The sequence below is a fragment of the Argiope bruennichi genome, chromosome 7 (genome assembly GCF_947563725.1).
Source record: "Argiope bruennichi chromosome 7, qqArgBrue1.1, whole genome shotgun sequence".
NCBI classification, from domain to species: Eukaryota; Metazoa; Arthropoda; class Arachnida; order Araneae; family Araneidae; genus Argiope; species Argiope bruennichi.
This window is the reverse complement of record NC_079157.1, coordinates 69,507,404-69,622,198: the sequence shown is the minus strand read 5'-3', so window position 1 is coordinate 69,622,198 and position 114,795 is coordinate 69,507,404. Positions and strand designations below refer to the sequence as shown.

The following is a 114,795-nucleotide window of genomic DNA, read 5'->3' as shown; positions in this document are numbered from 1 at the left end:
TTTAAATAAATGCTTCATGTTGTTTAAATATTTATCTTTCTTTATTTTAGGCATTAAGAATTAATTAATTGAATTATTTTTGCTACGTTATTTATTTATAAATTGATTTATATGCAAATCAAAATATTTGTATTGCATATATTATAAGTTCTTTATTTTAATTAATTTTGGTAGTTATCTAATTTCAGATTATTGCTTATTTTCATGAGAAAAAATAAAATTTATCCTGGAATTAAGAGATTGCTTGGTTTCTTTGGTCATTTTAAAGTAAAATATTCATCAGTTTGAAATTATATATAATACTCTACAATTATAAATATTGATATACTTCAGTTTTTTGCACTATTTGAAGTATTTAACTTATATCCTATTTTATAAGAATTTTCATCATTAAAAAATAAAAGTTGCTTCTTATTACACCAAATTTAAAATTCATTCTTTTTAAAGTAAAAATAAAATATCAACTATGCCCAAAATTTCAACTATGAACTAAATGAAGCCAATGAATAAAAAAAATACTAGTGTATCTATTTATGACGTACTCTACTTTCTAGAGAACTCTATAGAATGTTAACAGAATAAGTAAACAAGACAATATGATAATACATTAGTTTTCAATTGAAATTTTTAAAATTTAAATGTTTAAATTATTTTTGAATTTGCTAAATCTGAACTGAATTATATGTTATCAAAGTATCATAGTAAAATCTTTTATGAAATGGAAAATTTTAACAATTTAAGGTAATAAATTGTTTTAAATTTAAGTTTTTGAGGAATTGGTTGAAAGTCAATTTTATCAGTTCCTCTTCTTATTGTTGCTTACTAGAAATTGCTTTTATATATAATGTAGGTGCATTGCCATGTTTCTTCATAGGAATTTCTTTCACGAACACCATATTTAAATCTTTATTATGATTCACAATTTATCCTTTGTTTGAAGCATTGTATAAAACTATGTTTACTGATCAAGGGATCAGATGAGTTTAAAAAGAAGTTTTTAAATTATCTATTCTTTTATACATTTAAATCGAGGCAACGAATTTGTAAGCAGCCAAATGACAGTGAAAAAATACAAGATGTCCATAAAAGAACTCGGGAGTTTTGATGCAATTTTTTTTAAAAATTCATTCATAAAATTAGGTTATTGTTATATATTTGTACTTAAAAGTTAATTTATCAAAACTTTTTCTATTTAGCAGTTTTCAGCATGTATCCTGTTTGTGGCATGCCGAGCATCTAAATAATATTCAGCCTCTTCCCATGTCCTGGCCAATATGTCTAGAGTGATGCTTGTCACACAAGTGATTATCCTTTGCCTGAGATGGTTTTATATCCTTGATTTTCTCAGCATAAATAACATTCTTGATATATCCAAAGAAGAAAAGGTCTATTAGAGTCTGATCCTATTTCTTCTGGAGGCCAAGAAGAAATAGGGGGCCTATTTCTTCTCGGAGGCCAAGAAATAGGCCCCTACTCTTCCAATTCACTTGTTGCCGAATCGAGTATGCAAACTAATTTGAGGTGGTTCTCCATCTTGCTTTAAGTAGACAGAGTTCTTCGCCTCAATATCAACTAACTGAGGGAAAACATACTCCTCTAATATTTCGCAATCGATATCATCATATATGGAATTTTTTGCAAAAATGAAGGGACCTTTAACTTGGTTATGCATAAAGCCGCACAAAACCAATTTCGATTATGTTCCACGAACTCATGAGGCAGCTGCGAATTCCAAATTCTACAATTGTGTCGGTTCACAATACCGCTTGCATAAAAGGTGGCCTCATCAGTAGAAATACATTTTTAAAAAATCGTTATTAGTACATATCTATTAAGTCTAGCTTAGTAAACTCGAGTCTCTTGTTTTTGTTTTTTAGTTTGATTTCGTGTACAATTAGGCGGAGTCGCTTTTTAACCACTTTATGAACAGTTGATTTGGGTATGCCCATATGAAGACTGCGTCGTCTCAACGATTTTTTCAGACTTCGTTGACACGAAGTACAGATTCTATTGACATTCTTTTCAGACACTCTTAGCTTACCAGATGACTTTTGTTTTAATATACTTCCTGTTTCTTTAAACACGTAGCCATTGACATTCGTCAATGGCAAAGCCATTCGGGTTTGTCCGTAGTCGCATTACCAATATACTCGCGCGGCGAAAGTTTTGCTGTAGTGGTAGCAGATCCAATCTCGATAAGCCAGAACACACTGAGCCTTTTGTTGTGGCGCGGCCATCACACTGCAGCAGTGTGAAATGAGCATCTGCTACTTACTTCAAGGTCAATGACGCACGACGCTATCTAGTGTTGAAAAAACAAACCGAAACTGATGTGAATAAAATTTGATGAACCACTGATTTCTTCAAAATTAACTGATCTGACTAAATTGATACAGTTAATTCGATATGAAATTTTAAAACCGCGGATTTCTTTTATGGATAGCCTGTACTTCAACACAAGAACCTGTCATCACAGATGCTATATGGAATGATTAAACTCTTGAAAATTTAATAGTATTTAGCATTATTTTTACTTGAAATTTTGCCATCTAAATTTTTTTTCTGCATTCAATAAATTAATGAATAAAAATATTTTAACCATATTTTCCGTTAAGAATATAAATATGTAAGAATTCTGAACGAATATTAAACTTTTGAGTAAGAACAATGTTGAAAACATAAGAATTTTGGAAGAACATTAAAGTCATTGATAGAAATGATTTTTAAAATTACATATAATTTTCTCTTTTGCTTTACAGTTCGAATATCTATATTAACCCAAAAAGTATTGAAACATGAAAATAGTGAAATTTAAGGAAAGCAAGTGATAGTTTCTTTTCAAATTTAAGTAAATATGTAACAGATTTAAATTTGTTATTGAGAATACTATGTGCATAAAGAAAAAGGCCAAATTTTGCATTGTTTCAAATTTAAAATTAGATTACATTGATAAAAGGCTAGAAACAACTGGGTGTATCATTTTTTTTACGAATTTTAAGGGAGCTGACAGAAAATAAAAGCATTGTAAAATGAACAGAAACAATATAAGGCTTAAAATAATTTGAATTATATATCTATCAAAATTTGAAATTTAAAAATATTTTGCTGTAGAAGCTGTTAAGAATAAATTACATTCAGTTGAATATTTTACCAACCATTAATCCCTTCGAACCAGTTTTAAATTAAAAACCTTATGTTAGTGTAGTAAATTTGCGTTTCTTTTCTTTTTCTAAACAAAGTTGAGTAATTGTGGTTTTCAAAATTGGATTTCAATTTATTGTCCTGTTTACACTTTCCAAGTTTCCAAAAAAAAAAAAAAAAAAAGGTTGAAAAAATTAAATTATGCTGTTTGTTTAGTCTGTAGACACGATTAACTCAAGGTGCAACAAGCTGAACGAATGAAAATTGGTCAGTATTCATAGACTAGTTTTATTTGAAAAAATAAGAACCAACCATTAAGTAGGTCCCCTCCCTTTATAGAATTCCGAGTTAAATAAATTAAGCTGGGTATTAAGTTAATGTTCAATTTTATACTAATATAAACATAGAAAAATAGCAGAAATAACCGAATATTTGTTACCAACATTGAAACAGTTATTTAAAATGTTTTTTTGATGCAAGTTTTGTTCGAAAAAAACTTTCATCGCATATCTTAAATTAATTTCACTACAGTTGTAGTATAATTAAAAAAAAAATATTAACATTCCAATTGTTTGGAAAAAAGAACAAGGAAACAAATCTTGAATATAAAAATCATTAATTTTAGTAAATATGTAAGTAGAAGATCGTTTCCTTTTAGAGATTTTTCTAAACTGGTTTGTTTCAATTTTTTCACGAACAACATTTCCCTACTCATATTATTTTGTAAACAGTGAAAAGTTTCTGATTTGCCGATTAAGTGCATTAGCTTTATATTCACTTTCAACAATTTCCTTTTGTAGGAGAAATTTCCGGAAAGAGATCAGGAAATCAGATTCTAACTTCACGCCTTTGAATGCTGTTTCTTTTGCCATCTATTTCCACAAAAATAGGCGATATTTTAAATGGTCTGGGTTTCTAAAATTCGTAATTTTATTAATAATATTTAAGTGGATTCTGCCAATCTGCTATATGTGGCCATAGACTACATGTTATGAAACACAATATTTTTCATTTAAATTTCCAACTTCAATATTTTTATTACTGCTGAATTCTCTTTCAACAGATGAATATTCACGAGAAAGAAGAATAAAAAATAATTTTCGAAACTCTCCACAGTTTTTTTTTTTTTTTTTTTGTTAATATATGGTCTTCAAATAACGGATAAAAAGGGCAAATACCGTGAGAATAGCGTCTTTTTAGCTTTTCTGATGAAAGTACAATATAGAACATGTTTCTTTTTTCCACTTGTTCACTGCCAAAACAATTTTTTACCGATGCAAAATTTATTGGAACTTCATTAAGTATTCCAACTGGTTTTTTTTTTTTTTTTTTTAAATAAGTTACTGACAGTCACACTTGGAAATCATAATGTCGTATTTCTTTTGTGAAAGGTAAAGCTTGCAATGATTTATTTCTTCTTATACTTGCATTCTCTTATCAGTTGTGCACCATTAGAAAAATTACACTCGCGTCAGCAATTTATTGAAAAAGTAATTTCAACTGAGAAATTTTCTTTCAAAACTTAAAAAAAAATGAGGTACAATCGTAGTTTTTCTAATTTATGAATATCTAGTGCATAAAAAGCCAAAAATAGATCATCACGCTGATATTTGGGAAAAAAAATGACAATACACTCTGCAACACATATGAAACCAACTAAAAATTCTCATTTCATTGCATGATTCCTAAGATAAGTATTATCACCTCTCCCACCGGTATAAAAAGTAGGAACCTTGAACAAGGTTTTGAAGGCCAAGAGTACACAGATTTTTATTTTCAGAGTCCTTATATAGTTAAAAAAAAACTGCGAGTATTTTCGGAATTTTTTGGTCTGCCATTTGCGTTTAAAATATGTAACAGACCTACAATTTTAAGGACAAGATTATTAATCAAATTTCATTTATCTAAGTTGCGTTTTTCTGCTATAGTATTTACGTGCATGATAGATGGTGAATTCTTTGACGGATTTGGTTCAATATTGTCATATGTCTGTATACTTTAGATGCCAAAACTATGTGCCAAATTTTCTTGATGTAGCGTTGTGCCTTTTGAAGTTATTCTGTTCATTTTTACTCGGATAAACAGAAAAGATAGGGGGGGGGGAGAAACTTCATAGAAATGGATTTGTTCAAAATTTGATAGAAATTTGCTCTTAAGAAATTCTAACTCAAAACTTTTTGTGTTATCTTTTTCACAAGCAATCAAAATGTTTGGACAAAATCTCGGGTTGCATTTTTTTTTTTTTTTTTTTTTTTTTTTTTTTGAAGGGGAGGGCGATTGCATTTTTTTCTTTTTGAATACTTTGTATACGAAAGAGTAAAAAAGGAATTTTATTGGTCTTAATTTATTTTTGGTATCTTTTGAAAAGAGTAATAAATTGGAACATTATAAATATTTTTTTCTTCACTTTCATTTTTGGAGGCCTTCAATCATTCGATGGAAGATTCGATAAAGCAATAAGAATTTACCTTTCGTTACAACAAAATATTTGAAAAAAATTATTCCAATATTTTTTTGAAAAAAAAGTAATTGCAATGGTATGGTTTGCGAGTTTAAGGATGTGACTACCTTAGAAATGATTTTTTTCAAAAACGTTCGAAAATAATTTTTGAATATTTGCATAAAAATGATAGAAAAAACATAAATAAAACCAAAATATACCAGTTAAGAGGAAAATATTTTTTAAAAATTGGTAAAAGTGCGCTTATTTGGTTAAAAAGAGATACAAATCCAAAATCTTCCAATTTAAAAGTTTATCAAATGATTTGTTTAAAATTTTGCATATAGCTTAATAAATATATTATTGTAGCAGTTGTAGTATTGTAGCATTACTCTTATCTTCTCTTTTAGATACTAGATGGCGATGCCTGATTAGGCCATCCCATAGGGCATTGCGATTGTAATTAGAATGAGATGTGACGCTGAACTGTGAAGCCGCGCGCGTGAATGTCTTGTCTTTGTGTTTGTTTAGTGTGTGAATGTGATTATTAAAAGAAATGTTCCAAAAAACATTCGCCCTGTTGCTTCCTGCATGGATCATAATTATCTACATTCCACCACATTGGCGCCCAACGAATGTCACAACAAAAGAATTTGTGAGGAAACGAAAGTGACGTCGTCCCGACCATCACAAGAAAAGTTTCCCGCCACCACATTTGCGCCCAACGTAAAAGAATTTCTGATGAAATGAAAATGAAGTCGTCCCGACGATCAGATGAAAATTTTCCCGCCACCACATTGGCGCCCAACGGAAAAGAATTTGTGAGGAAACGAAAGTGACGTCGTCCCGACCATCACAAGAAAAGTTTCCCGCCACCACATTATCTATTTCTTGAATTAAAGAATAAATTGTATTTCTATCCATTCTTTAAATTTTGGAGTCCGACTGATAAATAACACGATATTTTCCATTTTTTCACATTGTGAAGCTACTAAAACAACTATAAAATATTTTTAAATCAATAGATTATTTATTCTCTGGTTCAGGAACTGCAGAACATATTGAGAAATTATTATACCAATTTATGCATGAAGTGTAACAAACAAGCATGCAGACCAAAATATGCATTAAATTTTAATTTAATAGGTGTTTCGTAAGAAAATTCTATCAAAGATTAAAATTTCCAAAATAGCATCTAAAGAGGCAAAAGAGCGCTAAAATGTATGTAAATGCTATTATAAAAATCAGTGCAGCTTCTCAAAAGATAGACTTAAAATCAAAATTCTGATGTTTATATAAAGAAACCTATTCAAACATTAAGAATATTAAATTTTTAAAAAATTCATGATGTCGCATAAAATTGACTTTTTAACGTAGTCATCTCCCTTAAATTATAGCAATGCTTATTGGTTTTTATTTAAGTCATTTTCTTAATTTATGTCATGAAAGACACGGATAAGAACAAGAGCAAATATTTATAATATAAACTAACTTAAATGAAAGAAATGTTTAAAAAGATTTATTGATACTTTCTTATTAACTTGATGACAGTTGTTGTCAAGCAGAAATGTTCTTGAAATTGTCTTTTTTTTTTATTGCAAAATTTCAAACACGTGCTACAGATGCATTATTTCAAAGTTGGCACAAAACTTTCACGTTTTGAGGAGTGAATTTTTTTAATGCTATTATATTAATAAAAAAATGAGGAATATATACCAAAATTAAAGAATTTTAATAAATATATGAATTTATTTATGTTGATTTGAAATTGATAAATATTTTACAAATGATTACAAAGTATGTCAAGAATTAAAATTCTAAAGTGACTGAAGTTAGATGTTATTTGAGCGTTAATACCTTAGCAATTCTACTCTAAATCAATGTCATCAATCAATTCAAGAAAAATGTACCATGGGTATCTTAATAGATGGCGGAGATGAGGCTGAGAAGCAAAGCAATTGTATTAATGAATTTCACTAGTGGCAAGTTAACTGAGAATTTATTATGGTGGTTCCAGCGGGACCATTTGGTGGTTTGGACGTAGGGGTTGGCATGTTTCCAATTATTGTGAGTATATTGTGTTTTTTCTTTAACAGTAGCAGTTTTGTTAGATTCGAGTTAGTAGAAAAATTTTCTGGAAAGGTCTCTGATGAAATTATCTATGTTTACAACGTTTAGATCGTTACAGAATATAAGCATTTCTGACATACCAAAGAGTTTTCGTCATTACTCTTAGTATTTTGTTCTGTATGGTTTGTATTTTCTTTCTGTTTGTTTTGGCAACAAATTTCTAAATTTGAGAACATATTGTAGGAATGGGTAAAGGACCTGTTTAAAGAGTAGCATTTTGTTATTCAAAGAAAGTAGAGATCTTCTACCTATTAAAGGAAAATCATTAAATTAACTTTTGCTCAAAATTTGTCCGTTGCACTTAATATTTTTGAGAGATAATTCTAAAGTCTTTAAAGATAACTTTGTAGAGTAGACATGCATAGGGATTGTGCTGTATATTAATCACCTGAGTTATTTTATTATTTACTAGCCGCCTTTGGCGACCAGCCGGTTCACCAGTATTACCGCTCGCTACAATTTTCAATTAAATATTTTAAGTAACTTGTCTCTTAATAGCTTCTCAAACAAAACATTTTTAATCTTCAAATTTTGATAGTCATACCAAACTTATACTGTTGTTTAGATCGTTTCGTTCAATTTACTATATATATTTTGCTACTTTGTTGTCATTTTCGGTAAAACTTCAACTTTAATTTAAAGTGGAAATGCTGAAATTGAAACTAATATAAAGATATTTTTTAATGAATCCAAGCGTTTTATTTATTATTAAATATGAGTACTGCAAACAGAATCGTTCGGTATTTAAGTCTTATGTGAACTACAAAATATTTTTCATAATTTGTGTAATATCTCAAAGAATAATCCAACAAAAATTTCTCAGATTCAGCATAAAATTCAGTTTTTAGTTTTGCTTTCAAAAGGATTGAAATGAAATCAATAATAATATTTTGTTCCGGCATATAAACATATTTGAAAAATTATGAAGTCTAAATTTTATGCAGTAAGGTATCATATTCTGAGAAATATTCTGGACACACCAAATTTTAAATAAATGAATGAATGTTTCTATTTTCCCCCGATTTATGAAGTTTTGAATGTTAAAAATTTAGAAAAGCTCAACATTTTCATAATCTTAGGCCAATTAATCTTGAGAAACCTGCGCGCTGATTGGCGTATTTTCTTTAAAACGATCGATAGAAAATCTAAAATTATCCTTTTTTTTTTTTTTTTTTTTTTTTTTTTGAATAGTGATATTCAAATTTTTATAAATCAGTCAGTTTAAGTAATTGATTTAGTTGATTGGAAATTAATTCTTTATTTAAAATATTAGTGTTTCAAGAACATTTTGTTAAACGTGATTTCCACAGCAGAAGCTTTATGTAAAATCAAAAATTCGTTATATATTAGAGTATTTATTGGATCAAGTTACATAAAATATAATCATTTTCCATTTAGACCATTTTAGAAGATCTGTGTCTATTACTAAAGGTTTACAAATTAGATGTGTGGCCCTGATTTGAATGGATATCCTGTTCATATTAAACAAAACGTGTCTTAAAATAAAACTGATTTATTGGATTAATAATATAGATAGTGTAAAAGATCATAAAATAATTTTTCTTGAATTTATTTGTTAGAAAAAAATAATTTTGTTTGTTTGAATGAGGGGGATTTAGGGATTATTAGCTACAAAGGCTGTCATCCCAGAAAAAAAATAATATTTCATATTTGCTTCATTTCCTACAGACACGTGACGAAAATCATATTTTTGCAGATTTCATTTCCAAAAAGATTTAATTTATTTTTAAATGGAGCTTTAATCAATGTGATGGCAACACTTTGAAAAAAGCTAATTTTTCCCCATGAATGCGAAACGTGCTCGTGCAGCTTAAATTTTATTTTTTATTTTGTACGAAAAAAATTGTTGAAAAATATAGTTAAAATATTTATTTAAAAATTCATTAAAAATAGAAATTTAATTTTAAGATTAAAACATTGGTATCATTTAAAAGATAAATTTGTGATCTTTAACTTGATGTAAAAATCTTTTTTGTGCGGTAATATTTTCGAAAGTTATAGCAGAAACAAGCTAAAATTTCGCTTATTTTTTAAATAAATAGAATTTTAATTAAAAATTCGAAAAAATAACCCCGAGGTGCACATTCCCGGCCTCCAAGGTATACACGTGCCAAATTTCGTAGCTCTTGGTCGACTGGTCTGGCCTGTAGAGCGCCAACACACACACACACATTGAGCTTTATTATAAGTATAATATAGATGTATCAAAGATCTCAAATACAGCAGAAAACGATTTTACAAAAGAAGCTTTTTTTTCCTTCAATTATATTTCATTTTGAATTGACTTTTATATCCTTTAAATTTTAGATTTTCATGCAGAGTAAGATGAAGTTGATATGATATATTTAAAATTGATTTTGATTAACGATTCCCTCACAAGAATTCTATAGAAAAAATTCACTAAAAAAATACCTTTCTTTTGTTTAACTTTGAAAGGATTGGCATACTGATTTCTTGTATATAGTGATTTGCCACTCCTATCATAATTTGCCTAGGTTTCAGTTTGATTTTTTTATCAGAATCAGAGCCGGCCTTCTCTTTAAAGGGGCCTAGGTGCAATAAGTCGTTTGGGGCCTTAATTTTTGGCAAAGAAAAAAAAATCTGACAATATATTATTAATGCATATTTATTTAATGCGTGCTTTTTTGCTAATACATCAATTTTTTCTGAAAAATTACAATTTTTGGGAATTTCTTTTTCGATGCTTAATACACCAAGTGCATTTAAGCGTTCTGAACACCTGCTGAACCGAAAATAAATTCTTTTTTAATTATAATTTGCCTAAAGAGCGCTCAGCACTTGCTGTAGTAACTGGCAACGTAAAGAAAAGTTTTAACGCGGTTAATACATTTAGAAATAACTCATTATAATTATTATTTAGTATGCATTGCAATATGTCTTATGCGTTATTTACATCTCTTTCATTCAAAATCAAATCCCGTAACAAACATATTTCTTGGATTAGGTTTTCATCTACATCTGTTTATAAAACTTTACAAAGTTTTTGGAACATATCTCTAATTTATATTTTTCTAAAGTTGTTATATCAGTGTTTTGAAATCAGAAATAATATTTAGTATACTTTTAAATCTATCTTCTATTTGTATAATAACAGTATCAATTACAGTGTTAAAAAAATAACATCTAAATTCCTCTACCAGTTTTTTTTATATATATATATATAACTTCGGAACATAATTTTTTTCTTTTTCGAATTCGTTTTTCAGGACAATGTTCAAACTATGCACTAGCACTTTTGCTTCATCAAAAAATGTGTTAAAGTTTGTTCTTAAATTTTGGATTTCAATTTTAATTTTATTGACTAAATTGAAAGCCGAGTCAAGAACAATTATTTCTGCTTGAAATAGTTTATTGATAGTGTTAATTTTGGAAAATATTGTAAACAATACAATTAAACATAAAATAAATCAGATTGTGCATGGCTGCTTTTATATCATGTTTTATTTTGTTAAGGACTCCATTTCCTAATGCAGAGATAATTTGTTCTTTTGAACTATGTGCTAAATGATGCACAATTCTATTTTTAGAATTTATTATTTTGTTTTTATGATCCGTTAGCACAGTCCTATTTATTTAATAATTTCGATCAAAAATTTAAAAAAAATAAAAATTCCATTGTTAGGCTATTCTTTTATTTCGCGATTTCCTCGAAGATAAATTATTAAGATTAAATAAATAAAACCATTTAACTTGATTTGTTATACCAATAGTTGAACGTAAATTTAGTCATTTTAGTAATTCTTCCCAAGCAATAAACGAATTAAAATGACAACTAGAACACTCATGATCTTGGATTACAGTGGACAGCTTTCTCCAGTTATTATAGCACCTATAAATCAAGTAGTTTGGTCATCTCTTCTTTTGGAAAACAGTATACAACAAAAACAAAACGCAGAGGCTTGCGTTTTTGAATAAATTAACCATCTGCGAAGTTGAGTTTCACCATTTGGCATTTCTTTAAAGTAGTACGTAGTGGAAAATGATCTATTCTCAGCAATTTTAGCAAAAATTCCCTTGTGTTGAGCAGGTCTGCTTTAACACAAAACATTCTAAATTTATCAGTTATAATACTTGGCCATAAACCAGGATCATTTATATTCTCTTGATCGTATTTAATTTTGCCATTTCCGTTATTATTTTCTAATTCGGTCATATTTATATTAACACATGGTTCTTCAACAAATTTCACCGTTTCAACATTTTGATTGCAAGACTGTGTAGTTGGAGTAGAAATTTCTTCTCCAGTTGAAGTTTGAATTATAATTTCTGAAGTTGAAGATATTTCTTTTCCAGAATTACTTCGAAGCCAAGAAAAGTAATCTACTTGTAACTTCTTGTAAAGTTTAGCTTTTATTTTTCTTTTCTGATAATTTTCTTTTTTGACACCCAGATCGATATTTCATTGGCATGGACATGGTTATATCTAACAGTATCAGGCAGTTTTTAGAATGAATTATCAAATTAATATATGCTATACTATACGCTATTACCTAGTAAGTGAGATAAGTGACTGTATATTCACTTACCTTATATTAATAATATTTGCACAGCTGCACTAGACAATAATTTATACTGTAAACTTCGTTTATTTCCAAGTCCGCCAATTGCTCCATTTAAACTTCTTCCTTAACCCTTTAAAGGGCAATTTTTTTCTAGTCATATTATGTTAAAATATTTTTAGGCTTGAAATTAGAATAAGAAAAGGGATTCATTTAGCTTATTAGATAAATTTAATTTGATTAATTAATAATTAAGTAGCAAGTCAAGACACATCATTTTGTGTAAGATAAAGAACTGAAGTATCTTAGTTTCTATTTTACTAAAAAAAATTGTCAGAACTTATGCCAACCTACATAATTTCATACAAAGATTGATAAATTTGGTGGGAAGCATACTTTCCACGGCCCAAGAAAGCGTTAATTCTTCTTATTCCTGTCGTGTGCGGTGAAGAAGTAATGCAGTGCGCATTGCTAGGAGTTGATCGTTTAATTTACCTTCGTTTTACTTTTTGCTTGAGCAACTTAATATAAACAAACGTAATAGTTGCACGCATAAAAAATATTACATTACATGCAGAAAAAAGTATATAACTGATGATGTACAAGTCTATTTGAACCCAGCCTCAGCTTCTGGCCGCCGCTAGCGCCCAGGAATCGGGCCGCTCTGTCTTAACATGTCTGAAGGGTATTTCTTTATTCTTAAATCAACTCCCCCCCCCTTTTATAGGGGGGATGATTTAAGACCCCCCCCCCTATAAACCATGAAGTTGCGATCATTGCGCAATAACGGCGTCAGTCGAAGCTCAGCCAGCCACGTGGAAACAAACTTATATACTTTCAGTACGTGTAAACGCTATTATTGTTCAGAACACTATATTAATTCTTAATCACGATTGGGCCCCCCTCAATCGCGGGGCCCGGGTGCATAACAACCGCCGCCCCCTCCCAGATGACCGGCCCTGATCAGAATCATTCAAGAAATTGCAAAGAAATAAAAAAGAAGAGGTTGCAAAATTCTTAAATGCATTCTTATTAGTTTATTATTATTTTTTCTTGTGGTATTGATTTCTTTGCTGAAAAATATGAGCAAGATTAAAAGATTTTCTGCAAAATTCCGCATAGCACTTCAATGTAAATATTGATAACAGTATTCAAAATGTGAAGAATTCAGTTTCAGTAATAAAGTTTCTTTTAAAATTATTAATTATATTTAAATTTTGAATTTATTAATATTATTTCTTTGTGGTGTATTGAAAAAAAAATCGATACACGCTTCATAAAATGATAGAATTGTACAAACATTTTAAAACTAAATTTAATTTGCCGAGATGTTCCTTGATTGATGCATTTGATGTAAGCAATAACAAAAGATTCTTACAAAAGTATCATTAGTATCTAATGAAACAACAGAATCTTAGAACTAAAATTTTATTCAGCAGTCACCCTTGAACATTTCGGAAGCCCTTTTTTTTTTTTTTTTCCTCAAATTAATAGTTTCCTTTGGCGATTGGCTCGTTCGCTAGAGTTAATATTATTTAAATTTAATTTTAGTTAGATTGATTGAAATAATATCAGAGATTCCATGAAATTTTCAGATATTAAAGATAATTATTCAGATTTTATTTTAATTGTCTTACATGTAATCTGTTTATTGCGAACACCGATCTTTCTCATGAAGACCAGTCCCATGATATCAGAATGCTATTAAAAACATAAATATTCATCTACATTTTAAATTATGCCTTAATATAACTGTACTTTTTTATTCATCTTGTAAGCTACACATGTATTAAACGGAATCCTTCTTTAGCTTTCAACAATGGAAGAAAATAACGCCATCAAATAATTGATGAAACAATAGAAACGATTTATGTTTCATTCATAGCTATGGAAGTATTGTTGTGAAATATACTCAAAATGTGTTTGAAAGTTAATTCAATTTAGATCAAAGAATTTTGCAGACACTAAATTGGCATTAATAAAATGACAATTGTTTTGGACTTTAAAACATTGCCAAAAATCGTTTTCGTTGAGTTTATTTATGGGAAATTATCGCGAAAACATATAAAAATCGGGAATTTTGCAGACCCAATATCAAAGTCTTATATTTTCATAACAAACGAGCGCTTTCAATAAGCTCAAATAAATTATGCAGGTCTGATCAAATGTCCACAAGATATTATCTGATATTTGGAGGATGTGTTTTTTCTTTGGTTGATCTGAAATGATCAAATTTTGTAAATTCTCGAAAATAGAGATAATCAGTTCTTCTATCCATTTTTCAAAATACGATTTCAATTCAAAAACAAAGTCCTTTCCTGTGATTTCTGCACATTTTGGGTTGAGAAAAGATTTATCAAAACCTGTCGGCAGTGAGTCTATATCGCTTCAAAAGCATATGTTTTACTTTCGCGTATTCTTTAGAATCCCTTTCGTTTTCTCAAGCAACTGATTGGTTTGTATCAGGTGGTAACGAGCCAATCAAGTATGGTATCCAATTAATTTCAGATATGTTTGTAAACTTTAACTGACACTCGAGCACTCTCAGATAGTCCTATCTCATTTACTTTCGGATTAAATTTTGGAAGGACGTGACTCAATTCAAATTTCAACTGCTCTACTTTAAAAAAAAGAAAAATTACAGCCAGTCACCTCATTACCACAGAACTAAGCCATATAAACAGGGATTATTGTGAGACTGATCTACTTCTTGAGTAACAGATTCCTTCTGCATATTCTTGTTAATTTCGAGTTGAAGTTTCAATTCATTACCACAGAACTAAGCCATATAAACAGGGATTATTGTGAAACTGATCTACTGCTTGAGTAACAGATTCGTTTTCTGCATATTCTTGTTAATTTTGAGTTGAAGTTTCAATTCATTACCATATAATTAAGCCATATATTGTGAGGCTGATTTACTTCTTGAGTAACAGATTCCTTCTGCATATTCTTGTTCAATTCGAGTTGAAGTTTCAATTCATTACCATATAATTAAGCCATATATTGTGAGGCTGATTTACTTCTTGAGTAACAGATTCCTTCTGCATATTCTTGTTCAATTCGAGTTGAAGTTTCAATTTTTACTTCCTCGAATACGAATTATAAAGAAAGTATTGTAATCGTTAAAAAACTCGAACTCAATATTTGGCGAATCTCCACATTTTAGATCTCCAGAGTTCGAAAAACACATTCGTGGAAAATGTCTGTATGGCTGGGATAAAGATAACTCAAAAACGCTTTGAGCTAGAGACGGATAAAATTTTATGAATTGTCTTTACACCAAATTTGTATATTTCTATCTAATTTTGAACAAAATACGTTCAGAAGAAGTTAGTCTGTCCAGCTATTTGAAAATAAATTAACACGATATCTACAAAATAATGACAGCAAGATGGATAAAATTTCTATACCAAAAATTAACATCTATAGTGTAGACACTTTTCAAATTTTGAGCCAAATACAAAAAAGGATTGACCATTTCTCAGTCGGTTTTTTTCAGAAACATGTAAACGCCAGAATTCAAAAACACAATGACTTAAAGCTATGAAATTTCGTATGTGATTTTGTGACTACAAATGTAGTTCTATGTCAAAATTCGGTTTCAATTGGTTGGAGAAAACACAAATTCGATTTTCATATGCGATTAATCCCGAAAAACTTCGCCAGGGATCTCACGGTAAGTTCAGTAAAAATGTAAATTCATGCCAAAGATTAATATTTCGTAACTTTTATACGCCAGTGTAATGCAAAGCGTTTTTGGGGATAATACATTTATTAAAGAGTATATGAAAAAGTTTTGAAGACTGTTCCCGATAATTCTAATATACGTTCATTGCCTAAGCTACTTCTTCTGCCCTGTTATCAGCTCGATAATTCTTTCGTCGATAATATTATCCAACCTATTCTTTATAAATTCTTCATCATAGGTAATCGAACTCATTATCAGATTTCGCAGTTATACAACTTTTACGTTATCAGTAACTTGCAGCCGAAGTTCTAATGCTAGTATTTTAGGGTCCTCTTTGCGGCCACTGCCTAAATATACCATCTCGAAATAAGCTTAGATAGGCGTAGTTTTTTTTCTTTGAAATTAGTTCACAAAGTCTCTAATCTTACCACCGGAAACTTATATGAATTGGGGAAAGGATGAAAAATATGAGAATTCACTATTTTTAAAAAGTTTGAATGTAAATTACTCTTATTAAAATATTTAAAAAAAACCAATAAAAAAATATTTTTTCAATATATTTTCAAAACAGCATGCAAAATATTAACATCCTGTGGTAGAGTAGATTGTATAAAATGTTGTTCAATAAGAGATATTTATACATTTTCTTTAAAGAAATCAATAATAATTCTAACGCTAATTATTCTAAAATTTAATATAATATGGCAAATGTATCAAAATAAAAAGAAATTTCAACTTTAAGACAGCTTTCTTCATATGAAAATCTTTAACAGTGAGGATTTTTATTGAATTTCACTAACGATTGAATATATTTTCAAGATTCTGCATACACATTCTCAATATTCGTGAAAAACTTTTTAATCATATATTAATTTCAAATATTTATTTCAAAATAAAAATTTCTTTTTTTTTATTTAGCATATTTACCTTTCCCTCTTAAAATGAATATGAAAACAGATTACTGAGAAATTAAATCAAAATAAGAATTAATATAACGAATAAAAAGATTGCAAAACACTGCTAATTTCTATACATTATTCGTTTTGATAAAATAAACATTTTTTCACACAAGGATGAATCATGCAAAATAAAACTACACAAACGAATCATTTAATAAAACAAGATAAAAACTCTTGATCCTTTTTTTGAAGGACGCTTTTATTTTGAAACAATTTTTATTGACTGAGTAAAAAACTATAAACAACCACTTTTTTTTCAATTTTTAATTATACAATTAAACAACTATTTTTGCTTTTTTTAAAACCATATAATTCTTTTCATAACCTTTTTTAATACCATATAATTTTCATAACTAAAATATCACAAGTTGTCATGATTTTATTTATAAATGTATGCTACTTTTGATTTCTAAACTATCAGCATACAATCTTACTTAAGTATCATTTTCATTAATACTTTCAATATTTTTTTGAACATTCATAATTAATGAAACTTTATACATAGATAAATTTCTTCCTAGTTTCAGCAGAATTGCTTTACGAAAAATCATTGAAAATCCTTCAGAAGGGCATTTTGAAATTTTAACATATCGCCAAGGTGACGATTTTCTTCCACCAACGCAGGAAAAGCTGGAAGAAAAAAATGAGCTGGGGTTTCGACAAGAAGCACGAATTTTTATTTTTGAACAATTACAATTTTTTGAAGCCACACGTTAGGCTGCCACTTTCTTTTGTGTAGTGACGTGTAATCGGCCAGCTGAAAATTCAAAAAAGTGACACAATCCAAATAGAAAAGAAGCTAGATAGACTTACAAATGAATTTAATTACACACAAACACTACCTAAAATAAATATGATGCAACCAAGTTGAATTAAAAATAAAAGATGAAGAATACAGACGACCAACGGAAGTGGTTTCCACAAAACTTTCTAACATATTCTCTAATAAATTAGTCCTGCCAGAGAACGTCTTACATGTCACTACCGTGCAATACTTACATAATAGTTTCTTGGCCTAAATTTAGTATTTTTACTGAATCTATCGTGTCATCCTTGGCAAGTTATTTAGCGATTAATCAATAGCATGCGTTAATAGTGCCTGAAAATAGAAATTGTGTTTTAGACAGTTTTTTCTCAATTGATTGAAATAAAAATTTGACACAAAACTGCACTTGTAGTTACAAAATTCCTTACCTAATTTGATATATTTAAGTCCATGCGTTTTTGAACTATAGCGTTAACATGTTTCTGAAAGTACAGATTGACTGACAGTTAACCCTTTGTTGATTTGTCTCAAATTTTGACAGGAATCTATACTACAGATGTTAAATCTGTTTAACAACTGAACCTTAACTATGGAGTTCTCTTCTGTTTGAAGTTGTGTTAATTTATATTCGAACAGGCAGGCAGACGGACTTCCTCTGAGAAGATTTCACTGAAAAGGTGATAAAAATTTCAAAAGTTGGTGTAAAGACCGTATTTCAAATTTCAACCGTCTAGCTCATATCGTTTTTAAGTTGTCTTTGTCACAGACAGACGGGCATTATCCAAAAATGTGCTCTTCGAACTCAGGTAGGTTTAATACGTGAAGATTCATCAAAATCTCTAATTCGAATTTTTTGACGATTAGTATACTTTATCTATACAACGTATACGAGAAAATAAAAATTAAATTTAGCTAAGGAAAGGTGGAAACGTCATGCACTCACACGGCATGGAAAAGCAAACTAAAAATTGAGTTGTGCCCAGCATTTCCTGCCAGGACGGTGCTGCAGAAACCGGAGGCAACTTACCAGCATTCCGTTACAATGTTTTTCTTCTGTTAAAGAGTTTGACCTAAAAAAGTAATTTGATTATCATTATATAAAATGTTCTTTATTATAATAAAATGTAGACCATTTTCGTCAATTTCTTTCTTTTTTCATTTTTCTTTCATCTAAACTAAAATATTAAATTATTTTGAAACATTTGCTATTTTATCTATAATCTTAAAATTGTCTTTCCACTTCGTACAAAAATAATCTTCACTGGAGATTATGCTTTAAGTGGAATAAGTATTCTCTTTATAATTAGATTAATTATGTATAATAATTGTAATTTAATTTTGAATAATGCGGAGTTCTCTAAAATTTAATTAATCTTAGTAATTTTAGAGAGCAATTCTGCTTAACACATTTTTAACAGTTGAATGTAATGGCCAAAATTATAAATATTGCCATTCCTAATAAATCTTATATTGTCTGTTTGTTTTCATTTTATTGCTTGTATTGGATCTTATTTCAACTTCAAATATGAAAATCTAATTTTGAATTAAATGGAATTATGTAGTGTTTTTTTTTTTTTTTTTTTTTTTAAGAATTTTTAAGTTTGATATTTGTCACTTTGATGTAGGGATCATTTGATCAATTTCAGTCTACTTCATCTGCACATATTCTGATCAATTCCCATCATCTATATATAAATAGCCTCATGAAACTTTCTGCCTTGTGTTGTGCGAAAATAAACTGTTTCTAACCAAAGTAGAAGTCCAAACTGGCGTCTGTGATAGGACATTGTACTCTGCATTACGCAGCAAAATTAGAGATTCAATTCCATAATGGAAGACCTATTTACTCCGCCTTTTTACTATATCGGCAAATACATTCGATGAAATTCATCGTAAGATCGATATTCAAAAGGACATTCACATTCAGTTTAGCAAAGTTATCGAGAAAGTGGGACGTTTATTTATAGATGATGAAGAAATTAAAGAGTTGATTAATTTTACTGATGAAGAATATGATTGATGGAATATTACAGATATAGGTTTACAGAAATGTGAGTAATATATGAAAAGCATTATAAGCGAACAGGTTATAAGTAACTCTATGATTTCGAGTAAACTTTCACCTAGGAATTTGAAATTACTAAAATTACGTTTAAAAGAGTATGATCTCATATCCAGATCATGGGTCGCTTTTGGGGAACAGTTTCGTTTTATTAATGAAGATTAAAGCATAAGGAATTCACATAAGGAAAACGACAAGTTTCAATATTTGTTTTCTTCACTAAGCCAAAAACGAAAGTTATCCATTATCCAAAAACAATTATTCGAAAGTTATAAGCCATTTGAAGTCCCGATTTGGTAGAAAAGATTTACTGATAGAAGTTTATATGCAGGATGTTTTAGCATTAGCAAATAGCAAATCAAATATCAAGTTAACTGTATTAATATCTAAGATTAACTTGGTTCGTATTTACAAACTTTAGAAACATTACGTTTGACAACGTCCAATTTTGCAATGATGTAGAATCATATCTTTCATCAGAAATTCTGAATGGTATAGATATATACTCAAAAGAAAAGTCAAACAATAAGAACTTGTTCTCACAAAGGAGTCTTATGTCTTTCTTAGGTTATGAAGTAGAAAACGAAAAAACATCGTGCTTTAGTAGAAATTTCGTTTGGAAGAGGGATGAAATGAAAGGATTCTCATAAATCAGTCCAGGGAGATGAATCTACATTCTTTACACTAATTTCAAATACTACTACAGGAAAAATTTGTTGTGTTTTCCAAGTCAGGACTGTCAGAAAATATCGACTATGAACTATGAGAACAGAAAATCACTAGTTATGCGTAAGAGATGGTGCCTATTTTAGTTCTAGCCTGGTCATATGATCAAAAAGTGCCACAGAAGTGCAAAATGTTTTGATTTATAAATGCAAATATTATACGTTGCTTTGTCCAGATTTACAAAGGTAATAATTTTTCATCAAAGAACAAACACCAGATCATCATAGTCATAAACATTCAGTCTTTTCTTTATTCTTTAAGGTTAAAGAAAAACAAAGTTAGTTTCTGCAATTTTCGAATATAATATTCAACCAAGAGATCATCTTTGCTGAAACGGGATTTCAATTGCTTTGCAATAGTTTCCGTAGGATGGAAAAAACTTACGACCTATTGATGGACTCTGGAACTCGGAATAGTTCCTTGCACCAAATATTGGAATTTGTCGACTTCATCAATGTCAGGGTCATCATCAATTCTTACGAACTATCCCCAAAATGGTAGGGAGTCCTTCATGTATCGCCAATTTATTTCAGCTCAAAATGCGGTAACCTGAATTTTCTTTTGGGGGTAAAATGCACCAAATTAGTATACTCATTTTTATTAATAGTATTCTTATATTTTGCTTTAAAAATCAGAATCAGTTGATTGAATTTTCAGCTATATTTATCAGTTTCAGCACGTAGAAAGATCCATTATTACTGTGTGTCAGCCACGAGAACTCTTCCAGACAACTGTCTGTGCTTACGGCGTTAGTTAAAGAAACTGGTTATTATAGAAAGAGTTCATTTCGCATAAGTAGAAATTTTTTCAAGTTTCTGCCATTGACACGTTTAAGTTTAAATTGGCAACATCTGATATCATTACATTTAATTTTTGAAAACAAATTCAAAAAATAATTTACTACGCTGAAAATCATTTCAGTACTCGGACTGTTGAAAATAGCCGATATTCCTTTTATATGTATACAAAGAACAATGCAAATCAAATAGAAAAAAAATAAGTTTTTTTTTGTATGTCTAATGATTGCACAAGAAAAAAAATACAATTAATAAATCTAAAGTAGAATCATGCATGAAAAAAAAATTAATCGTCTCGATTTCATTTGTTTTTAATTTATGTAAGAGATTAATATCAAACTCTCCGGAGCAAACACGAGGTAATCTGTCTAATTTAACATAAAAACAATAGTATTTCATAATTTTTATATGTGGTTGTTTATATTATATATATATAAAACGCTTACGTGGACGCAAAATCAGACCGAATTTGTTAATTGCCGTTTGGCAACACTTGGCACCGCCAAATGAGTAAGGTTTTAGTTTTCCCCCTCCCTGCGCTAACGAGGTTAGGCTTAACATTTTCGACGGATTATTTCAAGCGATTCTTTTTATTACCTGTTCTGTTTATTCTGTTTTAAACGATTCTGTTTTTAGTAGATCGCGAGCGAGCGAAGCGAGCTTGGATCGCGAAGCGATTCGAGGGGAACTGCATCAGCAGTTACTGGGGGTTGGTTAGCAGGGGCGGAGCTCCCTATTCTAATATAAAGTAAAATGACCAATGTTAAACATGCTTAAATCGTAACTTCCGTTCCTTCCAGTGTCAAAATTTCATTCTTAATATTCCTAATTGTAAATTCCGACACTCCAGTCACTTGAGAAGCTCTTTTGATATCTTGTGAAAGAAGAATTTTCAAATATTTTGCTAACTTTTTCGGAGCAAAATTTTGCAACTTTATGCCAATTTTACCAATGCTTTATGCCAATGTGATTTTAAAGTATATTGTTTCTTAAGTTTAAGAGGCATTTTAAAGGATGTCAAAATTTAAGAGACAAAAAAAAATTATTAAATAATGAAATGCAGTTAGTATTAACCAAAGAAAAGGTTAATAAAATATCAAAGAAGTAAGCTAAGTGAATATAAAGACACTTGGAACTGCAGCTAATGTGAGAAAATAAATGAGCAACAGGATTTTTTTTTATCGTTTCAAATTGACGGCAAGGAAAAAAAATAACTCTTAAGGCCTTATCACACGGGAAAATACCGTCTACACTTTCGTGGACAATTTTCCGTTTTTACCCGCAGGCAACTGGTCAAGCAAGTTTTCCGTCATCGTGAGCTTTTTTCAACCAGCTTGAAAATGTAGACAATAGCGTAGCGATGACGAATATTTTCAGAGCGGTTATTACGTAACCAATATCAAAAAGTCACAAATACAAGTGATCAATACTTTTCAAAAAGGGGTGTGATTCAAATCCTTGATACGATCTTACTGATGATATTTCGAATACAGGTTTTGGATCACGATAGAAAGTAACAATCGATACGATATCACTGAAATTTGCCGGAGCGGTGACTTTACTGGAAAGTAAGAATCGATACGATCTGTCCAATGGAAGCTCTCAAAAGAAATCTGTGATTGGATTGAAAAGTGAACGGACCGGTTATTGGAATTATCGTATCGTATCATTGAATTGCATATCACTGAAATTTATCGGAGGGGTGATTTCACCGGAAAGTGCGAAGTCACCGCTCCACTTTACGGGAGTGACCGATATTCGTATTTGATGATGCGCTATTTCATACAGATCATTTTTAATTGCTCGTGACATGATTGACTTTGATTACATGTACTCTGTTTACTGCTGGCGCCATCTATTGGTAGAATATAGGACTAAAGTAAACATTTTAAAGAAATGACATATATTTTTAACTCATCTTTTCCAGAAAATGGTTCACTCTAATAAATAAATTAAATAAATAGTTTTGAGAAAAAAAAAATTAAGAAGTAAGCTGAAACAGATAAATTAATTCAATCACACGTTAATTAAATTAGTAAATTAAGTATTAATTACAATTACTAAATTTTATATTTAATATTAAGTAATAATTTTTAATTAATAATATGATTGAAATAACAGATATTTGGAACGCACATTTAAAAATAACAATAGCAATATTATTTGTTATTCAAAAAATCGTGGATTATGCATCTCTACGATAGCGACGGAAAGATTGTTTGCAAACGAAATTCAACCAATCATGCATGGCTTTGATACTGACATAGTTGCCAAGAATGGCGCGATTGTCGCCAATATGAAACTAATTTGTAAACACATTTCCAAAATGTTCTATGGTCGTGTGATAAAAAAATGGGTTTTGATCGACTTTATTCATCAAAAGCCGGCTATTTGGAATCCACTGAATATTCATTATTAAAGACAAATGTTACACGAAGAAATTCGTACAATAATTATCAGAAGACGAAGAGATATTGACACTTTAGATAGTCATTAAAACCAAGAAATTTTTTTTCAGAATTAAAAAAAAATTATTAATGTTTATGTGAACTGTATTTGATCAGATTAAATCTTTAATTTTTTTTAAAATAATGGTACAATTTTTGAATTTCTAAAATATGTAATTAACATCTTCCATAGAGTTGAAAAATTATTTAATTCTTTGCTGTTGGGAAAGTTAATAAGGACCAATTCATTTTCTTACCGCTAAAATATTGTTCAGCACATTATATAGTACATTTAAGGGAACTGCAGAAATATGAATGATTCTGTTATTGTTTAATGCTTTAATTAATAAATAATAGTGAAGTTTTTATTTTTACTCACTACATCCAACTCACAAAATCACTTTTTTAGCATATTTCTGTGTTCAATTTGATTTTCACAATTTAATCTATGAAATACCAATGCAGATACATTATGCAATTATTAGATTTTTTTTAACGTAAACCTGTCATTATTACTGAAAATTTAACAAAATTGATGGAAAAGCAATATATCCCAGGATATAATGTATGGAATGTATGAACAGGAATCCCACTAACGAAATGTGTAAACTACAGATATTCACCAAACAGAAAAAGCGAATAAAGAGCGATAAATTAGCCATAAAGTACACCGGTGTTTTAGGTTTACCATGCAGCAAATCCAAACGTGACATCACTACACACATTTTTCCGTGCGCGTTTGTCCACGAAAGTGTAGACGGTATTTGGCCGTGTGATAAGGCCTTTAGACTTCCGTTCGATACCTCCATTTCGAAATGGTTCTTCCCTACAGAAACCCGTTTCTATAACGCCTGCCGTAAACATAGACATTTGTCTAGAAGTATTCTCGTGGTGGACACACAGTACTCCTGTATAGACCACAGAGTCGAAACTATACGGTTATGCGTAATTTACTTATTTTCCGAAATCAGAGATTATCTCACATTTCTTTATGCATACATGTACAAAGGTTTTAGCTTGATTGAAACATTTTTCAACTTATTTGGGGCACATTTATGTCATTACGATTTCTATTTTATAAATGCTTCGACATTCTAAAGAGGGCGCATATTTGGTTACTTTCTGAAGATGGCCCTGACTTGCATATAATTAAAAATTGTAAATAAGTTTTCGCTTTTTTTTAAAACCTGTACAGGAATTTTATGATATCCTGTGTCTTCAGTATTATCCTGTTTAAAAATATCAATGCCTATTTAAAATATTTTTCAATCACTAGATTTAAAGACTCCCTCTAAGTGCTAAATTTGTGATTTTTTTCTGCAGCTTTATAGGATTTTGTAAAATGAAAACCTTTTTTTACCATATAACTACTTTAATTATTTGGTAATATATATCTTTAATAACATAAAGGTGGGTTCATATGCGGCCAACTATTGCGCGCAATAGAAGGTCACGCCTACTTCAGGAAAATCACGTGATCACAATGGGACAATGGCAAATGGTTCTCCTGTCGGGACAACTATCACGACCCCCGTTAGAGAAGGCCGGAAAACCTACGTCACAGAAAGTAATGACGTAGCTCCGAGAGGTTACACGAGTGGGTGCGAATTGGGGGACCGAGGGAGGAATTTCACCCTCTTCAAGTTTACTGATAAGAAACGAACTCTTTTCCACCCACGACATGTTTTAGCCAGTGGCCCTCCTGTGTTTGAGTAGACAGGAAGCGCCATTTCTTACTTGCAAAAAAAATCATTTGGATTACTAAAAATAAGGAATAGAAATGCCTTTGATCTGTTGTGTTCCAAACTGTAATGGGAATTACAGGAATGGCCCAAGAGTAAGTGTTTTTGCCTTTCCTAAAAATGAAGAGCTTAAAAAGAAGTGGTTAAGTGCCATACATCGTGAAGGATTTTATCCGACGCAGCATAGTAGGGTAAGCTTATTTAATTATTTTAAACTAATGCTTAACGTTTCTAAATGAAAAATCATTTATTCTCACATTAGAAATTTAACAGTAATACAGCTCAGTAATATCTATTATTCGTGCTTTTAAGCAAGTGCATTATGAAAAGAATTATTTTATAAAATGCTGTAATACAGGTAATAATGTCTGTAATTATTGTCAATAATAATTATAATATTTGCCGTAATTATGTTTACACGTTTTATTTACTATTATATCTATAATTACGTTTATATAGTTAAATTTTATTATATAACATAACGATAAAAGCATGAGAGTAAACAATAATAATTATATATTGTTTTATGTTGTATATTTCTTACTGTATTTAAATTAAACATTAAAGGAAGTCAATAGTTACGAATAATTTCCTTTACTGTAGGTCTGTGAATTACATTTAAAAAAAAATGATATTGAAAGAGAAACGAGTCTATTTGATTCGAAGTCAGGAAAATTATTAAGTGCCCCTCTTAAATATCCGAGACTAGTGATTGGAGCAATTCCATCTCAGATGCCAAATTGTGCCGCTTGCATGTCATCTTCAACATTTCATAGGGAAAATTATATTTACATTCTTTGTTTACTATTATATCTATAATTACGTTTATATAGTTAAATTTTATTATATAACATAACGATAAAAGCATGAGAGTAAACAATAATAATTATATATTGTTTTATATTGTATATTTCTTACTGTATTTAAATTAAACATTAAAGGAAGTCAATATTTACGAAAAATTTCCTTTACTGTAGGTCTGTGAATTACATTTTAAAAAAAATGATATTGAAAGAGAAACGAGTCTATTCGATTCGAAGTCAGGAAAATTATTAAGTGCCCCTCTTAAATATCCGAGACTAGTGATTGGAGCAATTCCATCTCAGATGCCAAATTGTGCCGCTTACATGTCATCTTCAACATTTCATAGGGAAAATCCAGAAATAAAAAAGATGAAATTGGAACAACAATATGTAGAGAAAGCTCTCCAGGAAAGCATAATAGAAAAAAAGAAATACGATGAGACAAGAGAATTTAAAAATTTGGAAGAACTAAAACAGCGCATTTCTTTAGTAAATTTGAAAAATTTCTGGAATGTCATTCATAAAGAAAACAAAATTTTATTCGTGAATATTGAAGTAAGTTCTGGTCCTGAAATTGCCTTGTCTGTTGTAATAAATGATGTATTAGAGGTGTCAGCTTTTGTTGGAAAAACAAGCTTGTCAAATATTCCAAACATTTGTTCTTTACCTATAAAAATCAATAATATCAACACTTTAAATGAAATATTAGAGCATCTGCCAGAAATGAAGAGAAATAAATCATTGCTGAATTCTGATATTGTTTCCCAGATTCATAGTTTCATGGATAATTTAAATATAACCCAAGAAAATTTAACCAATGTTGTAGCATTTATTAAAGAGCAATCTGCCTTGATTATTCAAAATGAGCACAGTAAAATTTACTCCACTGAAATGATGATATTCTGCTCATTATTTTATTCAATGGCTCCGCATGCATATAAATTTGTCAGAAAGTCTGGCTATATTTTGTTACCTCATCCTGTAACTTTGAGAAATATATGCATACCTATCAACACTTGCCCTCAGTCAGAGCAGACCGAATTGCATTTCTTAAGGTACATTAAGCAGAAATTACAATTCATAGTATCTGCAGATAAAAATGTGATTCTTCAAATAGATGAGATGCACGTCAAACCCTACTTTGATTACAAAGGGGGAAATATATCAGGTTTCAGTTACAATTCAGAAAATGCCGCCACAAGTGTTGTGACTTTCATGATAAATAGTATTTCATCGTCATATAAAGATGTTGTTCACATTCTTCCTGTAAATAAAATAGCAGCAGACGTTTTACATGCATTCATTAAAAAAATTATTATTGGGTTAGAAAACATTGGTTTTAAAGTGATATGTGTAGTAACAGACAACAATTCAGTCAATCAAAAAGCAATGTCTCAGTTCGCTTCTCCTTCACAGTCATATTCAATTCTTTATCCTCATCCGGTAAATAAAGAACGACCTCTTTTTTTCATGATCGATACTGTCCATTTATTGAAGAATATTCGCAATAACTGGATCAATCAAAAGAATGTTGATAAATGTATGTTTTACCCTAATTTTAAAGAAACAACCTCAGAAAAAAATTCACAACAAGATTGTATTAAAAATTCTCTGGAAACTAATGATAATGTTATTCACTCTAATGGTGAAATAATTCAGAGATCTAGTAGTAAATCTGACAATAAAGTAGATTTTAATACAGCATCCTTCAAAACATTAAAATTATTGTATGAAACTGAAAAGAATAACATCGTAAAATATGCATACAATTTATCTTTAAAAGCATTGGAACCCAATAATTTAGAAAAACAAAATGTCAAATTAGTACTCAAAATTTTCAATAAATTTATACCTGAAAGTCTCATGAATTTGGGAGAGAAATATGAGTTTCCACACTACAAAGAAACAGCAGAATATATAAGAATAATAAATAGGTGGTGGGATATTGTTAATGTAAAAACTCCATTCACAGGAATCCGTGAAAATAATGTATATAAAAAACCACTGACATCATCTGAAACCGACAAAAGATACAAGTTTTTAGATGTATTTTTGAACTGGTTGGAAGACTGGAAAAATATGAAATGTGATACCGGCATGCTAACAAAAGAAACTTATTCTGCTCTTTTCATGACTACATATGCTTTAAAAGAAATAACTAAATATTGTCAGGAAGAATTCGAAATGAAGTACATTCTCCCAGGAAAATTTCAGACCGACAATTTAGAGGCACGCTTTGGTTTATATAGACAAATGGCAGGAGCACAATATCATGTTTCACTCAGACAGGTATTTGAAAGTGAAAACAAACTAAGAATGCATAGTATTTTAAAAATTTGTTTAAAATCAAACAAACATGGAAATCTCGAACTTTTTCAGGAAGCAGTTGGCGAAAATTGGGAAGAATTTGAAAAATCTATTTCTGAAAAATTACCTGTATTTAACATTTTGCTTACAGAAGAAGATTTTAAAAAATCAGAAGATGTTTTACCAGTGTTAGTTTATTTAGGAGGTTACTGTGTCCACACAGTCCTTAAAAAGTTGAAATGCAGCATTTGCAAAAAGTTTTTAACAAATGAAAAAGAACTGGACTGCTCAACTTCTTTAATTCAGAATTTAAGTCGAGGAAAACTTTTATACCCCAAAAAATGCATTGTAAATGTAATATTATATTCTTACATTATAATTCAGAAATTATGTACCATACATGAAGAAGCATTTTTGAAATTTTCCAATCAAAAGTATTTAGCAGCAGAGATAATTTTCAATAGTTTAGTGAATGAGGAACAAATACATGATTATGGTGAATGCATTTCAGGACATAAACCAGAAAATGTCTATAGAATGATAATTTGGTCTGCAGTCAATTCATTACTGAATAATTATTGTAAAAAATTAAATGATAGTTTGAGAAGCTCTTCTAAAACTGGAAAGAAAAGAAAACTAGATAAATTTAGTAAAGTTGTTTCTAAAAAAAAAATATAGCAGAAAAGGTAAAAGTATAAAAGCTAAATTTCAACTAGACATGTTTTCTTGTCTATGAGATAATTATGGTAATGATATTGTTTCGACTTCAGAAGTTATAATTACAGTTCCAACAGGAGAAGGAAGCTCCACAAAAACTGCATAATCTTGAAATGAAAACGTAGAAACCGAAATTTATCGAAAAACTGTATATTTTTATAAATATGATTGAATCAGAAAATAACAACGATAATGACAATAGCAAATATGATCAAATAAATATAAGTTATCCAGGTTTATGAACAAATATTATAACTGATAAGTTTAGAATATGTTAAAAACGGACTTGTACAATAGAAAGAAGTTTTTGTGAAGAGTGCTGAAGGTAGATCATTTTCCACCACACACTACTAAAAAATATGCCAAATAGTGAAAATTGGTTAATTTATTTGAAAACGCAAGACTCGACATTTTTTTTGTATACTATTTTCAAAATAAATAAATAAATAAATAAATAAAAAGGAAATGAACAATCTACACTATTTATAGGTAGCTGTAATAGCTGGAGAAAGCTGAAATTGTAATTCAAATTCATGAATGTTTTATTTGTCACTTTAATTCCTTTATTGGTTGGAAAGAATTACTGATTAGACTAAAATTATGTTTTACTGTGGATGAACACAAAACAAGCAAATAAAAAAAAAGGGAACGACTTGAATTACTGTTTTAAAGAATTGTTTTTATGATTCTATATTTATCATGTAATAACCTTTCATTTCGTGGAAACCATGAAAATAATAGAAACTCCTAATAATGGAAATTTTTGTATGTTTAATCGAATAATTCAGTAAATACAAATTGTGCTAATAAATCATATAAACAGAATTAAAAATTCGAAAATTAGAATTGGCCATCATTTAGCACTGCGATCAAATGAACAAAATATTCCTGCATTATGAAATGAAATCCTTAGCAAAATTAAAGTCTATTCAAAATCATCCAAGTACAGCAGTAACCAAATGGAATATAATCTTGATTTTCCCCATTAAGAACAAACGCACTTCAGTCATTATTAGGTATGAAAATATTGCAGAGAAAAGATTAAATATAAATGCGTCGTTTATAGGGTTTATTAAAGTAATCATTGTGACTGGAGAAGGACTAGCAAAACCTCTGTTGAAAAGATTAAGTGAGCTGGATTTAAATATTATGAATTGAAGAGGATAGGCGTAAGGCAAAGATAGCAACACGAAACGGAAGTACAAAGTTTTGCAATTTAGAATAGTTGCTCTAAATCCACATGCAATTTATATGTCTTGCACATCATACTTTTTAAATTTATTAATTTGTGATACCATTTCCAGCAGTATATATTGTAAATTTGTTTTTGGATATTACAACTTCTATATGCTTTATTATACCCTTTGGGAAGCCAGAATGGATTCAGTTAATGCAATGTATACACAGTTTGAAAAAAATTGTAATGTCCTAGAAGAATTTATTGAGGTAAATAGAGATAGTACAGCGGTATGCGAAGTAAAAATATTGGAATCAATAAAAGAAATGCCATTTATTTTATACTTAATACTATAGTTTTCAATATCGCCCAAAATTAACACTACTAATGAAGTATTTCAACTAAAAACAGTTGTTTTTTATTCGGCTTTTAAATTGATCAGTAAAATTAAAACTGAAGTTCAAAATTTAAGTACAAAATTCAACACATTTTTAGACGAATCCAAAGTGACAGAATGCAATTTGATGAATTCTGAAAATTTTCTTAAAACACGAATTTGAAAAAGAAAAAGATGATATTCCGAAATAAAAGAAGATGAAGTTAAAGAATTTGGGTATTAAAAATATCACAGCAATTGATACTGTCATTGTACAGAGAGAAGGTAGATTTAAAAATGTGTCAATTTAATCACTAATATAAAAAATTTCAAATTAAATTCAGCAAATTAAAAGTAAGGAAGAAGTGTAGTTGGTCAAGGCGTGAAGAAGCTTACAAGCATTTCCTATACAAATCATCGAAAAAAAATGGTGATTTTTCTAAAGTAATTAAAAGCAAAATCAAATTCATTTAACAAATATACACGCAATAGCATTATATATAATGTTTGTAATTTTTTTTTTTACTTTAAAAAAAAATTGCGGCTCCAAATGGTATCTTGCACAAAATCTCCTTTATATTTAAGGCTGGCTCTGATTATAATTCAGAACTCCTGTACCTTATGTGAATAAGAAATTTTGAAATTTCCTAATCAAAAATATTTTGCAACAGATATAATTTTGAATGATGTAGTGAATGAAGAAGAAGTACATGATTATGGCAAAGGCATTTCAGGGCATAAACCGGAAAATGTTTATAGATTGGCAATCTGGTCTGCAGTCAATGCATTAGTGAATAATTACATGATAGTTTGAAAAGCTCTTCTAAAACAGGAAAGGAAAGAAAATTTGATAAATTTAGTAAAGATATTTCTAACAAAGTAATGATAAAATATATAGTTAAATAAGAAAGCTCTTCTAATGTTTCAAAGATTTATTGGATATTTTTTCGAATAGAATACTGTTTCGTGAAATATTGTTTTTATTGCTTTCTTGGAGTTGACGCGACGGCAAATATTCATAAAACCCTTATTGTATGGAATTGTTTTGAAATTAATCAACAAGAGCATTGCAAATGTATTTTTTATATTATAATTTAAAAATTTATGAACCATATATGAAGAAGAAATTTTGAAATTTCCTAATCAAAAATATTTTGCAACAGATATAATTTTGAATGATGTAGTGAATGAAGAAGAAGTACATGATTATGGCAAAGGCATTTCAGGGCATAAACCGGAAAATGTTTATAGATTGGCAATCTGGTCTGCAGTCAATGCATTAGTGAATAATTACATGATAGTTTGAAAAGCTCTTCTAAAACAGGAAAGGAAAGAAAATTTGATAAATTTAGCAAAGATATTTCTAACAAAGTAATGATAAAATATATAGTTAAATAAGAAAGCTCTTCTAATGTTTCAAAGATTTATTGGATATTTTTTCGAATAGAATACTGTTTCGTGAAATATTGTTTTTATTGCTTTCTTGGAGTTGACGCGACGGCAAATATTCATAAAACCCTTATTGTATGGAATTGTTTTGAAATTAATCAACAAGAGCATTGCAAATGTATTTTTTATATTATAATTTAAAAATTTATGAACCATATATGAAGAAGAAATTTTGAAATTTCCTAATCAAAAATATTTTGCAACAGATATAATTTTGAATGATGTAGTGAATGAAGAAGAAGTACATGATTATGGCAAAGGCATTTCAGGGCATAAACCGGAAAATGTTTATAGATTGGCAATCTGGTCTGCAGTCAATGCATTAGTGAATAATTACATGATAGTTTGAAAAGCTCTTCTAAAACAGGAAAGGAAAGAAAATTTGATAAATTTAGCAAAGATATTTCTAACAAAGTAATGATAAAATATATAGTTAAATAAGAAAGCTCTTCTAATGTTTCAAAGATTTATTGGATATTTTTTCGAATAGAATACTGTTTCGTGAAATATTGTTTTTATTGCTTTCTTGGAGTTGACGCGACGGCAAATATTCATAAAACCCTTATTGTATGGAATTGTTTTGAAATTAATCAACAAGAGCATTGCAAATGTATTTTTTATATTATAATTTAAAAATTTATGAACCATATATGAAGAAGAAATTTTGAAATTTCCTAATCAAAAATATTTTGCAACAGATATAATTTTGAATGATGTAGTGAATGAAGATAATAGTTTTATATCTAGGGGAGATACACCTACTGGGAAACCTGCCCTGCACTTAATGCAAAAAAGGTAATGCATACCAAGCACCGTACCTCCAGGGTGATGTGGAAAGCGGCTGCATTTTAATTATTAATGACTTCTACAATATATGTGTGTTGAATTGCATGATATGGAAGTATATGAAATGATATTAACAAGTGAAAAGTAATTTCTCTTCACTCTCTAGCGCGCAGAGACTTGAGGGAATGGAGTGGAGTGTACCGTCTCGTTGTGACGTCACGGAAAGCCGCAGAGGCCTTGTCTATCGGGGGTTGTGCAACTATTTGCCATTGACCCACCGACATTCTCTCAACTTTTCACACGAGGACACAGGGACAACAGTAGAGAAACAACAATTGCGCGCAACCATTGGCCTCGTGTGAATTCACCTTAATAAAATTATCTTTTATGTTGAAGTCAATCTATGTATATTGCTGCTTGAAATGGAAGTAAATATCAAAACAAAAATCTCCTCCATTGAGAGTGAATTATTAGGAAATAAAAATTGGAAAATATACAAATATTTTATAAAACTAAGTAAAAGTTAACATCTTCCATCAACAAATCATATCTGCAAAGGTTGAATAAATATTCAAGAATGTTATTGTTCCATTAATTAAATACAAAACAAAAATTTAGTTAGTTGAATTCAAAAGTTGGCAACATCTGATCCTATCGTCACTGTCCGGAGTGGTGCATTTTTTTTTGTGTTTGAATTACCGGTTTAATTTTATTAATTTCAAGTAAGTTTTGTGAAATTTTTTATTTTAATGCTTTTATTTTATTATGATATAATTCTTTTATATTATTGTGGAACAATGATTCAATTATCGTTTTATTAACAAATAGAGAACTTTTGTTAATATATGAAGTTTGTGTTGCGCGCGAAATTATATTTACCGGCTTTTAATTTGGAAGTGATGAAAATAATTACTCTTTTCTCGTGTCTTTAATATTTCCTTATTTTTGATGAAAACGAACTATTTCACAATCTTACAAATTGATGTGCTTAGTTCTTAATATTATTTATGCTTACTGGATTGCCATTGTTGAACGGCGAGTTTATTGAAGCAAATTTCATAAAATATACTGTCAGTTATTTGTTGTGTTGATATTTGTTTTGTTTTGTGTTAATTTGTGATAATTCGGTGAATTTTAGTTAATTATATGTAATTGGCATGTTAAAATTTTGGTTGCAACTTCCAAAGAAGTTAGGAAAATGTTTATGGTATTAAGCCTATTTTTATTTCTTATGCCGTTTCAAAATTTTTATTATATTGTTATGTGTGTTGCAAAATGTCCTGCTATTATATAAGTAAATATTTGTTTTTTGTTTGTGCAGAATTTATAGCTCATAATTAAAATAAATTGTTATAGTGAGTTTTTTACCGGAAGAAATACTTTTTTCACATGCATGTTTTTGAAATAAACAAAGTTGTGATATAAGGATATTTATTAAATTATATTATTGAAATATTTGAAACCAAAATATTAAATTAATAAACTGAAATAATTGTGATTCTTAAAATATTTATCAGAAGTTACAAATTTAGAACTATTTAATAATTTATATTTATTAAATTATTACAAAGAAAAATTACCTTCAACAATTTGCAACAAAATAGAAAATTTTGCTGTCTTATATCACAACAAAAGTTTTTTAGTTCATGTTATGACCATTTCTGTGCCATCCTGCTGTCAATACTCATAGCTTGTGGGAAAATGAATTGAATTGGTTTAAAAATTGTACTAGCAAATTTTCTTAGGGGTGAATAATCACTAAAAAGAAGTATTCTTTAATAATTTTTGAGATTTAAAAAATGTAATGACATATTGATTATCGTATTTGATCATTTTAAAATTCAGTGATTGGGGTTCTAATGGGAATTTGAAAAATGAATATCATTTTAAAATCTTATACATAAGATTACATAAATCTTATACATATTTTTATTTACTTATACATTAGTCTTTTTTTATTTAGATTTAATCAGTTTCTGTCTTTTTGATTAGTTTGCTTTTTAAAATCTTTATTTTCTGACTTTGATTGACGCCTTTCTGTAAATTATGTTAAAATTTAATCATCAAAATCATTTTTAATTGGTATAAAATTATGTGCTACATAAAAACCTTTAGAAATAATCATCTTGAGAAATACGTTATTTAATTTTCCAATTTGAAAAATGAATTTTTTTATTATTTAATACATTTTATATGTTTGATGTATCAACAAATGAGACAATTTGAGATACATTAGCAGATGAATGTTTATTTTATTAGAAAAAATTGATAATTTAATTTTTCTTAGCTTTCTTCCTTTTTATAAAATGTATCTGCATACCAGTATATATGTTTGATATATGTAAACAGCTCATTATATTCCTAATTTTTATTTCTTTTTTTAGATTTATAGTTGAAAATGGCTGCACCAGTAAGTATAAACTACTGCTTTCCTCTCCCCTTCTTATTCTTTAACAATTATAACTTTTGAAAGACTTCATTTTGTCTTTCATCTTTGTCTATATAAATTTTAATTGACATATTGCTTCTTACTTTTAATGTTGTAATTATCCATATATTATATATATAATCACATACTGTATTTCTAATATTATTCAACTCATACATATTTTGTGGGAAAAACATTCAAAAAATGTATCATCAAAGCTCTTAATTTGTATTTGATGTGATTACTTTAACTCATTAATTGCAAAATTAATTTAAATTAAAAGTTTTGATAAAAAGTTTTTAAATTATGTTAAAAAACACCAGGATTAAGATAAATGTAAACAGAAGTTTAATTCCTAATTTTTGAGTAAGGAAAATAATCCAAAAATCAGTTTAAATATCTTTTTTAATAAGTAAGATTTTAAAAATATGTGTATGCATTTATATATATATATATATATATATCGAACAGAAATGACGATCACATTCTTAAATGTTTAAATTTTACGATTTTTGAGATTTTAAAGGATCCACTATTGTTTTTTGACTTTTTAGAGATCTTTGGTTTCATGGAGATGGTATAGCACAGCTATAACACCTGGGATTAGAAACAACAACATTTAATTCTCATGTATTACTTTGAATGTAATTCAAAGGAAAAAATTTTATGTCAAATCTGTTTTAAATCTTTTAAGTCAGTAATAGGTAGTCAGGGTGCAGAGCATCATTGAAAGTACTTATCATTGAAACTACTTCCTTATATTGATCCTTATATATAAGCCTTGAAAGTGCTCATTTTTGTACATGTGCTTATTTTTATTTCTTGAGGGAGGTGGGTTCCCATCATTTTATGGAACCATAGTAGGTCTGCTGATTTTTCTTGCAATATCTGATTTTATCTATGTTCTGAATATATCTATGTAAGGACTATGGGGAAAAGTTTTATCTCAATTTAGTGAAATACTGATAATATGGAAAAATATTTTTTATTTTATTTTTCTTTCATTTTCTTTTGCTTGTTTAGATAGGGGAAAATCTTTTCCCAAGGAAAATTTTATATATTCATGTTAAAACTTGCAAATTAGTTTTAATAATGACCTCAATCCTCATGTAATTTTCCACTTTTTTTTTGATAGAACATTTGTTATATTTCAAACATCATTTAGCAGATCATGAATTTATTTAAAACTCTTGCTGCAAGAAATATTTGTGTAAAAAAATTTATCAGTACATTGGGGAAATTTTTGTCTGTAGTGAAAAATAATTCATTATAGACTTTCAAAAGTGCATACATTGAATGTTTCAAGCTTCCAAAGATAAAATTAAAAAAAAAAAAGAAAAAAATTGTTGCTTGCTGTTTACCAAAATTACTTGTAGGTCATTTGTTACTCTGGCCTAAAATATCAAAAGGAATTTAATTGCATTAAAATTCCTTCTTTAATATATTCAAAGAGAAAGAATTTTAATCTTTAAAAATTCAAACTTTAAATTTCTTCCTTTTTTCACTATTTGGTCCTCCAAAAAATAAAGTTTTAGAATTATGCGTATCTCTCTGGGAACATAACCAGGGGTGTTTGTGCTCCAGGGAAACCCCGGAATTCCGGGGATTTTGAACTTTGATACCCGGAAATTCCAGGGATCGTCGTTCAAAAGGAAGTAGGAATAATAATGAATTATTTATTTTGATCTGGGTAATTTTGTTTGCTTTGAAAGCAGAAAACACAATGTCAGTGTGTGTGGTGAAAACTTTTCCTTTCTTTCTCCAAAGGCAGTGATAATGCGTGAAAAGGGGGAAAAAACTTCTTTTTTGTTCTTTCCTTATTGCGAGTTATGACTCATTCCCCCGGTTCTCGGACATTCTCTTCTGGATTCTTTTCGGCAAGTAGGCGTGGCAGAAAAAAAAGGGAGAGACTTCGTTCGACCAGATGTGCGATCACGTGACCTGGGTTCAAAGGTCTTAATTTTGCAAAATTAATGGTTATTAATTTTGCAAAAAAAGTAATTCATTGAACTTTTATAATTAGGTCATTCAATACTTCATAATTGTAATTTTTCATTTCTCTCCCCCCCCCTTCTCGAAACTCCAAAATGTCGGTAGTAAGTCCGTAAAAGTTTCAGGGGATTTTTTGGGGTCCCACAAACACCCCTGCATAACTCAAAAATGCTGTAAGTTAGATGGATAAAATTTAACGTGTTGTTTTCACATGTAATTTGTAGATTCCTATCAAATTTTAAATGAAATCTCTGTACAGAAAGTTTTGTCTGTCTTTCCAAGTGTAAGTAAACCTTGTAACTTCAAAGCATAAAGAGCTATAGTAGTAAAATTTTGCTAAGAGTTTCAGCATCTAAAGTATAGATTGGTGTCAACTTTTGAACCAGATTTTTCAGCCATTTGATGGTTTGTCCCTCTGTACATTTATTTGCATGCACATTTACACAATATCTCAAAAATGCAAGAACTTAGGTAAATAAATTTGTTAACTAATTTTTTTTTTATTAAAATTGTTCTGTGTTAAATTTTGGTTTCAATTGATTGACAAATACTTCCAAAATGCATATTTGGTTTTCTTTACTGTACTGTGAAACAAAACTTTCATGTGTGGGATTCTAAAAATAAAAATCGGAGCTTTCACAGCTGTGCTCATTGTCCGCAGATTTCATATGAAGGAGGGGGTGATGGCACTTTTATTGGGGGAATATGCAAGAATATTTTGGGGAGACTGCTACTTTCACATTTGTAACAGAGCATTTTAAGAAATTCACAGTTTAAGCAATCAGTGTTGACCTATTTTTGTTTTTTTATGCATCAGATTTTCATTTGTTAGTAAAATAATGATTATGGATTATAGAATTTTTAGAAATAGAAAAAACATTTCTTGGATGAAATTAGTTTTTCCACTAAGTAGCTATTGCCATTAAATTTTTTTTATAATGAACCATGTTATACATGTTATAAAATGAGTGCAAATGTAAGGAGCAAATTATTGAGAGCTGTACGTTTGCAAAAGAGATATCCAATAAATTTATATGCTGACTTATATTGTCAGTTTGTTTTAAAAATTTTGAAATATTTAGTGAATAGATTTCCTTAAATTATGTTAAAGTAATAATAATAATAAAATGTTTTGGTAGGGAAAACTAGTGCATGTGTAGTTCTCACACCAGAAAAAATAGGAAAATAGAATGTGATACTGTTTTTATTTCGTAGATTTTGCATAGATTTGTTTAAATTAAATCAAAATCCTGTGGTACTCAACATTTGAAAGCTATAAGATTCAATTTCCGGTACCTATATTCTTTAAAAAATATATTTGGTTTCAGTAGAAAAGTTCGTTTATTTATTGAAGTTTTTAAAAGCTGCCAAATTGCAGAGAGATATATTTAAGAAATGAAGTCTCAACTACTTCTTCCACCTTTGAATCTTGTATACTTGTGTATTGATACTAATTTTTAGAAAATTATAATACATTAATGTATTTTTAATTCTTTAAACTAACACATTTAGTTTTTAAACTTTACATTTCATACATTTTAATTACTTAATGCAGTTTTTTATCTGTCTATTAAAATAAGCCATTAATAAAATTTTTAGCATGTATTTGTTTCATATTTTGTAATTCTGTTCCTTTTTTGATAATTTAAATAAATTAAAAGCATATTTTTTGCAATAATGCTAACTTTTTTTTTTTTTTTTGAAGCGTACAAAACTTTTTGTTGGTCATTTGCCAGATGGCTGCACAAATGCAGACTTATTGAGTCTGTTTGAAAAGTATGGCACTGTCAAGGAATGTGACGTTATAAACAAATATGGTTTTGTGGTAAGTTAAAGATTTTTATAAATTACTCAATTTATCATGTTTAGTACAAAGTCTATATCAAATATTTGAACAAACTAGTGAAGGCTGTAAAAAAAAATTGTTATTCTTTTTGTCTTATTACTTGGCATCTTCTCTAATGCCATATGTGTTTAGAATATGGAACTGTCACCCGATTTTCAGTAATGTGGAAATGATTTTGCATGAACAATTTATAATGTTTCACTCTGGCTAGTATTGATATCAAAAATATTTCATTAAGGTTGTATTTCATTTTTATTGCCTCCAATTTCATATGGCTATTTAATCATACATTATTTAAAGAAAGTGGTTAATTTGAATGCCCCAAAAGCCTCTCTTATCTGATTGAAATAAATGCAATGGAACACGTACATTTATAAAAGACTAGCCGCCTTTGACGACCAGCCAGTTCGCCAGTCTTAATGCTCGTTAAAATTTTAATTAAATATTTTATGTAATTCCTACTTTAATAGCTTCTTCATCAAAATATTTTAAAACTTCAAATTTTGATAGTCATATTATTCACTTATAATATCATAAGCATTCACACACACATATATATATCTCTGTTATCTCCTGTAGAATTTATGCTTTAAATTAAAGTGGAAATGATTAATCTGCAATTAATATAATAATATTTTTTACTGGAGCAAAGCATTTTTTTAATAATATGATTACTGCACCACAGATGCACATTCCCGACCTCCAAGGTATACATGTACCAAATTTGGTGGCTGTAGGTTAAACGGTCTAGCCTGTAGAGCACCAACGCACATACACACATTGAGCTTCATTATAGGTATAGATGAAAGATTTTTTATAGCATCCTTTTGGCAATCAAAGAACAAGCACGCCAAGGAAATAAATAGATCATGATGGTATGCATGAGAAATGCAAGTGAATTATGAATTACATTAGTAAAATAAGGATCATTTTGTAATAGAACACAATAGTCATCCATAGATTTAAAATCTGTGTCAAATTCTACTGAAATATTTAAAAAAAAAATGCCTGTATATTATTTAGTCTTATCCAAATCTGATTGCATATTAAAATTTTTAAATTTGGGCATAAAGTTCATACTGTAAATATTTTGTAGTTATGTTGGCAAGTAGAATAAAATGTTCAGTTACAAGTGACTTCCCTAAGGCTTTTATATATTGTTTTAAATTAGATATTTAAATTATGTATTGTTCTTATGTTATTCATATCGTATTATTTCATTTCTGATTAATAAAATTTTATTTGCAGCACATGAGCACTCCAGAGGAAGCAGAAGATGCCATTAAAGCACTTAATAATTATAACTTCAGAGGTTCTTCTTTAAGTGTAGAAGTGAGTATTGTAATTTTACATCCAAATTTGGAATTACTTCATTAATAAGCAATATATTTATAAAAAACATTTTGTTTTAAATTCAATTTTGTCTTTCCTGTAATGTACCTTGTTGTAGAAAACCTGTTAATTGATAATGAAACTAAAATTGTTTGCATGTATCAGTAAAATTTTGTTAATTTGTGGAATTTTAATTATGGTATAGAAATTTATTGGTAGACATTTGTCTGTTAAAGCAGTAGTCTAATAACTTCAGAATAGGTGTGTCTTTGCAAAAATTTTAAGCAAGTTTTTTTTCTCCATAAAAATGTTATTTATTGAACATAAAATGATCTCAAATGTTCCCGACATTCTGTTGTATGATTCCTCATTTTTATGAGGTACGAATATTTCTTAACAGCAATCTGGACATAGTTTTATGCTAGAAGACTTTAAATTAGGGGGGAGGGGGTTATGACTAAAGTTTTATTACTTTAATCACTTCATTAAGGGGCCAGTATGATTGTCTGAAGTTTTCTCTGTGCTGAGTGGTTAATTTTGCTTCTTAGATGAGAAAAGAATTTGAGTGTTTTTTCACTTTTTTCCTAACTTATTCGAGTACCACATTTTAGTCCTAAAAATGGTTAACTGTTCTAGAACATTAAAATTTGGGGTATCATTGATATGAAATTCTTATGACTATTGGTAGCAACCATTAACATGAAATAAATATTGGTGAAATAGCTATAGTTTTTGCAAATAGGAATGATATTTTGATTTTGCTAATTTTTTTTAATGTATAAATATGAAGCGTGCAATTGGTTGCCAAAAGTGGCCAGTATTTATAAAAACTTATTAGAAATCTGTATAATTAGATTATATGGTAGGGAGACTTGAAATTCAAGTTTCTGGCTCTTGAAAGTAACTTTTTTTTATTCAGATAGCACTAATTGTGATTACTGAAATGACTACCATCAATTTTCACAACTTCAATGGGAATCAATATCTCTTAAAAAGTGCAGAATTCACAAATTAGAGGTTTCATAAAGAATTATTTAAATTAATATGTATTATGTGGAATGGAAGAAAAACTAAATTAATAGGGATATTAGTTTATCATGCTTCAAGAAAGCATGTTATCTCATAGTGTTTCTTATATTCTATTTTACCTTTTTTGTATGTTTATATGTAATTAGGTAGAACTGTAATACTTATCAGCCCTAGAGTGTCCAGTTTTTCTGGCAGCTAACCTAGAATTTATAATAATTGTTTATTAATAATTAAGTTATGCAATAAAGTGAAAAATGACATAAATCTATTTTTAAATCACAGTAAAATTTTAAAATAATACTACTTTGAAAATATTCATTTTCCCAGATGCATCTATGTAATGTTTAAGAGGCTCTGAATATGTTTTGTTTAAACTTGGCCAATTTTTGCTTAATAATTTGTCAGTTCTCAAATTTTAAAATTATTGGTTTTCAAATGTCTTCTATATATATATTTTCCAGAGAAGCAAAAGCAAATTGCATCCAGAGCCTGGTGCACCTGGCCGTGCTAAAGGTGGAATGCCTAGGTATGTAATTTCATTACATTTTATTTATTTAAAAATTTGAATAACAATATATCTTAGCCTAATAAAGCAGTAGGATGAGGCATAAGACCAGTAGTATTTTTACATTGTTTTTTTACATCAGATAAATTTGCTTTGATTTATATTAAAATATAATAAATTAAAACATAGATTTAATCATATACTAAATACATTGCATTGTATTATGCAAAACACAATACTGTGAAATCTGGTCACAGTTGACATAAAATCTATTGTTAATGATTTGACCTTGAAATTTGTTGTAACAAATTCGAATTTTAAAAAAATCTTATTTAGAATCTAACAAATATTAAATAAAATGCTATTTGAATTTTTTTTTTTTTTTTTTTAAGGTCAAAATTGTAAATGGGCAAATGTTTTTCTTTCCATATACATTTTCATTTCAGTAGATTAGATTTTATTGTTACATGATAATTAATGAATTAATTAGGGAGTTAATCACCTTGTTCTGTTTGCCAGTTCACAACGATCTTGTTTTGATTCTTACGGTATCTCTGATCCCAGTTTTCTTCGCTCATTTGCCATGGAGTTATGCATTTCTGCTAATAAAAGAAGTTATAAATACTTTATTTACTAAAATTGACTTGAAATTATTTTATTATGCAATGCAAACATTATTCTTTGTGGACTGCAAACATTAATTCTTCAATTACTGAAAACAAAATCTTCAATTTATAATCTAAAAACTTCTAATAACAGATTATATACATATAAATATTGGAAAGAAAAATATAGAATTCTAAGATGTTTAAAAATCAAAATTATTTATATTAATCAGTAATCAGTCATTTAAAATCACAAATGATTATTTCTCTACCTGAAGCAATGGCAGGCACCAAATCAAAAGATTAATCTTGTGTGAAGCCCGCATACCATCATGTAAATGGTCCAAGTCAGCAAGCTGTTTGCTGAATGATTAACAACAAATTGAATCTAAATGTATAACTTTTTAAAAAATAAAATGAAAAAGTACCATTAAAATCTAAACTAGTATATTAGTGTAAAACCTAAAACAGTGGATTAAGTGAAATTTAATTTATTTGTATTTTTTATTCTTATTTTATGTTGAAATGCAATTTAGTTCTTATAGGGAAAAAGATTGAACCAATGCAGAAAGTACTATATTAATGAGTACTGACGTATGCTTTAGGGAGTGATATAACTGCTGTAGAATGCGTTATTTTTTATTGTATGTGCAATTTTATAAGAGAAGAAGGAGGGAAATTTTCTAAATGTGAAAAATAAATGGTCATATGAATATTTGAACTTTTAAAATATTAGCTAATTCTTTTTCTATTTGACTAGAGTTTGAATTACCCTTAAAGATTGAGCATCCTCACCAATACTATAAATTCTTTCAAAATTTAAAACTGAAGGGAAATTTTTCCTGTTATATGGATTGAATTATTGTTCTTAAAATTATTGTATTAAAGATGTAGCTTTGAAATATCGAATTAAATTTTTTAATTGGGAGGATCGTTACTTCCATAAATATATAATTGTGTTAATCAGAATTTTGCACTCATATAAAATGTATTTTTATGTTTAAAAGTTTAATAATTAATTTGAAGTTACACTAAAAGATTCAAATTTAATTTGCACAAAAGATCAAAATGATATTAAAATGTGAATCTTCACAGGGCATGACTTTTTCTTCCTTGTAATTTAATAACCCTATTTTATAACTTCAGTTGTTTTTTTATAATGTACCTTTGCCATTTCATATCTGGCTTATATTTTTATAATTTTTCAATAATAATGATATTTGCAGGAAGTCATCTGTAGTTAATATATAGAACTGTTAAGAACTGTAGTCCTTCCTTAAACTCTTTTCACTATGCTATCCTTTAAATTTTTAATTCAAACAACAACAAAAAAGTTGTAGATAGCCTATTTAGGCATAACGGAATATGTAAATTAAAGTTTGTGAAAATATTGCTCACCATTTTGTTTCTGTGGGTGTTTCATTAATTGGAAGAGTGTACCACTAAAGCTCTGCAACTAAGCAAGTGTTTCAGTGAAGTTGAAAATATAAAATTCTCTTGGAAGTGAATTGAAGGGGGGGAAGGGCTATTTTATATCTACATAGCAAGATTTAGCATGACCTAGGATATATCACAAAAGGACATGTTCAGAATTGCTATTCAAGAGCAATCCTTGAAGCATTTGTATTGCTTCGAAAAAAAACTTAGTAAATGTCTTGGTGTCAATTCTATTAAAATGTATTTACACTTTAATATTAAAGAACCTTAATGAAAATCGGAATAAAGAGCAAAAAAAAAAAAAAAATATGTGCAGCTTTAAATAGAGATGACAAAATTGGATGTTAGAAAGAAAAGAAAGAACTTTCAGAGATCCAGTGTAAGGGTCAATCATTTCCAAGAATTCAAAACCTTCCCCTTCAATATTTTTTAACACGATCAATCCATTGTTCTCGCTGATGAAGCACTTAATTTTATTCAACAATCAAATACTATGCTTTGTCTTTAAAAAAAATATTTCAAATAAATATTTTAAGATACAGTCAACAAAACAGCATTGAAATTTTTTTCCAACAATCTTTTTACTTGAAAACAATTTAACAAAATTTCTTGAAAAAATAGGCTTTTATATAGCATATTATAACTGAAAATTATGGATCTACTTCATTTAGTCTTTTATCAATTGAAAAAGAAAGTTAAAAGGGAATCCTAAACTTTCTTTTCATAATTTAATTTAATGTTTTAAGCAGTGAGTAGAACACTGCATTTCAAAGGATTACATTTTCAAGTTAAAATTTCCTGTTAAGCTCATCTTTATGCTGCCAGAATCTCTTACAAATTCAGATATATTTTAAGTGGTTTTGTTCCAGATTGAAATTTTGTGCAAGAGACAGTGCATAGAGGTCAAGGTCACTTACAATGAGATGAGTAAAAGTAGCATTTAAGCTGTTAAGCATTTAAGTTTAAGCTGTATGCTAATATATAATAATTTTTTTCTCCATTATTGTATAATATGCAAAATGTTTTTTAGGGGCTCTAGAGGTGGCTATGGTAGTCGGGGAGCTTATCCACGAGGTAGCGTCGGTGGATATTCAAATGGCTACAACAGATATGATGGTCCACCATTTGGAGGTCGAGATCGTGTAGATGACTTTTATCCAGATCGTTATGGTGGAAGTAGCATGAGTTCTAGGATGCGTCCATATCCAATGCCTTATGACCGTCCTTCCATGGCTATGCCTCGTGATGACTATGGGTATAGGTCATCACCATATTCAATGCCTTCTAGAGACCCTTATGCCAGACCAGCTGCACTTCCACCAAGAGATTTGTATGAAAGAAGGGCTACAACTTACCCTTCTACTAGTGATTATTTGTATTCTCGACGTTCTCCTCCCCCTCCACAAATGCCTAGCTCTGGCAGGTAAGAATCATTTAATGATTTGATTTCTGATAAATATGCTATATTCATTTTGCAATGTATTTTATGTTTTAAATCCCATTCTTTTTCCATTTTATTTGCCACTGTATTTTAGCTTAATTGGAAATATTTAATAATATAAAAGACTTTAACCTTTTGTCATTTTTTTAGACCTTTACTGTAGGGCATATTTTTTAAATTCTACCCTGCATTGACTGATAAAAATGTTTTATAACATTCTTTTGTTGATGTAATATCAGTAGTATAAAAGTATTTCTTTTTCATTTATTGTATTAGATTGTTTGTGGTATCATTACTTCCTTTAATTATTTGATCTTGATAGGATAACCTTGATGTTGCATAGCGTATTTTTTTAAATGCATTTAAATTTTCTTTTATTTTGGATTTGCTGTTAATTTAGTTCATTCTTAATAATAAGACTAACTTTTTTTTTGTAGGTCTTATTGGTATGGAGACTCATTTGATGATCCGTAAGTATTTGAATTTTATACATTTAGATCTAAATAACTGTAGTTGAAAATTATAGTCCAGAAAGTTTAGACCATATCTATGTTACTTAATGTAGTGAATTAGTTTAACCCCTTCGCTATCCGTAACGTGTCTAGCGTGTTCAGGCGAAATTTCTGCAAGGCAGCCTTAACTCTCTTCAAGCATTCTTCTACATTTTAAAACATTTGGTAAATGTTTACTTGTTTATTTATTTTTGTTCTAATGTTGTGAAAAATGGAGAAAAAACAAATTTTCATGGACAGGAGATGGGGAAAGCATTAATTAAAAGTGTTGAGCCAATAGTATTCATTTACTAATGTAGGTTTGAAATTATGCATAGTTTTTAATGTAGGGTTGATTTGAAAACATGGTGCCATTTTGGCAACTTTGGCAGATTCATACTTTTAAAAGTATTGGTGCATTTAATTAAAAAAAAATACAACAAAACTAGATTAATTTTTTAAAGCAAATCTATGCTCGAAAAATTGTATTTTTGAGTATAAATTTAATTTTAATGAAACCTTGGAACCAGTAAATGTGCCATTCTTGTTAGACTGGCTTTGTTCTTTTAATAAATTTGCAGCCAAAAAAATGTCTTGAATTGCCTGTATTATGCTTCTTGAAATTCACTTTCCTGATAGAATTGATTTAGTGAGTTTGAAATTTTTCCTTTTAAACTTAAGATGCCTGATCCTGCATGGACAGCTGTCTATCCTAAATTTACCCTGGTTTTTAAATAGCATAGTTAGAATGTGACAGTTTTTATAATACCTTGTTTCCATTCCATGTCTAACTATATAAAATAAATTTCATATTTATCTCCTTTTATTCATTACATACTTTTTATATTTGCTTAACAATCTGAATTTTGAATTTCCTAGCTTAACAATTTTTAGTTTAACATCAGAAAGTTTCTAAATCTATAATAATGTATAACTGTTAAACATTTTCAAAGACTGATTTCTTAAAATGTACAAATTGCATCATCTTGGAATTGAAATTTCTTTTAAATGGAAAAATGTGAGAAAGAGAAATTATTATATTTGATTTAAAAACATGTAAATAAGATTTTTTTTATCATTATTTTTCTAACTTTTATGTCGTGGACAAATGCCATATGGGTTGTACAGACCAAATTAACTCCTTCAGGGGCTTATAAAGATCTCCTCTGTATTTTCCAAAACCAGATATTTTTTAATTGGCTTTAATTTAAAATCTGTATTTGCAGTTTTTAAGCAAAGATAAGACTGAAATATGTTTTTTCCCTAGTGAGTGGTTTCAATATCTTTTTAAAAAATTTCAAAATAATTCAAAATGAATTGGGGGAAGGGAGAAAACAATACTTTATATGCAATTGAAATATTCTAAAACAAAATTACCATATGATTGACATAAATTAATCAGCCAGTTACAAGGCGAATAAGATCTTAATAATTAGTGTAAGAATTGGAAACATCCCCCCAAAAATTTGCAAAACTAATGTTTTGAAATTTAAGCAATACTTAATTATAATTTGGCTAATGGTTATTCTGAAGGAAAGGGGCATTAAATTAAATTTTCATAAAAGTAATAGCAGAAAAATTTCGAGGACTTCCCTAACGCAGGACTCCTAGGCAGCAGCCAACTGAATCTGTTTAATAATAACATAAGAATCTGCTAGTAATTATATTTTAAATAGATAAAGACTGTTTTCAAATTTCTTTATTTCATACATAATTCAAAACTTTGCTAAGTTAGCATATATGAATAGAAATATTTCCAAGAATTTGTAAATGTATTGATTTGTTGGACATAGCAAAAGAAACTGGAAAATACATTCAAAAGGCCTACTATGATCAGAAAGTAGCATTGTAGTTGGAGGAGATTATTTTCTAGGTGTTGCAATAATTTTTAACCAATTAATTGATATCCTTTTTATATGCCACCATTTTAATTTCAGTAGTAGTCCCAAAAATGAGTGTAACTTTCCTATAATAGGCAACTGGATGTTTATGGGTCGTAACAATAGAAAAACTGATTTGATTATCAAAAACATCTTAGATTTTACTTTTTGTTCATTTTTTAATATATATATATATATATATATATATTTGAAAAACTGTGCTATTAAAAAAATTATAGTATTCAAATATTTGAATTATTTTTATATATATTTTTGTTTTAGGTCTCGAGGAGTTCCTCCTACTGCCACCCGACGACCTTACTTCTAAAGATACTTTTACAACGCATTTTTACCATTCTTTTGTATGACAGATAAACTCAATCATTGAACATCGACCATAATTTTTAAGGAATTTGTTTAAGTATGGACAATTCAGGTGTCAGCAAGCAAGTACAGATCTTATTGCATGATATAATTTATTTGATGTTTACGCAAAGTATTTGGGGGATCATTCTCATTTTGTTTGGCATATTGTCACATTCATATTGAAATTATTGAATCTGTAACGATTCTTGTAAAAATAGAATTGTATAAAATCAAAAATGAATAGAATTTTATATTTTGAAAAAGCTGTAAACAAAATAATTTGTTATTTGTTCTCAATTTAGTGTATCATAGGGGGGAATACATTTTTGGTTCATAAAGCATGTTTTATTTTACATTGTACATTCCCAAATGCTGATAATTCTAATTAAAAAATGAAATTGTCATTTAAATTTATGAATTTGTTGCAATTGTCAAGACTTTTATTTTTAGCACTGCCATTGTTGATTGAAGAAAACAATTTGTTTTAGAAATGGACATGGCCTTTTTTTTGTATCACATTTCATTAAATACATCATTCTTATTGGTTGCAATTGATTTTTCTTTTGTATTTTCTCAATCAGTACACATTTATAAATTATTGACAGTTAAGATGTTCATACAATCATATTTTTACATGCATTACTTTAAAATAAAGTTGTATTTACTATCCATGTTCTCTTGGGAGTTAATTCATTAACTCATACTTGTGTAAGATGCAACAAGTGCACCATTCCATTTTGAACTAGAATATTTACTTTCATATGTATACATAACAAAGTATTTTGCATACATTCAGATGACTTGAATAAATTTAATAACATTTTTCATTTGATAATATGTAATCACCTGTCACAATTTTTTTTTTTAATAAAGTATTTAAATTGTACTATTTGATATTTACTATTTTGCTTGGAATTACATTTCTCAAGATTTTGTCTAGTAAAAAATTAATGTCAATTAATTGTCACTTAAACTTAAAATGTTCCTTCAGTATTTGTGAGCAAAATTATATGCCCATATTTAATGATGACAGTAAAAAATATGTGGTTTTCCACCACACAAAAACTAAACTTCCATCTTCCATAATGGCTTTATTTCGTAATTGTTCAAAGCAGTATCTGATGTGAATTTTGTTTGTGCAAGTGTTTGAGATCGCTTGGATTTCTGTTTTTTGGTTGTAATGCTAATCTTTATGGTACCTTCTAGATAAAGACATCCACAATGGGTATTAATTTTAAAAAGATTTATAACTCATTTAATTAATATTTTTTTAGAGGCATGAGTCAAAGCGATATCTGACTGAGCTATCAACACAGCAGTATTGCTTGTGTATATTCACAAAAATGAATAACCATTCTGCTTAAATATATGGGTTCACTAAATGATTAACTCAAATTAGACACAGGACTATATTGGGTACATCTTTGCTGACTGAAATAAAATTCTGGCCAAACTCCAATACTCAAAGCTCGAGCCACTGGCTATGCTTAAGGCGAATAAATTCTGAACTGCTTAGTTGGGCTCAAAATATATATATAAAAATTTAATCTAAACAATAAGTTCTCATGAGATAAAAGCAGCTGCCTCCCTAAGAATCCAAACCACATTATTCTTCAATTTCACATCTGATAAGTCACTAACATTTCTGTTATTTCTTATAACATACATAAAATTCTCTTTATGTGTATCACAATAATAGTTGCTATTCATAGGAACATAAATTGTTTATAAAGATTACAATCATGGAAGAAAAGAAAAACAATTCTAAGTGAGACCTTGAAGATAGTTTGAACTGTAGTCTTTATATTATTTCAGGATTAATTATTTCCACTTCTAAAAATACCTGTATTAGGAAAGTTCTAATGACCATCCATAAATATCAGATGGATTCTACAAGGGCAGAAAAACTGTTCCGTTGAAGTGGAAATCTATCTCTAGTAACCATTCATAAATTGGAACAGATAAATTTTCTGAAGTATTTTTTTATCTTTTTAATATAACTTTTTAAAGAGTCTTGGCTTAACTTCTAAGGTAGCTCTGGAATATCCAGCTAATATATTTTATGTTTCCAACCTTTTCTTTTAATATCCAAGTGTAGTAGCCAAGTCATTCTTTCATCTGAAACAAGTCCTTGTATTTAAGATTTTTACTGTAATTTATGTATTTTAAGACATGGTATATGACTTATGCCCTTTTTATAAGGAAATATGAACTTTGATTTATCTGAATTTCCAAACAGAAGTTCTTTGCCCACTGTTCAATTTTTAATTTTTCAGATAAATTCATAAGATGTGTCTGATGATAGCATAATATTGTCTGCAGACATTGCAAGAATACATGTTTCTTTTCTCTTCATGGGTCTTAACAGTCTCGATGATTATAAGCATTAGGCACACATCCTTCTCTTGATGTGTTGTGAAATTTGGAAAGGGAGGTGCAATCTACCCAGAGCTCAAAATTATCAGCGACATCTCCAAAAAAAAATTTACGTTTTGCTATAAAACGGGACGTATGTGTATAGCTAAATTGAAATATTGCCTTCCTCAGTCAATATTTCTTTTAGACGTTAACTGAATGATCTGGTGACATGTTCTGTATTTGACAACTATGTGTCCACGCTCTGTAGATGACTGAACAGTTGCGGTTTTAAAAGCGTTCTGATGTTATGGACAAAGCTCTATCAAAAAGATTCATGTGTACAATGAACGAATGTAAGACAATTAAAATTACTCAACTTTATTGGCTAACAGTTTTAACGGTATTGTGAACACGAATTTGTATCTAAACGGTTTAATTGAACTTAACTAACCAATGTTTCTGGTCATCCAGCTGGTAGCAAAGATCGATTTGTATGAAATGAAACCTTTGTAAAATGAATCGGAGAGGAATTAACTCGTATTCATAGCTATATTCTTCTTTGTAACGTGACAGAATGTACAATATTATTTCTTTTTCAAGTCATGATCAGTACTTAAATGATGAAAAAGAAGATGTAGGAATGCATTCACATTTTATATACATAAAAAAAAAGGAATTTAGCTGAGCAAATATTTATTCACATGATATTACGCGATTTTCACATGATATTGCAGATTAACGCTGGACAGTTAAAATTAGGAAAATTAGAACTTAAAAAACGTGCGAAGGCCAGAAGTTAACGTTCGCAAAGTTTGAGTTCAAGGGGTTAGAAAATAATTTGAATTATGACAAAATTACTTTGATCTTGAAATTTAAATATAATAAACACAATTGAAAAAATTAAGTTTTTATTTTACGTAATTTCTTTGTATAATATAGAAAATAGATTATACATTTTAGAATACATGCTGACGGATTTAACCTCAAATCTGAAACGAATCTATAATTCTGTTGTAAAAGCCTTGTATTAAATTTTATTCGTTCTATCTTTGCTTCGTTTTGATACACGTTTGTTTAATTCGTTTCATGTTTGTGATGAAATTTTGTAATCGATTTTTCGCTTCCTGAAGTGCTTAAGTTTCAAATTATTGATTTTATTCCTGGATGAAGACCGTCTACGAGTCGAAAGTTAAACTTTTAGTACGTTATTATTATTATTTTATCTGCCTCATTTCATGTGTGTAGAGATAGAATTTCGTCACCGATGGGCAATGGGTTGTAGAAGCAGTTGAATTCGAGGATTCTTAGCCTTCGGACTATAATAATAAATGGCAATGCAAATACGGTTTTTTAAAAATCTAGAAGTACCATATTAATTTTTACACTTATATCGTGCATCGTTCAATCGTTTCACATCGATCAGTAGTTAGTTGAGTTTCATATTGATAGGTAGCAGCCCTACACGCATATAAATACCTGCCTTTTTATCAGCATTTTAATATTCTCATTTCATTTAAGGTGTATGTACACACTTGAAGAGTTTTAAAAAAATTTTAACTGTAAAAATCCAATTTTTTCACAGTAGGTTATTAATATATATTTAAACTCATTTCAGTGAGAAAAAACCATATTACACTAATTATTAATTAATTATATAATATTTAATGAGTTAATTAGCCTATTTTTTGAAACATGATATCTTAAATTCTAATTTGTACAGACACACAATTCTAGTTGGAAATGATGCCTAATATTAGTCTTCATGTTATCTGCCTCAAACAAGTTATAAAAATGTATAGTTTTTTTAAAACAATTTTTTCATCAACGATAAATAGAAAAGGCGAGATTTTTTCTGTAATTTTAACTTTTAAGCAGCTATTAAAATTTTATTTCTACAGGGGTGTTTGTGCTCCGGGGAAACCCCGGAATTCCGGGGATTTTGAACTTTGATACCCGGAAATTCCGGGGATCGTCGTTCAAAAGGAAGTAGGAATAATAATGAATTATTTATTTTGATCTGGGTGATTTTGTTTGCTTTGAAAGCAGAAAACGCAAGGTCAGTGTGTGTGGTGAAAACTTTTCCTTTCTTTCTCCAAAGGCAGTGATAATGCGTGAAAAGGGGGAAAAAAACTTCTTTTTTGTTCTTTCCTTATTGCGAGTTATGACTCATTCCCCCGGTTCTCGGACATTCTCTTCTGGATTCTTTTCGGCAAGTAGGCGCGGCAGAAAAAAAAGAGACTTCGTTCGACCAGATGTGCGATCACGTGACTCTAGGTTCGAAGGTCTTATCTCTCCTGGCGTGGCGCCAATAAGTAGAGAAGGGGGATTTTTCGCCGTATTAGCTATTGTCATTGATCGCTTTGCAACTTTTTTTTCTCCCCTGTGTAAAATTTTCGTTTCATTTATTGATGCACGTGTAAATTTTTCGTTTCGTTTATTGAAATATTTTTTTATTTATGTAAGCAAGAGAATTTCACTATGAAATTTCTCGATATAAATAGTGATATTATACAATTAGAAGAAGGTGTCCAGAATGCATTTAGGTGGAATTGGATTGAACGGAGAGATGGTAATGGGGATACCATCGGCACATGGTGCAAGAAAATAAATGTTGCTGGACAAGCATATTGTGTTTTTTGTAACTCACTGCTGAAGTATGGTGAGGAAGGATTCAAGGCTTTCACAAATCATTCTAAAACTGTGACGAACATAAAATATTCAAAGTGCAGTAGACATTCAATGACTTTAAGTAATTATGCTAATTCAAAAAATACTGGAGACTGATGCTCGGCCATTCGATATAGTGACAAGAAAAGCACGCCAAGAGGTATTAATAACTTCGTTTATCGCCGAGAATTCTCTTTCTTTCAATGTAGCTCCCAATTTAATTGAACTCTGCAAACAGTTGAGCCGCGATCAGACGGCACGAAACTCGTTGGAAATGTCCAGGACTACTGCATGTTATAAGATGAAATATGGGCCCTCAAAAACTATTAAGGAAAATATCATTAAAACTTTAAAGGAGACTCCATTTTCTCTAAATTTGGATGAAAGTACTAGCAATGCTCAAGAAAGTAAGTATACTGGCAATATTGGTGCAATTTTATGACAACAATCAAAATGAAGTTGTAGTTCATCATTTTGCATCTCTCAAGATGGAATCTTGCAATTCAGAAGCTGTTTTTAAAGCAGTTGTTAATACTATTGAAGATAATAATATTCCATGGGCAAACTTAATTAGTGTATTAATGGACTCATGTAACACCATGCGTGGAAAAAAAAAGGGTGTTGAAACCAAACTACGATCAAATAAAGCACCCCACTTATTAGATATTGATGGTGACACATGTCACACAGCTAATAACTATGCAAAAAAAATTTGCTTCATGTTTTGATAGATACTTAGAAGATTTGTTTGATGACATCTATTTTGATATGAAAAGCTGCAGTAAAAGAGAAAATTTTTTCAAAATCTGTTAATCCCTTGCCATTAAAAAACTTAAGCCCTTGAAGAGACCAGACCATAGGTGGGTGTACATTTTATGTGTTTTAGAAAGAATCAAAGATCTGTGGGATGCTCTTATTGCATTTTATTTTCACTACTTGGATAAAACTGATAAAGGGGATTATTTTTCTTATGTTGAAACTGTATACAATAAAAGAAATATTTCTGCAGCTCAGAAAAAAATTGTTGAAGGGGTGTATTCTTGCTTGCATTCCCAACAACTCGCAAAGGATGCTTTAGCTCGGAAAAAAAGAATACTAAATGGGTTATTTCTTATGCAAAACAAAACTTTATTGCATATGGCATTATATTCAGCAGTATTACCAGAGTTCAACACATATATTAAATTATTTGAAACAAAAAAACCAATGCTTCATTTAATACATTCCAGTATTTATAAATTGATGGCAAAAATTTTCTCTTTTTTTATGAAGCCAGAAAATATAGAGTGCACATCTTATAATGATTTATTAAAGGTTGATGTCACAAATCCAGAATTCCATCTACCTAGCAAAGTAATATTAACTGGTGCAGAAGCTTCCACTCTCCTGAAGAAATTATCAAAAAATCATCCAATAGCAAAAGAATTCCAAATTTCTCTGATGAAAGCTTATACTAATACAGCACAGCATATGAAACAGAAATTACCCCTTAAAAATTCATATCTAATTAGTTTTACAGCATTAGATCCAGAGCTAAGAGGTAAAACCAATACAATATTAGCTTTTGAAAAATTATCATCTTTTATGTCCCATATTTTTAGTGATAATGAAAAGTCAAAAGTAGAAGCTGAAATAAGGTTATACCAGAGTGATATTGATATCACCAAAGAAATGCTCTACACATCTGATGAAAGTAGAAATCAAGTCAAGTGTACAATTGATAAATATTGGTCTAAAGTTTTTAATTTAAAAGATGATTTCACAAATGATTATAAGTATCCTACATTGGCTAAATTGGTCAAAGCCTGCCTTAGCTGCTTCCATGGCCCATTAGTGGAAAGTGCATTCAACTTAATGGATACACTTGTCACTGACTATAGAACCTCTCTTAAGATTGATTCCCTAGATGCAGTGCAGACTATTAAATATGATTTAATGGCTTCTAAAGAAACTTCATGTGAAAAATATGGCTCAAAAATTCCAATGACTGATCCAATTCACAAAGATGTCTTACTGAATATGAACAGAAGGAAAACATATCAAGAGGACTTAAAAACATGTATTTCAGATGAGTCACCTACAAAAGTCTCTGAAAAACCTTCTACATTAGCAGAAAAGCAAACTGCTTGTACCTCTGCATGTGCAGTTCTCGAGAAAATTTCTTCAACTGTAAATGAGGAAAATAAAAGTCAACCGTCCTGCAATTATGAAGTTCACCACAAAAGAAAGACAAGCCCACAAACATCAGAAAATAAAAAAAAGCAGCAGAAATTAGATAATTTTTTTTAAAGAATTAATTCAGGTAATTTAAAATATTTACATAAAATGTAGTAGTTTATATGTTTGAAAATTTATGGTTATTAATTTTGCAAAAAAAGTAATTCATTGAACTTTTATAATTAGGTCATTCAATACTTCATAGTTGTAATTTTTCATTTCTCTCCCCCCCCCTTCTCGAAACTCCAAAATGTCGGTAGTAAGTCCGTAAAAGTTTCAGGGGATTTTTTGGGGTCCCACAAACACCCCTGTTTCTATAAATATTACTTTGATTGAGGTACAAAACATACGCTATTTCATACAGATTATTTTGATATATAAATAACTGTATTTGGTTAATTTCTTGTTGAGTTATAATTGTTTGAATGAAGCAACATAGTGGAAAAATATCATTCTTCATAAAATGAGTTTTAAAAACACCGTAACTAGAGTTTTTAATGAAAGCACCTCAAGAAAAATAATTATACCTCGAGAAATATTTCGAATATTGACGACATCTTGGTATCGTTTGAAAGCTAAAGGACCAGAAAACATTCTGAAGCAATAAAAAAATATTCGATATTTTGAACGATTTTCAAAGTTTTAAGTGTGTACATACACCTTAAGACATAATCAATTTCAGAAATAAGAAAACGTAAACTCAACTTCGTTCTAGCGAAAAAAGAAAATTTGCCTCTGTTACAAATCCATTAAGGCTTCTAAATTTAATAATAATAATAATAAAAAATAGTTTTTGAAAGCACAATTTTATTAGTTCATTAATCGGTAGAATTTCGGTTAAATTTCTTATAAGAATACACCTAATAGTGCATGATTCATATGACACGAAAAATTTCTATACGTTTTTTTCCGTTCACGGCCCACAGATCCCAAAATTACTTCCCGTTTATGTGTGTGTGTAAACATGCTTTAGCAGGTGCGTGACTGAATAGAAAAAATTTTGGATTTTTTTAAGACTTCGATTTTTTTTTCCATCCCGAGTGGCATAATTTGTTCAGATAAAAAGCGTTTAGAAATACGTCAGTCTGCATCACGACAAAAGAGAACATGAGACCGAAATTTTCCCTTCAGTGGTTAATGAGTTTTTTTGCAGGGATTTCCCCGACACGTGTAGATTTAGGAGAGGGAAATTTAGGTATCTTTAAAAGAATGGGGTAAGAACCAAGGATTTTTATCTCTTCATTCGTGCGCGGGAAATGCTGACACTTGCAGTTTTATAGAGCGCGCGTTGCATTAATCAAATCAAAAGAAAAGTGGTATTGGATCAGGAAATATGAGCACATTTTAGAATGACTTAATATGGGTGGGTGTTGGAGCTCTAAATTCCAAATCGTTTGATTAACAAATATTAAATTTGTTGCATATATACTTGGAGAGTGGGAATGTACACCTCGGAACGATCTTTTTAAAATTTTTAATTAATTAATATTATATTGTATTTTGGCTTTTTCCCGCGATAACTTCCGAAAATATGAATGCATGAAAATAAATATTACATCATTTCAAATTTTAAAAAAATATTTTTTTTTTAATGTTAACAATTTAATAGTTGTCCAAATTTTTTCTGAATTTTGTTTTTTTCCCCCTACTATAGATTATATTGTTGCCTGGTATTTCGAGCCGTTTGCGTTGCTTCATTCAATATTTAATTTTTTTGATTTTTTTTCCCATTATTAAAAACTTAAGAAAAATGTTCTTTGTTTATTATCTGTATAGTTTGCAAACAAATAAAAAAAATTATTCGCTAATAAATTATTTACTTAGCTTTCATTATTAATAAAAAAAAAGGTAAACACAGCAGTACTCAGAATTACCTGCTTTCTTAAGAAATTACCTACATTCAGCAATTTTTTAAAAATGTTTAGGAAACAAATATTAATATTTTGAAATGATGAATAAATAATTATTTTCCAAAATTGCACTTATTCTTTGATGAATTAAATTTCAGGTAAATATCAATATCGCAAAATTATGTTTATTGATGAAATATTTTTTTCCTTCAAAATTATTCACTTACTAATAAAGATATTTTAAAATATGCATGTATGTATCATGGGCATGATATTATATCTGAACGATATAACCTGAATTAAATATACCGAATATCACAGGAGAACCAGTTGGCCGCTAAAGGTGATTAGAACTTTTTTTAGTTCCTAATAGCTTATTTATTTGAAGGAAACTAGACTTTGCCTAAGCAGGCTTTGCAGATTACTAAAAACCATCTTTTAGTGATTTTTTTTTTTTTTTTTTTTTTTTTTTGAGAAATATTAACAACTTTAGAGATGAAATCTACACTCTGATATATTTGAACAGACGATTTGAATTAATTAATTGGATTTGAACAGGTGATTTGAATAATGAGTTGGATTTGAACAGACGAGGTGTATGTTGTAGACTGAATGAAGGTTTGGGCTCAGTTTAGAAATGATCATCCAGTCCTAGGCGAGGTGTGGGGGGGAAATAATTGTCGTTGAAGTTTTTGATTCACTGTAACTCCATTGCTATCGAAGAGGCAATAATTCAAATTCGGCGAAAGGTTGCCTCATTAACAACCTTTTCGTCCTATTTTGAAAAAGTTGAATTTTACATTGAGTAATTTTTTATATTAATAGTTTTTCACCTCCAATCCTTAGAAGTTAGAGATTGAAAAGAGGTTTTCAACTCCTAACTTCGGTTGTTTTTTAACCTTAACACGTGGCATCACACAAAAAAAGCTCACAACATTTATATTTTCTTTCACCTCTCATAGCTTTTATTTGTAACTTCTATTTTTTCGCCTCATAGCTTCTACTTCTAAAATTTGTAAAATTAAAACGTAAGATGGCTGGAAAGAAGTGGAGTTCCCACCCCCTCTTGTATTCGAACAAAAAAAATTCTACATTCATGGCAGGAATTTTCTTATTTTATTAATTTTCTACTTTTTAGTCTTTAATTTATATTCTATCTTTATTAGGCACTATAGATGGCAGCACAGAACAATCTGTTCTATGAACGAGAGATCATACTGGCCACGTGTAGTGAAATAACGAAAAGCTATGGCAGATTTCCAGCTGAGCGCAGGAATTACAGGCAGGGCAATTAAAAAAATGCTATTAGTCTAGTTTCAAAATTAATTTGTAAAAAATAATATTTTTTATAAATTGTAAAATATTACGATAATTATTATTAATCCGTTGTTATGTGTAATATATCGATTTTCTATCTGCTTGATTATATTCACTTAATTATTACAATATTTATAAACAGAAAGTATCCACTAAATTCTAATGGAATACTTATTAAAGATGTTGAACCAGCGCACTGACGAGTCATAAACTTTACTCATAATAAAAATAAACGTATGTTTGTTAGCTCTTTATATAGGCCAGGCCGTTTGATCCAGAATTATTAAATTTGATACATATATATTTTTGAGGGTAACAATGTGCACGATAATATTCGAAAATATTATAGTATAAATATGATTTTTACATTTTATAATTCAAAATATTATCTTTTCACATGCTAAAATAATTGGTATCAATTATTTTTAACATGTGAATTAAGTTTCTATTTTTCAATCAATTTCTTTTAAAAAAATATTTTAAGAATATTTTCCAAAAATTTATTTCACACAAAAAATAAAAATTTAATTTAATCTGCACGATCAGGTTATGCTTCCATGGGAAAAAAAAAAAAAAAAAAAAAAAGGCTTTTATTAGATAAGTTGCAAGCGTGATGGCAAGACAGATTAAGTCAATTTTCATTTCAAACTAATCCTAAAAAAAATATAATTTTTAGCATGTGTCTGCATGAAATAAAATAAATATGAAGTTTGATGTTTTCTAAAATAAAAAATACAACAAAGAGTTTTCTGTGATTCTTAAAATGTCTACAATACTGATTGAATAATTCTGTGTTAAGGCTGACATGACTTAATATATTCAATATATCCAGGTTAATCACGATTCAGTATTGGTTTCTTAACCGTGAGTAACAGGCATACATCTCTGTTAAGAAAAATGGTTTAAAGGAAGAAAGGAATTCTATTTTACACAGTTTGAATCATTGAATGTTCTGATGAATAATAAATTTTATATTTTTGTTCAGGCCCTCGGCCTTGTGTGCCATATTCAGATAAATATTTTTTAGACATTAGCATTTTAAATAACAAAAAAAGTTCACTCTATTACGAATAAAACTTAGAATATTTAAATATTACTATTTTATAAAAACACGCAATTTTTAGACCAAGCAATTAATATCTCAAAAAAATATAGTTTGGTGGAACGAAGATCATTATGATCCGTGCTGTGGAAGCAAGAGGATCCATGTTTTCGGTAACATTTCTTTAAATGATCACATTTCAGACAAAACAAGCACAAAACACAAAAGGCAAGACTAGACATTAGAACAGCATTTCATCTCATTATCATTTACAATCGCAATGCACTGTGGAATGCGTACCTAATCAGGCACTGCCATCTATTATCCAAAAAAGAAGATAGAGTAGTGCAAATGCCGCGATACGCATTTAAGTTTCTACAAGGCTGTTTGGTCTAAAATTAAGAAACTGTTCATTGTTCTAAAACAGTTATATTAAAAACTCAATAACTCTGGTCTGATTTGATCATTAAAGATAGAAACATTCATTTTTTATTTAAATTTGAACTGTCAAGAATATTTCACAAAATAAATTCTTTATGAACGAAGAATCGATATTGATTTGAATATAAAATTTAAACTTCATAATATTTTTTCAGAAATACATTTATTGACTGAAACAAAATAAAATATTGTTATTTATGCCATTTAAATCCTTTTGAAAGTAAAACTAAAAACTGAATTTTATGATGAATCAGATAAATTTTTATTTGAATAATTCTTTGGAATATTGCATAAATTATATAAACAAATATTGTAATGTATATAAGGCGAACGATTCTATTTCCTGAATTCATATTTAAACAAAAATATTTTGGTTTTAAAGTTTTATTACTTCCGCTTTATTCTGAAGTTAAATTTTTACAGGATTGACAGGAAATTAGAGAGATATATTATACAATGAACGAACGGTATTCGATAATAATAGCATGAGTTATTTGATTATTCAAATTTGTAGCTCATTAGTAATTAAATTTTTCTGAAAAAGCTATTAAGAGACCCAGTTACATAGTATATTGAATTAAAAATTTTAGAGAACATTAAAATTTTAGAGAACATTTATCCCGGCGAACCAGCTGGTTACCAAAGGCGAATAGTAAATAAAAAAATAAAAACACATGCTTTTTTCACAATATTGCCGAAATAATAATAAAAAAATCGTAAATAGATCAATAAAATGACGATTAAAATAAAAAATATCTTGAAAGGTGAGACTTAATTGACTATTTACACAAAGAGGGAGGATTCTCATAAAATGCTCTGTTTAGTGTCTCAAAAGGCCTAAACCTGTAAGTATAAACCTCAAACTTCCAAGAAGAGAAAGTAAAAGATTGGCGTCGGATTGAGATGGTTGATTTTTTATTAGAAGCAATATAATGATTAAATCTTTGTAAATTGAAATTGTGTATATTTCTTGTAAATATTTCGTATTATTTCGTAAAATTCCTTTGAGAATGCATTTATAATTTATCACTATATGTTTATAATACATTTTAGGCATTTATTATACATTTTATACTAATTCATTTATAATTCATTACTACAAACATTGCAGAATGTTTCTCAAAGTTACAATTAAGTAGTACCGCGAGTGTTGAATCAAGACTTAATTGTACAAATTAATATTTAATTTCTGAAACTAATAAAATAGTCTAATGTACGCTATACAAATGCACAAAATTAAAAAAAAAAAAAAAAACTCTAGTATATCCAGAAATGAGAGAAAAATGGGTTAAGAAATTCTACTAATGGCACTAGAACAGAACTGAATTGCCGATATTAAAATACAAATCCATTTTGAAGAAACCATATAATTTATTTCTTCGCTTCTTTAATTTTTTACTTTCTCGTATGAGAAATATAGAGAAAGTATTGTAATCTATCTATACTTATAATAAAGCTCGATGTGTGTGTGTTGGCGCTCTACAGGCCAGACCATTCAACCTACAGCTACCAAATTTGGCACGTGTATACCTTGGAGGCCGGGAATGTGCACCTGGGGGTTATTTTTTCGAATTTTTAATTAGAATTTTATTTATTTAAAAATTAAGCGACATTTTGGCGTGTTTCTGCTATAACTTCCGAAAATATTACCGCACAAAAAAGATTTTTACATGAAGTTAAAGATCAAAAATTTATATTTTAAATGATACCAATGTTTTAACCTTAAAATTAAATTTCTATTTTTAACGAATTTTTAAATAAATATTTTAACTATATTTTTCAACAATTTTTTTCGTACAAAATAAAAATAAAATTTAAGTTGCACGAGCACGTTTCGCATTCATGGGAAAAAATTAGCTTTTTTCAAAGTGTTGCCATCACATTGATTAAAGCTCCAATTAAAAATAAATGAAATCTTTTTGGAAATGAAATCTGCAAAAATATAATTTTCGTCACGTGTCTGTAGGAAATAAACAAATATGAAATATTATTTTTTCTAAAAAATAAATTCAAGAAAAATTATTTTATGAGCTTTTACACTCTCTATATTATTAATCCAATAAATCAGTTTTATTTTAAGGCAAGTTTTGTTTAATATGAACAGGATATCCATTCAAATCAGGGCCACACATCTAATTTGTAAACCTTTAGTAATAGACACAGATCTTCTAAAATGGTCTAAATGGAAAATGATTATATTTTATGTAACTTGATCCAATAAATACTCTAATATATAACGAATTTTTGATTTTACATAAAGCTTCTGCTGTGGAAATCACGATTAACAAAATGTTCTTGAAACACTTTTTTTTTTTAAATAAAAAGAGTTAATTTCCAATCAACTAAATCAATCACTTAAACTGACTGATTAATGAAAATTTGAATATCACTATTCAATAAAAAAAAGGATAATTTTAGATTTTCCATCGATCGTTTCAAAGAAAATACGCCAATCAGCTCGCAGGTTTCTCAAGATTAATTGGCCTAAGATTATGAAAATGTTGAGTTTTTCTAAATTTTTAACATTCAAAACTTCATAAATAAGTCTTTGTTGATCGGGGAAAATAGAAACATTCATTCATTTATTTAAAATTTGGTGTGTCCAGAATATTTCTCAGAATATGATACCTTACTGCATAAAATTCAGACTTCATAATTTTTTAAATATATTTATAGTCCGGAACAAAATATTATTATTGATTTCTTTTCAATCCTTTTGAAAGCAAAACTAAAATTTTATGCTGAATCTGAGAAATTTTTGTTGAATTATTCTTTGAGATATTACACAAATTATGAAAAATATTTTGTAGTTCACATAAGACTTAAATACCGAGCGATTCTGTTTGCAATACTCATATTCAATAATAATAATAATAAATAAATAACAATAAATAAAATAAAACGCTTGGTTTTATTAAAAAATATCTTTATATTAATTGCAATTTCATCATTTCCACCTTAAATTAATGTTGAAGTTTTACCGGAAATGACAACAAATTAGCAATATATATATAGAAAATTGAACGAAACAATTTAAAAAACAGTATAAGTTTGGTATGACTATCAAAATTTGAAGATTAAAAATGTTTTGTTTGAGAATCTATTAAGAGACCAGTTACTTAAAATATTTAATTGAAAATTGTAGCGAGCGGTAATACTGGCAAACCGGCTGGTCGCCAAAGGCGGCTAGTCGTCAATAAAATGCAACTCGATTTTTTGACGATTAAAATTGTTAGTGGCATATCTTTACGTTTTAGACTTTCCTGAGTTTATAAAACACATTTTTGGAAAATGTCTGTCTGCACAAAGATAAATCAAAAACGCTTTGAGATAGACAGAAGAAATTTGGGATACGGTCTTTAAAACGCATTTGTAGATTTGTTAAATTTTGAGCAAAATCCATCTGGAGAAAGTCTGTCTGTCCAGCTATCTGAATATAAATTAACATAATAACTATAAAACGAGTACAGTTAGATAAATAAAATTTGGTACATATATTTAACATTTTTAGTGTAAACATCTGCCAAATTTTGAGTTAAATCCAGAAAGAGATTGATCGCCTGTCGGTCTATACTTTCAGAAACATGTAAAAGCGATAATTTAAAAACGGAATGACTTAAATATATGAAATTTAGAATGTAATTTTGTGGTTAAAAGTATAGTTCTGTGTAAATTTTTTTGCTTTAATCGGTTGGGAGAAACTCGTCTAAAATACAAATTCGGATTTTCGGATACTTTTAACCGAATACTAGGGATTGACAGCCAAAAAAATTCGCCAAGGATCACATGATAGATTCAGTAAAAATACTAAATTCATGCTAGAAAATATTTTATAATTATTATACGCTAATGCCAAGCAATGCTGTTCGGTAAATATCATAATCTAAATCTGTCAACAGACATTTAGCAGACGATTCCTTTTCAGTCATTTTATAACTGCTACCATTTTTATTTTGTTAAAATATTTTTAAAAAATAAAAGCAAACGATTTTTTCTTTGATAAACATATTTTGTTAATATTATTTCGTTTATTTTTTGTATAATAGCTGATGATCAATTGCGAACCTTCTGGGATCTGGCAATATTTGTAATATACGCTATTATGTTGAAAGAATAAACAAGCCGATGGAATCTAAATTGCTTGGAGTGTTATTTTAGTTTTAAGAATTTAAGATGCTGTGCAAGCTATAGTTTGAAGCTTAAGAAAACGGGTAGTTTTCTAGAAAGCATGCAAAAAATGTGTCTCTGAAATAACAGCTTTATTCGAGAGTATATGAGAATGTTTTAGAAAAACCATTCCCGATGGCTTCATATTATTTTACAAATTGAACTAACAAATAAAGTTGAGAAATATTACTGTTAAAATTGATACGGCATTAGCAGATTTTTTTAAATAATTATATTTGCATTGCCACTTATTATCTAGCAACCACTAATATTTTGAGATTTAAAAAAAAAAGTACAAAAAAAACCCCACACAAATAATGTAAGAATTTTGACAATCCATTGCACATCGTGGACGAAATTCCAACTTTAAACCCGAAATAAGTCAAATAAAAAAAATATTTAATAAAAGTGTCTTAAAAATTTAATTTTCGACTCATTTTTGAATAAAATGAATGTTTTGAAAAGAAGTGATACAAAATAAAGGATTGCGTAGAAAAAAGGAGATAAGAATTCGGTTAGCTCACAAAGCAACGGTGAGCACATGATAAAGGATGATCGTGACCGTTATCAAAAAAGAAGGATTATGTCAAATAAAACGTTTGAATGGAATTTCGAATGACTAAGAAATAAAAATAAAAATCAAGAATTTATGATAAAAAAGAAACGCATCATCGTCTGATAATATCCTCTTGAGACAGGTTACTTTTGAAACATCTTATTCTTTTTCTGTTCTGCGCTCTTTTATCTGGATTATATTAGTGGAATATCTAGCTTAAGTTAGACTTTCATGAGCACTATTTCTTTTTAGAGTTCGATAGGTTAGATAAGAGTTTCAGATAGCTCCATGAGTGCTTTTCTGCAACTATAGGTCATGAACTCACATGGGTTCGTGAAAACTAATAAGCGGTCTTTTTTCTTCTCCAGGTCGTTTATATTATTAGGTGTAGTCAATGAATACCGATTTAGAGGATATTTCACTGGATTTATTTACTTAATGTAAAAACAAGATGATGTAAGCCATTAAGTATTCGAATGTATAAATATCAAGAATTGCCATCTTAAAAGAACTAAATTAGGATACTTGGAAAGCGTGGTTTGAGAGTTAAATTAAAAATTCTGTAGCCTTCATAAAAATAACTAAAAAGCAATGGAACAAGCAATCTGCAGCGCCCCTGCCTTTTTAAAAAGCAACTCTGTTATTGATATATTTGTGTTTTAAATTACCACTAGACAATCCAATTATAAATTAAGATTCCACTGTTCGAAAACCGATAGTTTTGATCTATTTAAATTTTGCTTTGCTCTAGACCAGACCCTTCAAACTGGGTTTAGCGAAACTCTAGGATGCGTAAGTGGAAGAAAAAAAAATCATTCTTTCAATATCAGAGACGCTGATTCTGCTAAAACTTACCGATATAAATACGAAATGAGCCTGCAAATAACTTCAATTAAACTAGATTTCATTTGTTTATATAGAGGAAAATGCAAGTACATCCCAGTCACTAAATGCGATGTGAGAGTTGGAAACATCAATAGCAAGAATCATTTTATTATTATTATGTAGTTAAAATAAATAAACAACATAATGCAAATTTTTAATCTGTTTCAATCTTATTGTTAATAAAAATGAAGGTCACTCAATCCCAAGCAGCAAAGAGAAGTCGCTAAACGATTGGCCAAGCATCGCATCCATCTGATATACGCCGCCCATATTTTGCCAATGTCACCTTTGCATTGGCACGACATCGGATTCTGACCATATTTTTTTCTGTCGCCTCTGAAGATCGCTTTTTCATCGGGGCGAACACCTACGGCGACTTAGTGAAAAAGACCGGCTCAAAGCAATCGGCCCATAGTCGCCTCGATGTCGGGAAAGTTGCTTTTCCTAGGAGGCGCTATGCGAACATATTTTAGAAATTTCCCATGAATCACCTGGCGTGTATTGGATTTTGAAATTCAACCAGCAACGCATACTGTCATTTCAAGAAACTTGGTAAGTGTAAAGTTTTTATTATTATATATTTGTAAATAATATATTATTTATTCTAAATAGTGAATAAAAAAGGTTATTTTTGTTGAAGCCGTTCGAACTCGTTGCTTACCTGAAACATGGAGTTGCACGTGATATTATTAGCGTTAGGCGTAAGCGACCATTATCATTTCTTTTCTTGTTTGTATTCTTTTCAAGTGATTTTATTTCTTATCTTTTTTGTGTGTGTGTTCTTAAATTATTGCAGATATTTTTCCATTTCATTTACAATGCCTTTCCTTTTGTTAACAACAATTTCTAATGAAAAAAGTTTTTAAAAAATATTAAATTGCGTTCTTATGTTTTGGTTTTGCAATAACATTTGTGTTATTATTTTTATTTCGACATAAGGCTAAAAAAATAGATTAGCAGAATATATTTATTGTAAATTTCAAAAAAAAAAAAAAAAAAAATCTTTAAAACTTGCAATTATGTAGTTATATTTGAATACTCTTATGTGAATAGTTTATAATTATTTAACCTTTCATAAAATAGTAACATAAATTTTACACCCATTAGTTTATATTATTTTTCTCTATTGTCCTAAACATTATTATAATATTTGCCTATATAGTTCATTATCAGATTGAAAACATTATTAAGCTTATGAAGTTCTATAAGACTTTTACTCCTTAATTACATATCTCCAATTGTCAACAAATATTTTATTTGTACTTTTAAAAGAAATGAGAGCTCAATCATTATTCTAATTACGGAATATGTTTTTTAGGTTCATCAAATCTGCAAAAAGAAGAGTGAACTTGAAGAAAAAGTATATGTATAATTCTTTATATGTATTACCAGCAAAATATGAAATCCAGTATTCTATAGAATGCCCAAGCATTGTATATAATGCCTAAAACAAGCCAGTAATGTATGAAACAATTTGTATTTCATACATTTTCTAAGCATTCTATAGAATGCCAAATGACAACCTGGCAAAGTATGAAATACATCTCTCATTTAATAAAATAAAAATTTTGTGCAACCTTTGTTTCAAAACTGAAAATGCAATTAAAGATAAAATACATTTTAAAATTGATCTATAAATATAAACAAAAAAAAATTTCTCACTATTTGTTTGGAAACTACTGTGCAAATTTCTATTCCTGACTTCAAAAAAGAGCAAAATATTGGAAGTTACAATTAATATGACGGAATATGGTTTCTACCAACTTGGAACATCAGAAGGAAATTTAAAACAATTATATGCGAGACAATTATATGTCCCAATTCACTTTATATCCTAAGAACTTGTTTAGAATTGAAGTTATTCCAAATCACAAAATTTCTCTCTGGTCAGTTGCAATTACTCAGATCAGTGGAAGCAATCAAGGATTTATCAGATGTATGTGTTAAAGTGCCAAAATATGTAATGTCTTTTCGTGAAAAATGTAGTAAAACTTCAAAATGTTGTAATGTGATAGGCTTGAATGACAAGTAGGTAGATTTTAATTTCTGATTTTTTTATCTGAAAACTTATTTGCCTTAATTAGAAAGGCATAAATTTTGTTTTGTACAAATTTTATTTTTCTATATAATTTGAATAAATTTTTTTTAATGGCAACCTCATTATTTTTGCAGACTGACAATTCAAGTGATTTTAATTCTATTTAGCTTAGTTAATTTTCCTTTTCATTTACAATTTTTCTATGAAAGAAGTTTAATAAAATATTAAATAACATTTTTATATTTTGGTATTGAAATAACATTTGTGTAATTATTTTTATTTTGACATGAGGCTAAAAAAAGTTTAGCAGAATGTATTTATTTTAAACTTTCTTTAAAATTTGAGATTATGCAGGCACTTTTGAGTACTCTTATATGAATAATTTCAAATTATTTCACATTTCATAAAACAGTAACATAAATTTTACTCCCATTAGTTTGAGTTTTTTTTTTTCTTTATTATCCTAAACATTATTATAAAGTTTGCTTACACAGTCCAGTATCAGAACAAAAATATTATGCTTATGAAGTTCTATAATACTTTCGCTTGTTAATTACTCATCTCCAATTGTCAACAAATGTTTTATTTGTACTTTTAAATGAAGCGGAATCTCAATTACTATTATAATTGTTTTCTAGGTTCATCAAATGTAATCAAAAAGGAAAAATGAAATGTATAAATAAATGTATAATTCTCTTTATATGTAGCTGAAGATTCAGTTATACATATATATAATATTTATATAAATGTGTGTGGATTTTTAGAAATTTCAAACTCTTCAAGTATTACATAATAAATAAAGTTTAAATAAATTTTTTATAAATGACGTTGTGTCAATATTATTTATTCTTGTAAATTATAAGTCATAGTTTCAGGATTTTGCTTGGGTGTATAAGTCATTACAGAAAATTCAGTAAAAAATTTCAAGTAAATTATTATTTTACTTTGTATTTCTAAAATATTATTTAATGAAGGTCTTTGTAAATAAATTGTTTTGCATAGTTGTTTTTCTTTTCTCCTAAAAATAAAGAGGGGAAAATAATAATTAAAAAAATATTTATCTAAAGAAATTTTGTATAATTGAAAGTAGTGTTTACATTTTTAGGTATGGAGTTTTTGTGAAATATTCAGAGTTAATCATAGATCAAATTTGGTTCTTGTGCCATGAAACAAAACAAAACTAATAGATTTAAAAAAATTAGAAATTTGAAGTAAATTGTTAATTTGTGCTTGTAAAATGTTATCAATTGGACATTAGCTAACACTAACATTTGTAATGAGGTATAAAATTTCTACACTATAAAGTAACTTTGTAAGTTAATAATAAATAAGATTTCGTATAAGTGAAAGAAGTGTTGTATTTTTGTGCATGGAATTTTTGTGAAACATATTTTTCAAATATTCAGAGTTAATCATAGATCAAATTTGGTTATTTTGCCACAAATCTAAACCTCACTAAACATAAATTATGAAAATATTAGAAATTTGAAGTTATTAAATAAGAAGTAAGTTTGTGCTTGTAAATTGTTGTTTATTGAATACACTAACATTTATAATGAGGTTTAAAATTAATGCAATATGAAGTAACTCTGTAAATTATGGAAGAAGTGTTCCATGTTTGGGTATGGAATTTTTGTGAAATATTCAGTGTTAATCATTAATTAAATTTGGTTCTTGTGCTACAAAACCAAACAACTAAATATAGATGAAGAAAATATTAGAAATTTGAAGTAAATTATTAATTTGTGCTTGTAAAATGTTGTATGTTGGACATCAACCGACACTAACATTTATAATGTGTAAAATTTCTACAACTTGAAGTAACTTTGCATGTTAATAGTAAATATAAGGAATTTTGTAGAATTGAAAGAAGTGCTGCATTTTTGTGTATGGAATTTTTGAGAAATATTCAGTGTTAATCAAAGATCAAATTTAATTCTTGTGCCATAAAACCAAACTAATCATAGATAATAAAAAAAAAATATTAGAAATTTGAAGTAAATTATTATTTTGTGCTTGTAAAATGTTATCTATTGGACATTAGCTAACACTAAAATTTATAATGAGGTATAAAATTTCTTCATGAAGTAATTTTGTAAAGTCAATAGTAAATAGAATCAGTAAAATTGAAAGAAGCATTACATTTTTGTATATGGAATTTTTATGAAACATATTTGTGAAATATTCGGGGTTTAACATAGATCAAATTTGGTTATTTTGCTAAGAATCTAAACCTCACTAAACATAAATTATGAAAATATTAGAAATTTGAAGTAACTTAATAATTTGTGCTTGTAAAATATTTTCTATTGAAGAAACATATAATAGGAATTATATAATTTAGTGTTTTAAACTATTTTTAATCAATGCATTAAATTTTAGGGTGTTAAAATAGGAATTTGTGTTTTATTCATTATTCTTTAGGAATTATTTGTTGATTACTCACATTAAGCAATATAAAAGTGTGTATAGTAAAAAAAAAATATTTTTTAATAAGAATTATATATTTTTCTATTTCGAATTTAAAATAGCTTTTAAAAAACAGATGATATAGGCAATATATGTAATACACCTACTTTTAAATTTCTAATATCAGTTAAAATCATTCTGATTAATTATGTAATTGAAACTATGATTATGTTAACATTTCTTCCCAAGCATTAAACAATGAAAATAAACAGGAAATATCAATGAAGGAAATAAATCTTATATGTAGATAGATGTTCAGGGGATCAAATTTAAAATTATTTCAGATAATTTTAACATTTGTTTATTTTTTTAAAGAGCAGTAAAAAAATGTCATTTAAACATTTTATAGGGTAAGGTTGTGGTAAAATCTATGCTATAATAATAGTTAAAAAAAGTTGGAAGAATTATTAGAATGACATTTTCCATGAATTTTTATCAAAAGCAAGTATTTTATGGAATTTTAAATTTATCAAAATAAATAACAAACACTATTATTAATAGGTAAAAAAGAAAAGTAAACTATACAAAATTTTGAAAGTATGATAGTTTTAAATATTATGACACTAGTTTCTAGAGTTTGAGAAAATTGAATAACCATTAAACTAATATTTCAATTTGACACCAGCAAGTGTTCAGAAATAAATTGCCTATTGATTGGCATTTGGTTGCCCATTGCTAAAATACATGGGGAAATGATTGGTATTGGGTCGCCAATTGTTAAAACACATCGGGAAATGATTGGTATTGGGTCGCCGATTGTTAAAACACATCGGGAAATGATTGGTATTGGGTCGCCGATTGTTAAAACACATCGGGAAATGATTGGTATTGGGTCGCCCATTGATAAAACAGGTCGCGAAATGCTTGGTATAACGTCGCCTTGATAATAACAAGTCGCCAAAGGATCGGCAAATTCGTCGAAAACAAGTCGGGGCGGCCATCGCGCGGCGAACCGCCGGGGGACATGACCAATGTCGGGGCGAGATCGCCTCCGATCTCGCCCCAATCTCGCTCGTTCCGTGGGGCGATGCTTGGCCAATGGTTGGCCAACGATCTTTTGCTGCTTGGGATAATACTAGATAAAAGAGTGAAACATATACATTTTCAGAAACTTATTGAAGTAAAACATTACCCTAAAGTATCATTAAAATGTTGACCAAATTAAAAATGCATAAATGTTCAATTAAATTGAACAGTTTATTAAAAGAGGGATCTCATAAGAAATACTGCCTAAGGCTGCTGCTAACTTTTTGAAAATTAGGATAGATTTTTTTAGGATTTTATTCATCAAATAGTAAAATAATGAATATATTTTAAAGGGAAAGAATATTTTAAAAACTACACAATCTTGTAAGTAATTTGCTTTTATGCATAAAAACGACTTTTAATCGAGACTAGTTATTTTACTACTTTATGTGATTAAAAATCCTTTTCTCATATGTGTTTTTGCCATGGCCATATTGTATCATTGATAACTGGGTAAGGTATTTTTAAAAATATTAAAAAATATTAAAACTGAAAATTTTGTTACTTCGTAACGTGTAATAAATGCGAAATCAAGCAGAGTCAAAGCCCGCATTTGCGACAGAATTGTGAATTTATAAACGGAACCAATGAAAAATTAATACCGGAAAGGTACAACAATCTCATCTACAGTTTTTAAAAATCATTATAGACTTTAAAAAAAACATCAGAAAAGTATCCAGAACAAAGAAAAACAATTTCATAGAAGTCAAACCCCTAAATGTTTGCAATTTAAAAAGAGTTTATATTTTGTGTTTCCTCTTCTTGCATGTAATGTAGTTGATTTTGAAACACGGAAATAAACGTAGAAATATGGTAAAAGCACACACACACACACACACACACACACACACACACACACACACACACACACACACACACACACACACACACACACACACACACACACACACACACACACACACACAAATTAATTTTTGAAAATATCAAACACAAATTTATTTTCTTATGATACATACTACAGTGACAAACGTTTGCGCAACTTAATCCTTATGTGTGATTTAAGCCAAAATCAAAATTAAAACTTCTCTAATCATGTTAGCAAAAATAGGATGCTCGTTTAATATTGGGTTTTCTTTCCATCCGAATGCGTGTACACAAACTATTGATGATTCGAACCTCGTTCGCAACGATTTATCACATGAAGTGAAATGATGCTTCCAATTATTTATGCAAGATGTTATTTGACGGTTTTATGCAAATGTTTTTTCACTCTAATATAAAAGCGGAAGCACTCGTGCGCACATACTTAGACGTAGATTCAGATTTTTTCCCCCCACTTGTGTTCGTAGTCTGTGTCGGTGTAATATGTGATATGTTATAATGTATTAAATGTTTGTCGCAAGAAATAAAAGTCTGTGTTTTTAAGAAGTCTTCTCGACCTGCAACATTTTATAAGCACCAGTCACATGCATTTTTCACTGCTATTATTAGAACATTTTACTCTGCGGGCTTTACAGACGATTGATCTTGACAATTACAGGGTTTGAACCCAAATACCGTCTGACAAATCATAAAGTAATCAACTCTATATTCTTCTAGCTTTAATAATGTGAAAGATGCTTTGTTAAAATTTTGATAAAACAAAGGGAAGACTAAACTGAATTTCAATATAAAACAGTAAAGTTCGAGTTTTTAAATTTTAAAGTAAAATAAAAATCCTTTTAATGAAAAAAAAAGAAAGAAAACCAAAATTTATCATTGAAAAACATTACAATTTATATTATTTTTAATTCTAATTAATTCTATTAACATTCTAAATTTTAAAAGAAACATTCCGGAGTGCATATTTATAACCTCCAAAGTATGCTTATACCAAATTTAGTAATTCTAGATATAACAATCTGCCTTGTCGAGCACACACGCATACACATCAGCAGAGTGGAAATGATTATTGCAGTCTATTGGCCTCCGTCTGGGGAGTTCAACTGCACCTCGGGCGGTGGCTTTTCCTTTTGATAGCTGTGGACTGTTCTCTTTGTAAAATAAAAACATGCATAAAGAGTAGAACTCAAAAAATTTGTGAGAAATAAAAATAAAGAATAATGTCTTACTTTATTCTTTTAACTATTTTTTATTTTTTAAATTGTTTTTTTTTTAATTTAATTTTTTAATCATTTATTTTTGTTTTATTTTTAATTATTTTTTTAATAATATGAAGAGAAAAGAATTAATATAATATATTTGCTAGAATGTATGAAGATTTTCTACAGGGAAATTAAAAAAAAAATATTAAAATTAGGAGAAGATATTAAGAGGATGACATTCGTAAAAATCCGAGGATCAAACCTTCGTTTGGGAGAAAAAGGAAAAGGAAGGGATAAAATTATAGTTATGTCTGTAAGATGCATGCGTTATACAGAGACAATACTAGGAAACCTATTCCTCCTAAATTAAGAAAAGCTTTTATGCCTCTTGCAACAATATGATTCGTTTATTAGTGTGGAAATGCTGTAATAAGTAAACAATATGAGCCTATTTTACAGTCCTCGATAGTAGGACAATATCACTGTTTATATGTCTCTATAACTGTAGTACTTCGGAAAGACTCACCAAAAGCTTCTGGTATTTTGCCAGTCTTACCATTGAGAGTTACAATTGCATCACTATCACATGGAGAGTCAAATATAAAAAATAAAAAAAATCTGGGGATGAATTTTCAGTATACGAATTACGGATTACATGCAATTTGACTTAATATGCAACAGTGAATGACCTGAAAAAGAAGAGCCAGAGACAACTTTAAAAATTTGACTAGATCAAGAGTCGCATAAGGAAGCTATCCTTAATAAAACGTCTTACAGCACTCATGCATAAATTACAAATGCCAGATAGTATAAAATCGGGTGCTATTATATTTTTATATGCCAATCATCGAAATAATTATCACAGTTGCGTTTTGCCTCATTAGTAGCAAACACAATTCTTTTCGGAAAATTTGCTGAATGATGTTATTATTTTGTTGTTGTATAGCGAATTGCTTTTGCAAGAGACCTACAAAAAGTTCATCAAGACATCGAAAGATGTTAGATAAGAATTAGATGTTCCTTTGAAGGTGTGTTTACTTAGCATGAAGAGAAGTGACGGTTGAATGACGGCGAAGTGGAATCAATTAGGCATTCAATTTGGAAGTAACGCTGATGGGATACAGAACAAGTGCATTGATACCAAATGGGTCTAAACTTCCATCTGGCAGTTGTTAAAACTGTTTGTATTGCTCTGAATTTTTTCAATCGAAAAGAATTTCTTTAATTCGCATCTTGGAATGAAGATGGGAAACTTCCGGCATCACGGCTGGTTCTTGTTTGCGGATGGATACATTGAGTAGTTTCAAGTTACTCCCACTTCCATGATGGGATGCATTGTGGCTGGTGATGGCCATTAGGATGCAACTAAATTCAAGCCTCCATGCTCTCTTGATAATGGTTTCTCAACTATCCCGGATACTTATACAGGGCGAGGATAACTCTAAAATATGGATGCGTTTGAATTTGTTTCAATCAGAGTACACTTGAAGGTATTACCCTAGACTTAGCATAAAAGACTGAAAATGGGACAAAGAATTTTTTTTAATTTCCATATTACAGTGGTCCCCGAGATTCAATCGAAGATATATCCTTAAACAGCAGTGAAATCTCGCCAAAACAATTCCATTCTTTATTACGGCTAGGAATCGTAGCTGCGATCTTGGCGGAATCCTAAAATAGCAAAATAAACCCGGGGATCACTATAATAAGAAAGAATGATTTCTGGTCCCTCGTCATATTTTTGAATATAAAATCCAAATGTATATCCACCAAAAGTTTTCTTCATATTTCAAAACTAACACTCGGTGCCAGAATCAATGATACACAATTGAATAGTATATTTATTATTAAAAAAAAAGAACGTAAGATGTATTTCTCTGTCATTGCAGGTATGCAGAGCACGTCAGGAAGTCACAATTAACTTTTCTCATTTAAGTCCAGAGCAGTCGTGTAGAAAAAATAAATGGTATTTGAGTCATGATGTTTTTTTTTTTTTTTTTTTTTTTTTTTTTTTCCCATCCCTCTCTAATAGCCCTCAAAAGTTTAACCTCTGCTAAAGGAGTCGCTCTTTTAATAATTAAAGTAGCTTTATACTCTTGAAATGAATCAAATTTTTTAAAATAATTTTTTGATTAGGTATTCATTTACTAATTACACGAAGGGGAGAAAATAATTTCCTATTTACTAACAAGCCAAATGTTAATAAAAATTTTTGCAAATGTCATTTTTAAAATATGCAAGATGAAGGGATAGCGAACTATACACGAATGCTTTCCAATTCTGAACTCATTCTTAGAACTTTTCAAATAGAAGTTGTGAAACTGGTGCCATAAACGTTCTCAAATAAATAAATCATCGATCAATTGCTCGTTTATCGACATTTTGACTTTTATTTTGTCATCCTACGACTGTTACTTTCCTTTTACTTTTTAGGAAAATGCATTTCTACCTTTCGTTAAATTGAAAGCAAGAAAGAATCCAGCAATGTCACTTTGGATCTAAAAAAGGAAAGAAACCTCAGAGAATTGGAAGAATGTAAAAATGAATCTGAAAGGTTTTTATAACTGTGCTATTAATTTTGAATGATTCAGGGTGTTAAAATATTTGCAAGGAAAACGCTATTTAAAACTGTAATAGATTCCAGAAATCAATTTAGAAGTGAATTAATATAAAGTCGCCGAAAACTAAAACAGTCCCAAATTTAAATCCTAGTGAATTCCAAAATATAGTGAATCTTTATTTACCTGTTTTAAGATATTCTTTTAAAATTTTCAGTTTTATTAATATACAATTTCTATATTGCGAAAAACATATATTTATCGATTTATTGGCGAAAAAACATGAATAATTTATTAAAATAGTATTTTATCAAAAGTTTCATGCACGTTAGTTCATATTGTTAAGGATTATTTCCGTCCGTCGCGGTTCTTTTTCTAGATTTGATGATCGATGCAGAAATAAACAGCCCTTTAGGGACAGATGACTACTTTTATTACCCACGAAAATACGAATACACAGATATAACAAATATGTACAGCCGAGACGAACACACAGGCAAGACACAGCAGCACACTACAACAAACAGTAGCCCACAAGTAGTAATCGGTGGTAATAACAACCACAGCACATAAAGCGGCCAGACAGAATTTAGCAGAAGGAGGGAATCTACGTAGCTTCACACTACGGCCTTTCCAAATGTCTACAATTCTCCACTGTTTTTTCACTTTAGCAGAATGCTGACTCACTACTACACGATTGGCTACTCCTCACAGGACTCGATGCTGCTTCCACAATGCGAGACTCGGCGCACAGCTCAGTTCAGCAATTGCTTGAGCTCCACAAAATGCTTTATTCTTTGCTGGACTGATCCAACTATTCCGCCGTTGCTTTGTTATCCTCCAGACGACTCGTTTCACGATTATGACTCCGACTGACTGGCTACGATTGATTTCGGCTTGAGACTGCCGACCTTTTATAGTTTCCGGAAGCGGGCCGAGAAGGACCAGTCAGGCGTATCTTGGTTCCAATTGGCTGAATCTCTAAATTTCTGGAAGTTTCCAATAATACCTATTTTGTGGCCAAGTCGCCAAGTTTGTCACCAAGCCCTGAGATCACTGATTCTGCATCCGATCAGCATCCAACGGAGCTGATCGTAAAACTGTCTTTAAAGCGATTAAATCAACCATGCTGGGAAGCAGCATTACATGTTTGTAACGTTGCTCCACTCAGTCCCATTACAATCCAATAGTTGGTACAGGCCATCGATTGATGTGAGCATCTTTGATCCGGCGTTGGGATACTTCCGCTCATTCGATGATGACATCATTTACTAAATAGCCGATAGCTAAGGATCCTACCGAACCTTCTCGCTGCTTCTGACTTAGACTTCTTCTCTTTTCGGATTGTACATCCAGACTCGATTTCTGTCCTTAAAATGGAATGTGTCCCATGGAGCCAAACATCTTATCGTAATACAATTCTGTGAAACGAATTCTAGTCAGGCTGGATGGTTGGTCACTTTGAACTTCCCCCATCGAACCACCGAATATCAGGGTGATCCAGTAATGCTTTCCGGAGTCCACTCGAAAGCCAGGGGTTCGCCTTCGTTGCCAAAGCTTCCACGGAAATATTTCCACCTATTCCCGGCTTATTCTCGATAATCGAGAATTGTCCGTAGCTCTCAACACAGGATCTTCTGCCTTTGCTCGAAGGGTCCCTCTGCGACGACGCAGCTTGTTTGGATACACAGGAGGTTCCTCAGCTCCTATTTGCATCACACTTCTATGCAAATTCCCAGCAAGGCCGAATTCTTGAAGGAAATCGCCGATGTTACAGGGATCGATGCTTCCAGCCATATATTCTACCTCCATAGCACTCTGCAAGGAACTACTAAGAGGCTTGCAAAGAGGTTGTCCCTTTAACCTCTGGGACGAATCCATTCCGAACAGGGTCGCATTAACTCCTGTATTTATTGGCATCGAGCACGGGCCGCCACTAACAGATCCTCCAAAGAGAGTTAGTCTTCTCCATCCCAAGCGCCTGCACTTTCGATTCCAATTCGGGGGCCTCATTCGGAGAAGACTGTTTTAGATCTGCAGCTATTTGACAATCTCCCTGTTTGTGCCTGTCCTTATTGAATTCGGTTCATCCTCAGGATCGCTAAGAACCTTTTCGGTGACACTGGTCTCCATTCGATCTTTGGCCTTTTCTTCTTTTACTTGACTCCTTCCGTTTCCTTCAATTTCTTCTATGATATCTTGGACGTCTTCGATTTTATTAACTTTATCTTCTAAAGTTTTTTTAATCGATAAAAGGTCTTTCTTTAATTCTCTCTACCCGGCTTTCATTACTTCCGTAAAAGGTTTGTAACAATATTACATATTTAGTTTTTTTTTCTTGCTTTTTAACATATATTTTAATTCCGCTCCTATTTTGCAACCTGTATTCAAATTTTTACATAAAACTTCGAATTATTTCAATTTTGTAAAAAAAAAAAAAAAAAAAAAAAAAAAAATTAAGTTAAAAGTGTCTGGCAAGTACAAATGCTTCAATTATTAAAACATATCATTATTTATTTTATTTATACAAAATACATTCAACTTAGGAATAAAAAATATAAAAATGTACTAATTTTATAAATTGAAAATTGGAAGTGCATGAAATATTTTAAGGCAAATTTCTTCAATAGTTTCATTTTGTGTAGTTATTGATAACGGTCAGTTTTCCATCAAAGAATGCACTTTTAATGCAGTACATCAATTAACCATTGATTACAAGAGGTAAAAGGAGCATAATGTCAAAACACAACCAGTGGCGTGCGAAGGACAATTGGCGCCTGATGCACAATGTAATTTTAACGCCCCCAATCGTCATCAGTGGTTTAGTAAGATCACCATGGCCTTATTATTTCGTCCCCTCAGGAAATTTCTCTTTCGAACGTGACTTAAATTCGTTAATGCGTTCTTCTCATGAAATTTCCTAAAATCGGAGTCCAGGATATCTATATTCCTCTTGCTTCCTAGTCACTATGGCACTGAACAAAGAGTATAACAACGTGCAATTAAATATAAGACAATAGATTGTAAGTCTGTGATAATTTTGCACCATGACATAAATAAAAAAATAAAATTGTATCATGCCAAAAATAAAATATTTTGAGCAAATAAAAGAATTTAAAAAAAGTCATCTTCCAAAGTTGACTGACTGTCTTCTATTTATTAAAAAGAGATCATAATTGAAAAATTACAATTTTCGTCCATTATTCACTTTTTCAGTCTCCATTGAATTCTTAATTCAATATCGACTCGCACAAATTTTGACAGTGATACACTCAAAGTTTATAGTTTCGTAAATTCTTTCTTGCCAGTCATATTTTCAGTACCGTATATCATATATTACTTAATACTTGTGATCTAAATGAAACAAGAAAAATGAGAATAATTAAAAAAAAAGGACGAGAATGAAAAATAAAAACACCTGTTTCTATTTGATTAATGCTATCCAATCATGAAAATGTCACTATCACATATAGCATTTTGTTCCACTTGCATTTCTCAGAATTTAATGGATGAGGGGTGATCGTTCTCTAATTCAGATCTAAATTACGATCTATGGATGAGTGAATGAAATGCATGAATGAAGTCCGACCCGTAAAAATTTAAGTGTAGCTAAGTAGAACTCTTGGTCTTAGATGGCGCTACTGAAAAAACAAGAGACGCACCCTTGGCTTAAAATCACTGACTTCTAAATTCAGTGGGCTTGTCTATGACAAGTGCCATTAGAAACAACAACAAAAAGCGAATGCGTTGAAAATGTCATTGTAAACACATTTTTTCGATTTATCTCAATTTTAAATAATGAAATAAATTTTGCAATCTCTTTTAGGAGTTGATAAATTTTTTTTCTATACTTTTTTTTTTCTTTGTAGAAGGATTGAGTTGAAAGATATGGGAAAACCATAATAAAAAAATACAATGCAATTCTGTCTTCTTTGAGATATAATCTGTATTCAAGAAATAAGGAGATACTTATGCCTAAAAACTTAATTTTTAATATTAAAAATTCAATAAAATTAAATTTTATTATTCATTAAGTGCAATTATTAAATGTGAAAAGTGCTTTGTTGTTCAACCAGTTTACTATTTTACAAAATAATCAATTTTCTACATTCATGTCTATGTTCATTAGTCCGATATTACCCCTATGACGGGTAACTGTGCTCTCTGAGTGGAAATGTTAGTCATAATGTCTTTCGGTCGTTCCGTAAGGTAAAAATAGAATTTAGAGTGCCGTTTAGTATCAAATTAGTTCTTGTGATTGTTTTTAAAAAAACAGAAAAACTACAGTGTAAGAGGAAATAATTAAAGGGAATGACAGAAGTAATAATGTAGTATTATGAGTTCGGATCCCATGAAGCAAGGAGTTAGGCCTTTTTTATGTTGTTTTTATGATGCTATCGAGATGATGGTTGTAACAAATAAAGATTTTGTTACTTTCAAGTGTATCATTGTTTGAGCTGTTCAGTTACTGAGCTACTCTATATTTCTCTGCACTTAATGGGAAACCAATAGGAAGACAGAGTCTAAATTTTCGTGAATTAAAAGTAAAAGCACCATTTCTAATGAACTCTATTACATAAATATAAATATTAATCCATTTTGATTTAACATTCACATATTTAAAAAAATGAACAGATTATTTTTAAAGATAACCTAGTTAAATCTTATGTAGCTTTCATACCCATAATAATCGTTATGAATTCTACCAGAAACTAACTAAGATTACTAAACTCTGTAATCATCTTTGTAGTTTTCATATCTTAGATTCTTGCAACATTGAAAGCACAGATCTTTGTGGCATATTAACATTTCTCCCTGGATTCTAAGGCACAGAATTATTCTTCCCCCTTTAATTCAATACTTTCGCAAACTTTTGCACCATTATTATTCGATTTCGTCAGAATTGCAGATTTGTTTTAGGAATAATTTTTACTTTTCAAAAACTTCATGTAGAATTTTAATGTAGCTTGATTTTCTCTTACTTAAAATCATTGATAATATTTATGTTTGTTGGTTTAGGATTTTTTTTAATGATAAGAACAGAAAACGTTTAAGATACATTGCAAGCCAATCTTTGCCAACTATTTTCGTCGATTTGTGAAATAAATTCTGAATGGCTTGCCTTCTACAAAACTGTGCACCAGCTGTCGATGTTCACAAAACTGTCTGGCTATCTTCAGAGCGTGTTCGATGATTTTTTTGTTCTTGATAAATTAAAAAAACCACTTCCTTTAAAGTGATTTCCCAAAAGATTAGACAGTCAAAATTTGTTTCATGTAATATGGATTAAGGGGTTTCTAATGTACCCTGATATACTTTCCTTCGTTCTTGATATACTGTTTCAATGGTTGCTTTCAAATGAGTTTAATTCCAAAATCACTTTAAATATACAGGTTGTTCATTAATTATTGTCGGGGTTTCCGTACCTTATAACTTTCGAATAAAAAATATTATGCAAAAACCGATTACGTATTTGTAAATTACAATTCAAAGAATTTTATTAATTATATTAAAGTGTAAAGCAAATGCGCTAAGATCGCATTGTTGCCAAGTAAAATTCTTTGAGTTGTAATTTACGAATACATAATCGCCTTCAGCTGAATGTCTACAAAGTGCAAATTGTGCAAGCTTTACACTTTAATATCATTAATAAAATTCTTTGAGTTGTAATTTACAAATACGTAATCGGTTTTTGCATAATATTTTTTATTCGAAAGTTATAAGGTACGGAAACCCCGACAATAATTAATGAACACCCTGTATTGTGTAAAATTTCAAATATCTATAAAAGTACCAGAATACCCATTAGGTGAAGCATTTTTCATCCGGGATAAAATCTTTGCTTTGCTGCGTGGAATCAACTGAGATAGAATTTATTCATTCAACAAGTCTTATTTCGATTAAATGTGGATATATTTACACAAAAAACGGTCTATTCTAATTTAAAAACGTCAGGTCTGATAATGTTCGAAGATGGAGATTTTTATTATTGCTTTCAAAAGAAAGCTTGCCTTAGAAATCGGATGTCCGAAATTCTAAAGAAAGAGCCAATGAGAATTCTCGAATAATGGTGAGAAACGAGAAAATAGGTATGTGTGTGGATGAGGGGAGGGGAATCTAATCTATCCTCTTCCATGATATAGGGAAGAGGATTCAAAGAGAGGGGATATAGGAAGAGGATTCTTGCTCCGAAAACAACTATGCGATACTCTTTTTTTTAAAATAATTTTATTATTTTATTTTTAAACAAAAAGAAATAGGGGTGATATACGAAATAAGCATCACAATAATGTATTGCATGGAAAATCTTTGTGTATTTTGTGTATAACATTTATCTTTGTGTATAACATTTATAAACACTTCCTGGTGTATAGGGATTTCAGGGAAATAATATTAAACCTTATGCAGCCAAGAAATACTTACAGAAATTCATCAGATATTACTTTGAAGAAGAAATAGTACATAGTGACCAATGTTTTATGATTGTATTCCCAATATCTTTGATTACAGAAGTGTATTGAAATGGACTTTATATTTATTTCATAGATTTAGGATATTATTTGCAATATTTAAAATGACCTAGGAACCTTTCTTGGATTACTACCTGATCCAAGAGTTTATTGCATGACTTAAAACCACATTTTCAGGATGAAAATGTAGCTACAATCCCTTTTTTAAAAACTGTGATGTGGTATTTATCCAATTATAAATGAAAGAAATGTTATTGAGAATTGTATAAAGAATTAAAGTTGTAATAAAAACGAAATTTCTGTAAAAAAGTGAATAAAAATAATTGAATGAATAAATTAAAAAAGTAACAAAAGTTTTATTAAATGTTTGAAGTATTGAATTCATTTTTAAAGAAAGTATACAATTAAAAATTTACATATTATCTGCATATAATCAATATTATTTATATTTCTTCTATCAAAATTAAACTCAGTACTAAATTATTTTTGGTGCATTTAAAGTTTGAAAAGTTTCATTATATACGCAGCTAAAATAGTAAAAGTATAAATAGTATAGTAAAAAACATTTCAGATTATTATTGCAATACTAAAACAAATTACAAATAATAAATTTCCCAAACTCATTGTTACAAGGAAAATTAATAATTAAAAACCAAAGATTTTATTTTATTCTTGTATTTCATTTTCAAAAGGTGATTAATCATTTATCTTATTGCTCTCTGGCTCGTTGATACTCAAGATCAACGTATTTTTGAAGCTTTATTTTCTCCCTCAGTCTTATCTTTTATTTATTGATCAGAATCTGTTATAGGAATTTACACAGCGGCAGTCGATAATCTATTTTTTTAAACCAAATTTTTAAAGCTGAAATTGCTTTTCATACTTGACGATATAAATGTATTTTTTAAAAATATTTACTTATCATTCTGTATTGGTTATAAGCATTTTCAATTTGATATATTTAATGCATAATCATTTTTAGAAGAGTTTTGTTAAGCATATCTCTCTATAAATGTATTCCAATATTTTATTTATTTACAACCTCGATTCCTCTAAAATTTCATTTCAATTAAAAAATTTTAATTCATTCAGCACCTGCGCTGATGACTTGTTTTTCAAAAACTATTCGACCAGCCTGTTCTTCCAAATTATTGATATTTTGGCCTTAAATATTTATATGGAATGCATATTTTTTAAAAACAAATTTGACTTTGTTATTTGATTGAGGCTGTTGCTCAGCATATACCGTTATTATTTGAAAAGACCGAAAAACATGATTAAATCGAATGAGTCAAAACAAATTGTTACGTGCAGATTAAAGAGTGATAAAAGAAATGGTAAAGATATAATCATAATTATTCATTGGTAAGTCAAAGCGATTACCCATCTCATAATAGTTAAAAATGTTTTTCAGCCAGATTAAACTTTATTTGTCGCCTATTTCTTCATTTCTTTTGCACCGTTTTTTCTCTGAGTGAATAAGTTTTTGGTGAGCCCTATCCAGAGCATTTCTAATAATATTTTTCAACTTCGCTAATTAAAGAAGCTATAAAAAGTTTCAATGAAATAGTTTGAAATATTCGTAATGATTTGTTTACATTTGATTATTGCCATATATATATATATATATATATATATATATATATATATATATACAGATTTTGAAAATGATCTCAATATTATAAATATTGAATCCATAATCACCTCACAACCACTTCATCATCCTTACTAGACTCAAGTATCATCAACTAGGGTTTTTAATCCATTCATCACTTTTGAAATTCATTCCTATCCTTTAGACAGAGGTCATCCTATGTTTTAAATATTTCTGAATTCAAGATACAATGCATATAATTTCAAGATGAAATTTAATTGAATGGAAACTCAAAATTTCCTTTAACACCATCAACTTTTAGCAACTCATCTTTTCCTCTTATAGTTCTTTTGAAAATATTGCAATTCTTTGTTCATATATTCTAAATTGCAAAACTCCTTTTCATTCAAATTCACCTTGGTGGGACGTTGTAATTTCTTTTTGGGCTAAGAAAGAAAGTTTCTACTTTGAGTCATAAATCATTTTTCTCTCTCTTACTGTATTCAATAAAAAAAAGTCTATCAGCGCAACTGCGAAATCTCATTTTAAAATTTATATCATTTAAACAGAAGTAAACGCTGAGTTTTCAGGAAAAACTTGTAAAATCTTGAATAGAACAAGAAACAATAGAAACTATCTTCCCGTCGATAACGTTAACATCATCTGAGTTGCAGTTTCTGTTCTCTCCAACTTACGTCATCGAGCTACTCTTTTCGTAGATCACTACATCTTATGAAAAACTGGATGAATTCATCCCTTATGATCTTTCCACTGGCGAATTCAACAAATATAATCTGCCTTTTACTTTTGAATACTTTTTTTTTCAAAATGCTGTTATATATATGATTCCCAATACTTACCCACGATCAGATGAAATCATCACACAATTCATTAAAAATCTTTCCGATAATTACAAATACAACTTGTTAACAATATACAACGAAATTTGGAGATCCAGAAACATTTCAACAGGATGGCAAACAGCAAAAATTATTCCTATCTTTAAAACCTCTGAAGGATAATATTAATTTCCCAACTCGAGATTTTGACGAATCTCCACGTTTTAGATCTCCCTGAGTTCGAAAAACACATTTTTTTGGGAATGTCCATCCGTCTGTGACAAAGATAACTCAAAAACGCTTTGATCTGGAAGACTGAAATTTGGTATTCGGCCTTTATACTAAATTTATAGATTTCTTTACAAATCGTGAGCAAAATCTGCTCAAAGGAAGTTAGCTCTGCTAATCAAATATAAGTTAACACGATAAAATGAAATGAAATGATGAAATGAAAAATATAATGATAAGAACTATACAGATAAAATTTGATACATCTATAGTCTAGACACCTTTCAAATTTTGAGCCAAATCCAGCAAGGGGTTCAACGTCTGTCTGCCTGTACTTTCAGAAACATGTAAACGGGATAACTCAAAGACGCAGTGACTTAAATATATGAAATTTGGTATGTGATTTTATAGATACAATTGTAGCTCGGTTAAAATTTTTGTTTCAATTGATAGGGAAAAATTTGTCTAAAATACAAATTCGATTTTTATGTAATATTTACGCATGCCAAGGATTAATCACCAAAAAGTTCGTCAAGAATCAGACGATAGATTCCATAAAATGCTAAACTCAAGCCAAAGATTAGTATTTCGTAACTTGTATGCCAATGCCATGTAAGGCAACCCTACAAGATCCACAATTTTTTTGTGGGAGTGTGGGGGGGGAATAACCTTTTCACTAGAGTATGCGAGGAAGCTTTTGACTGACCACTCTCGCTAGTTCGTGTGCCAAATGATGCAGCCAAAAAAATGTATATGTAATATTATTTGTTGTGAAGCATGATGCAGTTTGAAGACAATGAAGATACTGTTAATTTAGTGATGTCGTTTTATTTCATTTTGACGAAGCAAGCATATGTACAAGCGACGAGCACACAGAACGACACAGAAAGGAATGTGGGAAGAGCTCTCGGACATTTTATCCCTGGTCTTATATAACCTATGATTTTGATAGGGAAAACATTTCTTCACAGTGCTAATGTATTATGAGATTTCGATAGGGATTTTCATTACAGGCGCAGAGAAGGCAGGGGAAACAAAGGGAGATTTTAAAAAAGAATTTGCTTGATCAGCGGTATGTTATCTCTTCACGCGTAATGTGGGAAAGTTAGATTTTAGCTGATTCAACAAAGCTTCTCTTGAATTAATTAAGTAGAGACAGTGGAATTGGATCACGAAATAAGAGAATATTTTAGAATGAAGTTACTATGGGCTAAATTAAGATGAAGTTATTATGAAAATTAATTAAATTGAAATTAGAGTTAAAATATCATTACTTATATATATCTTTTTTAATTTGCAGTTAGGTGGCTTGAAAACTGTAAATATAAATATCGTTAACGAAATTTGATTTTTTAATTGTTTTAAATAAAATCCCCAATACAACTAAAAATCGATGCATATTTTTTTCTTTATAAAACTCGAGATTTACTGCCTCGAGTAAGCACTGCCACTGTAATGACGGTTCTGAAATGTTCATTAAAAATCTATGAAATTTTTAACACCATTTGGTTTTAATGTTTCATACAATGCCATCTCTTCTGTTCCATGACCACAAAAAAAACTTTTAGTGGTGTCATCTTTATTATCAATTTACTCGAACATAAGCAGGAACTGTGTGAAACATTAATGCAATCTGGAAACATTCCAATCAACGTGATGGAAATGGAAAATGTATTGTTTTCTGGTCGATAATTTACGCACTTTTTGTTCAATGTCGAGGAAAGCAAATGTCATTTATTTCTTATTGTACTTTATGTTTCTGATTTTTATGAGTGGAAACATTGCAAAATTTTAGGACTCGATTCAATGACAATGTATGAAATCAAAGCTTGATATTTATTCTTTTTTTCCCATTGTTTTCAAAAATTTAGGGACTATTAAAAGCTATCCTGTTCTACATTTGTAAGTTCATCTATTTCTGAATAAGGAAAAAAATTGCCATATTTTAGCTCGGATACTGGTGGTTAGTAAGTTACAAGATTCCGCTATTTTGGCATTTTTCATCTGTTCGAATTTTTAAGACATAGGTAATCTTTCTAACTACATTGTATTAATTTCATGAAAATTTAAAGAAGGAAATGTTGATTATTAATGTTGATTGCTTACGATGGAAATATAAAGGGCGTAGTTTTATTTGAATCTGCAGATTCATATTTAACTAATTTTTACAAAAAAAAAAAAAAAAAAAAAAACTGAGAGTGTTTTTTTTGGAAACTTTCTCGGATACTCTCCAGTATTGATTTCATTCCTCTACCCCCCCCCCCCATAAAATTAGGGACCATGGATAAGGTTTTGCGAAGGCCTTGCAAGACATTGAAGAACAATAGTTAAGAAATATACATTTTTGGCGTGAATTTAGGATTTTTACTGAATAAATCATGCGATAATGTATTTTGGACACAACTTTTCCAAGCGATCTAACCAAAATTTGATACGTAATTACAGCTGTAGTCACAAGATTACTTACCGAATTTCATTGGTTTAAGTCATTGCGTTTACTAGCTTGTGAAAGTACAGATCGACAATCCTTAGACAGAGTTCGTTTAAAATTCGGTAAGAATTTTCATTTTAGATTCTAAATTTGTACATCAAATTTTACATTTTTAAGGTATCGAATTCAATTGTATTCAAACAGCCAGACAGATCTCTTCTAGATGGATTTAGTTGAAAATTTTGCAGAAATCTACAAAATTGTCTAAAGACCATATCAAAATTCCCTCCGTCTAGCTCAATGCGTTTCTATTTATCATATTCACAGACAGACAGACGGACGAACAACAGACAGGCATAACAACAAAAACATTTTTTTTTTAATTCAGTGAGGTCTGAAACGTGGAGATTCATCAAAGTGAGTTTTATGAAATAAGTAACCTGAACCGGCTGCTCCGACCAGTCCGAAGGCACATAGAAAAATTTGATTGACTAAAACGCCGCGGCAGCAACACTGGCGTGAACTATGGTCGAGTCCTGAGGGCCATCACCGTCACGGTACAACCCTTCCAGTGGGAAATTCGTCCCGTCATCGATAGGAAGTAACCGATTCCCACTATTTCTGTACCCAGCCGGATGGCGAGAACTAACTATGATACAGGAACCACTATTCTCATCGTCGTTTCTGAGGTGCCCCTCAGTGGAAGTTATCAAATAAGTAACACGGGCAATTGTCTAGAGATTTCGCAACTTTTTGGGATCCCAAAATTTTTCAGATTAATATAATTACATGCTTTCATTTTATTTGCAAGAGCTTTATTCAAATGAAAACGAAATATTGTTTAAGTGACAGCATATTATTCTTGGATTTTTTTTTTTTTTTTTTAAGTTTTCAAATTTATTTGCAAACAGTGTGGCTGAGATTTTTGCATTTGTTAATCTTTGTATTTAGAATTTGTTTAAAAAAAACTGCTGTAATTTTTTATTATTTTCTCTAAAATTTCTAACTTTTTTTGAGAACGAGATACTAAACTATTACTCTCGAACTTAAACCGCAATGTAATGTTTTGTTATTTTACTTTGCCAAAATATTTGTTTCTTAGAAACTGTTTATATTAATTAATTTTAAACTGAAATCAATAACAAATTCCAATTTTAAAAGTTTGCTGAGAAAAAGGGTTCCTGAAATTTGCACTGCATAAGGATCTCTACAGAACTTAATCCGGCCCTGCTCCGCATTTCAGAAACGTTCTACATAATAAATGCATTGCCGCGAATTATTCTGAGAAGGAGTAGGAGGCAGAATTTATTGAAATTGTTAAGACATTCATGTGTCTTATATAACACAATGGATTGATGATAATTTTTAGTATTTGAGTTCATGTCTTCATTTGTAATATGTTTTCCACGTTTGTTCATCTGCTAAATCACTGTGTTAAATTCATGTTATCTCAACTGATATTCTAACACATCCATAGAGGATTTTTGGGAAGCGTCGAAGACCACTTTTAAAGTCATCCTCTCCTAGTTTCTATTTCATGCCTATCTATAGTTTTAAGTTTAACACGTTGGATGTCACGTGAATCGCCCATGATTCAAGCCTACTTTAAAATTAGACTAATCCTTCTCTGTTATATTTAAAAGATAATAAAAAAAGAGATCAATTTTTTAGGTAAATAATCCAAATAACAAGCTTGGCAGCGAGCACATTGATATGTACACATATGATTTCACATATTTTATACGCACTGCTTTTCAATATTTAAAGGCAATAGCAATTTATATCTTAAAAGTTTTCTGTGTTTTTTGAAGACAACATTTTGATTATGAACAATACTTAAAGTGAAAGCAAATTATCTGTTCCCTAATCAAAATTTGAAAATTTCTGTTTAAACTCTCGAATTTGATTAGATAGATTAACATCTCTATTTTCAGAACAACACAATAATAATTGGTGATAGATATTTTAAATTCTTAAAAATAATCAAAATATGAAAAAAGACGACCAATCTGTCGACCGAATTTGTATGCAGCACATTCATTAGGAATAGGAAATTCGACCGATAAGACTGATTATGTTTGTACCAGATCATAACCTCAGATTTACAAAGATTTTGGCGGGCCGGCCACCTGGGGGGGAGGGGGTGCGGCGGATGCTATGCTTCGGGGCCTCCAACATGATCAAGAATTAAAATAATATTCTGAATGGAAATAGCAGGATGGAAAGAAGGGAGAAAAAAATTTAATTGGAACAATAGATGGGTTTTGAAATATACGAAGTTTAAAGATATATTACAGCTTAGTGCAAGTGTGCAACATATTATAAACATAAATTATGGTCATTTACCTCACCTACTAGGTTAAATTGTATTTATAAATTTGATGATTCATACCATAAAACATTTAATATTGTTAGATATAATCATGTCCATGCCAAGGAAGTATCCCTGTAGGTGTCGAGACTTGACTTCAAAAAAAGAAAAAAGAAGAAAAGCTAAATTTCAAAAAATCATGAGTATGTCTCTTTTCTTATTTAAAAAAGTAATTCTGGCAATGAAATTGCTAATTTCAGAAGTTACAATTCAAGCTTCAACTGGCGAAAAATGTTCCTCTCAAACTACACAATCTTGCAATGAAAGAGTAGAAACTGTAAAAAAACTTTGAAGAACCACATGTATATACAAATATGATTGAATCAGAAAATAACGACGAAAATGACATCAACAAATATGACCAAGCGTTATAACTGTTAAATTTAAAGTTTCTGTTAAAAACGGATCTGTACGACACAAAGGAGTTTTTGCTAAGAATGATGAAGATAGACTATTTTCAACTACTTGCTACTTATTTTTAAAAAAGTACCAAATGTTGAAATGCAGCTTCGCTGCTGGTTGATTTATTCAAAAACGCAAGACTTGGTATTTTGTTTTTGCTGTACATATTTTTCAGAGGAAATGAAATTCCTCTATTTATAGGTTCCACGATTTATAAGTGTCTATAATAACTGGAGATAGCTATCAATTGTAATTCAAGATGATGAGCGTTCTATTTGTTGCTCAATTCATTTATTGCTTGGAAATAATTACTGAAACAATTAAATTTAAGCCCGACTATAGATAAAACAAATCAAGTTGATATATGTAAGGAAACGACACGACTCAAATTACTATTTGAAAGAATTGTAGATGTGATTCTATTTTTAGCGTGTAATAATCTTCCACTTCGAGGAACCCATGAAATAATAGGTACGCCTAATAATGGAAATTTATTAAGTAAATACGACCCTTTGCTAATGGATCATACAAACAAAATAATAAATTCTAAAAATAGAATTGTTCATCATTCAGCACATAGGTCACAAGAACAAATTATTTCTATTTTAGGAAATGAAGTTCTTAACAAAATTAAACATGATATAAAAGCAGCCCTATACTATAGTAATCAAAGGGATTGTACTCCTGTTATTTCCAATAAGGAACAAACTTCAATCATTATTAGGTATGTAAAATTTGAAAAGAAAAGGTTAAGTATAAACAAAGTATAAATAAATCAAGTTAATATAAATAAGGAAACGGAACGACTTAAATTGTTATCTCAAAGAATTGCAGATGTGATTTTATTTTTTGCATATAACAATCTTCCTCTTCGAGGAAACCATGAAATAATAAAACGTCTAATAACGGAATTTTTTTTATTCGAATTATTAAGTAAATACGACTCTATGCTTATGGATCATATACAAAAACAACAAAAAATTCCAAAAATAGAATTGTGCATGATTTAGCACATACATTACAAGAAGAAATTATTCCTACTTTAGGAAATGAAAATCTTAACAAAATTAAAGACTATACAATTTTTTCCATAAAAAGCAAACTTCCGGTATTATTAGGTGTGTAAATTTTGAAAAGAACAGTTTAAGTATAAATGAAACATTTATAGGATTTATTGAAGTTACTGATGTGACTGGAGAGGGACTAGCAAAAGCTCTATTAGAAATATTAAGTGGGCTTTATTTAGATATTATGGATGGTAGTGGACAGGCATACGACAACAATAGCAACTTGAAAAGGAAATATAAAGGTGTACAATCTAGAATAATTGCTCTAAACCCTCATGCAATTTATGTGCCTTGCCTATGACACTCTTTTAATTTATTAATTTGTGATGCCGCTTCCAGCAGCATATATTGCATTTTTTTGGATATTGTAACGTTTATATTGCTTATTTTCTGCATCTACATAAAGAGGGAAATTTTACAAAGGATTTAAATAATATTCTTAAACCATTATGTGACACTCGTTGAAAAGCAAAAATAGATTCGGTTAAAACAGAGTATATACAGTTTGAACAAACTTGTAATGGATTTACTGATGCAAATGACAATAATACAGCAATATCCGAAGCTAAAAGTCTAATGGATTCAATACAAGAAATGACATTTATTTTATGTTTAACAGTATGGTTTGCAATATTTTCCAAAATAGCACTATCAATAAACTATTTTAAGTAAAGACAGTTGTCAACTGGACTTTTAATTTAGCCAATAAAATTAAAACTAAATTCCAAGATTTAAGAACAAAATTTAACTCAATTTTAGCCGAAGCAAAAACGATAGCACGTAATTTGAATTTTTCAGAACATTTTTCTGGAAAACGAATTTGAAAAGTGAAAAATTATATTTCGAAACAACGGAAATGAAATTATAGAAAACCCGGTTGACGAATTTAGATGTTATTTTTTTAACTCTGTAATTGATATTGTTATTCTATTGACAGAAAATAAATTTAAAACTATTTCAAATTCATCACTGATGTAAAAATTTAGAAAAACATGAATGAGAAAAATATACCAAAAGCTTGGTAACATTTATAATAACGATGGAGATGAAAATCTAATCCAAATACTTGTTTTGCGATCGGATTTGATCTTGAATAAAAGGGATGTAAATAACGCTGCACACATATTGCCATATATATTAAGTAATAATTATAAATGTATTAACTGTATTAAAACCTTTTCTTATATTCTCAGTTAAAAGATAAAAAGATAGAAAGTTAATCACTGATATAAACACTCTAAAAAAACATGAATTAGGAAAATGTTCGGAAAACTTTGTAACGTTTCATGATAACAATGTAGATAGAAATCTAATCCAAATAATTGTTTTGCTACAGGATTTGATTTTGAATGAAAGAGATGCTCAAACATAAATAACGCTCAACATGTATTGTAATATAGACTAATTAATAATTGTAATGATTTATTTCTTAATGCATTAACAGTGTTAAAACTTTTTTTTTTACATTGCCAATTTTTATAATAAATGCTGAGCGCTTTTTCAACAAACTAAAATTAATAAAGAATTGTCTTCAATCAAGCTTGTGTGCATAACACTTAAATGCACTTACCACACTAAGCATCGAAAAAAAAAATTGCAAAAAATTGTAATTTTCTGGAAATAATAGCAAAAACAAAATCACGAATTAAATAAACATGCAATAGTAATCTGTATTCGTATTCGTAGTTTTTTTTTATATTACAAAAAAATTTAGGGCCCCAAATGATTTTTTGCACCTAAGCCCCTTCGTAGAGAAGGCCGGCTTTGTTTCAGAACTGCAATTTGAGAAGGAACAAATAGTTTCTGAACAATCATTTTTTTTACCACACTAGAAATATAATAGTAGTCAATACTTGAATTCTTTTCAACATTTTGATAAACAAAATACTGCAGATATCATTTATCAGTAAATCTTTGCTGACCATCGTCAAAAATATCATCAATTTAAACCTATTTTTACAGATGGCTCTAGAGGTTTCGATCATACTTCTTTCGCTTGTATTATTTCAAATTCTACAATAGCTAATAGAATTCATTCATTTTGTTCCATTTTTTTTACAGCAGAAGTAACTGCTATTTTAAAAGCTTTATCGTTTATTTCAGATTGTTCGGCTGATATCTATAAAATGCTCAATGATTCACTGAGTACTCTGGAATCCCTATCATCTTTACAAGCTTTCAGCCATCTTTTGCTTTTCAAAATTTTAAACTTGTATGACAAACTTATCAAGAAGGGCTTTCAAATTATTTTATGTTGAATCCTCGTACATGTAGGAATTCCAAGTAATGATAAGGCTGATATGGCAGCTAAATTGTCTACTACTTTCTTGACAACACAGATTCCTCTTTCCGATTATAAGAAATATATACTATGTCACATTTTGCATTCCAAATGGAAAACTGAATGGAACACACAGATTCATAATAAGCTTCATACAATTAAGCCTGCAATAGATCTCTGGCCCATTTTACACAGCAGAAAACTGGACACAATTTTAACTAGGTTGAGGACTATGCACACTCGATTCCCCCACCAACATTTGTTGAGTGGGGATCCAACACCATTTTGCTCAATTTGTGACAGTCCTATGTCTCTTTTACACATTCTTGTAGAATGTCTACGGTTTTCTTTACAGCGTCTTACATATTTTCAGAAATCTCACCCTGATTTAGGAGAGTTGCTTTCCAAAATTTCACATGTTAACCTTTTTAGTTTTCTAGAAAAATATTGATTTTTCTAATCATTTATAATCATTAGCTGCGCTTTTTAGTACAGTACCACTTCTGACATCATTTTTACACTTTTAGACATTTGGATTTTGTAGAGATTCCATGTTTTGAATTTATTATAAATTGAAACAAATATTTTAATTTCATGAATGGAGTACAGCTTAGGCAAATATGGCTTTTGAGCCATAAAAAAAACCAATTCAAAGTTACCAACAGGCAAGAATAAGGCTAATTCTCATAGATGTTCTACTAGTTGAAAAACCATCTAGTACTGATTGCTTAATGCTGATTGTACCTTACCAGACAACAAATAATCCCCGCCCCAAACCATTCCCATTTGTACTACTGTTCATCCAGTTCCATATTCTTCAGGAAGAATCATGGCAACGTATTGACCATAAGGCCTTTGATCTATTTTGTCATAACCAGCTATAAATATATGGCGACGAATTATTTTATGAATTTGTAAATTTTTGTCACTATAATTTTTCAAATTCAAGTCATTATAAGATTCCTCCATCAGATTTTGGATTGTCAAAGCTATTGATTTTCTGTATGTGTGAGTTCTACAATAATTCTTTGTCCAATACATATTTTAAATTCTTTTTTTATTTTCTTTTTGTGATAAAAAATACATATATATAATTTTTACGTATATCTAAAAACATTTCAGTTATTGCTACCATAAATACATATCCTGCATTTGATGCTTGTAATGAAATTTTGTGGCATTAAAACGCAAAATCAAAAATTAGGTGTGCAGTTTTGTCAACCTAAATAATAAACTCATTATTTATTTGTTTTCACTCTTAAGTAGCCTCTTAGCCGATGCAATTCCAAAGAACTGCAACGTTGCCCAGGGAACACCACGTGGAGGTGGGCTACATTCGTTCCCCGCCCACCCACCCTCCATTGCTGCATCCGAAGACAGTTCTGATCTGAAAACTGCATCGGGCAGCCGACGACAGTTCTGATGTTAAACTGCGTCCTTCTGCGACCGGTATCTCACTGGAATATCCAAGGCTACGCAGAACTGGTAGATCTCGAAAGATTCTACAACTGGCACTCCAACAGGAGCCATCCGTGCAGGCAAACCCAGAGCAGAACACAGCTTGTAGACCGTATAGGATTCTACAACAGGGATATCTGACTTTTGGGTTGCAGATGGAGCCAGTTTCGCTGGAAGTTCTAATGCCTGGCAAATCCTAAATACCATGTATGAGCGAACCACTGGAACGGATTCCACTCTTGTCGCAGGTGGATCAGGTGATGTATAAACATCCTGATCCAAATCGGGATCGAAAATCAGATCTCCGATTGAGGGTAAGTGAGGGAACATGTAATATTTCAACAGTTCCAAGATCGTCCATAGGACGATCCATCCAATGATGGCCGTAGCCTCATTGAAAGGTTCACAAAAAGCACTAAGCATAGCTCAGCAAAAAAAAGTCACACAACGATCAGTTGCAAAAAGAGAAATGATTCTTAACAGAGCAGCAGAAGGTGGATTCATTGTTTCATCTATTATATTGTTTGTATTTTGTGCCTTTGTTTAACATTAAACAGTAATATTTCGGCTAACAACAATAATAAGAGTGATTGTTGAAACCTTCTACATCCAATAACAATTGAAGTTTAACCACGGATTATTACTAAGTTGACAATGGAATAAATCTAATAATCAAGCTTAGAATACTGGAGGGGGGAGACAAAGAGGGGAGTTAAGGGGAGTTAATACTTAATAAAATTATGTAGGTTTTAATATATATATATATTAACTAGATTTTTCATGAGGGATTTAAAACGAATACTATCGATCGAGATTGAAATTGAATCAAATTTGTAAAAAATATGTTGAGTAAAATTTCAGAACAGCATTTACTTTTCACTTAATAAGTTAAGAAATAATTTTCTGCTCTGTGCTGTTTTTCAGGCAAATTATCATCTCATATTAGAAGTATAGTAATGAGTTAAGCAAAAGGAAATGGAAGGTAAAAGAAAAGTGAAAGTAAAAAGAAGAAACACACAAAAATATACTGAAAAATAAAATACACGCAAAACTAATGCCTCAAAAGCTGCAAATCTTTAAAGTCTCGTACATGAGCATTTAGTGCTTCGTTGTATAATGGAGAAAAACGAGCGTGCATTTTGGACGCCTGCTTGTCAACCAAATGAAACTCAAAACTCCACACCAAATTAGTTTAATAATAAGATCAATCAACGGATTTGATTTATCTAAGTGGCTGTTACCACGTTAGAACTTGCGAACGTGCAGACTGACAGATGGCCAACCCTTTAGCGGATTTGGCTCCAAATTTGAAACATCTCTATACTTTAGATGTTAAATCTGTGCATCGAATATTACTCGTTTAGCATTCTTCGTTTTGTCGTAATCATGTTGAATTATATTCGGACCACCAGATTGACAAATTTCCTCTGAATGCATTTCGTTCAAAATCTGATAGAAAATTAGAAATCTGAAGTAGAGACCATATACAAAATTTCACCCATGAAACAGAAAACGCTTTTGAATAATCGTGTTCACTCATAGGTGTAATTTTTTAGAAAAATTTGTTTCTCAGATTTTGGGAGATCTAAAACGTAGTAAAATATGGAATTCGATTTTTTAAAAACTATTATAAGTGCAAACTATAAAAATATATTTAAACTATTATAAGTGCAAACTATAAAAATATATTTAAACTATTATATATAAACTATAAAAATATATTTAAACTATTATATATAAACTATATTTTTTAACTATTATAAGTCAGGGCTAGGCACCCCTTCAACCCATTCTTATTTGACTTCAACCCATTCTTGTTGACTTTTCAATAAGTTGGCACGATTTCGCCATGTTTGACAAGCAACTGTACATTAATCTTAAGTCTTACCGAATCTTTAACTACTGTGTCTTATTATAAACAGCACGAGGCTGGGATAGCCTGCCTAATTGGTCGGGTGTTGGATTCGCATCCGTTCGGTTGCGAGTTCGAACACTGGCGGACGAAGACCATCCGTGTGACTGATGTGGCTATGTAATTCATGTGCATGGTATAAATTATAACCCATGTAACTCCGTGTGCATGGCATAAATTTTTCGTAGCCACAAAGTTCTCCAAGTCGAGACAATACCACTGGAGGTACTGGATCAGAGCAGATCGTTCTCTGATTCAGGTCTAAATTACGATCTGAGAATGAAATGTATGAATGAAGTCCGCCCGGTGAAAAGGACTGTGACGCATGAGTAGCTAAGACATATCCTTGGCCCTAGATGACGCTATTGAAACAAGAGAGGATAAAACTCGGCTTAAAATCGCTGACTTCGTCAGCTGGCATGCCTATGACAAGTTGCCTATGACGCAACAACACTGTAAAAAGTATCCAAAAGCTGAATTGAATTTTCAAGTGGTACAAATAATGCTCAAAACCTGGGAAATGAAATGTAATCATCCATTTTATTAAAATTTAATAATATAGAATGTATTAATTTAATATAATTAGTATTTTGTAGCTTTTTCCATGTTCTGTTAAACTAATCTTTAACTAGGAATCTCTTTTATACATTAAAAAATTAATATTTTGAAAAATGCTGATATAAATAATTTATATACCTACTTCCTACAATTACCCTTTAAGCTTTATTCATGAATTCAGTCTGAAACCCTTAGAAAACACAAAGCCGCCAGAAAAATTGAAATTTCTTCTAAGTTAGAGATTGAGAGCTATTGAAGGCGTTTGTATAGCTGTCATCAGGCTTTGTCACAAGACTTTCTGAAATTTTTCTTGAAATTCTTTACCTACGAAATATAATCTTCATGATTCAAGTTTACAAAACTTCGTATTTGACGATTTTTCTGCGTGTGTAAAGACATGTGCATGCACATTCTTTGGCGTAATATAGCCGATTTTCCACGTGATATCGATGATGAAGCAGACTTCGTGTTTGGAGATTTTTCTCCTTGTTTAACACTTTCATCGCGAGGAACGAGATAACTCGTCTTCCAGGAAAATTCGCTATGCGCGAGGGATGAGATAACTCGTCCTCTACTCAAGATTTTTATGTATTATTGCAGAGTCTTATATATTATATATAAGAAAGAGCGGCGCAAACTCTTAGCGTAGTGGGTAGGACAAAGGCGCGCCATTGCCGCGATGAAAGTGTTAAAAATATATGCACGCACTATTTTTTTTTTTTTTTTTTTTTTTTTTTTGCGTCAGTATTTCGGTTGGTCACATGATACACAATGGTGTAACAAAAGTTTGTATTTAGCAAATTATTTTCCACTAAAAGCATATGCAAGCACATTTCTTGGCTCAACTGGTCATGCGATAACGATAGGGTTACATGATAAATGTATGATAACTTGAAAGTTATTTCAATGTGGCCGCATAAAGAAATAAAACGTCCTATCTGATGATTTTTCTCCTTATACAAGAATATATGCAAGCGGTGTTTTTTGGCGTCAGTATTTTGGTTGGTCTTATGATATACGATGGTGTAACAGAATTATGTCAAATTTAGCCAATTATTCCCCAGCATGTGTAAAAACATGCACATTTCATGGCGTAATAATGTCAACTGGATATGCAATAATGTTAGGGTTGCATGACAATTGCATGATAATTTGATTATTATTTCAATGTAACAATATAAAGAAATAGATATTGAATATGGGCCACATATAAGCAAACAGAATGCACTCGAAGCTTAATGATTAACAGCAATGTAATATGATATAGTTTTTTTCCCTTTATTATCCCTTAATGCATATATTTGTAAAGGATTATTGTAAAGGTATTTGTAAAGGATTTCTTGTTTCGTTTTAGCCAATTGATTGCAAGGACCTAAAATATTTTTTCCCCCGTGCAAGAATTTCGCCTTATTAGCAAGAAATGACAAACAAATATAGTTAATCTCTAAAAGAAGTTTTGATTTTCAAGATTTAGCAAATAATAAATACTAGAGAAGAATTATTTGCTAAATATTGAAACATTACCATTCACAATTTCAATATACTGTTTAAAAAGAAGAACCCTTTTTCGATTCATTCAATGAAAACTATTTTGAACTTCAAATAAATCAAGAAGTACAGAAAAATAAATGATTGCCGAAATGGCAAGTCTTTGCTTGTAAAATTTGATCTTTCATGTGTGATTTCCATAAAAATTGTGTCTATTTATTTCAGAAAATAATATGATCTCATTAATTAATGTAGGCAGGGCCGGCCATCTGGGGGTTGGGGCTGATGCAATGCATCGGGGCCCGCGATTGAGAAGGGCCAAAATGATCAAGAACCAAAATAATGTTCTGAACAGTAATAACGGGATGAAAAGCATAAAGGAAGAAATTTAACTGAAACAATCGATGAGTTTGTAAATATACAAGTTTTACAGATATATTACAGCTTAGTGCAAGTGTGCAACATATTATAAACATAAAATACCGTCATTTACCTCACCCTAGATTAAATTGCATATATTACCTTGATAATTCCTACGATAAAATTAGATTTTGTTAGACCTAATCATGTTCATGCCAAGGAAATATCCCTCTGGGTGTCAAGACTCTAGAACAATTGCTCTAAACCCTCATGCAATTTATGTGCCTTATCTATGACACTCTTTTAATTTATTGTGACACCGCTTCCAGCAGTATGCATTATAATTTTGTTTGGATATTTCAACGTTTATATTGTTTATTTTCTGTATCTACAAAAAAGTTGAGAAGTTCTGCAAAAGCGTTTAAACATTACTCTTAAATAATTATGCGACACTCGTTGGGGAGTCTAAATTGATACGGTTAAAGCAATGTATGTACATACAGTTTAAACAAATTTGTTTCTCTAGAAGAATTTATTGATGCAAATAATGGCGGTATCTGAAGCTAAATGTCTATTGGATTCAATAGAAAAAATGACATTTTATGTTTAACAGTATACAACCATACTGTTAAACATACAATACTGTCAGAAATTAATGCTATCAATAAACTATTTCAAATAAAAACAATTGTTTTCGACTGGGCTTTCGACTGGGCGACTTAATTTGATCAATAAAATTAAAACTGAAATCCAAATTTAGGAACAAAATTTAACTCATTTTTAGAAGAAGCAAACGCGATAGCATATAATTTGACTCTTTCAGAACATTTTCCTGAAACGAATTCGGGGGAAAAAAAAAGAAAAGAAAACGAGAGAGAGAGAGAAATTATATTTCGAAACAGCAGAACATGAAACTATAGCAAACCCCGTTGAGGAATTTAAATGCTGTTTTTTTTTTTAAATTCTGTAACTGATATTGTTATTCTACAGATCTACAGATAGAAGATAAATTTAAAACTGTTTCAAATTCATCAGCAATATAAAAACTTTAGAAAAACATGAATTAGAAAAATATACCTAAAGCTTGGTAACATTTATAATAACGATGGAGATGAAAACCTAATCCAAATAATTGTTTTACGACGGGATTTGATTTGGAATAAAAGGTATGTAAATAAAGCTGAGCACATATTGCAATATATATTAATCAATAATTATAAATGTATTAACTGTGTTAAAACTTTTTCTTATATTGTTAGTTACTGTAATAAATGCTGAGCCCTCTTTCAGCAAATTAAAATTAATAAGGAATTGTCTTCAGTCAAGCATGTGTGCATAACGTTTAAATGCGCTCGTTATGCTAAGCATAGAAATAAATTTGCAAAAAATTATAATTTTCCTGAAGTAATTAATAGCGAAAACAAAATCACGCATTAAATAAAGAAGCTATAATAATATTGGTTCATTTTTTTTTTTTTGTTTTACTTTGCAAAAAATTTAGGGCCCCAAATGGCTTTTTGCACCAGGACCCCTTCATAGAGAAGGCTGGCTCTGGATTTTGGAAATAAAAAACCATTGCGTGTCCTGTATGTCTGTAATTTATAATTAATAGTTTTGAACCCAATGACGAAACTACTGACAAGCAAAGGAACACCGAGCACCGTCTTAAGAAGAGCAAGACAAAACTTTATTGTTTATACCTCTTTTGTAGAGTCAAATTTAAAGAGAAGGTAGGGTGCTCCCAGGGTGCCATTTACTCTTGATATATCCACTGATGATTACTAAGGAGAGAAATAATTACATCGAAGTCATACTTATTTCGTTATACTACTATTAAAATCACTAAATTTAATATGTTGTTTAATTTCTGAAAAACTTATACTTGTCGGTCCAAAACTGAAAAACATTTTTGGAAGGAACACGACTGAATATATACATTGGCGTATCAAGAGTAACATTCGGCCTGGGTATATATAAATTTTTCTCCCCTATTTGTTATCTAAGGTTTAATAAGTATAAATGACTTAATTTTTCGCCTTTTCATGATATTTCTTTTCAAGAAATGATATAAAACGTTCTAATATTTTATTTAGATGGTGTCCCATAAGACAAGTAACCGGAGAATCAGTAAGCTCCTTTCAGGCACTGAATGTATACATTTTTTTTATTGGAATAATATACAATTACTTTATAGCTTATTGTATAATTTAGCAAATTGAATTTAAAATATATCCTTTTGAGATTGTCTTATAGGAAATGTTTATAATCTATAGAGACAATAATTTTCAGTTTAGATGGAAACATTTGTAAACTGGGTCGTTTTATTCTAATTTAAAACTTTCAAAACATCTAAAAATAATAGAATCATAGGAATTAATGGCTCTATATATATCTGTTTTTCTACTAATAATCTAATAATAAAGTGCGTGTATGTGTGTGCGCGCGCGCGTAACTGCGAGAGAGAGAAAGCTCATACTTTCTATAAAAAGAAAGAAAGAAAGAATACTATAAAACTATATATATATAGAGAGAGAAAGCTGATACTTTCATATTTATTCAGTCGTTCGGAAGCCATGATGGTTACAATTAGGGATTGCAATACCGGTATTTTAAGCCATTTGTACAATTTTGTAATACTGGTATTCACAAGTTTAAATACCGTTTTTTCGGTATTTACTAGAAATTTTTAAAATTGTATCCACTATATGTTCAGGGATCGCCAACATAACAAAATAGTGTACGTTTTTGTTTTTATGTCTCCGTAAATTAATTAGCTAATTAATGGCTTAATTAATTGCCTAAATCTAAATTAGCGAAACATGGATTATCCCTGAAAGAAGATATTGTATCCATAACGACTGATGGAGCAAAAGTTATGAAAAAAGTTGGAAAGTTGATTGGTGCAAATCAGCAATTGTGCTATACTCATGGAGTTCATTAGGAGTAATAGATGTATTATACCAAAAAAATAAAGAACAGAAGAATCCAAATACTGTGGATATAGAAACTTCGGATTCCAACTTTGAAGAGAGTAAGAGTGAGAGTGATATTGTCAATGAAGATAATGACAATGTAATTGTTGAAGAAAATATTGCTAATGACGAAATATTAACCCATCAAGAATTGCTTCCTATAATTTATAAAATTCGAAAAATTGTTAAGATATTTAAACGTTCCCCTATAAAAAAAATGTCATATTACTAAAATATATACTAACTTAAAATAAAACCGAATATATATTAATATTAGATTCTAAAGGACGCTGGAACAGTTTACTGCTAATGATGGAACGATTTTTGAAACTGAGAAATCCAATCCAAAAAGCAATAATTGACTTAAACCTGTAAATTAATTTTTCAGTTAGTGAATTCGACTTAATATCCAGAACTGTTCAGCTCTACTTCCAATAAAACTGACTATTGAGGCATTATGTGGGAGCGATTTTAATTTATTAATAGCTAATCCAACAATAAAATTCATGTTGCAGTCACTGAAAGAACAGCACACATCACTATCTGAAGAATTATATATTACACTGAAAAATCGCACAGAAGAAAGGCATACCAGAATAGAAAATGTCTTACGGTATTTACATAATTATAATGATTTTAAAAATGAAAATGAAAAAGAAGAAAAGAAAATAACCACTTCAAATCTGATTAAGTTTAGAGTAAATTTTCTTAAAATTTTTTACCCACAAACCTATTCCCATTCAGAAGAATTCAGTTATCGAAGATTAAGATGACACTAATATCAATAGTGAAAAGGAATTGTCTCTTGAATAAAAACTAGAATTAGCGATTAATAAGAAATTTTCAACGAACCAAAATACAATACAGAAATCAGCTATATCCAAAACCATCCGACGAGAAATGGATTTATTTGAAGATGAGGGATTTAGAGATAAATACTTGGAAAAAATATATCGCGCATTGCTAACAGTACCAGCAACTAGCGAAGATGCCGAAAGAGCGCTTTCGACAGCTGGTAATTTTTGCACAAAATTACTTTTCAGGCTTAATGACAGTACAATTGATGCATTATGTTTTTTAAGATCACATTTCAAAAATTTGTAATAGTACCACAGACTGAATAGTGATATTTACACTTTTTTGTGATTTAAATAAATAAAATGTTCCTTTACTTTTTTGTGACTTTTTATATACTGTTATAATTTATAAGTTACAAATTATTTTTGTGATATTTACACTCTCTAATAAAACTGGCAAATAAAACAAAGAAACACCTGTGTTTTCTTTCTTTTTCTAAAATTTCTAATACCGCTATTGAAATTTTGGTCCGATATTGCAATCCCTATTTACAATATAAGGTGTGAGATAATAAAATATGTGTGTGTGTGCGCGCGCGCAGGTAAATGCAAGAGAGAGATTTTCTATAAAGCTGATACTTTCGTATTTATTCAGTCGTTCAGAAGCCACGATGGTTACAATATAAGGTGTGCGACGACGTTTTATAAAATAAAATGTCGAAAATGCGAGATTTTACAAAGTGTAGTATTTCAGCCAATCTGCGATCAAGATGCGTATTTCAATTGCGCAAAAAATGCATAAAATATACAGTGATGTGTGTATGTGTCGCTTTACCAGCTAGACTAGAGAGATAAAAGAATGAAAAAGTGCAGCTGGGTAAGGTGTTTTTTTTTTTTTTAGTTTTTAGCTACAATTTTAATTAATTAAATATTAATAAAAAATTAGCATTTTCCATAATAAGTTCCAAAATAATGTAAAATGTAATATTTAGAGAACAAGGATGATTTTTACAATAAAAAATTAACATTACATTAAAATGTATTGAATTCGAAAAAATATTTTTGCTATGAAGACAATTTTTTTGCGGTGTAATTTTTCTATTTTAAATTAATTTTTCTTAAATGTTTAAATGTAATTTGAATCAATAAATTTTATTGTTGAGATGAAATTCAAATCGGTTTCATTGTTGCTAAAAACATTTAATCGTGGATTTTCTCATCTTTGGTGATCGAAATAAAAAGATTCGACTTATTTTTCCATGCAGAATAAGTATCAGGGTAAGGCATGCTTTTAATAAAGTTTTTGAAATTTTGGTGCACTTTTTTTGTAAGCAATGGTAAAATATTTTTAAATATTGTTGCTCTTTCCTCCAATATAATTGGATATATAAAGATATAGATACAAAATTAAGTTTAATGACAATTAATTAGCTTTTTAATGCCTGAAAAATGCAAAAAAAAAAAAAAAAAAAGCGAATACAGTTAGTGACATATTTTTATTTTAAAATATTATTGGATTTGAATTTCTGACCAAGATATGCTTTTCCCCGGGGGTTTTGATAGAAAACTGACCTAAATTGCGATGCATATGAGAGAAAAGTAGAAAAACATTACCCAGCCAATATTTTCTATTCTTAGAAATTAATTTGTCTGAATGCATAAAATCTTTAAAAATCTATTTAAGCAATTAAAACAGTCTTTTCTACTCAGTTAAATTTTTTTTTTGGGGGGGGGGTACATTAAAGACTTCCGCCGAAGAGATCTTATTTAAAGTTTTCATAACCGAACTCTTGCCGTTTTTGTTTTGTTTTGTTTTTTTTGCTTGCGTAATAGGAAACCTCTCTCTATATAAAACGCTATAGTTCGTAGCACAGAAAAAATCGAGCTCATTACTAATTGCCAAATATAAACAAAACATCATACGAATTTCTGACTGCTTCATTCATTGAGCACTTTTAGAATTTTACTGAATCGAACGATTCTCTAAGCAACTCAATGGAGCTGCAAAATATTATTAGAAGTGTTCCGGAGATAGTTCGTCATATCACTAACGAGGACCTTCAGTCAGAGGAAAGAAGTTAAAAAAGAAATAGGCTTGAAGCAAAAAGTTCAATCAAATAAAAAAATAGGCTTAACCGTTGCCAGATAAGTAATCGTGGTAAGAATTAAGATTAATGTACCATTTCTCTCCAAATATGTCAAAATCATGCCGATCATTCAAAAACTCTCTAAAAGTCTGCAATCCTGGGTATATATCAGAAATGCTAATAAAAGACTTTTAAAGTTGCAATAAAAAATTATCGCGATTATATTTTGCGCGAAATCTCTCCAAAATGTCTCAATCTTGTCGTCCATGTCTTAAGTCTAGACGTAATCACGTAATCGTTTAGACTTGCTTACGGAAATTGATACTCTTATCTTTTAAAACAATTTTCTTATAAAAATGATTTTTGTATTATTTTTAATTAACCTTTTTATTATATAAATTTCATTTTCGTACATTTTTCATAATATTTTTAATTCAATTTGATACATTATCTAGAACAATGTTTTTATGGGATTCAAACTCTCCGTCAGAGCGTTCAAGCACGTACTTTTGTTAATCCTTCAATCTGTAGAAGGACTTTCACTTTCGCTTTTTATTTGATATAACACTTTGTTGTTTGCAGTTAACTGTTTTAATCGATTTCAAGTGTGTTAGTCGTATCATATTACAAAGCGAATTTTTCTTCTTAAAGAAATGCATCCATATTAATAAGTTAACAGTCTAAAGAGTCAATAATCAAGATGAACAAAATTGTGAACCGATTAGTGCTAAATTAAATAGAAATTAAAAGTATTTATAATTCAAAATAATAAACATTATTGTCAAAGATTTAAAACTATCTGCCCTACCTACCTCATTTATAAGTTTAAGTGTTACGTGTTTTTTACTAACAACTTTGTAATGTACTCATTTGTTACAAACTTGAATACAAAAATAAAGAAATTTAAATTTATTTTTTTTGTATTGATTTTTGCTCAATATCAACGGTAGTAGAAAATCAATCATGGAGGTCCCCATGTTTTTTTACAAATGGCATCTGTGTAAAAAAGCATGGTGGTCCCCATGACTGGTGTTCTCCTACCGTTTCTCTTGAATAGTTTACTACTATGTAATATAACAAAAACCTTAGCCACAGCAACGAGTGGCCGGGTCTGCTAGTAAAACATAAAATGTAATAAACATATCTATAGTTTTCGAGTTATAACAAAATATTAACATTCATTCATCTAAGTTTTAAACTATTGGATTCACATGTGCATGAATAAATAGATTGGTAGAAAATCAACTCTAACGAATTTTGTACAAAGTTCTATTCATAAAATCACTTAATATAAAAACTTTTTTCATTTTCTCATCGAATTTTTAATCGCATGATTTTCTACCATTCTTGAAACCAGAAGAAGAAGTAGGATATATGCGAAGTTTGAAAGAAAAAAAAAATAGAACTTCGTATAATGTAGGAAACAGATGAGCAACATGGGACTGTCTAGCGCTATGAAGTCATGGGACTGGTCTGCATTAGAAAGGTTCATGTACACAACGAATAGAATATATAAAAGATACGAATTTTTTAATGCCTGACAATTTGATAGAATCATGGATATAAAAATATATCTAAACTATTTAATCAGAATTAAATATAACCCGTATACTCGGCGAACCAGATTGTCATCAAAGGCAATAAATGCATTCCATACTAATAATTTTATAGCCATGAAAGCCTATATTTAATGGTGAACAAACTAGTTGCCGAAGGAAATGAGTTGCAAATGTTTTTGAATTTGTGGTATTATACATTATGACCCAGCTTCTCGATACCTTGCTTATATAAGACGCATTTTATTTAATAGTTTCATTAATAAGCGTTTAAGAATGATGTTATGCTTTTTCTTTTTTTTTTCAGTCACATAATAATTAAAAAGCACTTCCTTCCGTAAGATGCTTTATTGTTTTACCCTTCACCAGTTTTTGTGCGAGTTGAATTAGAAAGAATCTGTTTTAAGTAACTGTTTCCGTTTTAAATAGAGGATAAAATGGGAAAGAAGTGGGTCACAACGAAACAAATATAAAATCTCCAGGGAATATTTTCGGAAATGGCAACAGTTATGACTTTTTCATTTTTTTAAAAATAGAGATTATTTATTAGTAATATTTTTATACTCTTTAATCTGAATTAATTCACACAGTCAAATGAATAATAAGCATAAAATAAATGTTAATGTTTTATTTGTGTCTTGTAATTTTTGTAAATTGGCCATATTAAATTCTAAAAATTCTAATTTTTTCATGTGTGTTTTAAATTACTTATTTCTCTTTGGTAGAACGTATTTAGAAAAGCATATGAGTAATTTTTAATAATTTTAAAATTTAAAATTTTTATAAATCGTTTTTAAAAGCTCCTGAAAAGCTATTTTACCATCTCTGATTAATACTGTTATTTCTTAATAACTTTAAAAATGAAAAAAAAGTGTTAGTAACTCCTTCAATCACATAACATGATTATTAAAATAATTAGTTTTAAATTAATTATTACTTTTATTATTTTGAGATGGTAATGTTCAAACATCTAACATTGAGTAGAAGGTCGGCGTAAATCATCTTGGGAAATTTTTCAATGAAATAAGAATTTTAATGTTTTAATTCCTTATCATGAAGAAGTATTTGTTAATTAATTATATGCAAATCTTGACACTTCGGTTATCAATTTTTATAATTTATTCACTTTTTTATTAATACACTTATATAACACACTTATTAATTCTTTGAAAGAACTAAATGACTGTCTTTGCATAAATCAATTTCAATTTCAAAATTATTTTAATACGCCATTGCTAGAAAAAAAAGTTCTTCTAAGGGTCAAAGAAACGAAAAAAGAAAGCTTAAATGTATTGCTATTTATTATAATATTTTCATATATTAAAGTGTCACTGTCTATTCCATTCGAATCTTTTTCTCTCCCTCTCTCACTCACTTTAACCTACCTACGACATCATTTGATTTTTTTCCAAACATAAAACTGCACTTATTTTAATTTCTCTGATTTCAATGACAGTCTTTTCGATTTATTCGTGAAATGGTTTTTTCCCTCCATCGTTCCTTTTATGCGTTTTGTTACATTGGAAGCAGATTTCAATTCATCAACACTGAATCGATAATATGATATATCTAAAATCAATTCAGTCGATATACCACATTCAGTATCAAAAATAATCTCGACTTCTGAGTGATTCTAGTAAATTATTTCTTCATCCAACCTAAAAATGTAATATATTAAATTGTTTGAAATACAGCATTTTGAACATGGTAAGGTCATGATGCTTTCATGAAATTTTTAAGTAAATAATAAAGGTATAATTTCTATAAATTCTTATTTCATAAAAGATATTTATTATTATTAATATTTTTTTATTGGAATTTCATCATATGAAAAAAATATTCCTTTTTAATTATTAAAATTAAATATAGATTTTAGATTTATCGAAATAAGGCACTTCTACAAGTTTTGCTTGGGTCATTTTTAGCTTCAAGGCAGGGTCCCCTTTCCCTTCAGGATCAGTGAGAATTTTAATTCCGTTTCTATCAAAGATCCATTGTCTGTGTGGATATGGAATTTGTTAAATATGTCGTACACACTAAATTACCGTAGTTATAATTAGTGTAAAATTTTGTCTACCTTGAAAGGAATGCAAAATTAATGTTATCTTGGTCTTCTGCTTTTGGTAAAAATTATGAAAGTGGTTATTTGCTTTGTATATAAATGGCACATTTGGTTAAAAATGGAATAAAGAAGAAAGCAAGATATCATTTTTAACAGATTGTTTTTGATGTTGTTACCGTAATTAAGCTATAAAAATATTGCCATATAAAAGAAGAAAACTAATGGATAGTCTTTTTTTAATAATTATTTATGTACGAAAACCGAGAGCCTGTAATAAATTTTCGATATAAAAGTTGTTTTATTAAAGGACATGCTGTTAAATGAAATTAAATTATTTACGCTGCTTTTATCCACATTAGAAGTTTGGTTTAAAAAATACAATTTATTTTTATAATTTTATTAATTTCATTAAATTTTAATTTACTAAATTAATCAAATCACTTGCAAACAAGACTTTTCAAATTAGAAGTTCGGATAAAAAAATGGTTTTTATTTTTATATTTTATTAATAAGTCATTAAATCTTTACTTAATAATTTGAAAACGCATAATATGTATCCTCGTTTTTTTTTCTTATGCATTATTAAACCACAATCAATCAATCATCATTAATCTAGTTCTGAGATGCACGATTCCAAGTTTTTCTTTTCGATGTTCTACTTTATCGTCTGCTTAATGTGTTTTGGAACGAACAAGATGTGTTCCAGATTTTATTCCCGAAAATTGGGAAAAGAAGTACCTTATTTATATATGTTAGGTTTTACGAATGTCATTTTGAGCATATAAATATAGTCTTCGATATATGATTCGTGGAAACTGATACCTAATATCTTGTTTTACAGAAAACTTACTTTGCAAATGACGTATGTATTTCTAATTATATATTTAGAGGAAAGTGAGAAAGAAACAAATATGATCCATAATTTATAAAAACACATTACCATTTTTTTTATCGGATATCAATTATTATCAAATTCGTTTAAATAATACATATATTATTACAGTCTGAATGCGTGTTGAAAAAACTGGTACATTGAATTGAAACAGTCAAAACAAAATGAAAAACATGATATTTGACACATAAAATTTGGCTTCAAAATTCCTGCATCAAACATGAAAAAAAATCCTTTTTTATTTTCAATGAAAAATGTTACTAACTCTAAATGTTAAAATATTAAGAAGTTGGGTTACTAACTACTATTACAAACTATTAATGATGCATTAGCTTAATAAAATGTTTAAAAGTTGAGAAAGTTTTCAAAATTGATTATTTGATTAAAGTCAATTTAATTTCTGCAGATTTTTTTAGTCTCGAAAAACGGAGATAAAATAACTAATTAAAAATGGCATCATGCTTTTATTTTTTCTCATTTTCTTTGTCATACATTTTTTGAAATCACAATCGAATTCTAATTCTAAGAACTCAAATTCGATGATATAAAAATTAACTGAATTTCAATTTTCGAATCTAAAAAGCTGAATTATCATTTTTGAAGCTCATATTTAGATGAAAATTACTATCAAATAAATGTTATCATATAAATTATTGCTTAAATAAACCTCTTATTGAATAGTCCATTATTTGTATACTAGATATCTTAATCTAGGAGATATTCAAGATAGAGGAACCCAACTAATTCAAAGCAATTATGCAAGTAAAATTTAGAAAATAGGCAAATTCAAAAGACATTTAATGCAATTTGTTCATAAATGTTACATCATTTATAATATTCAGAAGCTTAATTTAAAATGATGCAAATACAAAATAATACTTTTTTTTCATTTAAGTATATACAGGTGATGGTCACGTGAAAAAATTATTCTAATAATTAGAACGCGCTCTATTTAATCGGCTTTTTGAGAGAGCATAATACTAACCATAAATTTCCACATCATTGTATGTTATTACTCATTCACTTGAAATATGGTTTTCACATTTTTATGAGATTTATCATCGAATGACTTATTCAAAACTGTTCATATTCCTGAATTTACTCAGACGGAATTAATTGAATATTGTAACATGTTTTATGGATCAGTTAACGACGTAATACTGAATCAATAAAGAAATCAAATCAGATCAGATCTCCATCATCCTGTATCTAACCGAGTGTAGAAATTTGACGTTAGATAATTGTAAAACGATTTTTATTTCGATACTGTTTTGGGATATTTAATTTTAAAAGAAATATTTTTAATGCTCAAGTGACAGAGGGCAAGATTTATTTGTATTTTACATGCTTTATTTGTTGATTTTATTTTTGTTTATTAACTTTTGTTCAGTTATTGATATTAAATGTAAAGTTTAAATCGAATATTATCATTCTGTGAGACTTGAAAAAAAGCAAAGAATTAATAAAATATTGTAAAACGTAAAAACACTTTTTATTAAAATAATTCTTAATTAAATAATTAAATTATTAAACTTTTAATTAAAATAAAACTTAATTCTTAAAAAGATATGACTATATAAAATTACATACGAAATGTATTTTTATAATAAGAATTCAGAATTACAATAATTCATATGAAGGAAAGAAATAGTCAAACAAAATTTATACAAGTTTGATTCCACACATTAAAAAAATCGAGAATCTCTGCATGAATTATTAGAATCTCGTATAAGAACAGAAATAATTTTTAAATACATAATTTAACTATAAAGTGGTACTAACTCATTTTATTTGAGAAAATATGCAATATACAAAGTGATTGGTAAAATCCTTTTAAGCCTTTTAAATTCAGAGCAACGTCTCGTACAGCGTTGGAAGTAACGTGTACCTATTGTAAAGCAACTATACTGAATGTTTTGGGAGAGACTACAGTGCCCTTAGCTGCAAAATAAGGAAGTTATAAAAAATAACTCTAAAAATAAAGAAAAACCCCTAAAATGCCCAATTAAAACATGTATTCCATAATAAAAGATACGAAGTTTCATGAAGTTATCTGCGAAACAGCCGGAGATATGTGCGATTAAAATTATGAACTTTCCTTGGGTTGAAAAATGGATTCGTCCTAGAAATGAAAAATGTATCCTCAGATCCCCACTTCTAAATGCATTTTTCAGATATTTTTTTAATTATTATTTTTATTTAAATTCTTCATTGCTTAAACTTCATTTCGCTATTACTTAATTCAGAAAAACTCTATTATAATATCGGAAAATATTAAATTTCGTTTACTTTTTAATTTATTAAAATTTCAAAAACATTTCTCCGAGGCATACAATTTTACCCACCAAAATGTATAGTACCAAGTTTGGTAGCTTTAGGTCAAATGATCAAGCCTAACCTTCTAAAGTACTTTAGGAGGTGTGGGCAGAACACCAACACACACATTTTCCTTCATTATTAATAGAAATATAAATTATAACAATAATAAACAGTTTCCTCTCCTTTAGCTTTCAACAATGGAAAAAATAATACGATTAAACGCTATAATGTGGTTTGGTAAAATAATGTTAAACGGTTTAAATTTCATAGCAGTACAGGAAAAATTCGGACAATTATTTAATTGGTATTATTAAAAAGATAATTTTCGAATTTTAAGATGGTATAAAAATCATTTTTTGTTGTAATATTTTCGGGAGTTATTTCGATCAAATGTCAAAATTTCGCTTAAATTTAATTAATTAAAATTTCAAAAAATCCCTCCCAGGTGCACATTCTCAACCTTCAGAGTATATACTATATATACATGTATATGTATATGCTCAATTTGATATTCTAGGTTTAAAGGTCTGTCTTGTAGAGCGCTAACACACGCACATTTTTTTCTTCTTTATTATTAGTAGAAATAAAAATTGTTTTTTTCACAAAGAGATTTTTTAATATCGGTATTTTTTTATAAATATTACAACATTAAAATACTTCAAATTCATAGTAAAATTGATTTTTTGCTGCTTAAACACAATCAAAAATTTTCTCCATAGAAGTCATCAGATACTTCAGTAAAAACATTAAATAATCGGATATCCTTTAACGTCCACAATCTGGCCATTGATATGAACAAATTTCTTCGTCAATATCCTTCATTCTGGGGATAACATCATTTTCAGTTTCACTTTCCGTTTTAAAATCGTGTTTTTTAATTAACTTCCTCTTCTCACCAAATATGCTCATTTCCGATTTAGATTGGAGTGATGTTTTTAGAACTTCAGATATTGAGACCCGTAAGTTAACGCTATAAATTATATACTTAGGTTCGTTAACTTTATTCCAAAAAGATACAAGTTTATTTATCATTGATTTGGCGAAAGATAAATAGCTCTTTCTGTTATTAACACTCCCAACATTTTTTTCTCTCTAGCTGGTTGCCCTTGTACATAAGACAACTGATCGCACTTCTCATCATACAGTTACTCAGAAATTGAAATAATTTTTTTTTCATTAAATCAAGCAGAAAATCTTAAAGTTACTCACCCATGAATACTTCACAATTTTCCTCATAATAAATCTCTGGGCACGCAAAATTTTGCCAGACGAACATTTCTTGTCTTGTTCTAGATTCGATTTTCTTTCTTTTCTTTTCTCGTTTTATCACAGGAGAAACAGTCAAGTGGGATAAGTTTACTGATTTAGCAACTTTCGAGTGAATTTACCAGATTTAAAGTAAAATAACAATTGAATTTTCAACATTATTCATTGTTTGTTTATGCTTACGAAACATTTTTAAATAAAGAAAATAATTTTTGCGAAATATATAAATAGCCAAACGATATTTAAAATGTCACCATTAAATAATAATAAAAAAAAAGTTACGATTTTCTTTCCCAAAGCGTTTTATCAGCTGGTAAACAACGGAATAAGATATTTTTTTTTTTTAATTTAGCAGCATTTCGATCAATTTACTACTTTTATATTGAGAAATCAGATTTCGAATATCAATCATTTTTTATTCACGCTTATGAATATTTTTAACTAAAGAGAGCAATTTTTGAGAAATATATCGATCAAAATAAAGGCCAAACGATATTTAAAATGGCATCATTAAACAGAAGGGGAGAAAAAAGGAGATGACTGATCATAATGATTTTGATGAATTCATTAAAAAAAATGTTGAATATTTCAAATATGTTTGTGTTCTATTCCCTCTTATGATTTGTTTTTTCCTTTTATATTTTCATTTTCATCTTTTAAAAATGATTCCTTATTTATTTAAGAATATGTATTTGATTTCATTCAGTATTAAATTGATACAGTAAATTATTGAATTAATATGAAAAATTATTGAATTAATATGAAAAATTATTGAATTAATATGAAAAATTATTGAATTAATATAATATTGTGAATTCAGTTGTTGCTACTAGATTTCTAGACACATTTCTAAAGGAATGATCACTTCCTAGGGACAATGAATCCTAGGATAGATCACACTCTTATTCTCAATAAAAGTTCACTTATTTATAAGAATCACTGTTAATCATTATTGTTACCGAGCAGATAAGTAAGTGTTTGATTCAAGATAATCGATTTAGCCGTAGCATAAAAGCAATGAAATAAAAAAAACGAGTGTTTATTAAACATCTGCAAATTAATTTTTATGAATTCTTTTAATAGAGGCATTATATTTGTATCTTTGTGGGAAAAAGGTCAATGTCCATTCTTCCTGTTTTGAGTTAAAGCTGATTTTAATTTTTTTTTTTTTGCCAACTTTTTGTGAAACTTCGAAATCAGTGGACTGAGACAAGTGCAACGACCTGCTTTTCATTTATTATGGCCAATGTTTTGAAGTAACATATGATAAAATTTAAAAATAGATGGATTGAAACATTCGCATTTTTCTTTCAATGAATAGGCAAAATTACTCAGATTAT

The 114,795-nt window shown here is 29.4% G+C and overlaps 1 protein-coding gene across 1 annotated transcript; it reads left to right on the top strand.

The window, feature by feature from the left end:
• The first annotated feature begins 33,693 nt into the window (after nt 1–33,693).
• On the top strand, nt 33,694–48,950 carry LOC129976703 (RNA-binding protein 4.1-like). Its single transcript, XM_056090412.1, has 8 exons — nt 33,694–33,779; nt 35,442–35,467; nt 39,183–39,302; nt 40,572–40,655; nt 42,146–42,210; nt 45,262–45,654; nt 46,110–46,142; nt 48,326–48,950. Exons 2-8 carry the CDS (start codon nt 35,456–35,458, stop codon nt 48,369–48,371), a joined length of 753 nt encoding a protein of 250 aa, XP_055946387.1. The 5' UTR covers nt 33,694–33,779; nt 35,442–35,455; the 3' UTR covers nt 48,372–48,950.
• The last annotated feature ends 65,845 nt before the right edge of the window (nt 48,951–114,795 follow it).

Coding starts and splice junctions, on each gene's coding strand:
- LOC129976703 (XM_056090412.1), top strand. Junction 39,303..40,571: donor TAAACAAATATGGTTTTGTG/GTAAGTTAAAGA, acceptor TTTTATTTGCAG/CACATGAGCACTCCAGAGGA. Junction 46,143..48,325: donor GGAGACTCATTTGATGATCC/GTAAGTATTTGA, acceptor TTTTTGTTTTAG/GTCTCGAGGAGTTCCTCCTA.